Genomic DNA, 144,179 nt, shown 5'->3' on the forward strand with positions numbered 1-144,179 from the left:
AAGTGTCTTTCCGTGCCCAAGCTGCACACCACGCACACCACCACCACCGCACAGACACACCTCAGAGTTATTTAGTTCAAGCATTGTAAGACTGGATAAAGGTGTATTTCTTTCTGTCTCTTTTTTTCTTTACTTTCTTTCCTCCCTTTTTTGTTTTTTTCCCAGAGAATTCACATCAAACAGCATTATTTATAATGATGATGTCCTTCTAGGTAAACTCAGATTTTCCAGGTGAAAGAGAATGGCAACCAACAGTGGCAGCGATTTTTTAAATGCGACATGTTGGCCGGGTGCGGTGGCTCACGCCTGTAATCCCAGCAGTTTGGGAGGCCGAGGCGGGCGGATCACCTGAGGTCGGGAGTTCGAGACCAGCCTGACCAACATGGAGAAACCCCATCTCTACTAAAAAGACAAAATTATCTGGGCGTGGTGGCGGGCGCCTGTAATCCCAGCTACTTGGGAGGCCGAGGCAGGCGAATCACTTGAACCCGGGAGGCGGAGGTTGCGGTGAGCCGAGATCGCGCCACTGCACTCGAGCCTGGGCAACAAGAGCGAAACTCCGTCTCAAAAAAAAAAAAAAAAGAGACATGTCTTCAGGCTTATTGATGTATCTGCCCCTGGCTGGAAGATTTCTCGAAGCTCCAACATAAAGTAGGACCTAATGTCTGGCACTGCGGTTGAAGGAATGATTTGCCTACTGGGTGTTTTACTTAGCAACAACTCAGCTTTTTATGGAATTCCAGTTCTCCAATGTTTGTTCTCTGATGTATTGTTGCCTCTTTTATAACAGTCATTAAACACTGAAAATGTCTGATGCGGCAAAACTTAATGGACACTTACTGGTTATAATGGAATGAAGAGTGAGGTGGAAAAAAAAAGATGATTACCCAAAGCTTTCATAAAATTTCTTGTTATCTTTTCACATCTTTTATACAGACAATTTATCTTGGGTAATAGGCTATGCCCTTTTGATCTACAGACTAGAAACACAAGAATTGTAATAGCATAATGTTGTATCAGGTATGCCAAATACAATATTTTACCTAATTTCTTGTATTACTTTGCTTCATAGGTCAGGGAAAAGAAAACACATTTAAAGCAACCATTAAGATAAGAGGACAGATGCAAATTTAAAATAGTTGAATTTAGGTAAACAGAATTAATTAAACCCTTAATTTCATTAGTATTTACAGAGTGCCTGCCATGTGTCAGACACTGCCTAGATTCTAAATGACTAAATGCATAAATGAGTCTGTATAGATAAATAAGGCAGGTTAATATAAATAAATGAAATTATATAGTACCTATCTCATAATAACTGCTTAATAAATGTCAGCAACAAATATTGTTATAAAACTGCTATGGGATCTTCACATTTGGTATAATTATGTTAACTACACGTATGAAAATAAGAGTCATTAATACGAAGGCAACTGTACTAGGGGTAGCATCTCATGGTGATGATAAGCATCTGTGACTAGCCAAAAAGTGCTTAATCACCCCAAAAGGCACTCTATGATGTTGGCTAAATAAATATCAACAACAAAAGGCGTTTCTCAAATTAGTTCTAGATAAGTTGCATGTCACCTGATTCTATGACTATCGGTCCCATTGGTATTCTAATTTCTTTTTTCAAGGATCTTTCCTAAAAAATATTATTGATGCCATCATTTTGACAAAAACTTGTTAAAGTATTATTAAAACTGGCATAATTGAAATTTATTTTTGTGATTAAGATTGAAAATTAAAAAGGCACAAAATAGTAGCAAATATAACTTGTTCTCATTATATTGTTTATGACAATAAATTCCCTGGTTAAGCTTACACATGGTTCTCTCTTCTAACTCTGTTTTCAGTTCCTTGTAAAAGATTATTCTTTGAAGCTGACATTTCTTGTCTCTTATCTATAACAAAGGTTAATAGGTATATTAAAATGCAGAGAAAACATTCACATTTTCTCCTAGAATTAAAGTTTTAAAAAAGTTCAAGTTTTATATAAATGTTTGGAAATGAATTATAGGTAGCTACAGGCAAGACATGTTGTCAAATAAATACCTTCAGATAAATGTTGAAAAAGCTATTTCTAATGTGAAGTTTTAAATATGCTTGGAACATAATTGGTTAGACACTGAGCAGAATGAAAAATCTAATTATCAGCAAAGGGAGGAGTCTATCCACAAAGATGTAAGAAATATTTTAAACTTAGAAATCAAAACGTTCTGGAGTTTTTTAGTCAAACTTCCTACTGTTGAACTTAAATATGCAGAAAGTCATTTTATCTATCTAAGTGAGATGTGGACCAAGATTAAAAGAGTATTAAATACTAAATATTTCTTCCTTTTATCTTTTATTAAAGTTAAATAGAAGTAAGATGTGCTTACGGATGCCAAGAGAAAATATAATACAACAGAGATTCCTCGTGCAGCACCATCAGAATGTCATCACAGTAGGCCATGTCAGTCTCCACTTAACTTTCACACATTCTGATGGACAATATCCATAAGTTTGTAAAATGACTGTTTACAAAGTATACTCTGTTCTACTTTTCTCAATTTAATGCTGTGTTTATCTGCCTGGGTGTTTTCTTTTTTTCCTCTCTCTGTGTGTGTATACATGTGTGTGTTGATAGTGAGCAGAACATAGCCAGGAGCAGCAAACTGTTTTTGGAGAAGAACTCATTTTTAATTTAAATGTGGGCTTTATAGACAAGAATAAGAAGCTCTGATTGCAGCTAATTTCAGCAAATTAAAAAGAGCCTGCGGGGAAAACTGACTGGTAATGATGAAATGCAATCAAGTGAGCAACAGTATCGATCTTCAAACACAAAGCTGAGCAGATAATAAAATACAGTTTGAAAAAAACCATTCATTTTTATTATAGGATATAGCAGATGCTGGTTTAAGTACTAGAATAAAACAAAAAGCCTATTGATTATTACAGCTTGTACTGACAACATTGTATATACATAGCTGGCATCGTTTGTAGCAGTTTGCTCGTGTCCTCAGGCAGGGTACTAACCCAGAATGGGCACCCAGCCACTTTCTTCTGAACAGAATCTCATGCATTAAATATTTATGTTTCAGTGAGTAAGGAAAAGAGAAGGAAATCAAACATTCCTCCTGCGTGTGCGTGGAACTTTTGTCGAACTATAAACACAGCATGAGCACAAACCCTTCTACTACGCCCTTCAATACTTCCCTTGTCTTTGTTTGATTGGCAAAATGTCTCCTAGCAAGGAGTTTCTGAATTAGGCCAAAACAAAGACTTGAAATAAATGTTATCTTAACTCTTAAACAGAAATATTATTTTTAGGATTACTTCTTACAGCAGAGCAGAAGCTTGTTTAGTAGAGAAAAGGATGCTGTCAGATTCTCAGGGTTTAGAAGCAGGACTTTAGACAGAAGGTAGAACTATTTAGACAGAGGAAGTATAAAGGGTTCTAAAATGAATGGGAATGAGGCAGGGTGATTTCAAGAAAAAAATACTGAACTTATCCCTAGAGAATATAAGCATTTTCATTCCTTCCTTCCTTTCATTCCTTCCTTCCTTTACTCATTCATTCAAAAAATTGTATAGATTCCCAGTAGAGGCATAACCAGGCTGGAACCTTCAAAGTCAGAAGTCTGGCAGGGCCTGGGTCACTGTTGGTGAGAGACCACTCTTCTGTCTTCTTGACATGTTCCTGGCCTTGTTTCCACACTGTTTCCTGTTACAACCTTTCATCAAAATCTTTTTTTTATTATTTTTTTATTACCATAGGTTATTGGGAAACAGGTGGTGCTTGGCTACATGAGTAAGTTCTTTAGTGGTGATTTGTGAGATTCTGGTGCACCCATCACCCAAGCAGTATATACACTGCACAAAATTTGTTGTCTTTAATCCCCCATCCCCTTCCCACACTTTCCCTCTGAATCCCCAAAGTCCATTGTGTCATTCTTATGCCTTTTCATCCTCATAGTTTAGCTCCCACTTATGAGTGAGAATATATGATGTTTGGTTTTCCATTCCTGAATTACTATTACTTAGAATAGTAGTCTCTAATCTTATTCAGGTCTCTGTGAATGCCATTAATTCATTCCTTTTTATGGCTGAATAATATTCCATTGCATATATATACTACAGTTTACTTTTCCACTCGTTGATTGATGGGCATTTCGGTTGGTTCCACGTTTTTGCACTTGCAAATTGTGCTGCTATAAATGTGCATGTCCAAGTATCTTTTTCATATAATGACTTCGTTTCCTCTGGGTAGACAGCAACTAGTGAAATTATTGGATCAAATGGTAGTTCTACTTTTAGTTCTTTAAGGAATCTACACATTGTTTTTCATAGTGGTTGTACTAGTTTACATTCCCACCAGCAGTGTAGAAGTGTTCCCTGTTCACCACATCCATGCCAACATCTGTCATTTTTTTGATTTTTTGATTATGGCCATTCTTGCAGGAGTAAGGTGGTATCACATTGTGGTTTTGATTTGCATTGCCCTGATCATTAGTACATTTTTTCATGTGTTTGTTGGCCATTTGTAGATCTTCTTTTGAGAATTGTCTGTTCATGTCCTTGGCCCACTTTTTGATGGGACTGTTTTTTCTTGCTAATTTGTTTGAGTTCATTGTAGATTCTGGATATTAGTCCTTTGTCAGATGTATAGATTGTGAAGATTTTCTCCCATTCTTTGGGTTGTCTGTTTATTCTGCTGACTGTTCTTTTTGCTGTGCAAAAGCTCTTTAGTTCAATTAAGTCCCAGCTATTTATAATTATATAATTATTATAATTGTTTTTATTACATTTGCTTTTAAGTTCTTGGTCTTGAAATCCTTGCCTAAGCCAGTGTCTAGAGAGGTTTCTCCAATGTTATCTTCTAGAATTTTTATAGTTTCAGGGCATAGATTTAAGTCCTTGATCCATGTTCAGTTGATTTTTGTATAAGGTGAGAGATGAGGATCCAGTTTCATTCTCCTACCTGTGGCTAGCCAATTATCCCAGCACCATTTTGTTGAATAGTGTGTCCTTTCCCCATTTTATGTTTTTGTTTGCTTTGTCAAAGATCAGTTGGCTGTAAATATTTGGGTTTATTTCTGGGTTCTCTATTCTGTTCCATTGGTCTATGTGCCTATTGTTATACCAGTACCATGCTGTTTCAGTGACTATGGCCTTATAGTATAGTTTGAAATCAGGTAGTGTGATGCCTCCAGGTTTGTTCTTTTTGCTTAGTCTTGCTTTGACTATGTGGGCTCTTTTTTTGGTTCCATATGAATTTTAGGTTTTTTTTTCTAGTTCTGTGAAGAATGATGTTGGTATTTTGATGGGAATTGCGTTGAATTTGTAGATTGCTTTTAGCAGTATGGTTATTTTCACAATATTGATTCTACCCATCCATGAGCATGGGATGTGTTTCCATTTGTTGGTGTCATCTATGATTTCTTTCAGCAGTGTTTTGTAGTTTTCCTTGTAGAGGTCCATCACCTCCTTGGTTAGGTATATTCCTAAGTATTTTATTGTTTTTTGCAGCTATTGTAAAAAGGGTTGAGTTCTTGATTTGATTCTCTGCTTGTTCGTTGTTGGTGTATAGAAAAGCTACTGATTTGCATACATTAACCTTGTATCCAGAAACTTCGCTAAATTATTTTATCAGTTCTAGGAGCTTTCTGGAGAAGTCTTTAGGGTTTTCTAGGTAAACAATCATATCATCAGCAGACAGCGACAGTTTGACCTCCTCGTTACTAATTTGGATGCCCTTTATTTCTTTCTCTTATCTGATTGTTCTGGCTAGGACTTCTAGTACTGTGTTGAAGAGGAGTGGTGAGGTGGGCATCCCTGCTTGTTCCAGTTCTCAGAGGGAATGCTTTCAACTTTTCCCCATTCAGTATTCTACTGACTGTGGGTTTGTCACAGATGGCTTCTTTACATTGAGGTATGTCCCTTGTATGCCAATTTTGCTGACAGTTTTAATCATAAAGGGATGCCGGGTTTTGTCAAATGCTTTTTCTGCATCTATGGAGATAATCATGTGATTTTTGTCTTTAATTCTGTTTATGTGGTGTATCACATTTGTTGACTTGCATGTGTTAAACCACCCCTGCATCCTAGTATGAAACACACTTGATCATCGTGGGTTATCTTTTTGATATGTTGTTGGATTCGGTTAGCTAGTCTTTTGTTAAGGAATTTTACATATGTGTTCCTCAAGGATATTGGTCGGTAGTTTTCTTTTTTTGGTTATGTCCTTTCCTGGTTTTGGTATTAGGGTGATACTGACTTCACAGAATGATTTAGGGAGGACTCCCTCTTTCTCTATCTTGTGGAATAGAGTCAATAGGATTGGCACCAATTCTTCTTTGAATGTCTGGTAGAATTCTGCTGTGAATCTGTCTTGTCCTGGACTTCTTTTTGTTGGTAAATTTTTTTTTTTTTTGAGACACAGTCTCGCTCTGTCGCGCAGGCTGTTGTACAGTGGCATGATCTTGGCTCACTGCAACCTCCACCTCCCAGGTTCAAGAGATTCTCCTGCCTCAGCCTCCCGAGTAGCTGGGACTACAGGCATGTGCCACCACACCCAGCTAATTTTTTGTATTTTTAGTAGATACAGGGTTTCACCGTGTTAGCCAGGATGGTCTTGATATCCTGACCTCATGATTCACCCAACTTGGCCTTCCAAAGTGCTGAGATTATAGGCATGAGCCACCATGCCCGGCTTGGTAATTTTTTTATTGCCATTTCAATCTTGCTGCTGCTTATTGGTCTGTTCAAGGTATCTAATTCTTCTTGATTTAAGCTAGGCAGATTGTATCTTTTCAGGAATTTATCTGTCTCCTCTAGGTTTTCTGGTTTATGTGCCTAAAGGTGCTTATAGTAGCCTTGAATGATCTTTTGTATTTCAGTGGTGTCAGTTGTAATCTCTCCTGTTTCATTTCTTATTGAGCTTATTTGGATTTTCTCTCTTCTTTTCTTGGTTAATCTTGCTAATGGTCTATCAATTTTATTTATCTTTTCAAAGAAACAGCTTTTTGTTTCATTGATCTTTTGCATTTGTTTGTTCATTTGTTTCAACTTCATTAAGTTCTGCTCTGATCTTGGTTATTTCCTTTCTTCTGCTGGGTTTGAGTTTGGTTTGTTCTTGTTTCTCTAGCTGCTTGAGGTGTGACCTTAGAATGTCTGTTTGTGCTCTTTCAGACTTTTTGATGTAGGTGTTTAGGGCTATAAACTTTCCTCTTAGTATTGCCTTTGCTATAGCCCAGAGGTTTGGGTAGGTTGTGTCGTTATTCATTCAGTTTGAAGAATTTTTTAATTTCCATCTCGATTTCATTTTTGACCCAATGCTCACTCAGAAGCAGGTTATTTAATTTCCATGTATTTGCATAGTTTCGAAGGTTCCTTTTGGAGTTAATTTCCAGTTTTATTCCACTGTAGTCTGAGAGAGTGCTTGATATAATTTCAATTTTCTTAATTTTATTGAGGCTCATTTTGTGGCCTATCATATGGTCTACCTTGGAGAAAGTTCTATGTGCTGATGAAGAGAATGCATATTCTGTGGTTGTTGAGTAGAATGTTCTGTAAATATCTGTCAATATCCATTTTTTCCAGGGTATAGTTTAAAACCATTGTTTCAGTGTTGACTTTCTGTTTTTTTTTTTTTTAAGAGGGAGTCTTGCTCTGCCGCCCTGGCTGGAGTGCAGTGGTGTGATCTCGGCTCACAGCAACCTCCACCTCCCAGATTCAAGTGATTCTTCTGCCTCAGCCTCCCAAGTAGCTGGGATCACAGGAATGCACCACCAAGCTAATTTTTGCATTTTTAATAGAGACAGGGTTTAACCATGTTGGCCAGGCTGGTCTTCAACTCCTGGCCTCAGGTGATCCTCCCACCTTGGCCTCCCAAAATGCTGGGATTACAGGCATGAGCCACTGTGCCTGACCTGACTTTCTATCTTGATGACCTGTCTAGTGCTGTCAGTGGAGTATTGAAGTCCCCCACTATTATTGTGTTGCTGTCTTTATCATTCCTTAGGTCTATTAGTAATTGTTTTATAAATTTAAGAGCACCAGTGTTAGGTGCATATATATTTAGGATTATGATATTTTCCTGTTGGACAAGGCCTTTTAGCATTATATAATGTCCCTCTTTGTCTTTTTTAACTGCTGTTGCTTTAAAGTTTGTTTTGTCTGATATAAGAATAGCTACTCCTGCTTACTTTTGGTTTCCATTTGCATGGAATATCTTTTTCCACCCATTTACCTTAAGTTGATGTGTCTTTATCTGTTAAGTGAGTCTCTTGAAAGGCAGCAGATAGTTGGTTGGTGAATTCTTATCAATTCTGCAATTCTGCCTCTTTTAAGTGGAGCATTTACGCTATTTACATTAAATGCTAGTAGTGAGATGTGCGGTACCATTCCATTCATTGTGCTATTTGTTGTCTGTATACCTTGGTTGTTTTTTTTTTAATTGTATTTTTGTTTGATAGGTCCCGTGAGATTTATGCTTTAAAGAGGTTCTGTTTTGATGTGTTTCCAGGATTTGTTTCAAGATTTAGAGTTCCTTTTAGCAGTTCTCGTAGTGCTGGCTTGGTAGTGGTGAATTCTCTCAGCATTTGTTTGTCTGAAAAAGATTTTATCTTTCCTTCATTTATGAAGTTTAGTTTCACTGGATACAAAATTCTTGGCTGATAATTGTTTTTGCTTAAGGAGGCTGAAGATAGGGCCACAATCCCTTCTAGCTTGTAGGGTTTCTGCTGAGAAATCTGCTGTTAATCTAATAGGTTTTCCTTTATAGGTTACCTGGTGCTTCTGTCTCACAGCTCTTAAGATTCTTTCCTTCATCTTAATTTAGATAATCTGATGACAACGTGCATAGGTGATGATCTTTTTGTGTTTAATTTCCCAGGTGTTCTTTGTGCTTCTTGTGTTTGGATGTCTAGGTGTCTAGCAAGGATGAGGAAGTTTTCCTTGATTATTCCCCCAAATATGTTTTCCAAACTTTTAGATTTCTCTTCTTCCTCAGGAAGGCCAATTATTCTTAGGTTTGGTCATTTAACATAATCCTAGACTTCTTGGAGGCTTTGTTCATATTTTCTTCTTTTTTCTTTGCCTTTGCAGGATTGGGCTAATTTGAAAGCCTTGTCTTCAAGCTCTGAAGTTCTTTCTTCTGCTTGTTCGAGTCTATTGCTGAGATTTTCCAGAGCGTTTTGCATTTCTATAAGTGTGTCCATTGTTTCCTGAAGTTTCGATTCTTTTTTATTTATGCTATCTATTTCCTTGAACATTTCTGCCCTCATTTCTTGTGTCATTTCTTTGACTTCCTTAAATTGGGCCTTGCCTTTCTCTGGTGCCTCCCTGATTAGCTTAATAACTAATCTTCTGAATTCTTTTTCAGGTAAATCAGGGATTTCTCCTTGGTTTGAATCGAAGTGAGCTAGTGTGATTTTGGGGGGTGTTAAAGAACCTTGTTTTGTCATATTACCAGGGTTGGTTTTCTGGTTCCTTCTCATTTGGGTAGGCTCTGTCAAGAGGGAAGGTCTAGAGCTGAAGGCTGTTGTTCAGAGTCTTTTGTCCCACGGGGTGTTCCCTTGATGTAGTACTCTCCCCCTTTTCCTAGGGATGTGGCTTTCTGGGAGCCAAGCTGTAGTGATTGTTATCTCCCTTCTGGGTCTAGCCACCCAGCAAGTCTACCCGGCTCTGGGTTGTCTGCAGAGTCCTGTGATGTGAACCATCTGTAAGTCTCCCAGCCGTGCATACCAGCATCTGCTCTGGTGGAGGTGGCAGGAGGGTGAAATGGACTCTGTGAGGGTCCTTATCTTTGGTTGTTTAATGCACGATTTTTGTGCTGTTTGGGCTCCTGCCAGGAGGTGGCGTTTTCAAGAGCACATCAGCTGTGGAAGTATAGGGAGGAACAGGTGGTGGTCAGGGCCCTGGAACTCCCAAGAGGATATGCCCTTTGTCTTCAGCTACCCGGGTGGGTAGGGAGGGCCATTAGGTGGGGACACGGCTAGGCATGTCTGAGCTCAGACTCTCTGTGGGTGCGTCTTGCTGTGGCTGCTGTAGGGGATGGGGGTGAGATTCCCAGGTTAATGGAGTGATGTTACTAGGAGGATTATGGCTGCCTCTGCTGTGTCATGCAGCTTATCAGAGAAGTGGGGGAAAGCCACAGTCACAGGCCTCATCCAGCTCCCATGCAACCCAAAGGGCCAATCTCACTCCCACCATGCCCCCGCAACAGCACCAAATCTGTTTCCAGGCAGTGGGTGACAGGGCTGAGAACTCGCCCCAGGCTCCCCACCTCCCAGCTGTGAAAGCAAGTAGGGCTTTCATGCTTCCCCTACTGTGGAGTCTGACTCGCGCCCTCCCCCGGGTTCTGGCCAGGAGACTTCTCCATCAGCTCAAATTGTTACAAAGTTCAGCTGGAGGTTTCCTTCTCCCTGTGGCCTTCTCCCAGTGCCTCTGGCAGCCCTCCTCAAGGCCCCCGTGAGGCAGGGCAGAAATGGCTTGCTACGGGACCCATCGAGCGAGCCCATAGGGCTCTTCCTGCTGCTTCCTCTACCCCTGTATTTCACTTGGCTCTCTAAATTGACTCAGCTCCAGGTAAGGTCAGAATCTTCTTCCGTGATCTAGACCTTCAGGGTTCCCAGTGAAGGTGTGTATTTGGGGGCAGACAATCCTGCTTTCCCACTTCCGCAGTTTGGGCACTCACAGTATTTGAGGTATCTCCCGGCTCCTGCAGGAGCAATCCACTTCCCTCAGAGGGTCTATGGGTTCTGTCGGCTTTCCTGATTTGTTCCTGCAGTCGCTCTGGAGCAAGTGTTCACAGTGCAAGGCTCCACATGCTGCTCTGTCTGTCTGAGTGGAAGCTGCAATCTAGTCCTGCCTCCCGTCTGCCAAGATCCTCCCACTTTCATCAAAGTCTTAAAACATGCCGCGTGCCTGTAGTCACAACTACTCGGGAGGCTGAGGCAGGAGAATCGCTTGAACCCGGGAGGCGGAGCTTGCAGTGAGCCAAGATCACGCCACTGCACTCCAGCCTGGGTGACAGAGTGAGACTCCGTCTCAAAAAAAAAAAAAAAAAAAGTCTTAAAACAAACATCACATCAGCAAAATACCGTGCATTTGTAGAGTAGGTGAGCCTTTTGGAAAATGTGTTCCCCCATCTAATTACATTCCCAGCACTAGCTGTCACAATGCCACCATTAAAATGGGGAAAGACAGAGAATTTAAAAAACAAAAACAAACCAAAAAAAACCCAGATTTTTAAAATGTGATCAGTTCTGACACTGCAACTGCTATAAAACCAATAAAAAATACAATAGAAAGAGAGCGGGTTTGGCATGAAGGGCTGTCTTAGTTGTCACAGATGCCCTCTCAGATGATGAGCAGAGGTGTTGCCCTGTCCAGATCTGAGCATACAGCTTTCTACATAAAGGAAACAGTGGGTGCAAGGCCCTGAGGCTGGAACGAGCTTGGCATATTTGAGGAACCACAAGAAGACTGGGGTAGTTGGAGAATAGCAAGCTATGACAGAGTGGAAGGACTGTGACAGGAGATGAGGTTGAAGAGAGACAAGAACTAGAAAGGGAGAACTCACAAGTCATAGCCTGGAGTTTAGAGTTGATGCTAAGGGCCATGGGGAGTCACTGAAAGTCAGGGATGTGTAAGTAATTAATTGGGAATTTTTTAAGTGAATATATTGTCCGCAAAAAGTTTGTGAAGCAGCTTATATCCACTATTCACTTTTTACTTAAATAAATTTACGCCTATTTTTTTTTCTTTTTTGAGATGGAGTCTCACTCTTGTCTCCCCAGCTGGAGTGCAATGGTGCGATCTCGGCTCACTGCAACCTCCGCCTCCCAGGTTCAAGTGATTCTCCTGTCTCAGCCTCTCCAGTAGCTGGGATTACAGGTATGCACCACCACGCCTGGCTAATTTTTGTACTTTCAGTAGAGACGGGGTTTCACCACATTGGCCAGGCTGGTCTCAAGCTTCTGACCTCAGGTGATCCACCCGCCTTGGCCTCCCAAAGGGCTGGGATTACAGGTGTGAGCCACCGCACCCGGCCTAATTCACGCCTATTAATGTATTTTTCCCAAATGCAAATAGCTCTGGTTTTCATTTTCTTATAAAATACCTGAGATTCTTTCACTGCGAATCCTTCCAAGTACCTATGTTTTTATAATACCCTATGTTTCTTTACCACATCAATTATAGTTACGGTTATAAACAAATTAATAATTGGAATAATTATCTATTTTTGTCTTTTCTTACAGACTGTAAGCTCGTGTGTGCAGATTGAGTGCTTGAACACTCAGCACATAACTGAGATGCCAGAAAATACTTTCATTAAATAATTACTATAATCATATAAGCTTTATTCACTTACTATAATATGAATATTTCTCATATCACCAAACTTTTGCGTTCTACACTTTTGTATAGTTGCAATATCCTGCTGTTGACTAATGAAGTTCTTCCAAGTTTCAAGAATGAATTTTTATTCTACATAAAAATGTTCCTATTTGCTTAAATAGTTAACTTACAGGGATTTCTTAGGTCCCTGGGCTGCTGTCTTATCTCAGTGTAAATAATAGTGAAATGGAGTCTTTTAAAGTGTCTCCTAATATGTTGTGAGTTGATTTATGTCCCTGAAAAAAGGTATGTTGAAGTCCTAACCCCTGGCACCTTAGAATGTGACCTTATTTGGAAATAGGGTCATCGCAGATGTAGTTAGTTAAGACAAGCTCATACTGGTGTGTAGGGGTGGGCCCTTAATCCAATATAGTAACTTGAATCCTTATTTAGAAAGAGAAGGCATGTGAAGAGACAGACACATACACAGAGAGACTCCCTGCAAGGACTGCAGTTATGCTGCCTCCAGCCAAGCCACTACCAGAGGCCAGGAGAGAGGCTTGGAAGAGATCCTGCCCCAGGATCCTCAGAGGGAACATGGCCCTGCTGACTCCTTGATCTTGGACTTCTGGCACCTCCATAACTGTGAGATAATAAATTGCTGTTGCTCTAAGCCACCTACTTTGTGATACTTTGTGACAATGGTCCTAGGAAACTAATCCATCGTCAGAGACAGCTAAACTACACTTGCTCATCTGGGCAGAAGTTGTGCAGATCCATCTTAATCATACCCCAGAGCCATTGCTGTGATGCCCACAAAGCTGGATCTCAAGTCACAGGGACAAGAGATAAAGGGGTAATTTACAAAATTAAACACAGCCTGCCCAGTTACAGTTCAATTTTAGGAAATCATATTATATAATACTGGAACATACTTATACTTAAAAAAAAAAGGTGTTGTTCAAGGTCAGGAGTTCGAGACCAGCCTGGCCAACATGATGAAACCCCCATCTCTACTAAAAATACAAAAATTATCCGGGCGGGGTGACAGGTGCCTGTAGTCCCAGCTACTCCGGAGGCTGAGGCAGGGAATCGCTTGAACTCAGGAGGCAGAGGTTGCAGTGAGCCAAGATCGCACCACTGCACTCCAGCCTGGGTGACAGAGTGAGACTCTGTCTCAAGACAAAAAAAAAAAGGTGTTGTCTATCTGAAATTCAAATATAACTGGGCATCCTATGTTTTTATTTGCTAAATCTGACAACCCTAGGAAGGCGACCAGCAGGAGGTAAACATGCCCTTGGGACGTGCTAGGGCAGGCGATGTCTTCACTTCTGAGCACTCACCCTGGCGGTCCACACTTAACAGGAGTTGGCCCAGAGAGACGGAAGCAATCCATGCAAATCCCCTCTCAGGCTCAGTGAGATGCATTTGGAAAAGGTGAAAAAGATGTGCCTCAGAGAATCAGAGAAGCAAAAAGAGTGACTGCTAGAAGACTGTTGTAAAATGAGTGGGTAAAGCCCTGTTGGAAATGGAAGAAGATAAGAAAATAAAAACAAATCCTCCTATTGCCATTACTTGTGCTTTGTGACATTGTTTATTAACCAAGTAGAAATATTACCTTAAAATACCAGAGATTATAACTAAGACACTGGAAGAGGGATGTAAGAAAGAATGTTTAGTTTCTGTTTACTACTAGAAGAGGCTCAAGAAAATGTTGAAGTGTAACACAGAAATGAAAATGTATTTTAAGGCTGAGTGCGGTGGCTCACGCCTGTAATCCTACCACTGTGGGAGGCCGAGTAGGGAAGGCTGAGTGTGGTGGCTCACGCCTGTAATCCTACCACTGTGGGAGGCCGAGTAGGGAAGGCTGAGTGTGGTGGCTCACGCCTGTAATCCCAGCACTTTGGGAGGCCGAGTAGGGCAGATCACCTGAGTCAGGAGTTTGAGACCAGCCTGACCAACATGGCAAAACCCTGTCTCTACTAAAAATACAAAAATTATCTGGGCCTGGTGGCGTGCGCCTGTAATCCCAGCTATGCCAGAGGCTGAGGCATGAGAGTCACTTGAACTCGGGAGGCGGAGCTTGCAGTGAGCCGAGATCGTGCCATTGCACTCCAGCCTGGGTGACAGAGCGAGACTCTGTCTCAAAAAAAGTAAAAATAAAAATAAATATTTGAAGAGGGCTAAACAAATTACAGCAAAATTTCCTGGCATTAATATAAGAGCAGATGAAGATGTCCACTCTCATTTGATGTTTGTGATAGAGAGGATGATGGAAGGGCCCAAAGTTAGATAAATTCAAGAAGCTCGCAAAAGAACGTGCACTTCTGGGTGTTCAGACAAATGGATCTGGCAGACACAAAGCCCAGAGGCTGCAGGTGAACTAGCTTGAGGATAATGAATAGAAAATGCAAACTACCCCCAAAAAGAGTGACACAAGGAAAATGACGTTCTGAAGTAAGAAAGGGGCCAAAAACAGGAAAGACGGAAGCAGGTAAGTTTGATAATGATGCTGAAAAGGCCTAAACAGGATTTTGACGCAAGAGATAGAATTACTTTCCCAAATTGCAGGGTTCAGCATCCAGAATTCAGTTGTCAAGGTTGAATTCAAATTTGGGTTAGGATTATCCCAAACAAAAATGATAAGGAACACTCCTACATTATTGTGGGAATAAATCCAAGGGAATTTACTTAGGCTGGGGAAAGTATGTTTAAAACTCAGTAGCTCCCATTTCAATGGCAAAGACACAGTAATTTTCCTAAAACAAGAGGCCTGCTGTGCATTTTCTAGTAAGAACCTACAAAACTGAAGCTGGTGAATAAATCATTTAAATCAAGGAAAGGAGATACGCTGCAACGCTTAAAGCATCCTAGAGGAGTGTGACTGTCAAAAATACCTTCTGATTATGTGACGTGTTTAAGACTGGAGCTCTCACGAAGGATCCATTTGACCACTGTGCAATCTAAGCGTGAGGAGAGTGTGAAGGTCAGTGATCTTTCTGCTAATACTGAACATGTCTCAGACTACGCCACCGGAGACAGGGAGTTGCATCAGGAAACACCAAAGGAAGAGCAAAAGGAGAAGCTGAAAACACAAGAAAACCAAATGCATTTATAAAAAAAAAAAGAAGAAGAAACATCAAGCTGCCTTCTTCAGGTCTAGGAGACTGTGCATTGAATTTGCACAGAAGTTTCTAGCGTGATGGATGAAACCTGGTTGCCATCCAACCAGGAAAAAGAAAAAGCAACATTAAATGTCGCCAGGGCCTTTTCCCTGCAGTAATAACACAACTGGCAAGGATATCCTGAATATAGCACATAAATATGTTCTTTCTGCTTCTTGCTAGCAGGAGATACAAACAGCCTCTTCCACGTTTTCATGTTCATGTTTATTAAAGTCACAGACATAAAATGTTAAGGTTCTAAAGAATGAAAATGTCAGTGTTGGTATAAAAGTATGAACACCTTGCACAGGTTATTTTAGGAGGAAAATTTGATCATGGCACCATATATTTTCATATATATTTTAGGATTATCCACCACCATAAATGACATTTCTCAGACAACTGTAAATAGATCACTGCACATTGCAGTCATTTGTTCACTGAGCATGCACAGCCAGGTGCTGTGGAGGGAACAAACATGAAAACAAACACACACAAATGTGGGGCCCGCCTGCCTTCAAGCTCCAAGAGCCAGACTCTCTAATGAGCCATTAAGCATGATCAGAAACACAAAACGGAAACAAAACCACACCGTAATTTAAGATAAAAAGTGATTAAGTGTCATTAGAGAAGCAGAGGTAAACTGTAACCAGAGTTCTGAGAAGAGTGTCCAGGGACAAGCTGAGAGGCCGTCAGCGTTGCACGAAGCCTTGCTGCCTGCTTCAAGGACATCTGGTCTGCCGGCATCTGAGGGAAGAGGCTGAACAAAGTATTTCCTTAGCACAAACAGAAAAATAAATACTTTGAGTTATGTAGGATATTGACATTGGTGTTCATGTACTTAGTAGGTCTCATACTGTTTTGCTGTAATAACCCCAGTGGTGAAGAAAAGCAAATGTATACCCCTAGTCAATGTGGGGTGACGGCCCAAGCATCCTGTCTCAAACAAAACATGTTTTTGCTGTCTCTTTTGTTGTTGTTGTTTTTGAGACACAGTACCCCAGGCTGGAGTACAGTGGTGTTATCATAGCTCACTGCACCTCAAATTCCTGGATTCAAGCAAGCATCCTGCCTCAGTCTCTCAAGTAGCTAGGACTACAGGCATGCACTACCATGTCTGGCTAATTTTTTCATTTTTTAGTAGAGATGGGGGTCTTGCTATGTTGCTCAGGCTGGTCTTGAACTCCTGGCCTCAAGTGATCCTTCCACCTCAGTCTCCCAAAGTGCTGGGTTTACAAGTGTGAGCCACCATGCTGAGTGAATGTTTCACATTTAATCTCAAAAATTCATGTAAATTGTTCATTCTACTGCATATCATATCCTAGTTCAGTTAAAATGGAATCGTTAGTTATCAGGAAAATAAAAATAAAAACCATAATAAGATACCACTTTATAACCACTAGTATAGCTATAATAAAAAAGACAGATAATAACAAGTGTTGGCAAGGATGTGGGGAGGTTGGACTCTTCTCATACATTGCAGGTGGGAATGTAAAATTCTGCAGCTGCTTTGGAAAACAGTCTAGCAATTCCCCAAATGGTGAAATATAGACTTACCATATGACCCAGAAATTCCACTCCTAGGTATCTACCCAAGAAAAATGAAAACCCATGTCCACACAAAAACTTGTATACAAATGCTCATAGCAACATTATTATAATAGCCAAAAGCGGAAACAACCCAAATATCTATCAACTGACTAATGGATAAACAAAATGTGATGTATTCACATGATGGAATATGATTTGGCTATGAAAACGAATGCTTCAACCTGGATGAACCTTGGAAACGGTAAGTGAAATAAGTCAGTCACAAAGGACTGTATATTTTATGATTCCATTCACGTGAAATGTCCGGAATAGGTAAATCTATAGACAGATAGTAGATTAGTGGTTGCCTAGAGCCAGAAAGAACAGGGAAATACAGAGGTGATGAACAAAGAGAATAGGTTTCTTTTTGGGGTGATGAAAATGCTCTAAAATTGAATGTGGTGGTGATTGCACGGCTCTGAATAGACTAAAAATCATTGAATTGTACACTTTATATGGGTAAATTGTATGATGTGTGAATTCTATTTCAATACAGTTGTTGCAAAAAAAGAAATTTATATTTTTAAAATTTTGTTTTTAGAGACAGGGTCTCCAATCTGTCACCCAGATTGGAGTGCAGTGGCGATCATGACACTGCAGCCTGGAACTCCTGGCCCCAAGCGATCCTCCCTCCCCGCTCAGCCTCTCAAAGTGTGATTACAGGCATTAGCCACCTTGCCTGGCCTAAAATGGAATTTTTAAATCCTATGCTTAAAAAAAAAAAAAACTGCAATAGCACATGCTAAGCTTGACAAAGGCGACTAATAGAAAAATTTCTGAAGGAAAACAGGCAAGTCTGCCATATCCCCTCCCCCGAGGTTATTAAAAGTTAGCAGTTTGGAACATACTTGCCAGCCTTTTTCTATGCTTTTACCTACTAAATGTGCACTTAGACGTTTATGTACGTGCATTTATGCAACCTTGTTTCTAAGAAAATTAAATAATTTGCTGCCAGCATACTCATAACCTCCCCATTCTTTCTGCGAAGTGGCTACTTCCTATACCACTGGAACAAAAGTCGTGTGCGTAACCCAACATGAGAAGCGCACGATTTAGTTCAGTGTTCTCCGTCCTCCACGGTTCGCAGTTGTCACCTCCAAGGCCTCTGAGGATGAAGGACTGGGACAGGCAGAGGCAGAGCCCCTGCCGGGAAGCAGAGAACATTAAGGTGGCAGCCTCAGCCCTGCCTCTCCACTTGCCCAGGCCAGCGTTCTCAGCGCACCTGCCGCGCCACACCCCCCGTGCCACACCCCCCTGTGCCACACAACCCCCGTGCCACACAACCCCCGTGCCACACGGCCAACACACGCCACACGCCCCCGCGCCACACGCCCCCGCGCCACACGGCCCCCACGCGCCTGCTGCTGCTTCCTGCCCTGGCACCTGTCCTCCGCTCTCTTCTCTCTGTGCCGCCCTCTTCCATTGAGTGCTGCCGCTTACCCAGAGCCGAAACGTCATCTGCCCCTGGGATTTCCGTGGCTGTTCTGAGTCCCACACATTCATCTCCCTCCAGTCCTGGAGGCCTCTAGGACTGCGGTAGGGAGGGGAAAGCCGCCGCGAGTGGGCCAGCTTGTCAGTCACCAAACCCCCTGCATTAGGACTAATTCTTACCTCATATGACTTGTTTCCTTTTGCTTTTAGAGACGGAGTCTCGCTCTGTCGTCCACACTGCAGTGCAGTGGTGTCATCGCAGCTCACTGTAGCCTTGAACTTCTGGGCTCAAGCGATCCTCTTGCCTCCGCCTCCCCACTAGCTAGGACTACAGGCAGGCACCACCACGCCTGGCCAAGATTTTATTTTATTTTTTGTAGGGATGGTCTCACTATGCTGCCCAGGCTGTGTGGTCCAAACTCCTGGCCTTAAGTGATCCTCCCACCTCGGCCTTTCAAGGTGCTGGGGTTCCAGGCATGAGCCACTGCAGCTTGCCTGTTTTGAGGATTACTCGCATACACAAAGAGGCATGCAGACTTCAGCAAGGTGATTTTTATTTTCAAGATCACAGAGCTAATCAATATCGGAATCTGGATTGTGACACAGATCCCTTCCTCCATGTTTAATACACTTTCCACTCTACTTCTGATATGCTTTAAACAGTATTCCAAAATGATTGTTAAAGAGGACATTTTGAACATATGTCAGTAAAATAATTGTATTACAGGAAGCAAATAAGGAGGCATGATTGTGGCATTCTCAGCCATTTTTAAAAAAATAGTTCATGTTTCCTCTTAGCACTTCCATTGTGTGAGCAGAGTCTGTAATAACGTGCTCAGTCTACAACATCACTTCATATTTTTCATTTCATATGAGTTCATTTTTTGCAGGTATAAGAAACTATCTTCAGGTTTCAGATAAAATTGCAACTGAACTTTTAAAACCTAAGTTTTTGTTGAGTCCAGGCCATAAAAATCTATCAGAAGGACCTAAGCCATTTAATCATCCAGATTATCAGCACTTCTACAAAAAGGTTTTAAATGGCAAGAAGATAAAATGTTAAGTGAGGATAGTAATTATTTGCCTTTATCTCTTGTGCCAGGTTTCAAACCTCACCATATGGGTGTTTGTGCAAGATTAAATAGCTATTCAAGTGTGTAATGAAGTATAGATACTAAATTGAACCAAAAGATATAGCATGGAATAGGTCAGAGAAGATCCACTCTGCAGAAATGGACTATGAAAGAGTTGATTGATAGATATTCATGATTCCAATCCGACGTGTACTTTGAGGGCCTTTTAACAAAATAGAGAAAATTCTTCTTTTTAAATTATTTCCTATAGGAAACAAAATACTACGGGGGAAGTAGCAAGGAAATTTGGGGTGAAAAAATAGACTGCCATCTGCAAATATCCTCCAGAAGTAGACTGAATGAATAACTTGATTTGCTCAGGATGGCCCAGTGTAAGCATTAATAATTAATGTCAATCTCCTTTTACTCTTAGAAATGTCCTAGTTTCATAAATTACGGTCACTCTATCTGGAATGATTTTTGAGAGCTATCGTCAGAGTCAAAAAAACTTAAGCATGAAACTTGCCTCCACAATAAGTCACTAAATGTGCTTTCAAGAAGACACTTGAGAAGGAAAGGGGTTATAAAAGGTTTAGAAAATCTGAGCTATACTCTAGGAATGTGATAGTCAACGTGTGTGTGCATATGCATAACAGGGAGAGGGAGATTGGGAGGCCGAGGCCGGTGGATCGTTTGAGGTCAGGAGTTTGAGACCAGCCTGGCCAACATGGTGAAACCCCGTCTCAACTAAAAATACAAAAAATTAGCTGAGCATGATGGCACGCGCCTGTAATCCCAGCTACTCGGGAGGCTGAGGCAGGAGAATCGCTTGAGCCTGGGAGGCAGAGGTTGTCACGAGCTGAGATCGCACCGCTCAACTCCAGCCTGGATGACAGAGTGAGACTCTGTCTCAAGAAAAAAAAAAAAGAGAGAGAGAGGGAGAGAGAGATGGAGAGATAAGCAACAGTTTAGGTCATCTGATGCAGGATCTGTTCACCCTTCACTCAGAACTCAAACAATGGGGAATGGTAAATGTATCAAGATTCATGTAAAACTGGAATAAAATCAATATATTTTAGAAGCAAGATGTGAATTTTTCAGGAAACACAGAAAAGCAAATAGGATGAATGCTTTCGTTTGTAAAAATTTCCAAGATATACTATTAGATAGCAAAAGCATACAGCAAAACATAAAGTGTGATTCTATTTTTTGAAGACATATTAAATATTTGACATGCTTTAGAAAATGTCTGAGGGACTACATACCAAACAGTTAATAATAGTGTTGTAAATGGGTAATTGTTTCTATCTGGGTTAAATGTGATTACATGCTTACTGCTTCCCCTCTGTGTGTGTGTGTGTGTGTGTGTGTGTATGTGTGGGTATGTATGTGTGTGTGTATGTGTGTGTGTGTGTGTGTGTAAGTGTGTCTCTCCGCCTCAGTCACAACAGAGGTTTCTTCTTCAGTGTGAACCCTGACATGAGAAAACACGCAGAGCCCAGCAGAGATTCAGCTGCCTAGCAGCCGCGTGCAGTGTGAAGAAGAAATCAACAGAGGGTTTCGGTTACAGCACAAAGTGACTAATACAAGCGGTCATAGGTGAAGGGCAAGATTCCTAAAAAGCGTTTTTCCGCATTTATTTCTATGATGAAAGACTTTCTTATAGCCAGTACTAATGATGAAGCTGTGCAACAACAATGAAAAAAATTCAAGCTTCTCATTTATTCCCTTCTTACCCCCTCCTCATTCACAGCCACAAAGGAAGTACTACCACCACCAAACCACCAAAAGGCAAAGGGTAGACAATGATTTTCTGAGGTTTCTTTCACCTCTAAGTTATATATATATTTTTTTGAGACGGAGTCTCGCTGTCGTCCAGGCTGGAGTGCAGGGGCGCGATCTCGGCTCACTGCAAGCTCCGCCTCCCAGGTTCACGCCATTCTCCTGCCTCAGCCTCCCGAGTAGCTGGGACTACAGGCACGCGCCACCACGCCCGGCTAATTTTTGTATTTTTAGTAGAGACGGGGTTTCACCGTGTTAGCCAGGATGGTCTCGATCTCCTGACCTCGTGATCCGCCCGCCTCGGCCTCCCAAAGTGCTGGGATTACAGGCGTGAGCCACCGCGCCCGGCCTCTAAGTTATAATTTTTATTGTAAAAAATAGATGCATATTTAGATATGTGTGACTTTGGGGGTTGTGTTTTAAATAGCAGCTGATTTTGTTTTAGTCTATATTAGCATCTCAGGTTCTTTTTTAAAATCTAAGCAAATCAAAATGACTTTTCAGACCAAATGTGTAAGTTTTAATCCATCCTAATTTCATGATGAACTAAAAAGCACAACTGGGTCATAGTGGAATCAGGTCATTCAATATAAATTACTACATAACTAATTCAGTTGCAACTCAATTGAAAAGGTAAATAGTCATGACAACCAAGCTAAACAATTCTTCTAAGGTAGTTTATGGAAACATAGGCAAGGCTTCTTTTCATGAATTTTAAAACATCCTTCCTTTGTAGAGATGGTGAAATATGTGCCCTCCTTTTCCCCTAGTTTCTCCTCAGATAACCTCATTCAACCTCATGGTTTTAAATACCTTCTCTCTGTGGCTGCTGATGACCAAATTTTTAATCTAGCCCTGAAACACTCTTCAAACATTCAGACTTCTTGAAATCAAAACGCTTTCTTGAAATATCTCATAGGAACCTTGAATCAATCTCAACCAGGAGGAACTGCCTGACTTTCTCCAGCATTTCCTACTTCAGGAAATGCCATTGTTAAAGACATGTTCGCTGAATAACCTCAAGGGTTGAGAATTCAAGTGAAATACTAAAATTCAGTCTGCTGCCATTTTAAGTAGCCATAAAAAATTAGGTCCCCTATATAAAGAAATACATCAAGTTCAAAAATCTTTAAAATTAAATGGAAAAGATATTGACATGTCTTAGGATCCCATCAAGGTTTGAGTTTTATAACCTGTATTCTGGATAACCTCGTTTCACTGAGATGGTAAATCTTTTTCAGTAGGCTATCTTTCCACATGAGGAAGATTAAGAACTACGTGAAAATGTTTAAGAGAATCAAAGCCAAGATATAATATTTTGTATTAAAAAGAATCCCTCTCTACTTGGTACTTTATGTTATAATGTTTAAGATCATTTGAGGAATTACAATGACAGCCTTTTAACTTTAATTTATGTACAAATTAATAATCTGTTTAGATTAATGGCTTCTGTTATTCTCTGTATCACAGTAACACAAATGCACATCTCCACATACAATTTTTTCTCAAAGTTTTATACAATCAACTGCCTATTTGACATCTCCACTGGAATGTCTAAACAGAAACCTTACGTGTTAGGTGTCCAAAACCCAGTCCTGACTTTCCCCCTAAACCTGCAGCCTTCCCCATTTCAGTTGATGACAAGTTCATTCTTCTCTATTCCTGAGACCAAACTCCCTGGAAGTCATATTAGACTCTGCTTTTCTCACTCCCCACATCCAATCCATTATGGAATCCTAGTTACCTGAAGTTTGCACATATCCCACATCTGACCTCATTCACTTCCACCAAAGTGACTTCTGCCTCCTTTTTGCCCTAAAGACTGTTCTAAACATAGCAGTCAGAGTGATCCAGGTAAGACCTAAATCAGATGCTGTCTCTCAGCATCACTCAGAATAAAAGACAAAGTCCACACAAGGCCTGAGGAGCTTTCCCTCCCCATTACCAGTTTAACTTAATCTGCCGCTGCCCTGCCCCTCAATCTCCTCGGACAAAGTTGGCACGCTCTCTGCACTGGCTTTGCACTGGCTCTTCTCACTGTCCAGGACTTCCTTTCCCCAGATCAACTTGGCAAATTCCTTCACCTGCTTCACATTGTCACTTAAATGCACCGTCCCAATAAGACTCAACCTGTCCATCCTGTTTAAAATTACAACTCATTTTAAATTCCCAATTGCTCTGATCATGTTCTATTGTTTTCCTTCTTCCATAGCAGGTATGTGCGTATCACCTAATTATCACATCATTTACTGATTTGTTACACTTATCATTTTTATTTATTGGAAACAAATGCTTTCTATTTGACTGTATTAATAAGTTCCGGGAGGAAAGGGGTATTTGTGGATGCTTCCCAAGTGCTTAGATCAGTGCCTGACACATAGTGGCCACTCAATACATATCTATTATTGCTGACTTGCGACTTTCAGTAAACATCACACTAAGTTAACAACAATATCATATATTAACACATGAGGAATATTCCAAAAAATACAGATTTTCCGCCTCTCAGACCAGATTGCTGCTTACTTGGTGTTTTGTTTGTTTGTTTTGTGTTTTTTGTTTGTTTGTTTGTTTGTTTGAGACGGAGTTTCGCCCTTGTTGTCCAGGCTGGAGTGCAGTGGCCTGATCTTGGCTCACTGTAATCTCTGACTCCTGGGTTCAAGCAATTCTCCTGCCTCAGCCTCCCGAATAGCTGGGATTACAAGCGCACACCACCACACCCAGTTAATTTTTTGTATTTTTAGTAGAGACGGGATTTCACTATGTTGGCCAGGCCCAGTTAATTTTTTGTATTTTTAGTAGAGACGCGGTTTCACCGTGTTGGCCAGGCTGGTCTCCAACTCCTGACCTCAGTAATCCACCCGCCTCGGCCTCCCGGAGTGCTGGGATTCCAGGAGTGAGCCACCACGCCCGGCCCTCCTTGGGATTTTTAAGGTAGTGCATTACGGTCCATCTCACTCACCTACCAGCTTCTTCAAAACATCTTCAAGAAACAAATTCCCATTTTGGTTGAAGATTGCACTTTGACACACGCATTTAAGTATAACAGTATATTCTATAGTAATTTGAGAAGTCCTGTTGGGGTTAAAAAGCAAATTCTTTATGTCTCCAATGTACTTTCTCCACTATGATCAGTGGCTTCTCAAGAGTAACTCCTTGAATAAGTCACACATTTCTGCCAGTTTAATACCAGTCTTGGCTTCTCTCTGCCTCAGGATGCAGCCAATACTCCTGAATGTGGCTAAGAAAGTCCTTCATAAGCACGTTTCTGCCATTCCTTTAGAATCCTCTTTTGACACAATTCCCTCTCAGCAGAAACATAAACTCTACCTGAACCTACCATTTTCTGCCTTTAGGTTTTAAATATGCTACTCTCTTTGCCTACATCACCTCATTCGCTAATGCCTACTCAACCACTTGATCACATTCCAAGCTTTTAGTTTTCTTCCTTCCCAAAGACTTCCTTAATCCTTCAAGAACTGGATAAAGGGTTCCCTGAGTTCTCATAACTTCTCATAATGACCCGCATCTTTGCACTGTTCCCTCCAGTGAGCTAACACAGTGTTGGGATGAGGGAGGCGCTAAAGAGACACTTGCCGAATGAACGAGTGAATTTTCTGAAGAAGCAGCCAGTGAATCGGAGCCGGCAATTTCTCTCTCAACAATGCTCTCTGCTGTGCCATTCAACGAGGCCACAATGCCATTGTGTGACAATGGTATGATGACACTGCTTGGGCCATAACAGAATAATTCTCCAGATAACATATGCACTTGTTATGCAGCTAGATGCTTTTATGATTGCTTTTGGAGGTGATGTGGCAAATAAATTTTTTACTTTTATAGGACTGCTGACATCTCACAGAAATTTTTGACAAATATTCAACTCAGATATGATTTTGGTTCTACTTTATGGATTTCCTGATCCTTTATATACTACATTTTATTTCTTTATGAGCTTACTCTGTTTCATTTTTAGCCCTCAAATTCAATGACCAAGATAATGTAACAGCATGAGCACAGAATATGACCTCTGCTCAGAAGAATTCCATTTCCATGTAATATATGTACAGGGCTTGGTGAAGGATGAAGCTGCTCTTCAGCCTCCCTCTAGTTATCAACTAACACAGCAATTTCTGATGCTTTATTATTTTTTTCCTGAATGGCTTTTTCTGTAGTACCCATTCATGCCTTCTGATCTAATTAGTATAATTAGCCTTGGACACATAAGAAACAAAGCAACAAATAAAAAAGCCCATAAAATTCCATTTCAATACCCTGCCTTTCATAGACTTTATGGAACTAAGTATTCAGCTGTCTTCATAGCTCATAACCTTTAATCCTAACATCAATCTCAGTGTTCTATTCAATTACAACTGCTGTCTATTGAGAAGTAGCAAAGGTTTTGAAGAGTTTGTGGGAACGTGGAAGTTGCCCCATTCATTTTCATTAGTAAACTCAGGAGACACAAATTTCACTAAAATTGCTGACACTGTTCCTGCTGTGTCTGGATGATTTATTATTAGACTTCATATTTCTTCCAAAATATGGTTTAAGGAACTCAAGAAAATCATGCGATTGTTTTACCTGAAATATGATGTAATTTTATCACCTGTGCACTAAAGTTGCTGACTGCAACTTGGACAGAATAGCACAAAAGGCTTTGCATGGCTGGAGGGAAAGGAAATAAAGAGTGAGACCCATAACCAGCACAGAGTACAGCACGGTTAGTTCCTATGACAGAGACAACAGAGGAGAAGGTGTATGTTGTATTTGTTTTTCTGAGACAGGATCTTGTATGTTGCCCAGGCTGGAATGCATTGGCATGATCACAGCTCACTGAAGCTTCAACCTCCTGAACTCAAGTGATCCTCCCGCCTCAGCCTCCCAAGTAGCTGGGACTATAGGCATGCACCACCATGCCTGGCTAATATTTTTTTAAATTTTATTTGTTGTACAGATGTGGTCTCACGATGTTGCCCAGGCTGGTCTCGAACTCCTGGCCTCAAGCAGTTCTCCCACTTCGGCCTCCCGAAGTGCTAGGATTACAAGAGTGAGCTGCCACACCCGGCCAAAGTGCACATTTTAAAAAGGCAACTTGCTGCACCTAGAAAAATAGAAAACAATTGTTATTTAAAAACCAAGTCATGACCTTTTGAGGCAATATCCCAGCGCTAAACGGCAAATGTTATCACTTGTAAAAGCAATTAAGAAAATTGTTAGGCTGTGGTGACAGTGTCACTGAGGAGCTTTTAAGAGTTATTTTCCTAAGAACAATATGCAAGACCTTGCACACCTAGCCCAGCTTACTTGTCACGGCTTATAACCCGAATGCCATCCCACTGTCCACACTTAAGGAACACAGTGCTGGCCCAGCATCCCCATTCCCGGGTGCACTTTAGGACCACCTTGGGAGCTGTTAAAAATTATGGCTGGGTGCAGTGGCTCACACCTGTAATCCCAGCACTTCGGGAGGCCGAGGCAGGAGGATCACCTGAAGTCAGGAGTTGAAGACCAGCCTGGCCAACATGGTGAAACCTCATCTCTACTAATAATACAAAAATTAGCCGGGCATGGTGGTGCATGCCTGTAATCCCAGCTACTCAGGAGGCTGAGGCAGGAGAATCTCTTGAACCCAGGAGGCGGAGGTTGCAGTGAGCCAAGATCACGCCACTGCACTCCAGCCTGGGTGATAGAGCAAGACTCCATCTCAAAAAAATAAAAAATAAAAATAAAATAATTATGCCTAGGACCCAGCCCAGACCGACTGAGTCAGAATCTCGGCGGGGAGCATTCCGGGTGATTCTAAGGTCTGGGCTCTGCGGGGAGCATTCCGGGTGATTCTAACGTGTGGGCTGTGCTGAGAACCACGGCTTTCACCACATCGAGCGACTGACCTTGCTCCAGTCAAAGAATCTTTTCCCCCCTTTTGCTCATGTCACTCCCTCAATCTGCTTTTATGCAGTTTTGGCTTTGTCTCTCCAGGCTTCACTTAAATGCTGCTTTCCTAAAGCAATCTCCATATTCTTCCAGCTTTTCCTAAAATCCACTCTTGGATCAGCTAGATCAGCTGAGAATCGGAAACCGGCGCTGAACTGTACTAGTATCCTACAGAAGCTTCTTGACCTCTCCGCATCCAGGCTTCCACATGCCACCACCAGCCTATTTGTTCTTACAATACATGACCCAGTCACATTCGTCCTGTTGAGGACTCTCACTAACTCAGAAGGTATTTTCAAGCATGTGGAGTACATTACAATTTTCTCTTCATGGCAAATTTCCAGGAGTAATTTCTTCTGATTCTTAAAGGAGTGACATTTGTCTCGAGCAATAAGGATTTTTTGTTATCTTGTGGATGTTAGGAAGCATGTAACTAATCCGTTTTCTCTTTATGAGTTTGCTGCTACAAAGTTTAAAGCCAATCTGTGACCCACTGGTGGAAGATGTGGTCATTATCTGCATGATTTCAAATGATTTCTGGCTTTCTTTTCTATTTCCAACCCACATTTTTCATTATTTGCTGATGGCAAGTTTAATTTGTGCTATCTTGTTGTGCTTCCCCTACTAATTTATTTTACCTTACATTGTTTATTGAACAATATGGTGCAAAAGTTAAATTAAAAGCAAATTTCTCTTGAGTTGTTTCCAATATTTGTGTCAAAATTATCCCCTAATCTGTGCTTCTATAGTCTTTTCTTTTTTCCCAGATCGCAACCCTAATGTTATTCTACTTTGCTTCGTAGTTAGCTGTATCTCCTCTTTCCAATTCTAAGTATCTTGGAAGATAATGAACATATATCTTATGAATTTTGCTAAAATCCATAAAAAATAAATAGAAATTGGTTAATAAGTGTTTATCATTGCTTGCTGCTAAGAATACAGAGCTAATAATACTTGCTTTGAATTCCAAGTTCATTATGCACCAACTGGAGACCTTAAGCAACTGAATCTCCAAGCCTCTTTTTTCTAATTATGAAAGAGGAAAAATCGAAAATACTGTTTACCTCACAAGATTGTTAAGATGCCGAAATAATTTTTGTTAAGTTACTTTTTAATGGCGAAATACAACCCACATGACTAGTAAAGAAAAGGTCTAGAAAGCCTCATCTGTGACTTCCTTATATACACATGTATACACACATGCGCACACACACTGAGTCTCAGACACTAGGGGAAAGCTTCGGCCCATGGGTAAAGAGGTAGGCAGAAATGAGATTCCCGCGAGGTCTTCCTAGCCAGGACGAAAGCTTCCAGATCACAATCTAAGAACAGTGGGATACCACTGAAGGATTTTAAGCAGATGTGTAGTGAAATTGCATATTTCAGTCTTGGAAAGTGACTCTGGCTTTTGTGCTCTAGAAAGCATATGGATACGGGGAACGTGACAGTGAAGGAAGCAGGGATATCTGCTAAGCAGCTACTGCAATAGCAAATGGGAAAGCAAGATCAGCTTAAGGCACCCTGACATCATGAGGTAGCCACACTGAGATCCAAAGCTATGTTCTTTCTTTTTTATTATTATTATACTTTAAGTTCTAGGGTACATGTGCACAACGTGCAGCTTTGTTACATATGTATACATGTGCCATGTTGGTTTGCTACACCCATTAACTCATCATTTACATTAGGTATATCTCCTAATGCTCTCCCTCTCCTCTCCCCTCTCCCCATAACAGGCCCCAGTGTGTGATGTTCCCCACCCTGTGTCCAAGTGTTCTCATTGTTCAATTCCCACCTATGAGTGAGAACATGCGGTGTTTGGTTTTCTGTCCTTGCAATAGTTTGCTCAGAATGATGGTTTCCAGTTTCATCCATGTCCCTACAAAGGACATGACCTCATCCTTTTTCATGGCTGCATAGTATTCCATGGTGTATATGTGTCACATTTTCTTAATCCAGTCTATCATTGTTGGACATTTGGGTTGGTTCCAAGTCTTTGCTATTGTGAATAGTGCCGCAATAAACATACGTGTGCATGTGTCTTTATAGCAGCATGATTTATAATCCTTTGGGTATATACCCAGTAATGGGATGGCTGGGTCAAATGCTATTTCTAGTTCTAGATCCTTGAGGATTCGCCACACTGTCTTCCACAATGGTTGTACTAGTTTACAGTCCCACCAACAGTGTAAAAGTGTTCCTATTTCTCCACATCCTCTCCAGCACCTGTGGTTTCCTGACTTTTTAATGATCACCATTCTAACTGGTGTGAGATGGTATCTCATTGTGGTTTTGATTTGCATTTCTCTGATGGCCAGTGATGGTGAGCATTTTTTCATATGTCTGTTGGCTGCATAAATGTCTTCTTTTGCGAAGTGTCTGTTCATATCCTTTGCCTACTTGTTGATGGGGTTGATTTTTTCTTGTAAATTTGTTTAAGTTCTTTTTAGATTCTGGATATTAGTCCTTTGTCTGATGGGTAGATTGTAAAAATTTTCTCCCATTCTGTAGGCTGCCTGCTCACTCTGATGGTAGTTTCTTTTGCTGTGCAGAAGCTCTTTAGTTTAATTAGATCCCATTTGTCGATTTTGGCTTTTGGTGTTTTAGACATGAAGTCCTTGCCATGCCTATGTCCTGAGTGGTATTGCCTAGGTTTTCTTCTAGGGTTTTTATGGTTTTAGGTCTAACATTTAAGTCTTTACTCCATCTTGAAATAATTTTTGTATAAGCTGTAAGGAAGGGATCCAGTTTCAGCTTTCTACATATGGCTAGCCAGTTTTCCCAGCACCATTTATTAAATAAGGAATCCTTTCCCCATTTCTTGTTTTTGTCAGGTTTGTCAAAGATCAGATGGTTGTAGATGTGTGGTGTTATTTCTGAGGCCTCTGTTCTGTTCCATTGGTCTATCTCTCTGTTTTGGTACCAGTACCAGGCTGTTTTGGTTACTGTAGCCTTGTAGCATAGTTTGAAGTCAGGTAGCGTGATGCCTCCAGCTTTGTTCTTTTGGCTTAGGATTGTCTTGGCAATGTGGGCTCTTTTTTGGTTCCGTATGAACTTTAAAGTAGTTTTTTTCAATTCTGTGAAGAAAGTCATTGGTAGCTTGATGGGGATGGCATTGAATCTATAAATTACCTTGGGCACTATGGCCATTTTCACGATATTGAGTCTTCCTATCCAAGAGCATGGAATGTTCTTCTATTTGTTTGTGTCCTCTTTTATTTCGTTGAGCAGTGGTTTGTAGTTCTCCTTGAAGAAGTCCTTCACATCCCTTGTAAGTTGGATTCCTAGGTATTTTATTCTCTTTATAGCGATTGTGAATGGGAGTTTACTCATGATTTGGCTCCCTGTCTGTTATTGGTGTATAGGAATGCTTGTGATTTTTGCACATTGATTTTGTATCCTGAGACTTTGCTGAAGTTGCTTATCAGCTTAAGGAGATTTTGGGCTGAGACGATGGGGTTTTCTAAATATACAATCATGTCAGCTGCAAACAGGGACAATTTGACTTCCTCTTTTTCTAATTGAATACCCTTTATTTCTTTCTCCTGCCTGATTGCCCTGGCCAGAACTTCCAACACTATGTTGAATAGGAGTGGTGAGAGAGGGCATCCCTATGTTGTGCCAGTTTTCAAAGGGAATGCTTCCAGTTTTTGCCCATTCAGTATGATATTAGCTGTGGGTTTGTCATAAATAGTTCTTATTATTTTGAGATACATCCCATCAATACCTAATTTATTGAGAGTTTTTAGCATGAAGGGCTGTTGAATTTTGTCAAAGGCCTTTTCTGCATCTATTGAGATAATCATGTGGTTTTTGTCTTTGGGGGCAGTCTGTCCGTTCTCAGATCTCAAACTCTGTGCTGGGAGAACCACTACTCTCTTCAAAGCTGTCAGACAGGGATGTTTGACGTTCTTTCATTTTAAAGTTATTATATAATCATGGATTCATTTGTCTCTTTGGAAGCATCTTCTCTGTATAAGTAATTAAAATATTTTCAAGCAAAGTACTTTCACAGTTCTGCAGGCTGTGCAGGAAGCATGGAAGCTTCTGTTTCTGGGGAGGCCTCAGGAACCTTCCAATCATGGTGGAAGGCAAAGGGGGAGCAAGAAATCTCACATGGTGGGAGCAGAAGCAAGAGAGAGGTGGGAGAGGGAGGTGCTACACACGTTTAAACAACCAGATCTCTGGCGAATTCACTCACTACCATGAAGACAGTATGAAGAGGATGGTGCTAAACCATTCGTGAAGAATCTGCCCCCATGATCCAGTCTCCTCTCACGTGGCTCCACCTCCAACATTGGGGATTACAAGTCAACATAAGATTTGGGTGGGGACACAGATCCAAAGCATATCATTCTGCTCCTGGCCCTCCCAAATCTCATGTCCTTTTCACATTTCAAAACACAATCATGCCTTTGTGATAATCCCCAGAGTCTTAACTCATTCTAGCATTAACTCAAAAGTCCAAAGTCTCCTCTGAGACAAGACTAGTCCCTCCCATGCATGAGTCTGTAAAATCAAAAACAAGTTAGCTACTTCCAAGATACAATGGAGGTACAGGCATTGGGTAAATACTCCCATTCCAGTAGGAAGAAATTGGCCAAAAGAAAGAAGCCACAGGCCCCATGCAAGTCTGAAACCCAACAGTCATTAACTCTTACAGCTCCAAAATCGTCTCCTTTGATTCTATCCCTCACATCCAGGGCACACTGATGCTAGGGGTGGGCTCCCAAGGCTTTGGGCATTTAACTTCTAAAGCTCCATATCTAAAATTAAAGATGAATGGATAACTTTTTACTATATTAGTTTTTATTCTTAATGTATTTCTCTTTTTGTGTTTTGTTTTGTTTTGTTTGAGACAGGATCTCGCTCTGTCACCATGGATGGAGTGCAATGACATGATCTCAGCTGTCTGCACCCTCCACCTCCCGGGCTCAAGCAATCTTCCTGCCTCAGCCTGTCCCAAGTAGCTGGGACACAGGGCACACCACCATGCCCAGCTAATTTTTTGTATTTTTTGTAGAGACAGGGTTTCACCATCTTGCCCAGGCTGGGCTCAAACCGTTAGGATCAAGCAATCCACCTGCCTTGGCCTCCCAAAGTGCTGAGATTACAAGCGTGCCATCTCTCCTGGCCCTAATTTCTCTTTATAAAATCAGATTTTGTTGGAAGTATCCTGTTTGCTAAAACCTTGATATCTGATGCACTTAGCATAGAAATCAGGCTGGAAAAACGAATTTGTAATAGATATCTAAAACTAAAAAATGTAAGAGTCAGAAGCTTAAATTTTTACCTCTTTTTGGACGGATGTTTTTCTAAAATAAACATTTTCCTGCCTTTTCAAGTAAAAACATTGACAATAATAAAAATGTCCCTTAATCATCCTGAATCATTAGATATTAGTTTTATTCTTCATGTAATTGACTCAGTGGTGTTTAGGACTAGTGGTCTCTAACTTCAACAAGTGTGGGATGGTCCATGGCGTGAAAAGAGGGATAGGGTTTGTCTGACCCTCTCTAGTGGGGATGACCCACGGCCTTTGCTGATGCCTGAAGCCTACAGCAAGGCAATGTGTACAAACAGTGGCTTCACCTTCCAGAACATTTTCTTTCTCTCTGTTCTTAGTAGTTTTGACTTGTCCACACCATTCAAGCTAAGTGTCCTTTATAACAATAAAGTTGAAACTAGCAAAAACGTCCAACTCTGTGTGGTTCATTAAATACTATACTGTTGTGAGCAAGGATGTAATTTTTGTCAGGGATGGGCTTCCCCCATGCCCCCTCTAAGATTACATAATACCCAAAATTACATAAGATTACACCTAAGATTACATAATACCCAAAAGAAAGGGTAGCCCTAAAATAGTGATGCTGAGGAGATACTAGTTACATGAAAAATGATCACAAAAACAATAAGAACTCACATGACAGATTTTTCACTTTTAAAAATGTATTTTACATAATAGTTTGATATAAATACATTCTATGGGAGAATAATATATATATTTATATCAAATATTTAACGTCTAGATTTTTTTAAGTTAAAATAACCTCCTTGAGCACCCAGTTACACTTTCTTTCCTTCCATATCTTCTTTCGATTCCACTTCCCTGACCATATGTGAGCACTGTTTGTGCTTTCCAAACATTTTCCTAGACATCAGCACACACACACACACACACACACACACACACAGTTCAAATATAAAATGCTGCTTTTTCCAAAAATGTGATCATATCCTATTAAATGACCTGCCTTTTTTCCACTTATCTGTGAAAACTTTTTATGTCAATACATATATATATGCATTATATATATGCATTTTATACACACACACACACACACACACACACATATATATCTGCCTCGGTCTTTTTAATTGCTGTGGTGTATTACATATCATGTGTACCATAATTTTTTTTTTGAGATAGAGTCTCGCTCTGTCACCCAAGCTGGAGTGCAGTGGCATGATCTCAGCTCATTGCAGCCTCTTCCTCAAGTTCAAGTGATTCTCCTGCCTCAGCCTCCCAAGTAGCTGGGATTACAGGCTTCTGCCACCATGCCCAGCTAATTTTTATTTTTAGTAGAGATGGGGTTTCGCCACGCCGGCCAGGCTGGTCTCGAACTCTTGACCTCAAGTGATCTGCCTGCCTCGGCCTCCCAAAGTGCTGGGATTACAGGAGTGAGCCACCGCCCCCAGCCTTCAGACAGTATATATTTTTGTTAAATCCAATTCTTCACTGTTAAAGAATACTATTTTACATTAATCTTTGTATATACATGTGACTATAATGAATATCCTTTGTACATAATATGTGCTCTTTCTCCCTACTCATACGTAAAATTACTGGGTGAAAGGTTACATTATATTTAAATCTGACATATACTTGCAAATGCCCCACCAAAAAAGCCCTGAAATTTGAATTCCCACTATCAGTTTTTGAAAGTTCCTATTCTCTTACCTCTTCCTCCATGCTGAATATTATCAGTCTTTTTCATTTGTCCTCATCTCATGAATAAAAATTACATTTGTCTTAATTTAATCTGCCTTATTAACTAGTTTTATGTGATACTAAGTATAATTTTCTGTCATTACATGTTTTCTATCAGATTTGTTATCTTTTATTGATCTTTATGTGCTTGATATTATCATAGAGATTAATGCTGTATTGTAAATAATTTTCCCATGATTTTTCATTGTACTTTTTCATGTGGGTTTTTGACATAGATGCTTTAGATTTTTATATAGACATATCTGTCATTTTTTTCTTTATGAATTCTTAGCCTATGTTTAGCATAGATTTTTCCAATGTTGAGATTAAAAATATTTTCTATTCTCATGAAATTTCCTTTAACATTGTTATAATTTTGTAATCTATTTTTATCTCTATAATTCATCTGTAGTTTTTCTGGTTTGAGGTGGGAATCTACCCTTAATTTTTTGTTTGTGTCAATTGATAACCAGTAGTCTCAATCATAACCTTTCCTTATTGACTTGAAATATAATGCGTAACAGCTGCCAAAATGTATAGGTCTATACCAATTTTCTTCTAGACTTTCTATTGTCTTCCTTTCATTTATTTATTAATTTTTGTACCAATGCTGCAGTATTTTAATTATGTTTGTCTTGCAGCATATTCTAATCTCTGGTAGGACCTTTCCTTTTACTATTTAATTTTTTTACTTTTACCTCCCACCTCAACGTCCTGAGTAGCTGAGACTACAGGCATATGCCACAACACCTGGCTAGTTTTGTTTGTTTGTTTCGAGCTCCTGTAAAAATAATAACTATTATTTATTGGAAAATCTCTACACCTCAGGGACTATGTGAAGCATTTTTACATGAACTATTTTATTTAATCCTCATAATGGCCCTCTGAGAAAGTGTAATGAGTTGAATGATGGCCACTCAGAGGATATGTCCATGTCCTAACTGCTAGAACCTGTGGACGTGACTTTTGTTGGGAAAAGAGTCTGATGATGCAATTAAGGATTTCAAGATCATATCATCCTGGATTATCCAGGTGGATCTTAAATCCAATGACAGTTGTCCTTATAAGAGAAAGTCAGAAGGAGATTTGATGCAGAGGTGATTGTGTATTTAGAAACCCCATCGTCTCAACCCAAAATCTCCTTAAGCTGATAAGCAACTTCAGCAAAGTCTCAGGATACAAAATCAATGTGCAAAAATCACAAGCATTCCTATACACCAATAACAGACAGGGAGCCAAATCATGAGTAAACTCCCATTCACAATCGCTATAAAGAGAATAAAATACCTAGGAATCCAACTTACAAGGGATGTGAAGGACTTCTTCAAGGAGCACTACAAACCACTGCTCAACGAAATAAAAGAGGACACAAACAAATAGAAGAACATTCCATGCTCTTGGATAGGAAGACTCAATATCGTGAAAATGGCCATAGTGCCCAAGGTAATTTATAGATTCAATGCCATCCCCATCAAGCTACCAATGACTTTCTTCACAGAATTGAAAAAAACTACTTTAAAGTTCATACGGAACCAAAAAAGAGCCCACATTGCCAAGACAATCCTAAGCCAAAAGAACAAAGCTGGAGGCATCACGCTACCTGACTTCAAACTATGCTACAAGGCTACAGTAACCAAAACAGCCTGGTACTGGTACCAAAACAGAGAGATAGACCAATGGAACAGAACAGAGGCCTCAGAAATAACACCACACATCTACAACCATCTGATCTTTGACAAACCTGACAAAAACAAGAAATGGGGAAAGGATTCCTTATTTAATAAATGGTGCTGGGAAAACTGGCTAGCCATATGTAGAAAGCTGAAACTGGATCCCTTCCTTACAGCTTATACAAAAATTATTTCAAGATGGAGTAAAGACTTAAATGTTAGACCTAAAACCATAAAAACCCTAGAAGAAAACCTAGGCAATACCACTCAGGACATAGGCATGGCAAGGACTTCATGTCTAAAACACCAAAAGCCAAAATCGACAAATGGGATCTAATTAAACTAAAGAGCTTCTGCACAGCAAAAGAAACTACCATCAGAGTGAGCAGGCAGCCTACAGAATGGGAGAAAATTTTTACAATCTACCCATCAGACAAAGGACTAATATCCAGAATCTAAAAAGAACTTAAACAAATTTACAAGAAAAAATCAACCCCATCAACAAGTAGGCAAAGGATATGAACAGACACTTCGCAAAAGAAGACATTTATGCAGCCAACAGACATATGAAAAAATGCTCACCATCACTGGCCATCAGAGAAATGCAAATCAAAACCACAATGAGATACCATCTCACACCAGTTAGAATGGTGATCATTAAAAAGTCAGGAAACCACAGGTGCTGGAGAGGATGTGGAGAAATAGGAACACTTTTACACTGTTGGTGGGACTGTAAACTAGTACAACCATTGTGGAAGACAGTGTGGCGAATCCTCAAGGATCTAGAACTAGAAATAGCATTTGACCCAGCCATCCCATTACTGGGTATATACCCAAAGGATTATAAATCATGCTGCTATAAAGACACATGCACACGTATGTTTATTGCGGCACTATTCACAATAGCAAAGACTTGGAACCAACCCAAATGTCCAACAATGATAGACTGGATTAAGAAAATGTGACACATATACACCATGGAATACTATGCAGCCATGAAAAAGGATGAGGTCATGTCCTTTGTAGGGACATGGATGAAACTGGAAACCATCATTCTGAGCAAACTATTGCAAGGACAGAAAACCAAACACCGCATGTTCTCACTCATAGGTGGGAATTGAACAATGAGAACACTTGGACACAGGGTGGGGAACATCACATACCAGGGCCTGTCATGTGGTGGGGGGTGGGGGGAAGGATAGCATTAGGAGATATACCTAATGTAAATGACGAGTTAATGGGTGCAGCACACCAATATGGCACATGTATACATATGTAACAAAGCTGCACGTTGTGCACATGTACCCTAGAACTTAAAGTATAATAATTAAGAAAAGACTTAGAAAAAAAGAAAACGTGCTACATATATGCCATGGAATACTATGCAGCCATAAAAAAAGATGAGTTCATGTCCTTTGCAGGGACATGGATGAAGCTGGAAACCATCATTCTCAGCAAACTATCACAAGGACAGAAAACCAAACATCACATGTTCTTACTCATAGGTGGGAACTGAACAATGAGAACACTTGGACACAGAGTGGGGAACATCAAACACCGGGGCCTGTCGTCGGGTGGAGGGAGAGGAGAGGGATAGCATTAGGAGAAATACCTAATGTAAATGACAAGTTAATGGGTGCAGCAAATCAACATGGCACACGTATACCTATGTAACAAACCTGCACGTTGTGCATATGTACCCTAGAACTTAAAGTATAATAATAATTTTTAAAAATTAAATTAAAAATTTTCTATTCAGTAATATAGACACTAGATAAAAGACACAAACTATCTTTTAATGAATGGCTGGTCTTTGGAAATTGTAAGGGAAAGTTCCAGGGGCCTACAGAAAAAATAGTGAGCTGAAACAAGACAGTGCCTCCAAACTAGAAGACTTCAGGAAGGGTATATGATTTTGTAGTCTGGGCTCAAATAGTTTAAGGTAGAACTTTCTATCCAGGAACTTGTTGGAACTGGACAAACCTTGTGACATGTGTTTCGGGACTGGTGGAGAAAGCAAGGCAAGGTCTTTTAGTATTGATGAACACAATGTTTTGGTGAGAATCAAGCTGTTTTTCCTAATAAGCAAAGGATTTTTTTCTGACAAACAAATTATTTGCCCACATAAATTGATTTGAAATAATTTCCTAAAGCAAGTAGTGAAGTTATTTATTGGTTTGCAGACTTATCTTTCTGGGGAATGAATTTCCCAGAGAAAACGGTAAAGTTTTATTAACAGAGAAAATAAGAAAATTGTTTGCTCTTCCATCACATTTAAAATAATATATATTTAGGCCCAGATGTAGTGCCTAACACCTGTAATCCCAATAGTTTGGGAGGTGAGGAGTTCAAGACCAGTGTGAGCAACATAGTGAGACCCCCATCTCTAAAACAAACAAATAAAAACAAGAATACATATCTAAACTGGTGGGAATAAAAATAATGAGAATACATATCTAAACTGGTGGGATGCAGCCAAAAGCAGACTTTAAAGGCAGACTCATGCACTCAAACGCAGCGACGAGGCCAGGTGCAGTGGCTCACGCCTGTAATCCCAGCACTTTGGAAGGCCAAGGCAGAAGGATTGCTTGAGTCCAGAAGTTCGAGACCAGCCTGGGCAAGAGAGTGAGACCCTGTCTCCACAAAAAAAAATTAAAAAATAAAAATAAAGCTAGCCGGGTATTGTGGCATGTGCCTGTGGTCCCAGCTACTCGGGAGGTTGAGGTGGGAGGATTGCTTGAGCCCACAAGGTTGCGGCTGAAATGAGCCAAGTTTGCACCACTGCACTCCAGCCTCGGTGACAGAGCAAGACCCTGTCTCAAAAGAAGCCAACAAGCCAGGTGTGGTGCTTCACGTCTGTAATCCCAGCACTTTGGGAGGCAAAGGAGGGTGGCTCACTTGAGCTCACATGTTTGAGACCAGCCTGGACAATACCGTGAAACCCCATCTCTACAAAAAATACAAAACTTAGCCAGGCATGGTGGCGTGTGCCTGTAGTTCCAGCTACTCAGGAGGCTGAGGTCAGAGGATGGCTTGAGCCTGGGAGGCAGAAGCTGCAGTGAGCCAAGATGGTGCAAATGCACTCCAGCCTGAGTGACAGAGCCAGACCTTGTCTCAAAAAAAGCAAACACAGGAACAAATACAGAGATGAGAAAAGAATCAGAGACTGTAAGTAAATTACTTTAAATGTCCAAATTTAGAAGTTAAGTGAAGAAGAAGAAATAACCTAAAGAGAGTAAAAGAAAGAAGATAACACTAAAATCAGAAATTAATAAAATATAAAGCCAAGATATAATTAGCAGAGACAGTGGGGCAACACTAATTCCTTGAGAAGACTAATAAAATAAAATTGTTTTTAACTTTATTAATATTAGTAAGGGGGTAGCGAAACAACAAAAAGAAATATAATGTCTGGGTAGTCCCATGACCATTAGGAAATGTGGAATTTTTGAGAAACTTATCACAATGAAAAAATTAGACTCAAAAGGCTTTTTGTTTTGTTTTGTTTTTTGTTTTTTTACTGTGGTAAAATACGTAAGAAAAGTTACCATTTGGCTGGGTGCGGTGGCCGGGTACAGGATCACACCTATAATCCCAGCACTTTGGGAGGCTGAGGCAGGCGGATCATCTGAGGTCAGGAGTTTGAGACCAGCCTGACCAACATGGAGAAACCCTGTCTCTACTAAAAATACAAAATTAGCCGGGCGTGGTGGCACATGCCTGTAATCCCAGCTACTCGGGAGGCTGAGGCAGGAGAATCGCTTGAACCCGGGAAGCAGAGGTTGTAGTGAGCCGAGATTGTGCCATTGCACTCCAGCCTGGGTGACAAGAGCGAAACTCCATCTCAAAAAAGAAAAGTTATAATTGAATCCTTTTTAAGTGTACATTTCTGTGGCATTAGACACATTCGCATTGTTGTGCAAGTATACCACCATCCAGAACTTTTCCAGCTCTCCCAACTGAAACTCTGTACCCATTAAACACCAACTCCCAACCTCCCGTCTCCCAGCCTCTGACAACCCCTATTCTACTCTCTCTATGAATCTCACTACTCTAGGAACTTTTTATGAATGGACTCCTGCAACATCTGTGCTTTTGTGACTGGCCTATTTCACTTAGCATAATGTCTTCAAGGTATATCCATTGTGTTGTGGCATGTCTCAAAATGTTCTTTCCTTTAAAGGGTGAGTGATATTCCATTATCTGTATATTCTATATTTTGTATATCCATGCACCTGTCAGTGGGCACTTGGGCAGCTTTCACCTTTTGGCTATTGTGAATAATGCTATTATGAACATGGGTGTACAAATATTTGTTTGGGTCCCTGCTTTCACTTTTTTTGGATGTATACTCGGAGTGGAATTGCTGGATCATGTGGTTATTCTGTGTTTAACTTTTTAAGGAATGGCCATATAGTTTTCCACAGTAGCTGTACCATCGTACATTCCTACCAACAGTGCACAGGGATTCCAATGTCTCCACTTCCTTTGAACACTTGTTATTTTCTGGGTTTTGATAGTAGCTATCCTAATGGGTATAGAGTGGTATCTCACTGTAGTTTTGATGTGCACTTCCCTAATTTAGTAATGTTGAACATCCTTGCACGTGCCTATTGATTATTTGTGTATCTTCACTGAAGAAATGTCAATGTGTGTTCTTTACCTATTTTTAATTAGGCTGTTTGATATTTGTGTTGTTGAGATGTGGGAGTTCTTTATCTATTCTGTATAGCTATCAATCTCTTATTAGTTATATGACTGACAACGCCCAGAGAGCTTTAAAGGCAAGTTCTACCAACTTTTAATTGCAATCTTACACAAATTAGTTCAAAGAATAAAAAAAATGGTTACCCTGAAACTCATTTTATAAAGGATGTATCCATCAGGGTTTAACCAGAGAAACAAAATGAGTAGGAGATGTACACTTAGAGGTTGATTGCAGGGAACTGACTTACATGATTGTGGGCGCTGGCAAGGCACATCGGAAGTCCACAGCACAGGCCATCAGAAAGAGGAGGGTGGGATTTTAGGGGTGAACTGAAATTGCTGTCCATAGGCAGAATTTATGTTTTCTCAGGGAAGCCTCAGTTCCGCTCCTGAGGTCTTTCAGCTGATTGAATCAGTCTCACCCAGGATAATCTAGAATAGTGAGACAATAAATATTTTACAATAATCTTCTTAAGTAATGTCGACTGATTGTAGAATTCGGTCACAGCCACAGAATACCTTCACAGCATCACCTGATTTAGTGTTTGATGGAATAACCGGGTACCAGCGACTGGCCAAGTGGATATGTGAAACTGATCATCGCAAAAGTCAAACAACCTATGCAAAGGCCAGAAAATGACAGTTTCAAAAACTAGCAGCCAATTTTAGTCACTAATTCAGATTAGAAATCCCCCCGCAAAACTACACATAACAATAACAAAAAAGGCCGGGCGCAGTGGCTCACGCCTGTAATCCCAGCACTTTGGGAGGCAGAGGCGGGCGGATTGCCTGAGCTCAGGAGTTCGACACCAGCCTGAGCAACATTGTGAAACCCCGTCTCTACTAAAATACACAACAATTAGCCAGGCATGGCGGCATGCGCCTGTGGTCCCAGCTACTCAGGAGGCTGAGGCAGGAAGAATTGCTTGAACCTGGGAGGCGAAGGTTGCGGTGAGCCGAGATCACACCACTGCACTCCAGCCTGGGTGACAGAGCGAGACTCCATCTCCAAAAAAAGAAAAAAAAAAAAAAAAAAAGTAACAAACTAGATCCAGCAATATGTGAAATGGAAAAAAACAAGTCCAAAATATAAATATTTATCTTGTATGAAATTCTAGAACTAAAAAACATTTGACCCCTTATCTCTTTAAATTGTACTTCAAAAAATATATAATAGGGGCTGTCTTTATAATAGAGTAATATGTTTATTGTATCTGTTTTGAAGATATACTCTGAATAATCCCTTGTTCCACAGTTCAAATCTGAGGTAACACTGAAGACAGAAAACAATGGTGACATTATCCCCACTCCCTTAAGGCCAGCCCTGCAATGATCCGGCATTGGAAATGCTGCTGCTTTACTTCACTAAATGATACTTTGTTTTGCAATTTACTGTGAATTACATAGCTTAATCTACGCAATAACAATCCTGAAAAAAGAAATGTTTCTGGTTTATTTCTGGAATTTAAATGAAACTGGTGCTTTTATATTCATATTTGTGTTAATGTTTTCTAGCATCAAAGTACAAATCCATTTATCCTTTTTAATAATACTCATAAACATGAATATCTGAACTAAAACCTTCACCTATAAAATTAGACAAATGGGGGAAAATATTGTAAAAGCAATAATAGTTAAAGAGATATTGAATTTGGCTGGGTGCGGTGGCTGACGCCTGTAATCCCAGCACTTTGAGAGGCCGAGGCGGGTGAATCACAAGGTCAGGAGTTCGAGACCAGCCTGACCAACATGGTGAAACCCCGTCTCTACTAAAAATACAAAAGTTGATTGGGCATGGTGGCGCCTTCCTGTAATCCCAGCTACTCAGGAGGTTGAGGCAGGAGAATTGCTTGAACTGGGACCCGGGAAGCGGAGGTTGCAGTGAGCCAAGATCGCGCCACTGCATCCCAGCCTGGGCTACGGAGCAAAACTTCATCTCAAAAAAAAAAAAAAAAGATATTGAATTTAAATAGGATTTGTCTTCTCAATAACTAAGTTTATTATTGCCAAAGTGGTATTTTAGTTGAAGAATTAGAATAAGAAGAATTCAAACTAAATAGGGCAATAATTGTCTAGAATACTGAAAGAGAAAAGTGCTTATTCAACAAATATTTATGGAATGATTTTTCTTAGTGTTAAGGACAACAGATTACAGACAAATAAGATATAATTCTCTTTTTAAAGATCTCACGAGTCTAATAATAATCTAAAGACCAGCATATAAACATACAATCATATTACTATGTAATAAATGGTATAAAAATATGCACAGGGTGTTATAAAAACATGATCATGTGGGAAGAAGATAAATCAGTAGCAACTCCTGAAGGAAATGATACCAAATCTGTATCTTGAGGAGAAATCACCCGCTAGCTCAGTGGGAAAGTGGGAGACGTTCCACACAAAAGGAACGGTTTGAAAATGAGAGGAAAGTGGACGCTGGAGAAAATTTTCCAAAAACATTTTATCTCTGTAGAATTGGGTATGTGTGGCGTTTTCCAGGCAAAGTGTTTAATCAAATGGATTTTCTGAAGATTGTTAAACTTTCTGTTTATGTTATGCTAACAAAGAATGCAGTTTCCCAACTGTTCCACAATATACTACTTACTGAGAGGGTGTCTCTCCTTATTTCTCTCGTGGAACTAGTACAAGGTTAAACCTACCATTTTCTGTAGTGGGCACCCAGTAAGTTGTCTCACTCCCCTGGGAACTGCACTCCCTTCCCCTCCCATTCTAATGCGGCTCACAGGTGCTACTGTGTTCTTTGAAAACCCAAAACCCTGGCCAGAATTCAAAGACAGCAGTATGGGCAACTGACTGTAGCCGGGCTAATCACAATACTTCAGTCCTTGTCGACTGGATTTGCGATGGGAACTTAGGCTAAACTGTATCAAGAAAGCCCTTTTCCAGATTTGTTTGTTTGGAACCCAAAAAAATCAAGCAAATGCCTTTCTCGTGTCTGAAGCTCTACAGTTTTCCTGTGAGCATAAACACAGCTACATAGAGAGAATGAACTTACAGAGACAGAAACAGAAGAAAAGAATGCCAGGATCAGCTTCATCCCACAAGACGGAAGTCTATTCCAGCAGGAAACATCTGGAGTCTTCCCTTAAACCTCCCTTTTTTAAATGTTGTGAGTTTTCTTTCTTTAGCTTTATTCATTCAACTAGCAAGCAAAACCTCTGAACATCCAGTTTCAAAGGTTTCTGCCAAATGCCCTGGCTGTTTAGCTTTTCTTTCCCTTCCCTCATTCTGTCTAGCTACAATCCTCTTGACAAACAGAGAAGAAAGGACTGGGGTCACACGGGAGTAGATGTTCATTTATTACAAGGGTAATAATGAAATGAATGATGAGAATAATTATAACTTACATGCCCATACTCAGAAATGATATGAGCTAAAAAAAAAAAGTGAAATTGTCAGAATATGTTCTGTATGAACAGTTACCCTTCCGGTTCTTGGGGAACTAGCAGTCACCCGGTGACTAGCCTTTGGTTGCTCAGAGAACAATATTGTAATTCTGTAATGAATTCTGTAATTATAATATTGTTCTCTGAGCAAGCAAAGGGGAGACTAAATGTGTATGGTCTCCTTGGAAGCATCTCAACTTCTAATCATTTAAAAATTTTACTTCCTCACTGAGAATGTAACCTGTTTGTTTCCCAGTCTTTCGAAGTGTTAACTGTCTATCTGCTATGAGCCAGTTAATATAATACATGTCAAATTTAATGTGCTAACCTTGTACTCAATATAGGAGAGACAATTAAGGTTCTCCAGCAGCAGTAAGACATTCTCTGAGACAGCAACAGCCCAGTCAATGTCAGCTTTCAAGCTGGTGCTGGCCTGATGCTGGCTAACCACCTGAGAGAAAGCTCGCCAAGGAGAGGTCCACAGTGGGAGGCAGGTCATATCAGATAGCCTATAAGCTTTTCTCCTACTTTCAGATAAAGACTCAAATATTTATTGATTGGCATATATTTTATAAATATATATATAGCTAGAGAGAGAGAGAGAATGTTACTACACAAGGGAACAATTTATCAAAAAGCTGTCCTGAAATCTTCAAATTATGCAAAGGAGCTGGATTAACTTTGCTGGAGCCTAGGATCAATCCCACCCAGGTGACGTGTCCTACACTCAGTGAGAAATTTTTATGATAATCTTGTTTCGATCATTATAATTACTGGAACCTTAATAACAATATTCAAGTAGTATTCATCTCTTATTACAATGCATGACTGGGGTGCTTTAATTGGGGCAAAAAGACTTGAGAATTCTGAACACTGTCTCTGTATTGACGGTTATGTACAGCTTCTTGCATGCCATCTTCCACAATAAATAGACTGGATTTAAAGTTATTTATAATCTCAACTTATAGTTCCTTCATTCTAAGAAGCTAGTAACAATACTTAGCTACTCTAGTTATAACAAAATAACCTTCATGCTGGTCAATTCTATATGCTCTTTTTTCCATCTTTGCTTCCTTTCTATATTATTCAGGACTCCTTAGACAGCGCAGGATAGAAATATACATTAAACCAGTTCAAGCAATAGAATGGAAGTTGGTTGGTTTGCAGGACTAAAAGGAATACTGATGAAGCTCACAAAACTGGAAGAAGCCCTGCCAAAAATCGAGGCTTGGAAGGCAGAGTTCAGTATGGCCAGGAGCTGTTATCTGGTGCATCCACCTCACATCTCTGCTTGGCTTTATGTAGATTGACTTTTTCCAATGACAGGAAAAGCGAGTGCTGGTGACAACAAATTTACAGTCTCCCAGCTAAGCAACACAGAAGAAAGATGCCCGGAAAAGCCCTGGCTGGCCCTGGTTGGCCTGAACGCCCACCCCGTAGGCCGATAATTGAGGTCGGTGGGATGCAGTCATATTCCTCACTAGGCTATTTTGTTGGGGGCAAAATGCTCTGGGGATAAGACTGGGGAAAGATGCATATCGTACAGGGAAACTAGAAGCAATACATGAGGCCAGGTGCAGTGGTGCGTGCCTGTAATCCCAGCACTTCAGGAGGCCAAGGTGGGAGGCTCGCCTGAGCCCAAGAGTTCAAGGCTAGCCTAGCTGGCTGTGGTGGCATGCACCTGTGGTCCCAGCTACTCAAGTAGCTGAGGTGGGAGGATCGCTTGAGCTCTCCAGGTTGAGGCTGCAGTGAGCTGAGATGGCACCTCTGCACTCCAGCCTGGATGGTAGAGTGAGACCCTCTCTCAAAAAAAGGAAGAAAAAGAAAAGAAGCAATGCATGAGGGCAGTTTAAGAGCTATCATCTTGGCCCTATAATACTGCTCAAAATACAATCTTTGTGCACAGAGGTTTGATCCATTGGCTTCTGTGGCTTTATTGCCTCCAACATATCTTTACCATCGTGTCTGCCATTGGATATAGATTGCTGCAATTTTCTGTCCCATCAAAACAAATGCTGGTTTCGCTGCACCCTTTCCACAGAAATGAATATCACTGGAAACTTGAAATGGTGTATGAGAGATTCTACAACCCTTTGCCACTTTCGGCTGCTCATTAGAAATGAAAAGGGGCCTCTTTTATGCAGTACTCTGGCACATCAGGTATAATACCGTGAATGTTCTTCCAGCACGAGTAGCTTAGGACATTAATGCTTAAACACATCATGCTCAGTATCTTGTGGGTAATATTCAAGTTTAATGTAACATCTCATTTGTGGCTGTCTAATTGCATGACATTTTCCATTTCTTTCCTCAGTTAATACTGTGATACAGAGTGTCTTCTTTTTATGGGACAATCTCTCCTCTAAACTCATGAACAATGTGCTTATTGTTTGTGTTAAGATAATGCTTTTCCCTCCCAGCTGTAACATTCCGATTGTTTTATTCTACCTCGGAAGGCCTAAGATGACCTCTTCGCGTGCAGATCTCAGTCCTTCGCTGTCTGCGGACCTGCCTACCCTTTGCTGCCTTATGAGAGACTTGACCTTCAACGCCTCGTTAGCATTATGGGTCTCTAGTCCACCACCAGCATCTAATCCCCAATAGCTTATCTTTGCCATTCTATGACCTAGTAGCTGAACTTTCTCACTGTGGCTGCCCTAACAGAGCTAAACTCTTGACAAACCCATAAAGCAATTGATTTTTTTGTTTGGTTTTGTTTCTTAGTGGTTCTCTGCTTGAAATAAAGACATTTAAGGGTATTCATCTTTCTCTGTCCAAAAGCCTAGCCACTCCGATAATCTCATTTTAAGGCCAGGCACAGTGGCTCATGCCTGTAATCCCAGCACTTTGGGAGACTGAGGTGGGAGAATCACTTGAGGCCAGGATTTTGAGACCAGCCAGGGTAACGTAGCAAGAGTCTGTCTCCAGAAAAATTAAAAATTAGCTGGGCACTGTGGTGCACACCTGAAGTCCCAGCTACCCTGGAGGCTGAGGAGGGAGGATCCCTTGAACCAGGAAGTTGAAGCTACAGTGAGCTATGATGGCACCACTACACTCTAAGCAGAGTGAGACCTTGTCTCTTAAAAAAAGAAAAAATGAAAAAGAAAAAAAAAGAATTTTATTTTAAACACCCTTGTTACAACATATCAACATATTTTTGTATTTTGTGGTTTTTAACCTCCTTTTGTTGCCGCCTACTAATAGATTTAAAAAGTTCTGGTACTGTGATCAAAATTCCTTAGAGAAGAAGAAATAAACCAACGCTGTTTACTTGTAAATCCACTTTGCAAAGGGAGAATGAGAGGATACACTTTAAGGACTTAGAAGAAAAAGGCAATAATTATGTTTGTTTTACATCAGCATTTAAATCAAAATGAAAATGTTGCTTTCATAAAAAATGAAAGCAATAATGTTTTAATTAACGGGAATACCAATTCTTCTAAAAATAAATATTTTTCTGTAATTACTGTTAATTTTTTTTTCTTTAATAACTTTCTTAGCTCAGAAAGGAGCACAGTTATATGCTGGATGGTTTATAAGCACAGCTTTAAAATGTCATGATTTTTTGCAGCACTGTAACCTACAAAAAAAAAAATAATAAATTGTATTGACAAGGTTTTCATGCTTAAACCTACATTTTATTGTACCATTATCCCTGAACAAATTGAGGCACAATATTTCATTAGACTGGACAGATACATTATTGAACATACAAGAGAATATTAAAGGCCATTCAATAGTTTTAGCAAAGAGGATCAGTATTAGGTTTTGTAAGTTTGTGTAAAAGAATACCTTCTATATCATGGCTATATCTTTTATATTAGGTTAGTTTTTTGTTTTGAGACAGTCTTGCTCTGTCACCCAGGCTGGAGTTCAGTGGCGCCATCTCGGTTCACTGCAGCCTCTCCCACCTGGATTCAGGCGATTCTCCCGCCTCAGCCTCCCGAGTAGCTGGGATTACAGGTTCCCACCGTCACATCCAGCTAATTTTTGTATTTTTAGTGGAGATGAGGTTTCACCATGTTGGCCAGGCTCGTCTCGAACTCCTGACCTCAGGTGATTTGCCCACCTTGGCCTCCCGAAGTGCTGAGATTACAGGCGTGAGCCACTGCACCCAGCCTTAGGTTCATTTTTAAAACACCTAAAATGAATTTATTTTAAAGGAATGTATTTTAAAGGTATTTTTTTATAAGGACTTTAATATTTAGAGTCATTATATTTAGAAAAGAAGAGGTTCATACTCATATTTACAAAATACATCTCAGAAATGGATTCTGAGACAGTTCTAACAACTGTTCTATGAAGTTATATATTACTTATTATAATAGATGGCATACAATTTAGTGACAGTAAAATATCTGGGATTGAAATTCCACCCAAACACTCCCCCATTTTCTGCCATTAGAGATGTTCATTTGTCACAGAGAATCTAAAGGTTTATAGGACTTTTATAAGAGGAAAAACTGAATATTTCATGTAAATATTAATCATAACTAACTGGAGTGGCTATATTAGTATCAGACAAAGTAGACTTCAGAATAGGTAATATTACCAGGGATAAAAAGGGACATTACATGATGATAAAAAGGGTCAATTCATCAAGACAAGGTAGCAACCCTAAATATATGTCAACTAATTATAGAGCTTCCAAATAAATAAAGCAAAAATTGATAAAAATGAAAGAAGTCAGCAAATGCAGTTGTTACTGGAGACTTCAGCACTCATCTCAGTAATTGATAGAGCAGACAGAAAATCAGTAAGGATATAGATTTGAATGGCAGTAACTTGACCAACCTGACCTAAGGTGTCTGGGTAGAAGGTTCCACTCAATGTCAAAATACACATACTTTTCAAACGCACATGGAACATGCACCAAGATAGATGAGCAGTGCCTCTCCAACTGTGGTCGGGTATTTAAACCTAAATGTTCAATACTGATATGAAAAGTATTTGTTCACTGGACAACAGCAACCGATGATGGATATCCTTGGATTCCAGTTGTTTCTACCAATCTTGACCTTTACTCCTTTGCTTCCAAGTGGTCTTACAAGTAAAGCAAATCTCAGACATGCTTGGTTGCTCCGACAGATATCTAATAGCAAGTAAGCAGTAAGACAGCCATATAGCCTCTTAACCACTCTCAGTCCTCAGATGCCCTGACAAGCACATCAAACAAAAGGTTCACTCCAAGGCAGATGCAATGATATTTTGTTGATAGGATCAGAAAACTTCCTGAGGTTCAATAGTCATCCATTGAGGGTGGGATCACAGGATTGAAGGGAGCCCGACCCCAAGGGACTACTTGGATGTGGGTCTTAAACAGGTTCTTATAACTCCTTTCTTCAAGGGTAGTAGAGCCTGTAAAACCTCTCTTTCCCATCACATGTCTAGAAGTTTGCTAATTTCACCAATGAAATCATTTTTCCTCTATTCCTTGTGCTAATTCACAATGCCTGTGGTTTAGATTTAGACATCAATATTTGAAGTCTTGCTGAGTCTACCTCTCAAGTGTAGATTGCCAATTGAGGCAGTTCAAATGCTAATCAGCCATCTATAAGGTGTAGATTAAAGTTAATTCACACTGACACATATGCCACACTCTATACTAATTATCAATACATTCCATCAGATGAATCAGCAGTATATAAATCAGTATGCTAAAATATATTAAAATAATTTAAATCAATTTACCAAAAAAAAAAAAAAAATCTCAGAGCAGTCAAACAAATTTATGTTAGCAAAAGGAAATCAGAAATCATGAGATTTTCAACAAACCAACATTGGGGTAAAAAATTTTCTTTTCACATTTTTTTTTTTTACCATTTCTTAATAATTATTCTCTAACTACCACTCTAGTTTTTCTAATAACAAAGAGCAAATTGGCTGTCTGTACGCAATAGAACTTACCTTTTTTTCTTTTATTCTTTTTTTTTTTTTTTTTGAGACAGATTCTCTCTCTGTCGCCCAGACTGGAGTGCAGTGGTACAATCTCGCCTCACTGCAACCTCCACCTCCTGGGTTCAAGCGATCCTCCTGCCTCAGACTCCCAAGCAGCTGGGATTACAGGCTCACACCACCACACCTGGCTAATTTTTGTATTTTTAGTAGAGACAGGGTTTTGTCATGTTGGCCAGGCTGGTCTCGAACTCTTGACCTCAGATGATCTACCAGCCTCGGCCTCCCAAAGTGCTAGGATTACAGGCGTGAGCCACTGCGCCCATCCTAGAGCTCACCTTTTTTTAAAACATGTATTACAATGCTGTGTTTGATAAAGGCAATAAAAATGTTTAAATCAACATTTGTTTGACAGTAGAATTTCAATTATCTTAATTTTAGGAGTATAGGAAAAACATTCTCATTGCACCATGTACAAAAAACATCCTATTAACATAGGACATATTGTTAGATGCAATAGGGTTTTATCAATTTTTTTTTATTTAAATCATGGACGGTTACATCATTAAATTGTATTCACTGGATTGAGGCGTTGAAGAACTTGTAACCTCCCACATCCCAATTTTAACACCTGCTCTTTGCTCTTCATTTTGTGTATGCCAAGGTTAGTTCATCATTCAACTTCCACAGCGACTTATCTATTTATAATGCTTGGCAAATTTTCCAAGGATTTCCTCTAGTGGTACAGTAAAATATGCTATCACAGGCCTAATTTTTCTTTGAAGGCTTCTATTTTATCTTAAAACCCCGTGTGACTTTTGTATGTAAATACACAATGTCTTCTTCGCCAGAACCACCGGGTTGGTTGCCGTCTGAGCTGTGCCTCCTCGTCACCGCCACCGCTATGCCTGGAGGTCGGCTTCTTGGGGACGTGGCTCCCAACTTTGAGGCCAATACCACCGCCGGCCGCGTCCGTTTCCAGGACTTTCTGGGAAACTCACTGGGCATTCTCTTCTCCCACCCTCGGGACTTTACCCCAGTGTGCACCACAGAGCTTGGCAGAGCTGCAAAACTGGCACCGGAATTTGCCAAGAGGAATGTTAAGTTGATTGCCCTTTCTTTTTTCTTTCTTTTTCTTTTTCTTTTTTTGAGACGGAGTCTTGCTCTGTCGCCCAGGCTGGAGTGCAGTGGTGCACTCTTGGCTCACTGCAATCTCGGCTCACTGCAATCTCTGCATCCTGGGTTTAAGCAATTCTCCTGCCTCAGACTCCTGAGTAGCTAGGACTACAGGTGTGCGACACCACGCCCAGCTAATTTTTGTATCTTTAGTAGAGATGGGGTTTCACCATGTTGGTCAGGCTGGTTTTGAACTCCTGACCTCGTGATCTGCCCACCTCAGCCTCCCAAAGTGCTGGGATTACAGGTGTGAGCCACCACACCTAGCGGATTACCCTTTCGATAGACCGTGTTGAGGACCGTCTTGCCTGGAGCAAGGATATCAATGCTTACAATGGTGAAGAATCCACAGAAAAGTTACCTTTTCGCATCATCCATGATAAGAATCGGGACCTTTTCATCCTGTTGGGCATGCTGGATCCAGCGGAGAAGGATGAAAAGGACATGCCTGTGACAGCTCGTGTGGTGTTTGTTATTGGTCCTGATAAGAAGCCGAAGCTGTCTATCATCTACCTGGCTACCACTGGCAGGAACTTTGATGAGATTCTCAGGGTAGTCACCTCTCTCCAGCTGACAGCAGAAAAGAGGGTTGCCACCCCAGTTGATTGGAAGGTGGGGATAGTGTCATGGTCCTTCCAGTGATTCCTGAAGAGGAGGCCAAAAAACTTTTCCTGAAAGGAGTCTTCACCAAGGAGCTCCCATCTGGCAAGAAATACCTCCGCCCCACACCCCAGCCTTAAGTCTCTTGGAGAAGTTGGTGCTGTGAGCCAGAGGACATCCGCTGCCAATCATGTTTTCCTGCTGCAATTCCATGAAAACATCCTGGTGTCATCACACCAAGGTTTTTAGGTTGCTATACTACTGGCTTATTAAATGAAAACTGGCACTAAAAGTTTCTTGGGATTCTTTACACTCTGTCTTCACCAGCATTCAATTCTGTTCATACATCAGCACTCTCTACTGGTTCTCTTTGAAATATGTTCTGTATTTAAAACTCAAATCTTGTTGGATCTCTGCAGGGCTTGTGACCAATGAGGTCATATTTGTTGATGGTTGAGAAAGCTTGCTTCCCTCCATCAGAGAATGACTATCCCTCCATCAGAGAATGACTATCAATTTTTTTAACTGTCCTATTACATCCTGTCTTCAGTCACCCATTTTGAAGAGTGGCAGAACTTGAGGTTCAACTCCTCTGTAAATATCCAAGTATAAAACCCAGGAACTTAGAGTAACCCAGATGTTCTTTAATACTGTTTGGATCATAGCCGGGGGAAAAAAAACTTTTTAATTCTGTACCTTTCTAGTAGATAACTGAAGAACAAGGGAAGAGACCTTTAAATATTTTGCTATAAAAAAATTTTTTTGTGGCCAGGCGCAGTGGCTCACACCTGTAATCCCAGCACTTTGGGAGGCAGAGGGGGGTGGATCACGAGGTCAGGAGATCCAGACCATCCTGGTTAAAACGGTGAAACCCCGTCTCTACTAAAAATACAAAAAATTAGCCGGGCGTGGTGGTGGGCGCCTGTAGTCCCAGCTACTCAGGAGGCTGAGGCAGGCGAATGGTGTGAACCCGGGAGGCGGAGCTTGCAGTGAGCCGAGATCGCGCCACTGCACTCCAACCTGAGCAACAGAGTGAGACTTCATCTCAAAAAAAAAAAAAAAAAAAATTGTGATAAGTTTCTGTCAAAATGGGGAGACTGCAGAAAAGGCTTCCCTTGGCTTCCAAGGAGGTGTAGCAGGGGTGAGCAATCCTAGTGCCATGTGCCTTTCACACAGGGTTTGCCTTTATCAGTCTGCTTTCTGATGACGTGTACATGAAAGAGTACACCATGAGACAGGAAGAGAGAATGACTGAAAATGTTTTATTGTAGAACTCTTCTTGCAGTAGGTTTTGCTATGTTCTGGATTTTACTTTTTAGGGAACAACAAATAAAATCCTTTGTTAAAACTGAAAAAAAATACACAATGTATCAATGTCTATTTTGACGTAAATGTTAATATTTAAAATTGCGGTTGCCTAAATCACTTTCAGTTTCTGTATGTGTTACCCAAACTAATTTGGAATCAGGAACTTAGAGGATACTTCTAAAAAAGACATGAGAGGTCATTGTGAAGGATGAGAAATGTTCCATGAACTCACTGGTTTTTACTGGTAGCCCTAAGGGGCCGTATCATTCTGTTTCTCAATGCCTGTCTCAGTAAGAAGCAGAGGAATTTTGTAAATAAATATTTGCTCCATCAATAGAAGCAGGATTAATTCTATATGGAACAACCCAGTGCATGCAAGGATCTGTGGAGTTTCCTTTATTCCTAAAAAGCCAGTCTGCGGGCACTGTCTCCCAGGTTTAGACCTGGAAGTTTTAGAAAGCTATGAAGTCTCCCACTGTAGAAAATAGAACTGTTTAATGCAATCTGTTGCTCTTTTGTGATAAATTGCCTTCTTGGAAGCAAAGCAAGAGACACCTGGATGAGGGACTACAAAAGCTGCAGAAGACAATGTAACGTTAGTTGCCCTTGGGAAGAAAACTAGATGACTTGAGGTCAAGGGTAAAAGACTTCCTTTTACCATTGACCTTGTTTCATTTTACTGTTTGTACCATTTACATGTATTATCCCTTTTAGAAAACAGATTCATAATAATTTTAAAATAAGTTATTTTGTGACTTCAGAAAAGAGCAGCAAATAACATTTTTGTCTCATTTATCATAATTTAAGCCTTGAGGGTCTCACCCAGGCAGCTCTGATGGAGCTCAAAGTCCAGCTAAACAAAGCTTCTATGCCTGACACTGCTTCACAATTGAGCGTCCACACAGTCAGTCCTTGCAGCAGAAATGAGAGAATGTATACAAATGGAAAGGTTGGGGTCAAGGGACCCACAGCCTTGAACAAGCTCCCTTTCGTGAGACAGAGAGGGGACAGAATATATAAGTATTTACTCATATATGCAGAAACAGTCCTTGGAAATTATGGATGCCTAAGACCTACAGTAACTGACATTATATTCACAGCACTGGGTTGCATTTAATAAGTGGAAACCAAGCATAATTTGCTTTTCAACTTACTTATATTCATTGAAGGATTATCCAAATTAGCAAAAGGAGCATCCAGTACTAAATTAAATCTATTAATGCCTACCACAACACACACGTATTTGTTTGAGATAGAGGTTAGGCCGTGATACTCTAACTTCTAGGTAGAGGCTTTGCAGTATTCTTTTCTTCCCTTGTAGAAATGGAGGATGAGTTATTATAGGACATTCATCAGAATCAGTTCTAGAGCCTTCAAACAGAAACTCAAAAACTATAAGTGACCTTTTAATAGTAGAAGAAAAGTAGGACAATATTCTCTCTCTCCTCACACTCCTCTAAGTGAGCAAGAACTTTCAAACTGTGGCCACTTGTATCCCCTGAAGTAGGCCTCTTCATGTGATCAGTTGTTTTGTGGGGTGGAGGGTTGTATTCATACACTTGCTCAGATTAGCTCTATGCAACAAAGCTAGTGAAACTCATTGCGTTGATCTTAGACATCCATCCACCTGCCGGCTCTGTTGACTAACCCATGTGGCTGTAGGTTGGTGTTACGGATTTGTAAATTAGGCAATCCTAAGACATGGGTGCTAATAAGACGTAGTTGAACTTGGGCTGCCTTCCCGTGCTGGTATTGAGAAAGCGCTGTAGCCAAGACTCAGGTTCGCGACGTTTACGCCCACGAAGACTCGGGTTCGCCATGTTTACCCTCACGCATCTACAACAGTCCTGGATTTTTATGGATCACTGTTCGCAATGTTTACACTCACGCATCCACAACAGTCCTCCATTTTTACGGATCGCCTGGATTTTATTAAAATGCAGATTCTGATTCAGCAGGTCGAGGGCAGGGTCTGCATTTCCAACAAGATGATGCTGACACAGCTGGGCCATGACCCACACTTTTAGCAGGGCTGAGCCCCTCAGATGGTGTCTGGCTGCAGAGACTTTCATACATTTTGAAATTTCAGGCATGAGATTTTGAAAATTTGAATACATGTAACTATACTACCTATCCAAAAAATAGCAAAAGTTATACAAGTGAAATAATTTTTGTTGAAACCCCAGTATTCTCTAAGAGTCAGGCAGCTGAGTGAAAACATGGGTAAGATGAGCAGTAACAGGCCCTCTGTAGGAATCTTGCCTTTGAGTTGGAAGCTTTTTATCATGCTCATCAAGAAAGTTTCCTCTCCTAGCACCTCTGCCCAGCCGCCCCGTCTGGGAGGTGTACCCAACAGAGACAGCGACCATCGAGAGCGGGCCATGATGACAATGGCGGTTTTGTCAAATAGAAAAGGGGGAAATGTGGGGAAAAGAAAGAGAGATCAGATTGTTGCTGTGTCAGTGTAGAAAGAAGTAGACATAGGAGACTCCATTTTGTTCTGTACTAAGAAAAATTCTTCTGCCTTGGGATGCTGTTAATCTATAACCTTACCCCCAACCCTGTGCTCTCTGAAACATGCGCTGCGTCCACTCAGGGTTAAATGGATTAAGGGCGGTGCCAGATGTGCTTTGTTAAACAGATGCTTGAAGGCAGCATGCTCGTTAAGAGTCATCACCACTCCCTACTCTCAAGTACCCAGGGACACAAACACTGCGGAAGGCCGCAGGGTCCTCTGCCTAGGAATACCAGAGACCTTTGTTCACGTGTTTATCTGCTGACCTTTCCTCCACTATTATCCTATGACCCTGCCACATCCCCCTCTCCGAGAAACACCCAAGAATGATCAATAAATACTAAAAAAAAAAAAGTTAGTGTAAAATAAAGTAGTAGCTTTCCAATATACAAACAATCAAATGATAGATATAATGATGTAACAAAAGATGTACATAACAGTGATTAAAATATTCTTAGGAATATATTTAACAATAAAAAAAAAAAAGAAAGTTTCCTCTCCTGAACCTCGGCTACACCGCTCTTCACAGACCAAATTGAAGCTTCACTGAGAATGGCTTCAGAGGATTTCCTGAACACAATAATCATTTTTTTCTATTTTAGATGTTTTGCTTCCAGAAGGCAAAAAAAAGGACTAAATGAACCTCCGAGCAGAGCCTATATGATGATTTTGCAGGAATATTAAGATGGGCCCCCCCCCACTATTATTCTTAGCAAACTAAAGCAGGAACAGAAAACCAAATAGCACATATTCTCACTTATAAGTGAGACCTAATTGATAAGAACATGTGGACACAAAGAGGGGAACACACACACACTGGGGACTCTGAGGGTGGAGAGTGGGAGGAGGGAGAGGATAAGGAAAAATAACAGAATCTCCGCTTAGTTCCTGGGTGATGAAATAATCTGTACAACAAACCCCGTGACATAAGTTTACCTATGTAACAAATCTGCACATCTACCCTAAATCTAAAATAAAAGTTTAAAAAATTAGAAAAAGAAAAATAGCCAGGCATGGTGGCGTGCACCTGTAGTCCAGCTACTCAGGAGGCTGAGGTGGGAGGATCTCTTGAGCCCAGGAGGTCAAGGTTGCAGTGAGCCATGATTGTGCCACTGCACTCCAGCCTGGGTGACAGAGTGAGAAATTACCTCTAAAAAAAAAAAAAACGAGAAGGTGGGCCTCCCCGTGGCATGTATTAGAAAAAGTGCGCCCTCTGGATGGATGAGGCCCCTGGATAGATGGTGCTGAAACAGGTCAGGGACACTGGTCTCATTGTCCAAGGTGTTATCCAAGCTCGTTGTCTCACAACCAAAAGAATTAAGGAGCGTGGACACAGAGTGAGGTTGGAGCAAAAGTTTAATGAGCAAAAAAACCAAGCTCTCCACTGTGCAAAGGGGAGCCTGAGTGGGCTGCCGTTTTTACAGTTGAGTCCAAAAGCTTTTAGAAGAAACTCCTCTCATCTATGTAGCTGTTTGAGTAACTTCTCTTATGTGAAAAGCTGTCTGTAAACCCCACCCCTTATCCACGTAGTTGCGGATATGACTCTAGGCAAGCACAATGCACCGCTTCTCTTGTCCGTGTAACTGTGGGTTTGTTTTAGGGAAGCCCCCTCCTCTCTGTGCAAGTTCCCACGGAGCCCACCGTGTACTTGTCTGAAAAGAAGGGGAAACTTTTCCCTGGGAGCTGGTTAATCACACGAAGAACAAAAGGCTTCTGTGCCGGACCTTGCGTGCTTGCCTGTGCAGGTGCAGCCTCAGTTTTCCCCAGGCTGCTCTATTTTTGCCTGTAGCTGCGATTTTTCAGGCAGGCTGCTTCTCCAAGGACCAGCCTTAACTGTTTACCTAACTGATTTTTCCTTTGCTTCTCCCTCAGTGCTTTACACGAAGAAAAAGATGCCCTTCCTCACAAGTGTACCTGGCCCACAGCTCAAAGAGCAGAGCTTGGGTTGGATTTGTGAAGGGCACCATTTGACCACCACCGGGGCAGCCCATCTAAAACTCTCCCAGTCAGCTCATACTAATAAGGAAATCTTGTAGAAAATGGACAGTAAATTAGAGGCAAGTGTTCACAGGAAGCAGTCTTCTTATTTGCTTTTCTAATCCCTCTGGTGGCAAGAGAGCCTGAGTGCCGGGAGTTCAGGGAGGCGGAGAGGCTGACAGTGGCGCAACATGGGGCTCCATTTTCCCTGACTCTGCCTTGGAAGTCTGCCGCTTGGTGTCTGGTCTTTATACCTGATACAGTGTTTGCCTTGTGTTATGGCTGAGTTATATCCCCTCACCCAAATTTACATGCAGAAGTCTTAATCTGCTGGGCATACTGGCTCACGCCTGTAATCCCAGCACTTTGGGATGCCAAGGTGGGAGGACGGCTCAAGGCCAGGAGTTTGAGACCAGCCTGAGAAGCATAGTGAGACCTCGTCTCTACAAAAAAAAGAAAATTAAATTTCTAATTCCCAGTGACTCAGAATGTGTCTGCATCTGGCAATAAGATCTTTAAAGAAGTAATTAAGTTAAAGTTAGGTTATTAGGGTGGTCCCTCATCCAATCTGACTGGCATCCTTATACGAAGAGGAAACAGGGACACAGATACACACAGACAGAGGACTGAGTGGAGACACAAGGAGAATTCGGCCATCTACAGGCCAAAGAGAGAGGCTGGAGAAGGAGCCAACCCTACTGACACCCTGTCCTCAGTCTTCCAGCTCCAGCATTGTGAGGAGATGCCATTGTGTGATGTAAGCCTCCCAGTATGTGGTAATTTGTTATGGCAGCAGGGGGGACTGAAACACCTTGCCGCTAGACCTTGATAATTTATAAGAAAAGTCAGAGGTAAATGCTTGTGAGATTATCGGGAAAGGATGCACCATGATTAGACCCACAAAAGGTCCTCTCCACTCCCCCACTTCCCCTCCCCAGTGCAAGTCCACCCAGGTTGACAGCGTGGGCTTGAGTGGAAAGTCGGCAGCAGCAACGGAGGCTTGAAGCTGGCCTTCCTAACTTGAGACTCTCCATGTTTTGATTCAAAGCCAGGAGGATTCAATGACCGCAGTCATTGCAGGGTCTGAATAGCCAAGAAATGCTTGGCTTCATACAAAGCACTATATACGGACCTGTGTCAGGCGAACTGTTGAAACAGAAGAGACACTGGGAGAAGGCTTTTCCCATTTCTCCAACCACTGCTTCAGAAAATCTCTGATATGCAGAGAGTGATTATTTCTCCTTGGTCTTTCTGGGATGTTTGAAGGAGAAGTGACCACTCCTCATGCATTTTTCATTCTATAGCCATTTAAGTCTATTGCTGCCAGGAAAATGAGGGACCGACTAAATGACTTCTAATTAAAAATATAGGAAAGCTTCAAGTGACTTCATGAAGAGGTCATGGCAATATAGTGCATTAGTAAATCACCGCAACTCCCCAGATCTAGGCAAATAAGCATAGATCTATTTATTCTTGAATTTTTTTTTCAGGATATGAGTCCTCTGCCCAAATCCAAAGGCCTACTTGAACACAGTTTCAGTTCCTTTCTTCTTTCCCAGATAACATCAGTGAAACAATTTATGTTCTTCCTCAACAAGAAGAAAGCCAAACTCTTCTGATACTATTTCAACAACCCTTATTGCTCCACTCACAGCCTCCCTCAGGTGAAGTTTTTTCTCCCTTTCTCCAAACCTTTGCCTTCCTTCTGCCTCCTTTGTGGCTAAAATTAACGTACTGCCTAGAACCAGACCTGTCACCTTCTGACTCACATTCTCCCATAAAGGTACTGAAAAGCCTTAAGAAGATTCATGAAGCATCATTAGACAATTAAAACTGTCAATATGAAAAAAAAATGTGGCCAGACACGGTGGCTCATGCCTGCAATCCTAGCTCTTTGGGAAGCCAAGGCAGGTGGATCACCAGAGATCAGGAGTTCGAGACCAGCCTGGCCAACGTGGCAAAACCCCATCTCCACTAAAAATACAAAAATTAGCCGGGCAGGGTGGCTCACTATAATCCACTGAGAGAATAGCTTTGCTGTCCTCCTTTCTCTATGGAATGCCAAACACCTGTGCTATCTTAGACTAGTCACAGGACTTGAAACTAGCCCAATTGTCTTATAGAACTGATGCTTACGGTTTCTTTTGAATCCACATAGAAATTGACCTTCCCAGTCTTAAAATTTGAGACAGTCCCATTTGTCTTTTCTGAGTTCCTTTCTCAGGAAACCAACCATCAGGCTTCCTAGATAGTATCAAGGAGCTGAAACTCACCAGATCACTGCCTCTTGACAATGAGATGCCAGACCCCTCACCCATCATGACTACCTAAACGGCCACCGGCTTCCTGTTGACCAACTCTCTCTACTTATCCTTTCCTAACTCCTGTTCTCCCACACAGGGTTACATTTCTTCCTTGCTATATAACCTCCAGCTTTGGTTGGTCAGGGAGACGGATCTGAGGCTGATCTCCCATCTCCTCTGCTGCAGCACCTGATTAAAGCTTCTTTCTTGGAGATACTCATCGTCTCAGTCATTGGCTTTCTGTACAGCGAACAGCAGGACCTACACTGAAGCCCTGGCGTTTTGGTAACAGATTCAATGATGTCTCTTCAACCAAGTTGCTTATTTTCACCATGCAGTAAAAATAAGTACCATAGGCTGGGCGCGGTGGCTCACGCCTGTAATCCCAGCACTTTGGGAGGCCGAGGTGGGCGGATCACAAGGTCAGGAGATTGAGACCATCCTGGCTAACACGGTGAAACCCCATCTCTACTAAAAATAAAAAAATTAGCCAGGCGTGGTGGCGGGTGCCTGTAGTCCCAGCTACTTGGGAGGCTGAGGCAGGAGAATGGAGTGAACCCGGGAGGCGGAGCTTGCAGTGAGCCGAGATCACGCCACTGCACTCCAGCCTGGGCGACAGGGGGAGACTCTGTCTCAAAAAATAAATAAACAAATAAATAAAAATAAGTACCATATAAGCCTTGTTTAGATAACTTGTTTCCTTTAACCCACTCTTTATGGGTTAAAGGACACCCCCCACTCTCAGCTTCAATCTTTGCCCCATACCACTCTCATTATCCACTCTTACTAACAGCCATTTGTTTCACTTTATTGGATTCAGCTTCTCTATCCATAGACATGGTTTCTACTGCATGGCTCCTGAAACTTAAATGTGCATATGAATTACTTGGGTATTTTATTAAAATTTTAATTTACTTCAGTAATTCTGGAGTGAAGGCTGAAATTCTGCATTCCTGTCAAGCTCCCAGGTAATGTCAGTGTTGCTGATCTGAAATTGTACATTGGTTTAAAATAGTCTATTGTAACCCTTTGTAGGGTTTTCAGGTTCCAAACACAGGCTCTGGGAGTTAAATTATACTAGTAACTTATATATCACTTCTGCCAAATAAATAGCCAAATCAATCCATCAATGAATATTTGTTGAATACCTACTCCAAAGTCCCCTGTAAAATATTTTCTTCTTAGTTTGGTAGATAGTTTCGAAAGCATTTACCATTTCAAGTGTTTGTTTGTTTGTTTTTGCAACAGAGTCTCACTCTATTGCCCAGACTGGAGTGCAGTGGAATGATCTCGGCTTACTGCAACCTCTGCCTCCTGGGTTCAAGAGATTCTCTTGCAGCCTCAGCCTCCCGAGTATCTGGGATAACAGGCGTGTGCCACCACGCCTGGCTAATTTTTGTGTTTTTAGTAGAGATGGGGTTTCACCATGTTGGCCATGGCTGGTCTCGAACTCCTGACCTTAGGTGATCTGCCTGCCTTAGCCTCCCAAAGTGCTGGGATTACAGGTTTGAGCCACTGCACCCAGCCACCATTTCAAGTTCTAAAAGACTTATCTCTAAACCTTTCATAGGCAGTCAGTATTCTTCCCCTTTCTCCTTATCTCCTCATCACCAAGGTTTTTTTGTTTTTTGTTTTTGTTCTTTTGCAACAGAGTCCCAATCTGTCACCCAAGTTGGAGTGCAGTGGTGCAGTCTTGGCTCACTGCAGCCTCCACCTCTCAGGCTCAAGCAATGCTCCCACCTCAGCTTCCCAAGTAGCTGGGACTACTGACACGCACCACCACACCCAGCCAATTTTTGTATTTCTAGTAGAAATGGGGTTTCACCATGTTGGCCAGGCTAGTCTCAAACTCCTGGCCTCAAGTGTTCTGCCCACCTCAGCCTCCCAAAGTGCTGGGATTACAGGTGTGAGCCACCACCCCTGGCCTACCAAGTTTTAATATAAGATTTATAATTCAATTGTCTGAAGATGGGCTTCAGAGCCAAAGAACATTTCCAGTGTTCTCAAGCTACATTCATTCATTCATTCAATAAATATTTACTAAGCACACACTACATACTTGGCACTGTTTCATGTACTGTTTACTGATAAGCATAGAACACAAGACAAGCAAGGTCCCTGAAGCTACAAAGCTCAGACCCCAAAAGGGTAGGAAATGAACAATAAAAACATAAAAAATAAATAATTTCAGAGAGTCAAAAGTAAATGACAAAAATAAAACAGCATAATTCAATGGGACTAAGAAGCACTACTTTGGATAGGGTAACTGGGGAAAGCCTCCCTGGAGTGATCTCATCAGAGCTGAGATGTAAATGACAAGAAGGTGCCAGCCTCAGAAAGGTCTGAAAGAAGAGGTTCTAATGATCTAATAGTCATGATTTGCTCTGTAGACTGCTTTCCTGAGAGTTGCAGTTGTGTGTTCCGTGTTCCCTGGGTCTCACTGAGCGTGTCTGAAAAGGCCACTTTGCAAATACAGTGGTGCACAATTACCTCCTGTTTTTGTCATCATTTTTAGCTCTTTCCAAAAAAAGATTGATGGAGACTGCCTGCATGAGGATTGGCTTATCGGGGATACAGGGCAGACAGTCAGTATAGATTTCCATGATCCGGGAGAAAATTATCTGTAGAACATTACAACTAATCATTTATTCCTGGAAAGGAGGGAATATTTTCTTTGATAAGCACTTACTGAGCACTTATAACATGAGAATAAATGTTTATATGTGTATAAACAGATGAAATATGGGTCTGTAGAGATGAATATGACATGGATTTTGTTGTCAAGGAGCTTACAAATAAACACAAAGTAAAATGGAAAAAGTGAGAAACTGGAAGTACAGGGTAACGAAAATAATCACTTTGAAGGAAGGGTGACTGATCTTGGCCAAGAGAATCTGTAAATGTTCCCATGAGCAGTCTGTATTTGAACTAAGGCTTGAAATAGGAAACAGAGGAGCCATATCCATAGACAGTACGAAAGGCCATAGAACCGGGTAAGACACTTAGGGAGGAAGTGGAGGAAAGAAGAGGCTCAAGGGCTCTGCCCCTGCACAACCTGGTTAATAGCCTTGAAGGTGATAATGCACAAGAAATGCAGATTTCAACCATGTCAGAGGACGCACAGGTCCAGCAAGATGAACAACAAAACCTGACCTTTGGTTTGAACATTGTGGAGGTGGTGTGGTGGCTGGGAGCACAGATGTTTCCGCGAAGGGGAGAAAGAAAAGGTTTATCAAAGTGGATTCAAGAGAAATATGCAAGGAGAACTGAAAATTGGCACCACAGCCCAGGGCTTCTCAAACTTTAAAGTCACTGTGAATCCTGGAGATCCTGCTGGAGTGCAGTTTCTGATTTATAGGTCCTGGGTGGAAACTGAGAGTCTGAATTTCTACCACAATGGCGGGTGACATTGATGTCACTGATGGATCACAATTTGAATAGCAAAGGAAGAGAGTATTTCAGGAGTTTTATATTAAAAGGAGCAATGAAAAGGACTGGGTGAGCAAAGTAACTAGAGGAGGATGTGGGACCAAGGATATTATTTTTAAGATTCATGCTATCGCAGCATTGTATGCCAATGGGGATGATTCAGCGTTCAGAGGGGGAAAGTCAAAATGGGGAGCGGGATAACTGAACATCGTCCTTGAGTAGCGTGGAGAAAGGGGCACGCAGCGATCAGTGAAGGGGCAGCTCTGGAGGGAAGCCCAGCCAGTTCGTGCATGTTACCAGGGGCAGCAGAAAGCTCCTGCGCATAGAGGCAGGTGAGCTGGACGCTGCACAGGGGTTCTCTTCTGTTGTTATTTCTCAATGCAGTAAGGCACTTAGCTGCTAGGACTGGGAAGAGGAAGAGGCAGCAGTATGAAAGAATCATGAGGAAGTAAATTGACTAGGGCAGTGGTCCTCAACCCCATGAGACCCATGACCCTTTTTGTTTTGTTTTTGTTTTTGTTTTTTGGGACGGAGTTTCGCTCTTATTGCCCAGGCTGGAGTGCAATGACGCGATCTCGGCTCACTGCAACCTCCGCCTCCCGGGTTCAAGCGATTCTCCTGCCCCAGCCTCCCGAGTAGCTGGGATTATAGGCATGAGCCACCACACCCATCTAATTTTGTATTTTTAGTAGAGACGAGGTTTCTCCATGTTGGTCAGGCTGGTCTCAAACTCCCGACCTCAGGTGATCTGCCCACCTCGGCCTCCCAAAGTGCTGGGACTACAGGTGTGAGCCACCGCGCCCGGCCCATGACCCTTTTTATAACACATGCTTTTAACAACCTTGCTACCATTGTGAAAATAAAATAATAGTTTATGTAACCTACCTACACACACATTTTTGAATCAACATAATTCCTTCACCGTAATGTAAAGAAAGAAAAGAAAAATCGTTCAGGCGTGAGTGTACTGTTGTGTTAGGAAGGCGAAAGCATCTCCACAAGCACTGTGAGTGCTTCTAGAAGGCAGCGAGAATATCTGAGGCTTGGTGAGACGCTTTCATCGCCATGACTAAGGGTCCACCCGCAGTTACCGGTTATGATTTCATGGGAGACTCTCAGTTGTACATTTTGTTCAGCTGCTTGGATGCAAGCTCAGAGGTGGCAGAGTTGCATTTAATCAGGCTGGCAGCTTTACTGGGGAGTAAATGGACTGAAAATGGTGCAAGGAAGCTTAAGGTCCAGGTCTACAATCTCTATGTGCAATTCCAAAATCCAAAAGAGCTTTGAAAATACAAGTTGGTTGTTGGTGGTTATCCAAAACTCATTTGGCAGTGAAACTCAGCCTGAATAGACACAAAGCTATTTAGAGCCTTTACTGATCCCACTTATTTGAGATACTACATAACAGTAGAACTGATTATCTTTCTACAATTTTTTTAAAATCTGAATTTGGAAACATCTGTGCCCTTAGAGCTTGGGATAAAGCATTATAAACTGTACATGTAAGGGAATTAATAAAATGACGGGCCAGGTAAGCCAAGGCAGGTCAGATAGGAAATAAAGACTTGAGCAGTTAAGACACAGTGAAAAAAATTGGGCCACCGGATTCCGGGTCCCTGTATGGCAGATTGTGGGGTGGAAGTGCTAGAAGTGAGACAGGAAGCCTGGGAGATACAGAGCTGGATGCTTTCAACTGAGAATCCGAATGGGGTACAGTTACAGATAATGACGAGTGCAGACCCTACAGTAGCTGAGGATGTCAAGGTGAGGACGTCAAGAATAATCCATCGCCCAGGGATGGCGGCCCATGCCTGTAATCCCAACACTTTGGGAGGCCAAGGTGGGTGAGTCACCTGAGGTCAAGGAGTTTGAGACCAGCCTGGCCAACATGGTAAAACCCCGTCTCTACTAAAAATACAAAAATTAGCTGGGCATGGTGGTGCACATCTGTAATCCCAGCTACTCGGGAAGCTGAGGCAGGAGAATCGCTTGAACCCTGGAGGCGGAGGTTGCAGTGAGCCAAGATCACACCACTGCACTCCAGCCTGGGCAACAGAGACTCCACCAAAAAACAAAAAACAAAAAAAAAAAACAAAACAAAAAACAAAAAAAAAAACACACAAAAAACAAAAAAACCCAGAACAATCTATCAGAAGAAGGATCCATGTGGATGTGAGATTAGCACTGGGCATTTAACATGTGACTGCCTCAAAAGGGAGTGGTGGCCAGTGTCGTCTGAGAGCTTCAGCTGCCGACGAGCTGCCTGCTGACAGGTGTAGGAAGCAGAAAGGTCGAGCGTGAACAATGGGAACAACACTTACCCATGGGGGTGACATCTAAAGAGAAAGCAGCCTCCACCCGACCCTGCTTCAGGGGAAGCCACGTCCTCGGGTCGGTTAGGACCAAAAGATGAAGAATTTAGGGATGCAAAATATTTTGCTGATAACTGCCAAGGGGATCAGAAGACACAGAGGAAGAATTTGGGGGATTCTGCAGGGTTTTGAGCCTGGGTCATCCCAGGAAATGTACAGAGCCATGTGAGGATGAGACTCCAGTGTGGGAGGATGACCTGGGGGTGTCTGCCTCGCCACCTGCCATGACTGGGATAAAATGGAGTAACTGGCTCAGTCCTAATGATACGTAACAGCAGCATTTTTGCAAAAAGAGCTAGACCTGCTCATAAGATTGAGTAGTTCAGAGGTCAGTTAACTCTTTCTGGGCCAGATAATAAGTATTTTAGATTTTGTGTCACAATTCCTCAACTCTACCATTGTAGCAAAAAAGCAGATATGGCCAGGCGTGGTGCTCACGCCTGTAATCCTAGCACTTTGAGAGGCCAAGGTGGGTGGATCACGAGGTGAGGAATCCAAGACCAGCCTTGCCAACATGGTGAAACACCATGTCTACTAAAAAATACAAAAAAAAAAATTAGCCAGGCGCAGTGGTGGGCACCTGTAATCCCAGCTACTCAGGAGGCTGAGGCAGAATAGCTTGAACCTGGGAGGCGGAGGTTGCAGTGAGACGAGATTGTGCCACTGCACTCCAGCCTGGGTGACAGAGCAAGACTCCATCTAGAAGAAAACAAAAAAAAGCAGATATATCTCACAGATAAAGGAATGGGCATGGCTCTGTTCAATAACATCTTATTTACGGTTACTGAACTTTTAATTTTATATAATTTTTAATGTTATGAAATATTATTTTTCTTTTGATTTTTTGTTCAAACATTTAAAAATGTAAAAACTTTTCATAGCTCATGGCAGGCCAACTTTGGAACATCTGCCATAGATTGAAGACCTCTGGCATAGTTTAATATTTAGCGGGAAAAGCGGAAAAAGAGATTGGAACCAGATTAGTGTGGTTGTCAAAAAAAAAGCTAAAGTGTTTGGACGGGGGGTGTGGGTACGTATGCTTTAGAATCCATTAAAAATTGTTAACGGAGGCAAAAGATACGATCTCATTAGTGTTTTAGGAAAATAGGTGGTTGCAATAAAAATGATGGATTGGAAAGATAAGAAATTAGATGTGAAGAGTCAGCTTAGAGACCTTGGCACTTCTATAGGGGGACATATCAATGCCTAGAGACCCCTTTGCTTGAGAAAGCATAAGCCATTGAATGTTATTAGAAATAATTAAAGTGGTAACATTGAAAAGATACTAAATATACAATTTTACTTTCTCTCCGAACACACTGTAAGTAGGAAAAAGCATATTAACAAAAACAGCAATCTAATGTCCTGAAATAGACCTGTGAAAAGGCTTGCAGGTAAAAGAAACACAAGGAAGACACAGAGACAGGAAGGAAAAGAATATTTAGGCACATTAAAGAGATTTAACCCACAGGACTAGGACTCACACAGTAAGAATATGATGCTGGTAAAGAAATGGGGCTTCACACAGGGGAAGAGTTCAGAAAAAGGACTGAGGGTTGTGGTCCAAGATGGAACCAGAGAATTTGAGAATTCTTTTCTATGACAATTTCAAAAATCACTTTCCCTTCTTGAAATGTATGATTGACCTTTCTGGGTGAAACCCTACGGGCTGGGGGAAGGAGAATCACCTCCTAGGGGTTATACCCGGGAAGGCACAGGGGAGACGCATTCCAAGTCCTGAAGAGCTCCTGGATTGGGCCAGCAAGACATACTTTTAGCATCCTTCCATGACAGTGGTTTCTTGACTCTTTTTTTTTTCTTGACTCTTTCTTAAGAAAAGAATAAAGGTACACCCAGAACCCCATTGGATACCTACTCCTTGTTTGCATTCATTAGAGAAAGGACTCTCAGCAGTGGTGAAGCTTTATCAGTACCCTGCAGAAAATCCACTGAAACCAAGGTCCCTGCCTCTTAGTTCACGATAGGCACAGTCCTCCAAGCCTGTTTGCGCCTCTCTTGCATTCTGATTTACTGCTTGCTCCTCACTTACCTCCTCCTTTGTCCTTTGCTGTTCAAAGACTGCACTTGTAAATTGGGTAATTCGAGTTTGATCCTGGGCTGCCCTCTCTTCTACCTATACTCATCCCCAACATTAGGGCTACTAATACCATCTGTAGTGAAAAGGGTCACGAAGAAAATAAGCCAAGGGGATATGATAGAGATTGACTGAGTCAACTCAGGCACATTGGCCCCGATGTCACACTTAAGCTGAGATCAGAATGCTTGGAATAATCTGGGACATAGAATTTCAGACAGAAGAAAGACAAATGCAAAAACCCTGTTGCCAGTTAGAAAGATGGATGTAGCTGGAGAAAATTCTGACATAGTTCATTACTGCTTCACTGCATCACTTTCCTGGGGATGGGACAGCACGGCATGCCTGAAGAGCTGAGGGGCTGCACTGGTTTCTTTATATCGACTACATCACCTAAGTCAACCTGTTCTAAGGCACATTTGGTGGATTCTTTCAGCTAAAAAAAAAAAAAAAAGAAGAAGATAAAATATTTAAGTTCCAAATCAAATATGGTTTGAGTCCCTGATGCTCACATATTTACTCATATTGATCCATTTCCAATTACACACATAAACACATTTTTCAAACCTTTCTGACCATTACAAAATGCTGGTCACTACCCACTAATTGGTTCCAACTTATAATGAAAATCATAGATTTAAATCCTAAAATTAAAAGAAAACTATACATAACTGTGTGTCCCACAACTGCTTATTTTATACCTTTTTCTTTGCCCAAATAAGGTGGAACCTGTATTATTTACAGGCTGATATCATTTGTTCTCATCATTTCAGACATAATATAAAACAATAACCAGTTCTACAATTTCCCTATTTAGACTATATAGACCTTGTAAAACCTGGAGGCTCCAATGTGCCTCAATGATATTTTCCTGGACAGATGTGCATTTTAAAGTATTGGTTTAAAATCCACATTATGGATACAAAAGACATCTAAAGGCTGATGATATGATATAAAATACATCCCTAAAAGCCAAGTAATTCCATGTAGGAAGGGATAATATTGAAGTTTCTGAAAGAAAGGCTTTCTTACAAGCGGTGATTCTTGATTTGAGTCTTGTAAAAGGTATAAACTTGGAATGGGAGGGTGGTAAATTTTATAGAAAGGGTGATATTAGCGAGGATATCGCAAGGCGTAAATTATACTTTCTAGGCTAGAACTGGAATGAGATTGTGGAGTTCATATCTGTGCATTAGCTGTGTCCTAAATGCAAAATGGCCTCCTGGATCAAATCCTAGAAGAAATAAAAAGTACATGAGTGGAAAAGCATGATGAAGACCAAATAAAGTCTGGAGCTTGGTTGACAGGATTGCACCATTGTTGATTCTGTATTTTGATAAATGTACATTGGTTGTGTAGGATGTTAACATTAGCGGAAACTGGGTGAAGTATATATGGAAACTCAATGTACTATCTTTGCAACTCCTCTATAAATCCAAAGGTATGTCAAAATAAAAAGAAAAAAAGACCACACCGTCTGAGGTTGACTCAAAAGATTTTGAGGGAAAATTTGAGTGATGGTCTAAAACAAAATGGAGCAAGCTCAGAAAATTTACTCCAGATAAGCCCAATTTTAGTAGGTTTCTTAGCAGAAAGGCAAGGGGTGTTTGGGGAAAGGGAGGTTATGGGAATAGTTGTCTTAGTCTGTTCAGCCTGCTATAAAAAAAAATTTGAGTAATTCATATTTATTTATTATCTTTTTGAGATGAAGTTTCCATCTTATCACCCACGCTGGAGTGCGATAGCACAATCTCAGCTCACTGCAACCTCCGCCTCCCGGGTTCAAGCGATTCTCCTGCCTCAGCATCCTGAGTAGCTGGGAATACAGGTGCCTGCCACCACTCCCGGCTAATCTTTTGTATTTTTACAAAAGATTGTCTCTTTAGTAGAGACAAGGTTTCACCATGTTGGCCAGGCTGGTCTCAAACTCCTGACCTCAGGCGATCCACCTGCCTGGGCCTCCCAAAGTGCTGAGATTACAGGCGTGAGCCACTGCCCCCGGCCAAGTAATTTTTAAACAACAGAAATGTATGGCTCATAATTCTGGAGGCTGAGAAGTCCAAGATCAAGGTGCCAGCAGATTTGGTGTCTGCCGAGGGCCCACTCCTCACAGACGGTGCCTTCTGTGTGTCCTCATAAGATGGAGGGGAAAAGGGCTCCCCCACGCCTCCTTTATAAGGACACCAACTCCATTCACCAGGGCGGAGCCCTCAGGACTTAACTACTTACCAGAGGCCTCTTGATACCATCACATCGGGGCAGGTTTCAATGCATGGCTTTTGGAGGGACACAAACATGTAAACCATAGCAACAGTCCATTCTTAAAAAGAAGAAAAAATCTGGCCAGGCGCAGTGGCTCATGCCTGTAATCCCAGCACTTTGGAAGGCCAAGGCGGGTGGATCACCTGAGGTCAGGAGTTCGAGACCAGCCTGACCAACATGGAGAAACCCCGTCTCTACTAAAAATACAAAATTAGCCAGGCATGGTGGCACCGCGCTTATAATCCCAGCTTACTCGGGAAGCTGAGGCAGGAGAATCACTTGAACCTGGGAGGCAGAGGTTGCAGTGAGCCGTGATGGCACCACTGTACTTCATCCTGGGCAACAAGAGCGAAACTCTGTCTTTAAAAAAAAGAAGGAAAAATCTTATGAAACTGCCAAACATAACATTAACAAATCACTGTCAAAGTCTGAGGAGAATCTGGGGTCTAAAAAATAGCCTTAGGCCCTATACTTAGACCCACTGCTAAATTCTCACAGATAATCAAATGAGACCATATTTATATGGTTATAGCTTTCATGTAAAGAGCACAAAAGTTTTTGAAAATATACAACAGGACGATAAGTCTCATTCTTCTCAGTGTGAAGTACCAAAAGGCTTCCATGTAGATTTTAGATTCTACTTAGATTGTTTTTTGAAAAGCAGAGTTAAATATGCCTTTTAAAAATCATACTCTACTAAGATATCAAATTCCAAGTGGAAACATACATTACTGACTGGTGGGTTATTCTTTTTTTCACAGAAACTCTAAAAATATGTTTAACAAGCTCTTTAGGCCAGTTATGGTGGCTCACGCCTGTAATCCTAGCACTTTGGGAGGCCGAGGCAGGTGGATCACAAGGTCAGGAGATCAAGACCATCCTGGCTAACATGGTGAAACCCCGTCTCTACTAAAAATACAAAAACTTAGCCGGGCGTGGTGGCGGGCGCCTGTTAGTGCCAGCTACTCGGGAGGCTGAGGCAGGAGAATCGCTTGATCGCTTGAATCCAGGAGGCAGGGAGGCGGAGGTTGCGGTGAGCCGAGATTGTGCCATTGCACTCCAGCCTGGGAGACAGAGCCAGAGTCCATCCAAAACAAAAAACAAAAAACAAAAAAACAAAAAACAAGCTCTTTAAACAACTGACTGAACTTGGCAAATTAACTTTATCTTTACATTTTGTATCAGGATAGCAAGATTTGGGTTCTAAACTCTGCTCTGTAAACTAATACCTATAGGGCTTTGAATAAGGCATTTGTCACTACTGACTTCACATTTCCTCATCTATAAAATGGATAATAACAATCCCTAAGGTGCTATCAAGATCAAACAAGCATGTAAAAAGGCATTACAAATCATAGCCAATAATAACATGGAGAGATTTCTTAAATGAAAAATACAACTACAGAGTTTGCAAAATACCTTAATGTAAAATACTATATTAGACCACAGTGACGCATATCAAAGGAGCAAGATGGGTTCTTTTGTTGTTGTTTTTGTTTCATTTATTTTTTTATTTTTTTATTTTTTATTTTTTTATTTTTATTTTTTTTTTATTGATCATTCTTGGATGTTTCTCGCAGAGGGGGATTTGGCAGGGTCACAGGACAATAGTGGAGGGAAGGTCAGCAGATAAGTGAACAAAGGTCTCTGGTTTTCCTAGGCAGAGGACCCTGCGGCCTTCCGCAGTGTTTGTGTCCCTGGGTACTTGAGATTAGGGAGTGGTGATGACTCTTAAGGAGCATGCTGCCTTCAAGCATCTGTTTAACAAAGCACATCTTGCACCACCCTTAATCCATTCAACCCTGAGTGGACACAGCACATGTTTCAGAGAGCACAGGGTTGGGGGTAAGGTCACAGATCAACAGGATCCCAAGGCAGAAGAATTTTTCTTAGTGCAGAACAAAATGGAGTCTCCTATGTCTACTTCTTTCTACACAGACACAGCAACCATCCGATTTCTCAATCTTTTCCCCACCTTTCCCCCCCTTCTATTCCACAAAACCGCCATGGTCATCATGGCCTGTTCTCAATGAGCTGCTGGGCACACCTCCCAGACGGGGTGGTGGCCGGGCAGAGGGGCTCCTCACTTCCCAGTAGGGGCGGCCGGGCAGAGACACTCCTCACTTCCCAGATGGGATGGCGGCCGGGCAGAGGCTGCAATCTCGGCTCTTTGGGAGGCCAAGGCAGGCGGCTGGGAGGTGGAGGTTGTAGCGAGCCGAGATCACGCCACTGCACTCCAGCCTGGGCACCATTGAGCACTGAGTGAAGGAGACTCCGTCTGCAATCCCGGCACCTCGGGAGGCCGAGGCTGGCGGATCACTCGCGGTTAGGAGCTGGAGACCAGCCCGGCCAACACAGCGAAACCCCGTCTCCACCAAAAAAATACGAAAACCAGTCAGGCGTGGCGGCGCACGCCTGCAATCGCAGGCACTCGGCAGGCTGAGGCAGGAGAATCAGGCAGGGAGGCTGCAGTGAGCCAAGATGGCAGCAGTACAGTCCAGCTTCGGCTCGGCATCAGAGGGAGACCGTGGAAAGAGAGGGAGAGGGAGACCGTGGGGAGAGGGAGAGGGAGACCGTGGGGAGAGGGAGACCGTGGGGAGAGGGAGACCGTGGGGAGAGGGAGACGGAGAGGGAGACCGTGGGGAGAGGGAGACCGTGGGGAGAGGGAGAGAGGGAGAGGGATTTTTGTTTCATTTTTTTCGTTTGTCTTTGGAGATGGAGTCTCGCCCTGTCGCCCAGGCTGCAGTGCAGCGGCACAATTTCGGCTCACTGCAACCCTTGCCTCCTGGGTTCAAGCAATTCTCCTGCCTCAGCCTTCCGAGTAGCTGGGACTACAGACGCCCGCCACCACGACTGACTTTTTTTTTTTCTTTTTTTTTTTTTAATTTTATTAGAGACAGGGGGTTTCACCATGTTGCCCAGGCTGGTCTCCAACTCCTGAGCTTAGGCAATGTGCTGGCCTCGGCCTCCAAAAGTGCTAGGATTACAGGCATGAGCCACCACGCCCAGCCAACACTTGGGTTCTAATCTGAGTTTAGAAACTTATTCCTGTATAAAGTTTCTTTGTGCCTCGGGGTTATTTTAAAACGCAAATGAAATTATAATAACAGTAATAATAACTATTTTAGAAATTTGATTTCAGATAAAATGAGACTGTGCGTGTATTCAATTTATATTAGCTAAATCAAATAGAAATAAGCTGAAGCTCTAATAATGAAATAATGTTTTACAAGTTTAAGGTTAATAAGCATTTATAGATAAGGCATGTTTTCTTACAATATTCCGTTCCCAGGGCTCCTGGACTGAAGATCGAAGTTCTTCCCATGGCCTACGGGGTCCCAGAGTCTGGGCCTGCATAGCCTCTCCACACTCGCCTCCACTCATCTCAGGTCCTTCCATAACTATTCCCTCTCCTGTCAGGGAGGCTCTGCCGTCCACGCTGATTCCTGCAGATCAGGGAAACCTCCCCTAACTTCCCGGCTCTCCTATGTGGCTCCCACAGCACCACGCACCTCTCCTTCATTGTGCTAATAATAGCTGCATTGTGACACTTACAATCATGATTATTTGGCTGGTATCCTCTGACTGTCTTTATTTACAATGTGGATATTTTGTTCTCTATAAATTGTTGCGTTGATTTTGATTCTTTTACATGCCAGGTTAAAATATTACTAATACTGATTACTGAGGGTGTTTTGTTTACAAGTGAGTTACTCACCTCAATCTAGTTCTTACCCTCCTGTTCTGACCTGGCCATTCCGCATTCAAACCCCAGGAGGCCAGGAATACGTATCCACCAGGGCCTAGAACCTCCGCCTGTGTAGGGGAGAAACTCAAATCTGTATAGAGTGAATTAATGCATATCTATAGTTTTTGCATTTTAAGGGTTTTAAGGAAAATATTGATTTGTAACACAGATAAAATGGTCGAAATACAAGTGTTTTAAGTGACCATGATGTTACTGGCAGAAGAATCACTATGACTAAAATTCCAGCAATGGACAACACTTTTTCTATGCATAACCTCTTTGTGGTCAATTTCAAGACAGCCCACTTCTGTTTCACGGTTTAATTGGTTCTCGAGCTCATTTAGGAGAAATTCAATTTCCTTTGAGCTGAGTTCATATCACAACAGATGAGTTCATTCGTTTTGGTTTCTTCTTCAGGCCCATGGAAAGGAAAGCTAAACGATAATGGGAGCAAAAATAATCTATGGAAGAGGTGGAGTGTGAAATGTAAAATTAGATTTTCTAAACATGCTGTCTCTAATGCCCAAACAGAGCCACACCCAAGCGATCAAATGGAATCAGTGGTAGGGGAGGCGATTATAAATCAATCTAGTTTATGGGATGCACTGTGTGAATGGTTAAGGGAGTGATAAAGGGTGGTTTCCGACAACCCAAAGAAAGGATCCTCGGCTTGAGCTAAGTGTGTGTGTTTCCATCTAGTGAGGAAAGGGGCTTTCAATGACATTGCCACTTAAAGGCTTACAAAGAAGGTTCTGGTCAACATTCTTCGGTTCATTGAAGTATTTCTTATCGAAACCCAAATGTTAACATTTTTATCTCCAAGGGAAACAAAAAAAAAGGCTGGTGGAATTCCCCTGTAGTTTCTAAAGAGGCCACAGCAAGGCGCCATAGAGACAGAAGGAGGGAAGTTGAGGGAAGTCCTTCTGACTGGTAAATCGGCTTTCTGACCCTCGTCTGCAAATAATACATTCTAAGGTAAGGAACTAAGGAAGCTTTATTGAAATCGGATTTCAAATGGAGAGGTCCTGCTATGCCTACTGGAGGAGATCAGGGAATAATAAATATTTCCTTCATTGAAAATTATATCCTATTGGCCAGGCGCAGTGGCTCACGCCTGTAATCCCAACACTTTGGGAGGCCGAGACAGGCGGATCACCTGAGGTCGGACCAGCCTGCCAACATGGAGAAACCCTGTCTCTACTAAAAATACTAAATTAGCCGTGCGTGGTGGTGCATGCCTGTAATCCCAGCTACTGGGGAGGCTGAGGCAGGAGAATCACTTGAACCAAATAGGCGGAGGTTGCAGTGAGGTGAGACGGTGCCACTGCACTCCAGCCTGGGGGACAGAGAAAGACTCCGTCTCAAAAAAGAAAAAAAAAGAGAAAGAAAAGAAAGGAAGGAAGGAAGGAAGGAAGGAAGGAAGGAAGGAAGGAAGGAAGGAAGGAAGGAAAATTATATTTTATTGGCCAACCTCAAAATTGAAGCTTATTCAGAAACAGATTTAAAAAAAGAAAAAAGTGGAGAACTGCTCCCAGATATATATGCAGAAAAGCTTCAAGTCAACATTTAGGAGGTTTTTAAATATCGATCTGGGTTTCGTTCTAATGGTCTGGGTGTACTTATACGACCTATTACATTTCACTAGACTGTAGCCAATAGTGAGCGTTGACTGACCATTGCTTTCAAAGTGAGTTGTGTTGCCTTTAGCAATACAGTCACATTAATGGCCAGAAAAAGAAAAAAGAAAACAAACACTGGGGGTGTTTGAAACAACTGGGGGTAGGGTGGGGTGGGAAAGGTGTGGGGGTTTGCGTTCGAGTCAACCTCTATTTCGGGGGGTAAAAACTGCCTCCTCCGCTTGATTTTTTTCCTCGATCTGCAAAAGCGTAAATGTTTTGTTTTGTTCTATTGAGATGGAGCCTCGCTCTATCACCCAGGCTGGAGCTTAGTGGCGCGATCTCGGCTCACTGCAACCTCCGCATCCCGGGTTCAAGCGATTCTCCTGCCTCAGCCTCCTGAGTAGCTGGGATTACAGGCGAGCACCACCATGCCTGGCTAATTTTTGTATTTTTCGGTAGAGACGGGGTTTCGCCATGTTGGCCAGGCTGGTCTCGAACGCTTGACCTCATGTGATCCCCCCGTCTCGGCCTCCCAAAGTGCTGGGACGACAGGCGTGAGCCACCGCGTCCGGCCTAAAAGGGTAAATGTGATTACACCCACGCGTATTTGTTCAACAGACATTTATTGAGCGCTCACCACGTGCCAACGCCGGGCGTCTGGGCTCTGGAGGCGCTGCCACGTGGCGGATGCGCAGTGCCCGGCGGCCGGGCTGAGGGGTGAACGCGGGGGTCAGGGGGCCCCGGGCTGAGGGTTTGCGTGCGGGCCGGGTGCCTGGGGGCCCCGGGCTGAGGGTGAGCGCGCCGCCCAGGTGCCAGGCGGCTCCGGGCAGAGAGTGAACGCGCGGGCCAGGTGGCTCCAGGGCGGCGCCCCAGGGCGGGGCCGGCCACGCCCTCCCTAACCCTGGCGGAGCTGATGGGTGGCTGTAGCCTGATTAGACCGCGTCAGTCCGGAGGGTGGGTCTTGGGAGGGGGCGCAGGGCAGTCCACGTTTCCACTGCAGTTTCTCCTTTGTTTTACGTTTGGGAGGAGGTGGCATTGGAAATAGCAGAGTGCTTCGCGGTAACAGGGGTGAGTCTTGTTTCATGGAACTTTTTTCAAATGGGGAGAAGGGGGTTGTGTTGCTCACTACTTGGAATGTGTCGGTCAAAGGGGTTAGATAGTCAGGGAGGGGAAGCGTGTTCTCATCCTGGGACCAGGCCGGAGCCGGCCTCGCCGGGAGACTTGTAGCCCTCGCCCTGCGGTGACCCGTGGCTGGCCACTGGCCTCAAATGTTGAAAACGGGCAGATGGGCAAGTAATACACTCTCAAGAAAGCAAGTGTCTGGCGGTGATTTCCTAAATTGCATTTTTTATTTTATTTCAAAACTTCATGTAAATATGTTTCCTTACAATATCTGGCTAAGTCTTTTCTATATTAACATGCTTACATTGTGATCAAGACACCAGTCTCTTCCCTTTCTTTTCCTCTCCTCTTATCTCTGGAGATGGCAATACCCCCAACTCAAATTACTCTAGCAAAAAACCTAGGAGACTCTTTCTTTTCTTTTTTCTTTTTTTTTGGAGACAGTCTCGCTCTGTTGCCAGGCTGGAGTGCAATGGCGCGATCTCGGCTCACTGCAACCTCCGTCTCCCGGGTTCAAGGGATTCTCCTGCCTCAGCCTCCCAAGTAGCTGAGATTACAGGCGCCCTTCACTGCGCCCGGCTAATTTTTGTATTTTAGTAGAGACGGGGTTTCACCATGTTGGTCAGGCTGGTCTCGAACTCGTGACCTCAGATGATCCGCCCGCCTCAGCCTCCCAAAGTGCTGAGATTACAGGCGTGAGCCACCGCGCCGGGCGAGACTCATTCTTGATTCCTGTTTCCCTTCCGCTCTTCATCCAATCCACCGGCGAGCTGCAGGGCGAGGGGGTGGTTCTTTCTCCTGTTTTCCCGCTCTCCCTGCATTTCATCTCCTCTGCCGCCATCTGCTCCAAACCCCTGGCAGCCCTTCGCGGGATTCCCAAATCTAATAGATTTTTCTGTTCTCCCCAAATCCATTCTCCATGCAGCTGTCCGGCCCATCTTCTAACCTAAAAAAACTTGCTGTTTGCTTGTTGGAAGCCCTGTAATGGTTTCCTTGGGACCTGGGATGAAATGCAAATGGTCCCGGGGCTCACCGTCAGCCCCGCGCCTGGGCCTCGCCCCAGCCCCCACCTTCCTGCCCGCCATAGCTGTAGGGAGCATGGAGCATGGAGCGTGGAGCGTGGAGCATGGAGCATGGAGCGTGGAGCATGGAGCATGGCCTGCAGCCCCCGGGGAGCGCCGGCAGCCTGGAACCAGCAGGCTTCGCTCGTCTCTTCCCACCCCCGTGCACTTTTCCTCCTGCCCACATCTGGCTCCGATGGCCCCCTCCTTGGGGGCCTTTTCCAGACATTCATGATGAAGGTGGCGTCCTCGGTTACTTCCCCTCTCATATTCTTTTTTTTTTTTTTTTTTTTTTGAGACAGAGTTTTGCTCTTGTCGCTTGGGCTGGAGTGCAGTGGCACGATCTCGGCTCACTGCAACCTCCGCCTCCTAGGTTCAAGCGATTCTCCTGCCTCGGCCTCCCGAGTAGCTGGGACTACAGGCGCCCGCCACCACGCCCGACTAATTTTTTTTATTTTTAATAGGGTTTCACCATGTTGGCCAGGATGGTCTCGATCTCCTGACCTCGTGATCCGCCCGCCTCGGCCTCCCAAAGTGGTGGGATTACAAGCGTGAGCCACCGCTCCCGGTCCCACCCCGCCCCGACCTTTTTTTTAATAGCATTTTTCTCAATCTGACATTTTTTGTTTATTTGCCCTTTACTGTCTGTCCCACACCAAACTTTGTGTTAACGAGGAACTTTGCATCTTTTTCCCTAAGTTCAGCACCTAGAACGAATACTAAATGTATATGAAGATTTCGTCCACATCCGCTTTTACCAGTATGTTTTCCATGTACAGTCAAGTTCCATATAAGGCCGTTTCAGTCAGTGAGCAACCCCACGTACTATGGTGGTCCCATAAGATTATAAAAGAGCTGAAAAATCCCCATGGCCTAGTGACATCTTCATGATCCTGAATTTGTGTAGGCCTAGGCTCATGTGTGTGTTTGTCTCTTCGTTTTTAACGTAAAAGTTTTTAAACAGACAAAATTTTACAGAATAAGAATATAAAGAAAAAATATTTTTGTACAGGTGAAAAAATGTTTGTGTTTTAAGCTAAGTGTTATTACAAAAGAGTCAGGAAGTTTGCACATTTTTAAGTTTATAAAGTTAAAAAGAGTCTGGGCGCGGTGGCTCACGCCTGTAATCCCAGCATTTTGAGAGCCTGAGGCAGGCGGATCGCCTGAGGTCGGGAGTTGGAGACCAGCCTGACCAACGTGGAGAAACCTCATTTCTACTAAAAATACGAAATTAGCTGGGCGTGGTGACACATGCCTGTAATCCCAGCTACTCAGGAGGCTGACGCGGGAGAATCGGCTGAACCTGGGAGGCGGAGGTTGCTGTGAGCGGAGATCACGCTGTTGCACTCCAGCCTGGGCAACAAGAGGGAAACTCTGTCTCAAAAAAAAAAGTAAATAAATAAATGAATTTAAAAAGTTACAGTAAGCTAAGGTTAATTTATTATTCAGGAAAGACAAATTTTTAAATAAGTTCTAAAATTTGCCTAAGTGTACAGTGCTTATAAAGCCTACAGTTGTGTACAGTGGCGTCCCAGGCCTTCATTCACTCAACACTCACTCACTCACTCATCCAGAGCCACTACCAGTACTGTGAGCTCCATTATGGGAATGTGCCTACACAGGTGTACCATTTTTTATCTTTTGTACAGTATTTCTTCTGTTTGGATATGTTTATATGCAAATACTTACTGTTGTGTTACAGTTGCCTACAGTACTCAGAACTGTAACATGCTGTGGAGATTTATAGCCTAGGAGCCATGGGCCCTACTGTGTAACCTGGGTGAGTTGCAGGCTGTGCCATTCGGGTCTGCGTAGCTACACTCTGTGATGTTCACAGGATGACACAGCAACCTAAAGATACATTTCTCAGAACATATTCCTGTCTTCGAGTGATGCATGACTAGTTATTTCTGCTAACAGAAATTGGCTTGCCATATAAATAGTTTTCTTTTAGTAAATTAATAAATTACCATTTCAATGTTATATGTCATCCTCACAAGCTTGTATACTGCTATGAGAAATAGCATAATGCTCGGAGATCTGACAAATAAGAATTTAGCTTAGAAAGGTAAGGACCATACTTGAACCTTAGTAAATTCATAAAGAAAACACCTCTCTTAGGAGATGCCTTTCTTTTTTTTCTGTCACCCAGGTTGGAGTGCAATGGTGTGATCTCAGCTCACTGCAACCCCTGCCTCCCAGGCTCCAGCGATCCTCCCACCTCAGCCTCCTGAATAGCTGACCACCAGCACACTAGGCAAACCCACCCCACTCACGGCCTCCCTTGGGAATTCAGACCTAACCATCGCTGAGCTGAAGTGTAGGTGTGGTCTGATTAGACTCATTTTTTCTTTTTTGTAGAGATGGGGTTTCACCGTTTTGCCGAGGCTGGTCACCAACTCCTGGGCTCAAGGGATCCACCCACCTCAGCCTCCCAAAGTGCTGGGATTGCAGGCATGAGCCACCATGCCTGGCCTTAGGAAATTCCTTTCTATGTAACACCCTGCATCATTAATAGCCAGCTTTTTTGAAACTTCTACATTAAATTGTCTAAACTCTCAAATAAATTCCTAGTAAAGTAATTATATAGGGTTGTTAAATCAGAGATCAACAGCACAATGACTAATGCATACTCATGATTTCATCTCACTAGACAAATGTACTGAGGCTGGAGCCTGTGTGAACAGAACAGAAGAGGCCTTCACTCTAGTAGTGCTCACAGTCCAGCAGGTAAGACAGACTTGAAGCAAGGGACACCAGAGCTCTGATCAGTGTGAAATAGGGAGCTAGGAGAACGTTTAGCTTTGGGACTCAACTGAGCTGAAGAATCCAGGGAAGCCTGCCTGAAGAGGTGATGTTTGCGCATTTGAAGTATGGATGGGAAGCAAGCCTCTGTGTGTGTGTTGGAGGATAGGTGGTATTTTAGTGAGAAAAAAGAACATTTGTAATGGACTGATCTGATGCTTTACTGGAGAAAGTTTATTATGGCTGAATAGTGAAATACAAGAGCTATAGATGGCAGGAGGTGAGCTTGGAGGGAAAAGCAGCAGTCAATTAAATTGCAGTTACAGGTTGAGTATTTTTTATCCAAAGTGCTTGGGACCAGAAGTATTATGGACATCAGATTTTTTTGAATGTTTGAGTATTTGCAAAATACCCAATATGAGCATCCCGAGTCCGAAAATTCAAAATCCAAAATGGTCCAATGAGAATTTCCTTTAAGTGTCATGATGGCACTCAAAAAGGTTTCATACTTTAAGCATTTCAGGTCCTAGATTTTCAGATTTGGGATGCACAAGCTGTTTTTTAAATGGACTAATTGGGGAGAGCAGCTCTGTGTTTAATCCTAGTAATTACCCTCCAAAGGTGCTAATATTGTGCTTCATAAATATTTTGAGATCTCCCTGGTTAATTTCACCTCTATATTTTTGTTTTCTTTTTTTTTCTTTTTTTTCCGAGAAAGTCGCTCTGTTGTCCAGGCTGGAGTGCAGTGGCACAATCTTGGCTCACTGCCTCCGCCTCCCAGGCTCAAGTGATCTCCTGCCAGTAGCTGGGATTGCAGGTGTACGCCACCACATCCAGTTAATTTCTTGTATTTTTAGTAGACAGGGTTCCGCCATATTGGCCAGGCTGGTCTTAAACTCCTGATCTCAGGTGATCCGCCAGCCTTGTGCTCACAAAGGGCTGGCATTACAGGCACGAGCCACTGCACCCAGCCCTAATTTCACCTTTTTAAAGGACACAGGCCTGGCGCAGTGGCTCACGCCTGTAATCCCAGTACTTTGAGAAGCCGAGGAGAGCAGATCACCTGAGGTCAGGAGTTCGAGACCAGCCTGGCCAACATGATGAAATCCCGTATCTACTAAAAAATAACACAAATTAGCTGGGTGTGGTGGCGGGGCGGGGGGGCGCCTGCCTGTAATCCCAGCTACTTGGGGCCTGAGGCAGGAGAATCACTTGAACCCCAGAGGCGGAGGTTGCAGTGAGCTGAGATTGCGCCATTGTACTCCAGCCTGGGCAACAAGAGCGAAACTCCATCTCAAAATAAAATAAAAGGACACAAAAAATAACATTAGTAGCATATAACATATATGTATTACATATTTTTAAATACATTTTAAGAAATCTTAAACTTTTCCCCTACAGTTGGAACACATTTTGTTTTTATTATATGTATTTGTTTTTTACCAAAAGTAAATGACATGCTTCTGTTGAGGTGTTTTTTTTTTAATGTGGTTATTTTAATTTTCATCCAACAACTTTTACCTTTGCCTCTTTTTTAAAGGCATATAATTTTTCTTCCTACAGAAAGACATCAGGACAATAAATAGGGAGATCTTTTCTCAGGCACACAATTGTAACATTAAGTAAGAGACTTTTATAGTCAAAGCAATAACATATTCATGCTATAACTTTTATAACGTCATTGCTGTTAAATGTTTAAGGAAATGATAGGAAAGTCTTCAGGGCCAAGCTACCCCGTGCCTTTATTTTGGCATGGATTCCTAAAAGTGGGAGCACCATTAATTTCATGTGTCTTATTCTCTGGATCCCCATTTTTTAGAACAATGAGTGGGCACACGATGGCCCATGGGCCAGTCTCCCTGTTTTACTGGAACACAGCCACCCTCATTCCTTTATGTGTTATCTGACTGCTTCTGTGCCGTGCTACAACGGCAAAGTTGAATAGTTTCAACAGACACCACAGGACCCACAAAGCTAAAATCTGGCCCTTTGCAGAAATAGTTTACCACCCCAGTCTAGAAAGAACCTGGCGTGTAGCAGGATGCAACATATACTTGTAGAATGAATAAAAAGGTAATAAAATAACACGAGCTCACATAGCGGCCAGCATTTGCTGTGCACCATAATCCGTGCTAAGCACTTTGCATGCGTTATTTAATTTGAATTTCATAACAGTATTACATAAGAAAACAATAGGGCCAGGCATGGTGGCTCACGCCTGTAATCCCAGCACTTTGGGAGGCCGAGGCAGGCGGATCACGAAGTCGGGAGCTCCAGACCAGCCTGACCAACATGGTGAAACCCCATTTCTACTAAAACTAGAAAAAGTAGCCAGGCGTGGTGGCGTGCGCCTGTAATCCCAGCTACTTGGGAGGCTGAGGCAGGAGAATTGCTTGAACCCGGGAGGTGGAGGTTGCAATGAGCTAAGATTGCACCACTGCACTCCAGCCTGGGCGACAGAGTGAGACTCCGTCTCCAAAAAAAAAGAAGAAAAAGAAAAGACAGTATTTTGCTCCCTCACCGCCTTCAGGCTTTTAACCAACTGCCACTTACCACCCTAGTGAAGGTTTGCCCGAGTGCCCTATTTAATATTGCAGGCTTCTGTTTCCTACCAGCCCCTTTGCTTACTCTTTCACACTTAGTCACCTTCTAACGTGGCATACATTGCTTATTTTCTATGCTCATGAGTATGTCTACTCCATGGAGGCATAGATGTTTGTATGCCTGTTTACTGATGGATCACAAACTGTGTAGCCTAAAATAGAGCTAGCACATAGTCCCACCCAACACGTGTCAGGTGAGCAATTAGATATAGAGGGTTCCAATAACTTGTGGGGACACCCAGATAAGATCTGTTTATGACTCATGTCTTACACAGAGCTCATTCTTGGTCTCTTGGTTAGTTTATCAGAGAAGACAAATGTATTATTGGAAAATGTGTCTTAGGTCATTTTTTGACAGTGGCTCTAATACTGGAATCTATTTTAACTAAAGGTTATTATCATAAAGCAGGTGTTTGCTGAAGACAGCTTACTCAGATCACTACTGCCTGGAGGTGGTTGATATATCCTGGTGTAAACCTTCAAGAAGGGCACAGGCAGGAAAACATGAGCCAGCAACTGAAGAAACGGGCAAAGACAAGACACCAGAAAGGCCTGGGTGGAAGAGCCCCCAGTGGGGCTAAGCCCAGGCAAGGCAAGTCAAGCCAAGACCTGCAGGCGGAAATAGAACCTGTCAGCGCGGTGTGGGCCTTATGTGATGGCTATGTGTGCTATGAGCCTGGCCCTCAGGCTCTCGGAGGGGATGATTTCTCAGACTGTTACATAGAATGCGTCATAAGGGGTGAGTTTTCTCAACCCATCCTGGAAGAGGACTCACTTTTTGAGTCCTTGGAATACCTAAAGAAAGGATCAGAACAACAGCTTTCTCAAAAGGTTTTCGAAGCAAGCTCCCTTGAATGTTCTTTGGAATACATGAAAAAAGGGGTAAAGAAAGAGCTTCCACAAAAGATAGTTGGAGAGAATTCGCTTGAGTATTCTGAGTACATGACAGGCAAGAAGCTTCCGCCTGGAGGAATACCTGGCATTGACCTATCAGATCCTAAACAGCTCGCAGAATTTGCTAGAAAGAAGCCCCCCATAAATAAAGAATATGACAGTCTGAGCGCAATCGCTTGTCCTCAGAGTGGATGCACTAGGAAGTTGAGGAATAGAGCTGCCCTGAGAAAGCATCTCCTCATTCATGGTCCCCGAGACCACGTCTGTGCGGAATGTGGGAAAGCGTTCGTTGAGAGCTCAAAACTAAAGAGACATTTCCTGGTTCATACTGGAGAGAAGCCGTTTCGGTGCACTTTTGAAGGGTGCGGAAAGCGCTTCTCTCTGGACTTTAATTTGCGTACGCACGTGCGCATCCACACGGGGGAGAAACGTTTCGTGTGTCCCTTTCAAGGCTGCAACAGGAGGTTTATTCAGTCAAATAACCTGAAAGCCCACATCCTAACGCATGCAAATACGAACAAGAATGAACAAGAGGGAAAGTAGTCCTCCAACAGGATGAAGCAGATTAACAGAAGAGTGATCAGTGACAAACATGCCTCATTGATTATTGTTTCTAGGAAGGAATTTCTAAATCAATATTGCAACCCCAAAAGCGGTTATAATTTGGTGTTACTAAGATGCTCCTACACTTTGTGATACCGTTTTAAGGACATGGTGCATTTTTTTTTCTTTTATTTGTTTTATTTAGAACTTTTTTTATTTGTTTTATTTAGAACTTTGTGTGTTCTTAAAGTGTGCTTCCAACAGGAAGGTCAGTGATAAATTTTCAAAAGCATAACCTTCAATATATTATCTGTTGGATTATTGGATATAAGACTTATTTTCATGTACTATAAATATGAAAATAACTTTGATTTTTAATTGTGTAGTTTCCATTTCTTAGCTTTTGCCTTTTAAATTTATACTTCAGCCAGGCATAGTGACTGATGCCTGTAATCCCAACACTTTGTTGGGAGGCCAAAGCAGGAGGATAGCTTGAGGCCAGGAGTTCCAGACCAGCCTGGGCAACATAGTGAGATCCTGTCTCTACAAAAAAATTTGTTTTTATTTGTATTTATATATTTTTATTTTTGTTTTTGTTGGTAGGCGTCTCGCTCTGTCACCCAGGCTGGAGTCTAGTGTCGTGATCTTGGCTCACTGCAACCTCCACCTCCCGGGTTCAAGTGATTCTCTGGCCTCAGCCTCCCAAGTAGCTGGGACTACAGGTGTGTGTCACCACGCCCGGCTAATTTTTGTATTTTTAGTAGAGATGGGGTTTCACCATGTTGGCCAGGCTAGTCTCAAACTCCTGACCTCCAGTGATCTGCCCACCTCGGCCTCCCAAAGTGCTGGGATTACAGGTGTGAGCCACTGTGCCTGGCCCCCCACAACATGTTTAAACTTAGCTAGGCCTGGTTGCATACGCCTGTGTTCCCAGCTACTCAGGAGGCTGAAGCAGGAGGATAGCTTGAGCCCAGGAGTTTGAGGCTACAGTGAGCTGTGATTGCACCACTGTACTCCAGACTGGATAACAGCAAGAGCCCATCTTTTAAAAAAAGTAAAAATTAAAAATATACTTCATGGTTCATGTCATAGCCCTAGAGAATGAAAAATTTGCAGTAGATAGTCAATAAATGAATCAGTAGTTAAATATTCCTTAAAGTCAACTGTATTTCATTGTGATTTTTGTTTTCTTTTTATCATTGTATCAAACTATATGGAAATCATATGGTTAGATGTGATTATTTGATAATGTTAGTCCATTTGAATCCATTTTAGATATTTCACAATTAAAGAATATGAAACTTCAGAAATATGCCAAGTCTGTATTTTAAAAAATCAAAGTCTACATTGAAAAGAGATACCATTTATTTGTTCTTAAAACTTAGCAAAATTCAACAGACTGATGTTCGGTATAGGTGAGATATGGCGGGAAGTTGGGCTTACGTGTGGTTGGATAAGGGATAAACTGTCACAGCCAGTTTGGAAATAAATTTTGTAATTGTGCTATATTCGTTTTTGAGCTGCCGTAGCAGTACTCCCAAGCTAGGTAACTTAGCAGAAATGTATTGTCTCGGTTCCAGAGGCTAGAGGTCCAAAACCCAGGTGTTGGCAGGGTTGGTTCCTTCTGAGGCTGGGAGGGAAGGACTGGCCCAGGCCTCCCTTTTTGGCTTTAAGTGACTGTCTCGTGTTCACATGGCATTCACCCTGTATCCCCACATCCCTTCACTCTGCCTGTGTCCGAACAGGGACACCAGTCATGTGGGATTATCACCCGTGCTGATGACCTCATGTTAACTTGACAAACTCTGAAGACCCTACCTTCAAATAAAGTCACATTCTGAGGTACTGAGGTTATTTGTACTAATGTACAAAGGGATCTGTTCAAGAATGTTAACTGAATAGTATTTTTAATAGTGATAAACCCATAACGTAAATGTTCATTAAGGGGATATGGGCTGCATAATTCATGCCACTTTTGTTCAACAGCAAATGTGCAAGTCTCCTTCAGGGAGAGGGTCACAGCTGGAGGCAAGCCACAAAGAGGAAGTTTCTTGTTACTAACAGATGAGACGGGATCTGGTGTATTTTCTTGCTGTGGAAGGAAATTCAGAGAAAGTAGTTACATACGGATAAAGGGAGAAATTGTCTGAAGGTAGCTGATCTAATGTAGGGGTTAACTCATTTTTATCATTATTAAGTGAATCCCTGATTGGAATCATCTCATAATGGCCAAAAATATGCTGCCATCAAACTTGAAATGCTTATTTGATTTTAAGATTTAAGACATCTCTGGAGGTAGTGCTAAGTGTACCATTAATTTAATGGCTTTTCAGGAAATAACAATACCACACTAAGTAAATATATCAAACTTAAGATTAATCTTGATTTCTAAAATGCCAAAGTCTAAAATATGTCTTTAAAACAAGTAAAAAAAATCAAAGGCTTACATTTTGACGTCAGTATGAGCTAATTGCTACTATGGACTATGGAAATTACTTCTTAATTTGGTCTAGAATTTCTAGTATCATTTTTACAGGAATGTGGGTACTGAGTGAGGAACACTGGGTACATAATCCATTTGTAAGTGGAATTTCCTCCAAATCAAACACCTGAGTATAGAACTTGAGATGGGAATTTGGTATTTGATCAAGATGACAAAGCATATTCTCAGCTAGTTTTGCTTTCGTAGCACTGTGTTTGATTTGCTCTTCTGTGGGTTTCTACTTCAGAGATGAATTAGCACAGAGCACCTCTGAAGACCAGGCAAAAGGCAGGACTGAATAGCAGCCCTCAAGGCCAGAGGAAGTCAGGGGCAGGGTTTAGGCTGCAAGCTGGAGAGCCGAGATGCAGGGCACCGAGAGGGATGGATGGAGATGCTTCTTCCTGAACCATGAGCATTTCTAAAAGGTAGATCAGCCTTTACATAGCGGGAGCCAGTCTCCATCCCTCTTGCTGTTCTCAGATGGCTGTTCCTGTTCAGCTCTTTTCTAGAGCTGAAGGGTCCGAAACTCCCTGTTAACAACTCTAAAGCTTAAATGTGTAAGAAACAGCAATCTGAGAAAATGCTTGTGTATCTGGATCCCAAGGCTTAGTTAAATCCTGACTGAGGAATAGGGTGCTACTTAGCTAGCTTCCTAGCTGTTCTTGTTTTTGCTTTTCTTCCAAAAAGGAACCCTAAAACTGCTAAGAATGTAAGAGGATGCATGTGGATGCAATGTGGATGTAAGATGCATGTGGATGCAATGGAAACAAAAAAAAAAAAAAAGGAAAAGGAGGTTAGCTAATGAGGATATATGAGGATATGTCACCTGAAATCCTTTGTTTATGGTTCAGGAAGAAATGTACATAGACTCTCCACATTTGTGTTTTAAGTAAGAACGAACACAAGATAACCTGAACACATACCCAGAGAAAACTGAAAAAAAGTCTCAGTTCATCTAGCTTTTCACCTTTCCAGGCACTGGCATTTGACAGACCCCAAATCCTGATAAATGAATAAAATGTTTTTCGGTTTTCAAGCTGGCATTTGGCTTCATGGCCCATAAACAACAAACAGAATCTTACATGTGTAGGGTTTTTTACATTTTTTATCATGTTTGTTTAAGATGTATGTGCTGGGCCAGGCGCAGTGGCTCATGCCTGTAATGCCAGCACTTTGGGAGGCCAAGGTGGGCGGATCACCTGAGGTCAGGAGTGCAAGACCAGCATGGCCAGCATGGCAAAACTCTATCTCTACTAAAAATACAAAGATTAGCCTGGTGTGGTGGTGCGCACCTGTAATCCCAGCTACATGGGAGGCTGAGGCAGGAGAATCTCTTGAACCTGGGAGGGTGAGGTTGCAGTGAGCAGAGATGGTGCCACTGCACTCCAGCCTGGGGGACAGTGTGAGACTCTTGTCTCAAAAAAAAAAAAGGTGTGCTGTTTTGATATGCATATAGTGAAATGATTACTGTCAGGAAAATTAACCCATGGCCTGGCGCGGTGGCTCACGCCTGTAATCCCAGCACTTTGGGAGGCCGAGGTGGGCAGATCACGAGGTCAGGAGATAGAGACCATCCTGGCTAACACAGTGAAACCCCGTCTCTACTAAAAATACAAAAAATTAGCCGGGCGTGGTGGCTGGTGCCTGTAGTCCCAACTACTGGGGAGGCTGAGGCAGGAGAATGGCGTGAACCCGGGAGACGGAGCTTGCAGCGAGCTGAGATGGCGCCACTGTACTCCAGCCTGGGCAACAGAGCGAGACTCCGTCTCAAAAAAAAAAAAAAAAGAAAGAAAGAAAAGAAAATTAACCCATTGTCCCCTTTTTCAGTTATCTTTTGTGTGTGTAGTAAGCACCTAAAATCTACTTTCAGCAAATTTTTGGTAATGAATACTACATTATTAACTGCTTCTTCATGCTGTGCGTTAGGTTTCTAGACCCATGCTATCTAACTGCAAGCATAGACCCTTGTCTGTTGCTCCCTATTTCTCCCTCCTCTACCTCTGCATTCCTGGTCACTACCATTTCTGCGCTGTTTCTATGTATTTGCCTTTTTTGTTTGTTTGTTTAGTTTCCACATATCAGTGAGATTATGTAGTGTTTTTCTTTCCATGTTTGGTTTATTTTTCCAGTTTATGTTGTAGCAAAGGCAGTTATCTCCTTTTTTAAGTCTGAATAATATTCCGTTGTACGTATGTGCACCACGATTTCCTTATTCATCTGTTGATGGACATGTGGATTGTTTCATTTCTTGGCCGTGGTGAATGATGCTGCAATGAAGATGGACGTGCAGATAGCTTCGTGCGGTGGTGATTTCATTTCCTTTGGCTATATGCCCAGAAAGGGAATTGCTGGCCCATATGGTAGTCGTACTTTTAGTGTTTTGAGGAATTCCCATCCTGCTTTCCACAATGGCTGTACTAACTTACTTTCCCACCAACAGTCTGCAAGAATTCACTTTTCTCCACATCTTTGTCAACACTTGCTGTTTCTTGTCTCTTTGATAGTGGCCATTCTGACAGGTGTGAGGGAGTGTTTCACTGTGGTTTGGTTTGCATTTCTCTGACAATGAGTGCCGTTGAACACCTGTTCATATATTTGTGTGTCTTTTGCGCTATGTCTGTTCAAGTCCTTTGCCTTTTTTTTTCTTTCTTTTTTTTTTTTTTTTTTTTTTTGAGAGACGAGGTCTTGCTATGTTGTTCAGGCTAGTCTTGAACTCCTGACCTCAAGCGATCCTCCTGTCTCCGCCTCCCAGAGTACTGGGATTACAGGTGTAAGCCACCATGCCTGACCCTTTCACCATTTTTTTAATCAAGTTGTTTTTTTGGGGGGTGAGTTGTGTGGGCACCTTGTATTTTTTTAATATTAACTCCTATCAGGTAAATGATTTGCAAATATTTTCTCCCAACCCATAGGCTGCCTTTTCATTTTGTGGATGTTTTCTTTGCCATTCAGAAGCTTTCTAGTTTGATGTAGCCCCACTTGCTAATTTTTGCTTGGAGTTGGTTTTTGTGTGTATGGTGTAAGATAATGGTCCAGTTTCATTTTGCTTGTGAATATCTAGTTTTCCCAATACCATTTATTGAAGAGAGTGCCTTTTCCCCATTGTGTCTTTTTGTTTTTCTTGATGAAAATTCTTATATATGCTTTTGGGTTAATTTCTGGGTTCTCTGTTCTGTTCCTTTCATCTGTGTGTCTGTTTTTATGCTAGTATTGTAATATTTTGATTACTGTAGCTTTGTAATATAATTTGAAATAAGGGAATGTAATGCTTCTAACTTTATTTTTCTTTCTCAAAATGTTTTTTGGCTATTCAGGGTCTTCCGTGGTTCTAAGCAAATTATAGAATTGCATCTTCTGTCCAGGCATGGTGGCTAACACCTGTAATCTCAATACTTTGAGAGGCTGAGCCAGGAGGATTGCTTGAGCCCAGGACTTCAAGGTTACAATGAGCTGTGATCCTGCCGATGCTCTCCAGCCTGGGCAATAGGGTGAGACCCCTTCTCTTAAGGAAAAAAAAAAAGAAAAATTAAATAAAAAGATTCTTTTTTCATTAGCCGGGCATGGTGGCAGGTGCCTGTAATCCCAGCTACTTGGGAGGCTGAGGCAGGAGAATTGCTTGAACTCGGGAGGCGGAGGTTGCAGTGAGCTGAGATCGCGCCACTGCACCATTTCTGTGGAAAATGACATTGGTATTTTGATAGGAATTGCATGGAATCTGTAGATTGCTTTAGGCGATACAGACATTTTAACAATATTCTTCCAACCCGTGAACATAGGATATCTTTCCATTTATTTGTGTCTTCAGTTTTTTCAGCAATGTTTACACTTTCTGGCATTTGTATCTTTCACTTCCTCTGTTCCATTTATTCTTAAGTATTTTATTCTTTTGGATTCATTCTAAACGGGACTGTTTTCTTGGTTTCTTTTTCTGATAGACAGTAACTGCTGTAAAGAACGACAGCTGATTAAAAAACTGAAAATCTTAAGGCAGAGTCCACTGCTTTCTTGGTATCACTAATACAGGCAATAGGAGGCACTTAGTAAATTATGGAATGAATAAATGTAAAAATGGAGCTTAATATGCTTTAAAAGTACCTTAATAAAATTATCAAAATTAAATTAAAAATATAACCCAAAATGGCCAATAAGGAAACTGTTACTGTTTTGTTTTGTTTTTTTTTTTTTTTTGAGACGGAGTCTCGCTCTGTCACCAGGCTGGAGTGCAGTGGTGCAATCTTGGCTCACTGCAACCTCCGCCTCCCAGGTTCAAGCGATTCTCCCGCCTCAGCTTCCTGAGTAGCTGGAACTATAGGCGCATGCCACCACGCCTGGCTAACTTTTTGTATTTTCAGTAGAGACGGGGTTTTACTGTGTTAGCCAGGATGGTCTCGATCTCCTGATCTCGTGATCTGCCCGCCTCGGCCTCCCAAAGTGCTGGGATTACAGGCGTGAGCCACCATGCCCAGCCGTGTTACTTATTTTTATATAAAATATGAATACTCTGAAATAAAGGTAAGCAACTTTAATAGACTAACATATTCTCACTAAAAGAAAAAAATGTGTCTGTGTGTGCATATACATATAACACATGCACACATCTATTCCTGTTTTCCAAAAGTAATCTCCACTAAGAGTTCTTCAATTATTTTGTTTGATCATCTTCATTAATAGTGAAAATAATCTTAAATCTCATTATCATTCCTTTCTGCCTTCCTTCTCTGTAAGAGGCAGGGGACTGAGGGTTTGTTCATCTTCCAGCATCTTGAATAATGAAGAACTAACCAGTATGAAGAATTATTACCAAGACTGTATTCGATGGTGATATCACTTACATTCCTACTTGTTCAAATCAGTTGTTTTATACCGTGCGATATGTGCACAGCTCTCCCAGTGATATCTGACTCCTGTATTTCACCACAGCTACAATATACATTTGTGGACATAGGATTTACAGAATTCTATCTGAAAGCAAATTTGTCAGGTTGTTATATTGTTGACAAATACTCTTGTTTCTCAGATCATTTTTTGCTGGCTATATGCACGTGCAGGAATCTGTATGTGCTTGTGTTTTAATTACCTAATGCACTGGCTCTGACTGAATAAATTGCATGATTACCTCCTACACTGGACACAGAACAGTGCAAGTCATATTAAAAAGCCATTATATTTGCAACTCTGAGCAAGAGACTATAATTAAAAGGCAGTTGGATGAAATTAGCTTTGAGAGTACAAGAGTTTAAGCAAGATTTGGTAAATGAACATTAATGGTTAACATGTGGTTTTTATTAGGTCTTTTGCTTCTTCTCTCCATAACCCCGGAGTTGAATTTCTTAGATGTCAGTGGACCAGACATGTGAGAACACCTGTACAAAGCTATACTTTACCATGTGGCTAAAATTATATTCATAAAACAAGCCAACATAACTTTTGTGACTTTAGTAAATCAAAGGTATTAGACTAGAATGATCCCCTGGGCATTAATAAACTATTCTTAATGCTCCTAAGATTTTAGTTATATGTCATTAAAAGCATACTGTGTGCTCCATGCAACTTAAAATGTTTGTCATAAAATACACATATACACGTCAAAGAAGTAATAAAACTTGAGGGCATTTTAATTATTCTCACCGTTAAATATAAAAAAGTTAAAGTTGTATGCAGTATGTGTAATAGCATCCCATTCTTATCTGTTTGCAGACTGTTGAGGACTCCGCATGGTAGTGATATTTTTGTAGAGGGGAAAGCTTTATGGAGTATGTGTATGTACTCAATAGGTCTTACACTTAGGCAGATTAAAGATGCCTGCAAATTCTGGCCGGGGGCGGTGGCTCACGCCTGTAATCCCAGCACTTTGGGAGGCTGAGGCAGGGGGATCACAAGGTCAGGAGATCGAGACCATCCTGGTTAACACAGTGAAACCCCGTCTCTACTAAAAATACAAAAAATTAGCCGGGCGTGGTGGTGGGCGCCTGTAGTCCCAGCTACTCGGGAGACTGAGGCAGGAGAATGGCGGGAACCCGGGAGGCGGAGCTTGCAGGGAGCCGAGATCGCGCCACCGCACTCCAGCCTGGGCGACAGAGCGAGACTCCGTCTCAAAAAAAAAAAAAAAAAAAAAAATGCCTGCAAATTCTTTGCTACTTCTCCCAGTGAGAGTAGGGGTCTATTTCCTTCCCCTTGAGTTTGGGCTGGTCTGTGACTGCTTTGATCAGTACAGTACAGTATAATGTAAATGGTGCTGCAATGGTTATGCCAATTCCAGGCTTAGTTTGTAAGAGGCCTTGCTGTCTTGGAAACCTACTGCTAGTTTGCTGCTGCCTTGGAAACCAACTGCCGTTTAAGAAGCATGACTACCCCAAGACCACCCTCCTGGGCACAATCCAAGCCAGCCACAGGCAGAGGCCCTGTAGGATAAGAAATCATGTGGAGAGAGAAGCTAAGGAGCAATGAGGTGCTGGGCTTGCAAGTGAAGAAGGCGACTGGAAAAGCCATCTAGCCTGGATCACCCCAGGTGACGCCACAGGAGTTGGTCCCTTTCCAAGTTTCTAACCCACAAAATGATGCACAGTACAAAAAGATTGCCTTAAGCCGCTTAATTTCGGGTTAGTTTGTTATGCAGCAATGAATTACATACACCCCACTTCAGGCTTGTTTTTGAATTTTATGGTCCCTGCTTTACATGTGTGTGTATACGTGCATACATATATATACGTATAGAGAGATTGTCATATGACTATATACATACGTACATATATACATATAGAAATAGATAAGATTTTGTCGTATATCTAGTTAGTGCCCAAGTTCAAAAGGAAGTCTTTATATTTCTAGGTTTATATACTAGATTTATTTTCAGCCATATGACAATGAAATAGTGAGTTCCCTCTTCCTTAAACATTAAAGACTGATTCTATTTGGTGGGGTATCTAAGGAAACTGCAGCTGCCTTTAGTTTACTAAAACTCAGTCTCTAAAGATTGGTGGAGGGAGAATCTCCACTTGGGAGGAACAGTTTTTCTTCACGGAACCAGTTCTGAGGCTGGGCCTGGTGGCTCATGCCTGTAATCCCAGCTCTTTGGGAGGCCAAGATGGGAGGATTGCTTGAGGCCAGGAGTTTGAGACCAACCTGGACAAAACAGCAAGACCCCGTCTCTACAAAAAAAATTAAAAATTAGCCAGGCATAGTCCCAGCTACTCAGGAGGCTAAGGCGGGAGGACTGTGCAAACTCAGAAGTTCGAGGCGGCACTGAGCTATGATCACACCACTGCAGGCCAGCCTGGATGACAGAGCCGGACCCTGTCTCAAGAACCGGTCCTGCCACCTGGGTGGGTCACCTTCTTGGAGGAATATCATTAATTGCTGTCACCACAAGCACTGTCCTTAAAGGGCCATGCTGCACTTCACACTCTGACCCAAGCCTGAGCACCTAGCTCTTTCTTTATTTCTTAGTAAAACTGAGATGAGGTTGGAACATGTAAAGGCCTCTATTAACGGCAAGAAAATAATACCGCTTGGATTCTCAGGCCACAGGCTTAAGAGAGGTGCACCTGTTTCAAGATCTAGAGTTAAGAGGCTCCAATGGTTCATTTCTATCTGAGACCTGGTTTAGGTTTCTGGCTGGGATCTACCTTACTCAGTATTCTACCTTACCCGGTATGTCTCACTGACCTCTTCATGAAAGTTTATCTCCACGCATTGTGTGACTTCACATTTCACTTAACACGCTAACAACGTAAACGGCTCAACAGCCCCAAAACGTAGATAAGAAATGAATACATTCTTTATGAACTTTTTCTGTAAATCTGCTGGCGGGATTAAAGTATTAGATAGAGTATTTAACTAGAAGACCCCTCTAAAGTTACCCAAGATGGGAATAGAGAATGAACAAGAGAGAGAACTTTGCCCCTGGCAAGGGGCAGTTTTGCAGGCTTTGTAACCCATCGTAAAGGGTTAGAACTTTGCCTTGTAGTCAATAAAGGAAGCATAGAAGGGATTAATAAGCAAGTAAGTGACATGATCAAATTCACTCTTTAGAAAATTCATTTAGGGTGCAGAGTTAAAGATGGATTGGGAGAAGGAAAAGATGAAGCTGTTGCCATAATCTAGAGGTGAGGTGACATGTCTTTCTGGACTTAGTTTCCAGCACAGGCACAGAGCACAGTAAGTGATTATAGATGTTTGAATATATGCTTGACTAGACAAAGCTAAAAGGATTTCCAAGCAGTAGTAAACATAGAAAAGTGACAGATGCACTAAACTTAAAGTCAGTGACACACAACAATCAAAAGGTAAATACACCCATTTAAAATGGGCATAGGGCTTGAGTAGACATTTCACCAAAGAAGACAGAAAAACAACCAATAAGCACGTGAAAAGATACTCAACATTATTCATCACTAGGGAAATGCAAATCAAAACCACCCTCAGATACCATTTCACACTCTCAAGGCTGCCTATAATCAAAACAAGAAGTATTAGCCAGATGTGGAGAAATTTGAGCCTTCATTCGCTGCTGGTGAGAACGTAAAACAGTTTAATAGTTCCTTAGAATATTAAGCATCGTTACATAAACCAGCAGTTTCACTCCCAGGTGTATACCAAAGAGAAATGAAAAAAATCTGTCCACATAAAAACTTATATATGAATGATCATAATAGCATAATACATAATAGCCAGAAAGAAGAAAAAATCCAACTGCTCGCCAACTAATGAATAAACAAAATGTAGTGTGTCCATACAATGAAAATTTCAGCCATAAGAAGGTAGCACTAATACGTGTGATAACCTGGATAAGCCTTGAAGACATGCTAAGTGAGAGAAGCCAGACACAAAAGTACCCATATTGTAAAGTAGCATTTATGTGAAATGTTCAGAACAGACAGACCCAAAGGAACTCAAACCCAAAGAGTTCCCCAAAGAGGTTAGCAGTTGCCGGGGCGAGGGCGTGGAGGCGGTAGGGAGTGGCCGCTCATGGTACTTTTTGTGGCATGTTAAGAATGTGCTGAAATTAGGTAGTGTCAGTGATTGCAGAACTCTGGGAATGCAGTAAAAACCGCTGAGTTGTATACTTTGAAAGGGCCAATTTTATGACATGGGAATTGTATCTCAATAAAGCTGTTATTTAAAAAAACCATTTATGCAAACTTTTATAGACTTCTTAACTATTTTACAGTCACTTTCATCAGAAGTAATAACGCAAAAATTCAAACACCCAGGAGGTTACACATTCTGTGTTAAGAACACAGACTTTGAAATCAAGCAGACTGAGTGGAAACCCAGTTCCATCCCGTAGAAACTGTGTGACGTTGGACAAATGACGTAACTTCTCTGAACCTTTAATCATCTCTAAAATGTAAATAATACCTATCAGACATGTTATAAAGGTGAAATGAGACAACAGAGAAAAAAGTCCTAAGCTAAAGTACGGACATGAATTATTATCCAGGGTATTGTTATTCTTTACTGTGCCAAGACAATGACCCAGCCCCCTGAAGGTATTACAGTTTTATAGCACATTCTAGGTGGTTGACATAAATTGCCATGTTTATGTTTCCTTAGTGAGCACATATATTAACGTTTGAAAAGTATGTTGAGGCCAAGCACAGTGGCTCAAACCTATAATCCCAACACTTTGGGAGGCGGAGGCAGGAGCATGGCTTGAAGCCAGGAGTTCAAGACCAGCCTGGGCAATATAACAACACCCCGGTTCTACAAAAATAAAAAAAGTAGCCGGGTATGGGGGCACACGCTTGTAGTCCCAGCTACTTCGGAGGCTGGTAGAAGGATCTCTTTAGCCCAGGAATTTGTGGCTATGGTGAGCTTTGATTGTGCCACTGCCATCCCTGCCTGGGCAACAGAGTGAGCCCTATCTCTTAAAAAACAGGTGGGGCGCGGTGCCTCATGCCTGTAATCCCAGCACTTTTGGAGGCCGAGGTGGGCGGATCACGAGGTCAAGAGTTCGAGACCAGCCTGACCAACATGGTGAAACCCCATCTCTAATAAAAATACAAAAATTAGCTGGGCATGGTGGTGGGCACCTGTAATCCCAGCTACTCAGGAGGCTGAGGCAGGAGAATCGCTTGAACCCGGGAGGTGGAGGTTACAGTGAGCAGAGATCATGCCATTGCACTCCAGCCTGGGCGACAGAGCGAGACTGTCTCAAAAAAAAAAAAAAAAAAAAAGAAAAAGAAAAGAAAGGAAAGGAAGGAAGGAAGGAAGAGTGCAGATGCTGGGAGGCGCCTTGCACTAAGGCGGCTTTCATACTGTGCGTAGGAGCTTCGGTTTCTCACATTTAGAACCTAAAGCCATTGAAGGTAGAGCTCTAATATTTTGTATTATTTTTTAAATTGCTCATAAGAACTGAGCTCATTTTCAAGAAATACCTCAACCTATAAAGCATAAATAAAAGGCATAAGCACCAAAAATTCACGAGCTCTAAGGAACCATTCTGGTGAATGCATTCTTCAAAAAAGTAGTGCGTTTAATCAGAGGAGCAGTAAGTTCAGGTTTGCATGCTGTATCTGACACCTTTGTGTGGCCCGTGGATATAAGCAGATGTGAAGCAGAAAAGAGGGAAAGACTGGAGAATTGTTGGTTTGGAAATAAGAAATATGGAAAGCCTGGAAAAAGCACAGTTGTCGGGATAAGGAGGAGAGAGGAGGAAGGACATGTTTGGGTTAAGTGATCAAGCTGGGGCCGTACGCGGAGTGAGGGAGGGAGGAGGAGGAGCAGACAGGCAGGAGGATCCTGAGGTATTCAGCTTGCTGGAGTGAATGGATTGAGATGCGGTTGAAGGAGATGGGAACTGGGAATGCAGGAAGAGAAGCCAGAAGGGGAGACTGCATGACAGTTCGGCTGAAGATAAGAATTATTCTGAAATGGCAGTTGTGCATGTTGGAAAAATAAATCACCATGGAAATGAGCCTGATCAAATTTGACTAGGGAAACTGAGAGTTGTACAGAACTCTCATTCCAAAATGTTATCAAGTCCTTAAGATAATTTAACTCTGTGTTGCAAAATAGGTAGACATAAACAGAGAGGAAAACAGTATTTTCATACAGAACAATGAAGAGGAAGTACTAGATTTAATTGGACACACGCTTCTCACATTTAAAGATGGGGAGGAGATAATGGTGTCCCTTTGTGTCCTTCCCAAAGAAATATGGGGAACTGATAATGCCTCACATAAGTCTTAAAGGAAGAAAATGTAGAGCATGCACTTTTGCAGATCACTCTCTCATTAACAAACAAGCTCAGAAGAAATGTGGTCTCAATGAAATGCTTCCTTTCTTGGAGCTTAAATACGGTCAAATCTAAATATCTAAGAAATCAGGAAGTTTGACATCTTTAACCACTAAAGATTAAGACAAATTTTTTACATGTAAAGTTTTATCTGGATATAGGGACTTCCTGATCAAGGAAATAGTTGAAAGGAATAAAAAAAAACAACTGAGTCACAGAACATTCCATCAATGAATTATTGTCCAGGTTTGTTCAGAAGTGGTGACACTAATATTATTTTGCTCAAAGTAAATAAACTGCATTGCTGACTACATAAAGAGAGAGAAGTTGTACCTTTTTGCTTACCTCTGTTTTCCCGATGCCTAGTGTAAGTTGTCTAGCACGTAGTAAGCAGACAGAAACTAACTACATATGTGGAATGAATGTACGTGGGAAAGATCAATTCTGAAACGTGTATAGACGAGAAGTAACAAATATTCTTAAAATAGTACAAGAACTCATCATTCATTCATCAAATTCGTTTTAATATAAATTCTTTATTGAAATATTAGAGACAGAAAATAAGTCATAAATGCTCTTATATTCCCCTTACCTGCTTCCAAACTTTACCTTCCCTACCGCAAAAGATAATCTTTCTACTAACCTCTAACGCCATATTTGCTGTTGATGGCATCTGAGAAGTCTCCAGTTTTCAGCTATTACTAACAGTGCTGTGATGAATATTTTGTTTTTTTGGTTTTATTTTGTTTTAGAGGAGGGGTCTCACTGTCACTCAGACTTGGATGCAGTGGCATGATTATGGCTCACGGAAGCCTGGATCTCCTGGGCTTAAGTGATCCTCCCACTTTAGCCGCCCAAGTAGCTGGTACTACAAGCACACACCACCACACCCAGCTAATTTGAAAAAATTTTTTAGAGATGGGGTCTCTCTCGCCATGTTGCCCAGGCACATCCTGAATTCCTGAGCTCAAATGATCATCCTGCCTCAGCCTCAAAACGTGCTGGGATCACAGGTGTGAGTCACCATGCCCAGCCTCTTCTGTATATAACTAGAATTGCCCGTTCTTTGGATGTATATATGATCAGCTTTAAAGGATATTTTTGAACAGTTTTCCAAAGCAAGAGAGGAAATTCCTCTAAAGCATTTTCTTAAGTGATGAATAGGAGCTTTCTAATGCATTCTTTGCCGTTTTCACAGTGTGGACATTGACATTCATGGTGCAAAAGCAATGATGGATAAACCAGTTGGTGCCTTAGAACGAATCAAGCCAGTGGCACCAAACTGTCTTAGTAGTCATTACATACTAGTAGTCACTGCCATGTATCAAAGCAAACAAGAGCCAGTTTTATTTTTTGAATGTCTTGATGATGTCGGTTTAAAAATAAATAAATAGAAATTTTAAAACTTGAAATGTTTTAATGAAGCACTAAAAAGAGTCAGTTTTACTACATCTCAGCCCTTGAGTTCACATTATTATGAAGTATTTTTTAATATTTTCTCTGGTGAAACGGACATACGCATAAAGCGTATCTGTTGCATGCCCAAGTACCCAAGTACAACAAATGTATCAAAGAATAGAATCTATGAAATTGGTGGACTTGAGAGCTGACTTAGCTGATTTTTTTCATGGAACATAAATTTTACTCGAAAGAATGACGAAGATGCTGGGTATGGTTATTCAGATTGGGGTGTCTCTCAAAAATATACAGACATACTCTTAGAAACAAGTGAAATGGGCCTGTGATCTCAAAGAAAAAACTGTTTTTGGTCAGGGATAGAATTTGAGTTTTCACAAGAAAACTAGAAATTTTAAAAATTTTAAAAACTTGAATCTATCACTGTGAACTTCGCAGCTTGCCCGTACTTTAAAATTTTCTGATAAGATTATCATGTTGTTTTATGAATATAATTTTTCAACATTATCTACTGAAATATGTCAACATTTGGAAGATCTGAATAACTCAGTGAACCAATATTTTCAATGTATCATATTACAAAATTATACATGAGGAGAGATCCATTAAAAGTGCAAGAGATAGGCCAGGTGTGGTGGCTCACACCTGTAATCCCAGCACTTTAGGAGGCCGAGGTGGTTGGATCATGAGGTGAATAGATCGAGACCATCCTGGCTAACACGGTGAAAACCCATCTCTACTAAAAATATAAAAAATTAGTCAGGCGTGGTGGCGAGCGCCTGTAGTCCCAGTTACTCAGGAGGCTGAGGCAGGAGAATCGCTTGAACCCAGGAGGTGGAGGTTGTGGTGAGCCGAGTTCATGCCACTGCACTCTAGCCTGGCAACAGAGCGAGACTCCATCTCAAAAAAAAAAAGACCTACACCTGTAAAGGTTTGGTGTAGATTCAAAGAGTATCCACAGGTATCTGAAACAGCTATTAAAATACTGTATGAGGCTGGCTTTTCTTCATATACTTCACTCAGTCAACATATCAAAACGGATTGAATACAGAAGCAGATATGAGAATCCGGCTGTCTTCTGTAAATCCTAAGTGACAGTTCCATTGTCATAAAAGAGGACACATAGAATAATTTTTCCAGAAACTCCAAGGTCAAAATCTATATTTTAAATGTGCCTAATGTACTTCTAAAGTAAGAGTTCTTACTTTGATTAGTTAAATCAGAAAAAATTTTTATTCATATTCAAAATAGTATAAATATATAAAAATGTTAAAGGCATAGCCAATTATTGATCACAGAAGTGACATGATACAGTCGTTTGTTACAAATCTGAGTGATTATTTACAAATCTTTAGAGTTGTTGTCTGATAGGACTCAGTACGGCAGTTGGAGTGTAGCTGAAAGTAGGATAAAGCAGGTGGATATGTGCAGATGATAGAAATATGGAGATGGTAGAATCAATAATAAAAATATCACAAAACAAGCTCCGTGATCCTACTTTAGCTGTTAAACTTTTGTTGTTGTTGTTGTTACTGAGACGGAGTCTCACTCTGTCGCCCAGCTGTTCTCAGCTCACTGCAACCTTCACCTCTGGGGTTCGAGTGATTCTCCTGCCTCAGCCTCCCAAGTAGCTGGGACTACAGGGGGGGCACCACCACGTCCAGCTAATTTTCTGCTAAACTTTTTGAAATGAGAGGCCCATGGTAAAGTAGATATCAACATAAGGCTTGTTGAGTGACTGATTAATTCTAGATTATTATTCTCATTTATTGGCACAAAAACAATTACACATTGCTTTCTATTTGGCTCCTCTGGTGCCCTTACCACCACTGCACAGTTCCTACATATGCCGTGATTCTTAACCTTTGGAGCTTGAGTAATTACCCCTAAATCCCTCTCTTAAAAATCTTGGGGGCCAGGCACAGTGGCTCACACCTATAATCCCAGCACTTTGGGAGGCCGAGGAAGGTGGATCACCTGAGGTCGGGAGTTCGAGACAGGCCTGACCAACATGGAGAAACCTCGTCTCTACTGAAAATACAAAATTAGCCAGGCTTGGTGGTGCATGCCTATAATCCCAGCTACTCAGGAGGCTGAGGCAAGAGAATTGCTTAAACCCGGGAGGCGGAGGTTGCGGGTTCAAGCAACCTCAAGCCTGGGCAACAAGAGCGAAACTCTGTCTCAAAAAAAGAGAAAAGAAAGTTCCTTGGCCTTTTCTTGTGTTTCTTGACCTTGACATTTTTTGAGGAGTCCAGGCCAGTTATTTTGTAGAATGTGTCAGTTTGGGTTTGTGCGATGTTTCCTTGGGATTAGATTCAGGTTGTGCATTTTTGGCAGAAATACAACTATAGTGATGTTGTCACCTTCACCATGCATCGAATCAAAGGGACATGATGGCGATGGCTTCCAAGGTGATGTTCTCTTTGAGCACTTGGTAAGGTGGTGTCTGCTTAATTTCTCGACAGGCAAGTTACTGTTTTTCCTTTGTTATTGATAAGCAACTTCTGGGGGATACTTGGAGACTACGCATATATCCTGTTCTTTATCATGCTTTCACCCAATAGTACCCACTGATGAACATATTGTGTATACATGAAATAATAATAAACTATTATCACTGATAGAAGGAACATATTGTGTATACATGTAATAATAATGAACTATTATGACTTCTTAAAGCAGGTTGTTCATTGTTTCCTGAGTATAAATAAATCAGAAATGAATGGCTTTAATTTTCTGTAAAATATGTTTACTTAGAAAATAATAGAAAATGTCCTTTACAAAATGAGTTCTAGGGTTTTATTGAACAAAATGTGTTTGCAAAACACTGTGGGGTGAAAAGAGTATGACCCCTTACTTCCCCATCATAACGCTCCTGGCTGACACTCCCGTAATAAAAGACAGGTTAACAAGAGAAAAGCATAACATATTTATTTGATCAAAGTTTTTTTTTACGTGACAAAGGAACCTTCAGAAATGAAGCCCCAGAGGTCCCCAGAAAACTGTCTGTTTTTATGCTTAGGCTGGGTGATTAGGGGACATCTTTGTAGAAATGTGAGTGAACAAAAGGGGAAGCTCTAATGCTAACAGACTGAGTGCAGACACCCAGCAAGGCCTGTCTGTTCAGATTCTTCTCAGCCTCTCCCTGCAGCATGCAGCATCCCTTCCTCCTGGGTATGGGGCAGGGCCCTTCTGGAATGCGGGTTTATGACCTCCGTGCAGGCAAAATAGACCAGATAGTTTCTTTATGGCCAACTCTTACACAGAAAGGCAGGGGAAGATTGGAGTAATTTTTTTTTAGGTTTTAAGGCTAGCTTTCAGGGAGAATGGTTCTGGTTTCTATGGACTTGCCTTGGGGAAGAGGGATTTTAGTTTCCTTGTTTGTTTGTTTGTGTTTTGAGATGGAGTCTCACTCTGTTGCCCAGGCTGGAGTGCAGTGGCACAATCTCAGCTCACTCCAACTTCTGCCTCCCAGGCTTAAGTGGATCTTCTGCCTCAACCTCCCGAATAACTGGGATTACAGGCATGCGCCACCACAGCCGGCTAATTTTTGTATTTTTAGTAGATACCAGGTTTTGCCATGTTGGACAGGCTGGTCTCGAACTCCTGACCTCAGATGATCCACCCGCCTCGGCTTCCCACAGTGTTGGGATTACAGACATGAGCCACCGCACCCGGCCCTAGTTTCCTAGTTTCTATGGTCGGCCTTGGGGGAGAAAGTTTAGCAGGAGGAGGAAGGCGAGGAGAAGGTCAGAAACTTTGCTTCTGAGGCCCTCCAAGGCCCTCCCAGGCCCTTTGCTCCAAGTCCTCAGCAAGCCAGAGGACGTCTTCTGAGCCCAACAACAGTTTAAGGCATTCCAAAATTAGAAGAGCAATCAGGCACCCAACCATACTAAAAGCGTGTTTATATTTTCGCATATTTTCCAATCCATTGAACAAACAAGCAAACAAACAAAAGAACTGGTGTGTAGAGTGAAAGGAGCGTTAGTGTGTATAATATCTGTGGACAGAATAGTCGTCTGAACTGAATCTACAGCAAAACTACAAAGCTGTGATATTGTGACTCCGAGAAAGTGCAGATTTCATATTCCAGTAAGATTTATTGAATGCCCGTTGCCTGCTAAGCATTTCATACATAAGCATATTCACACACAGCACCTTATTTTGTTATCATAACTCTATAGGGCAATGGTATTATGCTATTCTTCCACTCAAGAGAACTTTTCAGAGGTTCATTTACTTAACAAATCATAACTGCCACATCCCAGGTGCTTTGTTAAGCTCTGGGAATGCAACCTGGAAGAAGACAGATCTGGTTCCTCTCACTTTCTAAGCCCAGTTATAACATGCTGGGCCCATGATTTTACTCAACAGTAAAATCGAGGTTTACGCTGTGTGCTAAGAGAGGCATCCAAACCAAACGTGTGGACTCAGGGGAGGCTTTGCTGATGGAACTTCTAATTAGGCTGGGAAATGAAAGACGACAGGAAGCTGGGTGAGGAGGGGGGATGGTGGTGGAGGGAGGACCCAAATATTCCAGGCAGAGGGAACGTTGTCTCAAAAAAATAAAAATAGAAATAAAAAAGGCTTCTGTTGGGCACGATGGTTCAAGCCTGTAATCCCGGCACTTTGAGAGGGTGACGTGGGCGGATCAGGAAGTCAGGATATCGAGACCATCCTGGCCAACATGGCAAAACCCCCCATCTCTACTAAAACTACGTGGTGGCACATGCCTGCAATCCCAGTTACTTGGGAGGCTGAGGCAGGAGAATCGCTTGAACCCAGGAGGCAGAGTTTGCAGTGAGCCGAGATCACGCCACTGCACTCCAGCCTGGTGACAGAGCAAGACTCCATCTCAAAAAAAAAAAAAGAAAAAGAAAAAGCGCCTCAGGCTGTCCCAGCATTTTCATTCAAAAAGGAGCTTTGAGAGACAGCCAGGTGGCTAGTGACGGGCTAGCAGAGGCAGAGAGGGCTGCACCTTTTCTACCACAGTTTAACATTGCTCAGAGATTGCGTGTCTAACCTCAGGAAGGTTTTGACATAGTTTACACTGATTTTACTTTGTTCACTTCAGGATGGAAAGGATGGCAGAGTCTCTGCTGCATCCAGGATAGTATGAATCATTAAAATGCTGAAACCACTTTCAGCAGTGTATTCTAGTCCTGGCCGGAAGTCACTAACCTAGCTGAAACATCAAATATTATGGTAATTTGGTCTGAGAATAAATAATAGATTATGTTAATACAGACAGGGATGAGATAATGAGAAACAGGCTACTTAAGAAGCATATTGAGTGGTTTATTTGTGAATCAAAAAGAAGCAAGGAAATTGCATTAAAAGAAAAACTGACCCTGGAGTCACTCTTTTAGGTGACCTTAATATTCCATAAATTATAAGTTAAGATAAATGAAACAAAAGCTCTATATTATGAAGAGTGAAATTATTTTGTAATTCTGACAGAAAACTAAGTATTCTAACATTTTACTGAAGAAAAGCCTGTTGATCATTCTCATTTCCCGCCACAGAACACGTATACCCTTTGCCAACACTTACTGAGCAGTTACTATGTGCGGTTACTAAGGTCTAATGTTTTGTTTTGTTTTTTTTTGAGACAGGGTCTCACTCTGTTGCCCAGACTAGAGTGCAGTGGCGTGACCTCCGCTCACTACAGCCTCAACCTCCCAGGCTTAAACAATCCTCCTGCCTCTGCCTCCCAAGTAGCTGGGACCGCAGGCACGCCATCACACCTGGCTAATTTTTCTACCTGTTTAGCAACAGGGCCTCACTATGTTACCTAGGCTGGTCTTGGACTCCTAGGCTCAAGCGATCCACCTGCCTCAGCCTCCCCAAGTGCAGGGATTACAGGTGTGAGCCACCATGCCCAGCCTAACTCTTTACATCCACGCATATACTACCTTAAACATCTTTGCCATGCGAGAATGTAGATACCACTTGTATAGATTGGGAAACTGAGGCACATGATGGTTGAATAATTTGCCAGAGGAAACAGAGCTGGCAGGCTGAAGGGCTTCAGACCAAAACTTCTCTGACCTCATTTGGTAGCAAAACATATGCAAAGCTTTCTACAATCTTTACATACCCCATTAAGTATGAATACTTATACATTCTCCTGCAGAAATATGTATAATCATAATATACTGCCCCAAATCCCTCTTAGGAGAACTGATAGATGGTGTGTGGATTGTCTCCTGTCTCTAAAAAACACTCTGAGGCCAGGTGCGGGGGCTCACGCCTGTAATCCCAGCACTTTGGGAGGCCAAGGAGGGCGGATCACGAGGTCAAGAGATGGAGACCAGCCTGGCCAACATGGTGAAACCCTGTCTCCACTAAAAATACAAAAGTTAGCTGGGCGTGGTGACACACACCTGTAGTCCCACCTACTCAAGTGAGGCAGGAGAATCACTTGAACCTGGGAGGCAGAGGTTGCAGTGAGCTGAGATTGCACCACTGCACTCCAGCCTGAGCAATACAGCAAGACTCCGTCTCAAACAAAACAAAACAGAAAAACACTGTGAATTCTAAATATCTGACCTCAGGGGTTTTGGAAAAGGCATTTTGGTCCTTTGCAATTTATACACCAACAAATAATGAATTAATATAGTAACATAATAATTTATTTAGTATACCCTTTAAATTTAATACTTGCATTTTCCAGATATCAATATAAAGAAATTGGCAAACCTCAAATAAAATTCAATTGGCGTGTTTTAGAGACAGTTATGCTGCTCTTGTGGGCCGCTGCCTGAAATCCAGGTGGCTGCCTGCTGGTAGTCTGGAGTGTAGTGTCTCCAGAATGTAAAGCACTGAACAAAGCAAGGACATCATGAGACATCCTGTTTGAATATTTTGTCTGCAATTTAGTGAACTGTGTGATCCTCAGCAAATTACCAGGTGACTCTGTAACACTGTGATAACAGTTTATGTGTCCAGGTTATTGTGACTATTGAATAAGATGATGTGGGTCTTTACACCTGGCCTCTTCATGGGCATGTCGTAAATTGTAGCAATTATTAAGCTAGATAATTATACATAGGGATAATACTTTTCTATCAAAGCAAATAATAGGCACTAGCTAAATGTCTCCATGAAAGCTAAGTATGATAAAATACACAGGAAGCATCTCCAACATGAAAAGTACCCTTAGTGCTTTGTAAGATAACAGTTCCCACAGTCATAGAGCTTACCTTTTGGAAAGGCGGAAGTTGAAAAATGACTTTTTTTTTTTTTTCAGACGAAGCTTCGCTCTTGTCCCCCAGACTGGAGTGTGATTTTGCAATCTCAGCTCACTGCAACCTCCGCCTCCTGGGTTCGAGCGATTCTCTTGCCTCAGCCTCCCGAGTAGCTGAGATTACAGGCACCTGCCACCACGCCTGGCTAATTTTTTTGTATTTTTAGTAGAGATGGGGTTTCACCATGTTAGCCAGGCTGGTCTCGAACTCCTGACCTCGTGGTCTGCCTGCCTCGGCCTCTCAAAGTGCTGGGATTACAGGCGTGAGCCACTGTGCCCGGCCGAGAAATGATTTTATTATGTAGCTTTGAAATGAGTTCAAACACGTAATTTGCTACATGAGTGACTTAACGTTTTCCTGTGATAAAAACATGGAGTGTAATCTTCCCCACGAGAATGCTGGGTCACACTTTATCAGGCCACATATGTGTTGCTGGCTTCAACCTCTAGACCCCAAACACAGAAAATGTGAGATTTTGACAGGCACATTGAGAGTTCAGGCTGTGGCAAGAATACTGTCTGCCAACCTTCAGGCAAGTCTCTGAAGCCGTACCCACCAACACTGGCACCACTGGCTGGCATCAGGGGCCTTGTGTCATGGTGGATCTATGCTGCATTGCTGAAATTCACTCTCCAAAGAACCTCTCCTAGAAAGGGACACCTCCTAGAAAGAGACACCTCACACTTGCATTCAACTGTACGGCTACAGAGGCCTTCTGCCATCCTAACTGACCAACTAGACTTTAATAAAATTAGAACTCACTTACTCTGTGGTTAATGGACCTCCCTCCTCCATGGAGTGGATTCCCTGTGAGAGCTGTTCTCATTATTCTCCCCCTTTTGAGCACTGAAATAAACAACAACAAAAGCTACAAAAAAAAACCTCTTTACATGGCAATAAACTGTGATTCATGAAATTATACTTTGTTCATCTCATTTCAATCATAAAAAACACTTTAAAAAGCAAGTTTAGCCGGGCGCAGTGGCTCACACCTGTAATCCCAGCACTGCACTTTGGGAGGCCGAAGCAGGTGGATCACCTGAGGTCAAGAGTTCGAGACCAGCCTGAGCAAGGCGGTGAAACACTGTCTCTACTAAAACTACAAACTTAGCTGGGCATGGTGGCGGGTGCCTGTAATCCCAGCTACACGGGAAGCTGAGGCAGCAGACTCGCTTGAACCCGGGAGGCAGAGGTTGCAGTCAGCAGAGATTGTACCATTGCACTGCAGCCCGGGTGACAAGAGTGAAACTCCATCTCAAAACAAACAAACAAACAAACAAATAAATAAAAAATAAAACGCAAGTTTAAATGAATATGAGAAGATGGTAAGTGCTATGCAGAGAAAAAGAAAAAGCAGAACTGGCTTGGAATAGGTGTTGAGGGAGCGGGCAGCATGAGTGACAAAGGTGACAGGTGGTAAATATAGGCCTCAATACAAAAGTGAAGTCGGATCTGAGACTGGAAGGAAGTGAGGACCTAGTGAGTATCAGTAGAAAGTGTTCCAGGCAAGGACTGTCCAGGGCAAAGGCCCTAAGGCAAGAATTGCCGGCTATGTTGATTCACCATCAAAAGCATGCCCAGAGCCCTGAGCCAGGTGGGGGAATTGGGGGAGATAGTAGAGTAGATGGGTTCAGAGACCTGGGAGTGTGGAGATCCAGAGAACCACACAAGACAGTACCGGCACTTCTGACAGTTTCTTTGTTATGTACCTGTGCTTCCATTTGAAATCGTCCGGCCCAGGGGTCAGCAAACTTTTTCTATAAAGGGCCAGATCATGAGTATTTTTTTTTTTTTGAGACGGAGTTTTGCTCTTGTTGCCCAGGCTGGAGTGCAATGACGGGATCTCGGCTCACCGCAACCTCCAACTCCCGGATTCAAGCCATTCTCCTGCCTCAGCCTCTGGAATAGCTGGGATTACAGGCATGCGCCACCATGCCTGGCTAATTTTGTATTTTTAGTAGAGACAGGATTTATTCATGTTGGTCTGGCTGGTCTCGAACTCAGGACCTCAGGTGATCCACCTGCCTCGGCCTCCCAAAGTGCTGGGATTACAGGCATGAGCCACTGCGCTCGGCGATCATGAGTATTTTTAAACGTTATGGTTCATATGATCTCTGTTGCAGCTACTGAACTCAGCTACTATAGTGTGAAAGCCATAGGCAGTTATGTAAGTGAATGAGCATGATTCTGTTTCAGGAAAACTTTATTTACAAAAACAGGCACGGGGCCATGCTTTATCTGCCAGCCATAGTTTACCGACCCCTGCTTTGGCCTAACTTATAAACACAAGGAATTTTTCTCTCTGTTTTCTTCTAGACATTTTATAATCGTATTTATTCCTTTTTTATATATGAAGAGATTTATTCTGAGCCAAAACATGAGTGGCCAGTTGCCCATGTCACAGCCCTCGGGAGATCCTAAGGACATGGGCCCCTATTTTTTCATTTGGGTCTGTGGTTCATTTTGAGGTTATTTGTGTGAGTGTTAGCTAATGCTTGAGTTTATATAGAAAATATGTCTTATTTATATTTAACATATTTCTGGCCTATGGATATCTAATTGTTCAGCACTATTTGTTGAATGATTATGTTTTCCCTTTACCTTGACACTTCAGTCAAAAATCAATTGAGTGGGGCACAGTGGCTCACATCTGTAATCCCAGCACTTTGAGAGACCAAGGCAGACGGATCACTTGAGGTCAGGAGTTCGAGACCGGCCTGGTCAACATGGTGAAACCCTGTCTCTACTAAAAATACAAAAACTAGCCAGGCGTGGTGGCACGCACCTGTAGTCCTAGCTGCTCAGGAGGCTGAGGCAGGAGAATCGCTTGAATCTGGGAAGCAGAGGTTCCACTGAGGTTGCAGGTTGCACTCCAGCCTGGGCGACAGAGTCTCCAAAAAACAAAAAAGTCAACTAAACGTGTGCACCTGTGTGTGTGCGCACCTGTGTGTTTGCGCACCTGTGTGTGTGTGCCTGTGTGTGTGTGTGCGCACCTGTGTGTGTGCCTGTGTGCGCGCCTGTGTGTGTGCCTGTGTGTGTGCCTGTGTGTGCGCCTGCATGTGTGTGCACCTGTGTGTGTGCCTGTGTGTGTGCACCTGTGTGTGCATGCCTGTGTGTACGTGTGCACCTGTATGTGTGTGCCTGTGTGTACCCGCCTGTGTGCGTGTGCACCTATGTGTGTGCGCCTGTGTGTGTGCGCACCTGTGTATGTGTGCCTGTGTGTGCACCTGTGTATGTGCCCGTGTGTGCCTGTGTGTGTACACCTTTGTGTGTGCCTCTGTGTGTGTTTACGTGTGTGCGCCTGTGTGTGTGCATGTCTGTGCCTGTGTGTGCCTGTGTGTGTGCCTGTGTGTGTGTGCGCCTTTGTGTGTGCCTCTATGTGTGTTTACGTGTGTGTGTGCCTGTGTGTGCGCCTGTGTGTGTGCGCCTTTGTGTGTGCCTCTGTGTGTGTTTACGTGTGTGTGTGCGCCTGTGTGTGTGTGCATGTGTGTGTATTTGTCTCTCTATTTTGGACTCTCTATTTTGCTCTATTGATTTCTATGTTGATTCTTACACAAATACAACACTGTCTTGATTACTGTATCTTTATGGTAAGTCTTTTTTTTTTTCGGAGTCTCACACTGTCGCCTGGGCTGGAGTGCAATGGCACGATCTCGGCTCACCGCAACCTCCGTCTCCCAGGTTCAAGCGATTCTCCTGCCTCAGCCACCCAAGTAGCTGGGATTACAGGCGCCCACCACCACGCCCAGCTAATTTTTTGTATTTTTACTGGAGATGGGATTTCACTATGTTGGCCAGGCTGGTCTCAAACTCCTGACCGCGTGATCCACCTGCCTCGGCCTCCCAAAGTACTGGGATTAAAGGCATGAGCCACCTTGCCCAGCCTATGGTAAATCTTGACATTAGGTAATCTAAGTCTTTTAACTTTGTTCTTATTTAAAATTGTTTTGGCTATTCTGTGTCCCTTCATTTACATATATGTTTTAGGGGCAGCTTACCAATTTCTACAAAAAAACACTGTTGGGATATTGATGTGGATTATATTGAATCTATAGATCAATTTGAGAAGGGTTTAGTTCTTAACAAGGATCTATTAGATAGGATAACAAATGTACAAACCATAAAAGAAAAAAATGATGAATTGCACTTCACCATAATTAAAAAGGCACAACTCCAAAATGGCAAACCATAATCTGGAAGAAAATATATGCAAAACATAAATCTAATAAAGGACTTGTATCCAAAATACATAAAGCGCTTTTATAACTCAATAATAAAAAAAATCAACCTAATTAAAAACTGGGCAAAGGATTTGAATAGACAATTCACAAATGAATATATATAAATGGCAAACAAGTACATATAAAAGCATACTCAACATCATTAGTTATTGGGAAAATGCAAATTAAAATTACAGCGAGATACCACTACGTAGCCACTACAATGGCTGAATTTTAAGCGGCTGACAATGCCAAGCTTTGTCAAGAGTATGAGACAACTGGAACTCTCACAAATTGCTAGAGGGAATGCAAAATGAAAAGTATGCAGTTTCTTAAAAAGTTTACCCTCTCCTCCTGTATGGCCCAGCAAACCTGCTGCTAGGTACTCAACCAACTGAAATGAAAACATGTTCACACAAAGACATGCCCTGTGATGTTCATTGCAGCTTTATTCCAAATTGCCAAGAACTGGAAACAACCCAAATGTCCATCAGCTGGCGAATGGATAAACACATTACCCTATGTACATACAATGCAATACTCCTGAGCCCTCAAAAGGAATAATTCACTACTACATATAACAACCTAAACAAATCTCACATGCATTTGCTAAGTGAATGAAGCCATACACAAAAGGGCACATACTATGTGATTCCATTTAAATAAAAATGGATTGCAGAAAAGCAAGCCTACAGTTAGAGAAAGCAGATCAGTGGCTGCCAGAGACCATGAAAGTGGTGGTTGTGACAGGAGGATTAACTAGGAAGGGCATGAGGAGAGTTGGAGGGAGATGGAAGATGGACCTGTTCTACACTGTGACTTATTGTTAAATGATGCTTACATGTGTGGAAGCCGTTGAATCACAATAAGCAGGCAAGCTTTGATGGAGGCTTGAACCAGGGTGATAGGGAAAGGGAACTCACAATGAGTCATAGACACAAATGTTAAAATAAAACTAGTAAACATCTAGAAAAAAAAAACGAAAGAAAAGGCTGGGTGCGGTGGCTCATGCCTGTAATACCAACATTTTGGGAGGCCAAGGTGGGCAGATCACTTGAGGTCAGGAGTGCGAGACCAGCCTGGCCAACATGGTGAAACCCCATCTCTACTAAAAATACAAAAATTAGCCGAGCCTGGTTGCGCACACCTGTAATCCCAGCTACTCAGGAGGCTGAGGCAGGAGAATCTCTTGAACCTGAGAGGCAGGGGTTGCAGTGAGCCCCACTGCACTCCAGCCTGGGTGACAAGAGCGACACTCTGTCTCAAAAAAAAAAGAAAAAAGAAATCAGAAAGAAAAAAACCTTTCTGTTTATAAGTTAGGCCAAAGCAGGGGATTGGCAAACTACATCCAGCAGGTGAAACGTGGCCTCCGCCCTGTTTTTCCTAAATAAAGTTTTACCGAAACACTGGCCTTGCTTACTCACTTGCATAATGCCTATGGCTTTCTTGCTGCAGGACTGAGCTGAGCAGGTGAAAAGGGCTCAGATTCTCTGTTTTGAAGGTAGAGTCACAGGATCTGAAGGCTCGGGTGTAGAACATGAGTTTTGAGGATGATGTGCCACCCTCCTCGCTTCCTGCGGAAAGGACGGCCGTGGCTGAGCGCGGTGGGTGCGGGCCTTGATCCCGGACTGCGGTGTGTTGTCAGGTTTCTCCACCGTAAGATCCTTTTTCCACACCGCGCTCCTGGGAAGAAAGTCAGAAAGTGCAGCCCTTCCTTAGGCAAGCGGGAGTTTCGCTCCGGCTCTATCCACCCTGTTTTTAAAACTGAACATCGTACACATTCGAAAACAACTACAAATTCTCTTTCATTAGCTAATTTTATTTTATTGGTTCCTCTTGAAGTTAGATGATGTTATACATTCATGATCCCAGCCCAGAGCTCCTGATTCAGCCTAGCCAGGGTGAAACCCACCGGATTAACAAATGCCTCGTGTGATTCAGATGCAAATAGCCCATCAGCCCACTTCAGAAAGCTCCTCTCTAATCACTTACTAATGATAATTACTCTGAACTAGGACCTCTTTACGGAGGCTGAAGCTGTTTTTCTCTTGGTTAAGGTATTGTCATTAGTTTCCTGTCAGAGTCGGGGTCACCTCTCTGCCCTTGTCGGCCTGCCCAACAGTCACACAAGTTGAACGAATTCGGCAACCACCTCATTACTATTCATTGCCCATGCGGATATTCAAACGCAGCACACAGCTCTATCGCGGCTCCACTCCACGAAAAGTCCCAAGTATATACAAATAATTGTATAAAGTACTAAAAATGCACTTTAAATGAGTTCCACATCTCCAAGACACAGACAAACCAAGGCTATTGTCAAGAGTCCTTCTAGAAATGTGCCTTCAAAAGACACAAAAGGAAACAACGGGAGACATTCAACGAGGACAGTGGTTTCCTCCGACGAGGGGAATGGAAAGCCTGGCGCTGGGAGAGCTGCGCTCTTGACCCTCCTTTCCCTCTAACTCGCCCAGCCATCTAGGGAAATGCACTTCGTTTTTGCGCTTCAACCTCTTATCTGTAAAACATTAATAATAGGCCGGGCGCGGGGGCTCACGCCTGTAATCCCAGCAGTTTGGGAGGCCGAGGCGGGTGGATTGCCTGAGGTCAGGAGTTCGAGACCAGTCTGGTCAACATGGTGAAACCCCGTCTCTACTACAAATACAAAAATTAGCCGGGCATGGTGGTGCGCGCCTGTAATCCCAGCTACTGGGGAGGCTGAGGCAGGAGAATCGCTTGAACCCAGGAGGCGGAGGTTGCAGTGAGCCGAGATCGCGGCACCGCACTCCAGCCTGAGCCACAGAGTGAAACTCAGTCTCAAAAAAAAATAATAATAATAGCACCTGCCTGGTTTTACTTTGCGTAGATTTAGGATAAAATTAGACACTGCGTGCATCTGAGAAATACAGTTGTCACACAGATGTGAAGTTTTCTGTTTTTTGTTTTTTTCTAAAGCAGTCTTGTTTCAATAAAACCTTATTTACAACAACGGATTTTCTTTATTTCTTTACAAATACTCATGGGATCAAATAATTCAATTTTTAATTTTTAATATCATCATGATTCTATGCCCAGATCTAGGTTAAGGAAACAAAGTTGAAGAAACAAATTGCCTCTGATGTCCCAGCAGATAATGAAGTAGATCAAGATATACGACACACAAAATTATACACAAAACCTGTAGATTCTAGGAGTATTCCTATCAAGTTCTATTTAGTTGCTTAAAATAATTACCTTAGCATTCTAAAAATCTGTAAACAATATGGCATTTCTGAATATTTAACATTGGCCTTTTCAAAATGAAGTTCAATTACCATTTCCCCTGAGAAGCTGTAAGCCTGAGAGGGTCTCGTCTCCTGACACTACGGTTTTCAATCCTGGCTCGGCCGCTTACTGGCTGGTGATTGTGGGTGAGTTTCTATGCTCTTCAGTTTTCTCATCAGTAAAATAAAGATAAGAACAGCACCAACTTTGTGGGTTATCTGTGAGTAGTTAGTGTCCACATGTGCAGAAGTCTTTAGAACAGTGCTATATGTGTTTAATATTGTTATTTTTATTACTATCGGTTTTAAGGGATTAAGCAGCTGTTGAAACCAATGAGACTACTTTTTTTTCTTTTTCTTTTTCTTTTCTTTTTCTTTTCTTTTTCTTTCTTTCTTTTTTTTTTTTTTTTTTTTTTTTTTTTGTTTGAGACGGAGTTTCGCTCTTGTTGCCCAGGCTGGAGTGCAATGGCGCGATCTCAGCTCACCGCAACCTCCGCCTCCCGGGTTCAAGCCATTCTCCTGCCTCAGCCTCCCGAGTAGCTGGGATTACAGGCGTGCACCACCAAGCCCGGCTAATTTTGTATTTTTAGGAGAGACGGGGTGTCTCCACGTTGAAGCTGGTCTCGAACTCCTGACCTCAGGTGATCCGCCCACCTCGGCCTCCCAAAGTGCTGGGATTACAGGTGTGAGCCACCGCGCCCGGCAAGACTACTCTTTAATACACGCACACACACACAAACACAAAACCTGGAAAAATGTGCTCAAATAGTTTGTTAGTACTTTATATAACAACTGAAAATTCTTTGGATTTAATCAAAATGGCATATTTGAAGTAAAAACACCTATACCTACTCTCTCAAGCCTCTTAGGTAGAAAATATTTGATAGAAAGGAAATTAATTGGATTACCAAAGGACAGTAGGTGACCCCAATTACTTTTGCTTTTAATTATAAAAAAAGTCTGAGCCATAAAATTGGAAAACTCTTCCTGTAATGAAAAATGTAGAGAAGTAGTTTCACAATTTTACATTTTCTTTTTTTTTTTTTTCTTTTGAGATGGAATCTCACGCTGTAGCCCAGACTGGAGTGCATTGGGGCGATCTTGGCTCACTACAAACTCCAACTCCTGGAGTTCAAGCGATTTTCCTGCCTCAGCCTCCCAAATAGCTGGGACTACAGGCACCTGCCACCATGCCCGGCTGATTTTTTACTTATTTATTTATTTATTTTTATTTTTAATAGAGGTGGGGTTTCAACATGTTGGCCAGGCTGGTCTCAAACTCCTGACCTCAGGTAATCTGCCCGCCTCAGCCTTCCTAAGTGCTGGGACTACAGGAGTGAGCCATTGCGCCCAGCACAATTTTTTTTTTTTTTAGACTGAGTCTCACTCTGTCGTCCAGGCTGGAGTGCAGTGGCAAGATCGTGGCTCATTGCAGCCTGCATCTCCCGGGTTCAAGCGATTCTCCTGCCTCAGTCTCCCGAGCAGCTGGGATTACAGGCACGCACCACCATGCCCGGCTTTTTGTGTTTTTAGTAGAGATGGGGTTTCACCATGTTGGCCAGGCTGGTCTCAAACTCCTGACCTCAGATGATCCACCCGCCTCGGCCTCCCAAAGTGGTTGGATTATCGGTGTGAGCCACCGAGTCTGGCACAATTTTACATTTTCTCTTTAACTGACACAAAAGGTCTTCCTCTTATGTGACAGTATATTACGATGGTATGATATACCATCCTATTGACTAATATTTAAAATTGCAAATCACTTATCGAAATCCAGATTTTTAAAGATTAGGTTTAAATCTGAATGCTTCACAAAGATCACTTGGCTGCCCCGGAAGAGCTGAGTTCCCCCCGCGCTCAGAGGCCGAAGAGGTCTTTGCGATTATGGGAGCTTTCTTACCACTGTGGGCACAGAGTCTCATGGCACCTACACAAAGGGCCTGCTCCTGTATTTTTTTGTGGTTTCCCATTCCATTCAGCACAGACAAAGGGACCCGTTGAAAGGCACACAGGTGGATTCTCTTAAAAGACATTTACGGATATTAAAATTTTAAAGTTTATCTGAGCAAAAAGCTATTCATAAATTGGGCAGCTCCAGACGGCAAGCAGTTGGGCTCCACCAAGGAGGGGAGTCGAGGGGACTACTTTTATAAGATGTTTGTAGAAAGAGGCTGGTTAAGCTTAATTTACTATTCACACTGAGCACTGTTTCCGTTTGCTGACAGAGGAACTCAAGGGATTGGGGCCAGCTCAACCTAATGGTCTCTCAATTGATTTTTTTTTTTTTTTTTTGAGACGGATTCTCGCTCTGTCGCCCAGGCTGGAGTGCAGTGGCGCGATCTTGGCTCACTTTCCAGGTTTTCTTATTGCCCTTTTTCTTTATTTCGGCAAGAGTGAGGGACATGCAGCCAACAGTCTCCAGTAATTCTTCACTCTGGCTTCCTTCAGTAGGGACTTGACATTTTGATGTAGGTGTCTTGATGCTGTTGTTTTTACATGTACATTTTCCCTCGGACCAAAAAACAAACATTAAATATTTCCTCAAAAAAAAAAAGCTTTATTTTTCCCTGCTTATAAAAATAAACAGAGGCCAGGTGCGGTGGCTCATGCCTGTAATCCCAACACTTTGGGAGGCCAAGGCTCTGGGAGGATCACCTGGGGTCAGGAGTTTGCGACCAGCCTGGCCAACATGGTGAAACCCCATCTCTACTAAAAATACAAAAATTAGCCAGGTGTGGTGGCTCGCACCTGTAATGCCAGCTACTGGGGAGGCTGAGGTAGGAGGGTCACTTGAACCCTGGAGGCGGAGGTTGCAGTGAACCGAAATTGTGCCACTGTTCTCTAGCCTGGGTGACAAGAGCGAAACTCCATCTGAAAAAAACAAAAACAAAAAAACCCAGAAATCTCTCAATTAAAAATGGATCCTGAATTTCATCTTTTAATTTTATATGTATTCTGAAATGCTATCAGAAACAACTATGAATAATGGAGATGAGAGATTTCAAAGAATTTTTACAAAGAAGGCAATAATGATCTAGAGCTTGACTCTAGCTCTGTGTAAAATAAAGCTTGATAAGTAGTTGTTATCGGCCGGGCACGGTGGCTCATGCCTGTAATCCCAGCACTTTCGGAGGCCACGGCTGGCGGATCATCTGAGGTCAAGAGTTCAAGGCCGGCCTGGCCAACATGGCGAAAACCCATCTCTATAAAAATACAAAAATTAGCCGGGTGTGGTGGCAGGCACCTGTAATCCCAGGTACTCGGGAGGCTGAGGCAAGAGAATCGCTTGAACCCGGGAGGCAGAGGTTGCAGTGAGCCAAGATTGCGCCATTGCACTCCAGCCTGGGCGACAGAGCTAGATTCTGTCTCAAAAAAAAAAAAAAGAATTCATTATCTCCAACATGTTTACTATAGCTGGGGAGCAAAGTGAACATAAATTGAGTATAAAAGGTAATTCATAATGAAGAGCTAAATTGTGTTGTGAAGACTGAGGATGTTACAGTTCAAAGCACTGAGGGCTAGAGCAGCAAAGACGGCTTCGTTTGTAGTGAAGTGCCTTCAACCACTCCTCACCCCAGTTGCCTGCTTCGTAGGCATACCTCTTCAGGAAAATCACTAATTTATACTCTCCAAGAATACATGAGTGTGCTACAAAGAAAAAAAATTAATGGTAAAAATATTTATAGAAAAAATCGTTTGAAGTGAATTATTATACATTTTTTAGATGTGATGATGGCATTGTGATCATGTTTCCGAATTTTCCTTATCTATTAGATAAATAAAATAGTTCTTCATGATATGAAATGTCGAAAATTTTCTTCAAAATACTCCAAAAATAAGTTTCCTGGCACAACTTTTAACTTTGCCAAGCGCAATGACTCATGCCTGTAATCTCAGCACTTTGGGAGGCCGAGGCGGGCCAATTACTTGAGCCCAGAAGTTTGAGATGAGCCTGGGCAACATAGTGAGAGACTGTTTTTACAAAAGTAAAAAATATATTTAAAAAAATAAAATACTAGGTGGATGTGGTGGCGCATGCCTGTAGTCTCAGCTACTCAGGAGGCGAAGGTGGGAAGATTGCTTGAGCCCAGAAGGTCGAGGCTGCAATAAGCCCTCCAGCCTGGGTGACACAGCAAGACCCTGTCTCAAAAAAAAAAAAAAAAAAAAAAAAGAAAAAAAAAAAAAGAAAAAAAGTAAAAAGAAAAGATAAGCTTAACAAAAAAGAAAAGAAACTTTTAACCTTTAGGTTGATTAAATTTCTACGAGATTTTCTGATTTTTCTCATGGGCTAATAGTCATGAGAGGTTAGAGGTTTATGATAAGAATTTTTTTTTTTTTTGAGACTGAGTCTCACTCTGTAGCCAGGCTGGAGTGCAGTGGCGTGATCTCAGCTCACTGCAACCTCCGCCTCCCAGGTTCAAGCGATTCTCCTACCTCAGCCTCCTGAGTAGCTGGGACTACAGGCACCCACCACCACGCCCGGCTAAATTTTTGTATTTTTAGTAGAGATGGGTTTTTGCCATGTTGGCCAGGCTGGTCTCAAACTCCTGACCTCAGGTGATCTGCTCGCGTTGGCCTCCCAAAGTGCTGGGATTAATACTATCAAATTGCCTTTTTGTTTTGCTAATATTTAATACTCATGATAAAAAGATTTTAGACTGTAGCAGGTTTTTCTTTTTAACCCTGGTTATATTATTTGGCATGATTCAGATGTTGAAGTAGCCTCAATTTTAAAATTCTGCCAGGCGTGAAAAGGCATCCGCCCTCTAGCTTACTTTACCTGGCCACTGCTTGTATAGCTTACGAGGTTTAATCTTGTCATTTCTGGTTGAGAGAAGCAGATTTTCACCCACATGTAGGGTTTTAGCTATGTTTGTTTTTTCTAAACAGAGCCAACTGTTAATTAATTTCTAAGAGTAGGTAATACATGCATGCACCCATTACAAAAGTAGAAAAACAAAATGATTTACAATGCAAAGCAAATCTCCCTCTCATACCAAGCCCCCAGCTACCCAGGCTCCAGCCTGCTCACTTAACTTTGGTCAATTGAGATCAGTTTACACTCCTTCATTGTTTCATAACCTCTTGGAAAGTTCTCGTAACAGGAAAATGTGGCTGCATTTTCAATTCTGACCTGTTTCTCTAAATAGATCACATTCTCTAATCTTTCTATGACTTTTCTTTCTTTCTTTTTTTTTTTTGAGACAGAGTCTCGCTCTGTTGCCAGGCTGGAGAGCAGTGACACGATCTCAGTTCACTGCAACCTCCGCCTCCTGGGTTCAAGCGACTCTCCTGCCTCAGCCTCATGAGTCACTGGGATTACAGGCACGTGCCACCATGCCCGGCTAATTTTTTGTATTTTTAGTAGAGACAGGGTTTCACCATGTTGGCCAGGATGGTCTTGATCGCTGGACCTCCTGATTTGCCCACCTCAGCCTCCCAAAGTGCTGGGATTACAGGCGTGAGCCACCGCATCCAGCCAACTTTTCTTAATTTAAGATGGACTTCTATCTCACTGTGTAAGTAAAGCTCAAGGCATCATTTATTCTTTTAATATTCACTTCCTCTCACTTCTACAGGATGTAAACTGTCTCAACTCTTTTTCTTCGTTTGTAAGCTGTGATCGTTTCTTAATTTGTTTTATTATTTTTATTGCCTTCTCTGTTTTCCTAAAATAGTTTCTAAATTTTAAATGAACTTTTAATTTTAGAAAAGTTTTAGATTTACAGCAAAGATGAAAAGATAACACACCCTCACTCCCAATTTCCTGCATTGTTAACGTTGTACATTATGATGGTATATTTGTTACAACTCAAGACCAACACTGACGTATTATTATTGACTAAACCCCACACTTTATTTCATTTTACTAGTCTTCCCTTCTATCCTTTTTCTGTTCCAGGAGGCCATCAGGATCCCACATTACATTTAGATATGTGTCTCCTTACATTCCTCTAGTTTATGACAATTTCTCAGACTTCCCATTTTGATAACCCTGGCAGTTTCAGGAGTACTGGCCAGGCCCCTATACAAAGTTCTTCCATCTTGGTTTGATGTTTTTATGAATAGACTGAGGTTATGGGTGATTGGGGAGAATATCACAACACTGAAGTAGCATTCTTTTTTTTTTTTTTTGAGACGGAGTCTCGCTCTGTCGCCAGGCTGGAGTGCAATGGCGCCACCTCAGCTCACTGTAACCTCCACCTCCTGGGTTCAAGTGATTCTCCTGCCTCAGCCTCTGGAGTAGCTGTGGACCACCACGCCCAGCTAGTTTTTGTATTTTTAGTAGAGATGGGGTATCACTATGTTGGCCAGGCTGGTCTCGAACTCCTGACCTTGTGATCCGCCTGCCTCGGCCTCCCAAAGTGCTGGGATTACAGGCATGAGCCACCGCGCCCGGCCTGAATATGATATGATTCTTACCATATCATATCCGGGTGCATGCCATCAACCTGACTCTTCCCTGATGCAATTAACACCTTGACTGCCTGGCTGAGGACTGCTTGTCAGGCTTCCCCCTGAAAAATTACCACTCCTCCACCTCTTTTCCATAGTCTTGAAACAAGCTGCTGGCATCACCTACACTTAGGGTAGAGAGGAATTCAGCTCCACCTCATCGAGGGGGGAAATATTTACATACATTATTTGGAATTCCCTATGGGAGATTTGTCTCTTCTTCACTATTCATATGCTAGATTTTCTGTGTATTACAGGGTTCTTTTTATACAGCAATTACCAAAAAAAAAAAAAAAAAAAAAAACCTGCCTACTGCCTACATATAAACATTTTTATCTGAGATATTTCCATTATACCTCTAAATGAAGAAAGTAAATGCTAACAGTTGTTAACTGATAATTTGTTCAACAAATATGCATTAGGTTTGGCGAGATGGTTTATGTCTGTAACCCCAGCACTTTGGGAGGCTTAGGTGGGAGGACTGCTTGAGCTCAGGAGTCTGAGACCAGTCTGGGCAACATAGAAAGATCCCTGTCTCTACAGAGAAATTTGTAGGCTGGGCGCCGTGGTTTACGCCTGTAATCCCAGCACTTTGGGAGGTCGAGGCAGGCGGATCACTTGAGGTCAGGAATTTGAGACCAGCCTGGCCAACATGGCGAAACCCCGTCTCTATTTAAAAAAAAAAAAAAAGTAGAAAAATTAGCTGGGCGTGGTGGCGGGCTCCTGTAATCCCAGCTACTCGAGAGGCTGAGACAGGAGAATCACTTGAACTCGGGAGGCAGAGGTTTCAGTGAGCCAAGATCGTGCCACTGCACTCCAGCCTGGGTGACAAGAGCGAGACTCCTTCTCAAAACAAAACAAACAAACAAACAAACAAACAAAAAAGAAGGAAATTTGTAAAAAAAAAAAAAAATTAGCCAGGCGTGGTGTCATGCACCTGTAGTCCTAGCTACCAAGGGGGCTGAGGCAGGGGGATCACTTAAGCCCAGGAATTCAAATCTACAGTGAGTCACTATCCTGCTACTGCACTCCAGCCTGGGTGACAGAACAAGACCCCACCTCTATACATGCTACCCTGGCAGGCACTTGATAAACACAGTGCTGCTGATGAGGCTCACGGGCTAATAGACAATCACAATGCGGTATGATTGGTGACCTCTGGAATATATGTATACATGCAAAGGAGCCTACAGGACTTCCACACAGAGGGCTTAGGGTCAGCAAACATCTCAGAAGGACGGGCATTCGGCTGGGCGCGGTGGCTCACCCTTGTAATCCCAGCACTTCGGGAGGCCGAGGCGGGTGGAACACTAGGTCAGGAGTTAGAGACCAGCCTGGCCGACACAATGAAACTCCGTCTCTACCAAAAATACAAAAAATTAGCCTGGGGTGGTGGCGGGCGCCTGTAATCCCAGCTACTGGGGAGGCTGAGGCAGGACAATCGCTTGAACCCGGGAGGCAGAGGTTGTGGTGAGCTGAGATTGCGCCACTGCACTCCAGCCTGGGCGACAAGAGCCAAACTCCATCTCATAAAAAAAAGGGACAGGCATGGGGCATGCCAGGCAGGCAATTTTAGACTGTACTTGTGTAGATCTTTACTTGACGTTGCAGAAATGTCAACTGTTTATATATGTATTTTTAATGGTAGTGTATGTGATACAGAAGTGCTGGGTAGAGAAGAGCATGGTCCCTTTAAATAATTCGGAAGTGGGGAAGGGATGTGCCGGGTAAAGGAGGGCGTGGTCCTTAGCTAGGGCTCCGCCCCCACGGACCTAGGTGAGGACAGGCATCTCTGCCCAAATGTTGCATTTCCCGCCCAAATGTTGCATTTCCCAAAACCACCCTGGCCTGCCATGGCCGCATCCTGGGCCTATAAAAACCCAAGATGCTAGCAAGGCAGTGACAGAGGCCGCCAGACGTTGAGAGGACAAGTCAGCAGAAGACGCCACAGCCGCTGGCGGTGGAGAGGAGGTCGAGAGGCTCACGCGCGCAGAAGAAAATACCGGCACACGGACAGGCCATTGACCGGCAGGACCAGGCGGAGTTTGGCCCGGGCAGTGGGAGGAGAGCCAGGGGAAGATCATCTTCCTTCTGGCTCCCCATCGTGGGAGAGTTAACACTTGACACTCGTTCTCCAAGCCCAGGTGTGCTGCGATTCTTCAGGTACACCAAGGCAAGAACCCGGGATACAGAAATCCCTCTCTCCTTGCGATAAGGAAGGGGGCCTATTGAGCTGGTTAACATGAGCCGCCTATAGACACCTTGTAACAGACGCCCCCTGGGTCTTCAGGAGCCGTAAACATCCACCGCAGACACCGCCGTGGGGTCGGAGCCGCACAAAGCTCCCCTGGAGGTTTGAGCAGCGGGAAGCGAGCCAGAGCCACACCCCAACTGCACACCCTGCGGGGGCCTTTCAGATGGGAAGAGAGTAAGTCTCCTCCTGGTACTGTAACTTTGAGGTTTGGTGATTTTTTTTTTTTTTAAACAGTCTTTGAAGACTGATATAAATGGTTTGGCCAGTGCCACTACCAGGTGCTGTCTGGTTTTAGATGAATAACTTTAATTCCCTGAGCTTAACTTTTCATATTTTCTTAGTGTTTTGTGAATATTCAAGCTAAGTCAGCAGTAGCGACTTAGTGCATGACTTTTTGCCACCCCTAATGCATGTCCCTTTGCAATGTGATGGTTATCTTCTCCCATCAATAGGTGAAGTCCATTTTCTCCTCCTTTGAGTCTGGGCTTGACTGACTAACACGGCTTTTGCTAATGGGAAATTAACAAACATGATAAAGAGGCTTAAGAAGAACTGACGTTGGGGTTTTGCTTCCTGCTGCTCCTGGGACCCTGCTGTCATGTGAACACATCGGATTATCTTGTCGGAGAATGAGACCAGGGGAAGAGAACCAACCTACCCTGGCCGATAGAAAGCCACTCCCAGGGCCGGACACGGTGGCTCACGCCTGTAATCCCAGCACTTTGAGAGGCCAAGGTTGGTGGATCACTTGAGGCCAGGAGTTCGAGACCAGCCTGGCCAACATGATGAAAGCCCGTGTCTACTAAAAACACAAAAATTAGCTGGGCGTGGCGGGCGCCTGTGATCTCAGCTACTCCGGAGGCTGAGGCAGGAGAAGTGCATGAACCCGGGAGGTGGAGTTTGCAGTCAGCCAAGATTATGTGCTCCCCAGCCTGGGCAACAGAATGAGACTGCGTCTCAAAAAAAAAAAAAAAAAAGCAAAGAAAAAAAAGAAAGCCACTCCCAGAGGGTAAGTGGGGCCATCTGGATATACTAGCCCTCACCAGTCCACTGACTGATCACCAGAATTTGCAAATGAAGACAAATGCATGAGTGAGCCTCACCAAAAATAGCAAGCAAAGTGTCCTGCCTCGCTCCAGTGATGATCTATAGAATCATGAGTTGACAATTGTTGTGTTAGGACACTAAGGTTTGGAATGGTTCATGACACAGCAGTAGATTACCAATACCAGTCAAATGGTGATGAGAACAGAGTAACTGTTGCAAGTTTCAGAAGTAATGCTGTGTTTTTGTTTTTCTTTGAGAGGTTTGAGTGCTGTGCTCACCTAAGTTTAAAATGAAAATGGGGCTGGGCATGGTGGCTCACGCCTTTAATCCCAGCACTTTGGGAGGCCAAGGCACGCGGATCACTAGAAGCTAGGAGTTCAAGACCTGCCTGGCCAACATAGTGAAACCTCGTTCTCTACTAAAAATACAAAAGTTGGCGGGGAGTGGTGACTCATGCCTGTAATCCCAGCACTTGGGGAGGCCGAGGCGGGCAGATCACGAGGTTAGGAGTTGGAGACCAGCCTGGCCAACACAGTGAAACCCCGTCTCCACTAAAAATACAAAAATTAGCTGAGCTTGGTGGTATGCGCCTGCAACCCCAGCTACTCGGAAGGCTGAGGCAGGAGGATCGCTTGAACTCGGGAGGCGGAGGTTGCAGTGAGCCGAGATTGTGCCACAGCGCTCCAGCCTGGGCAAAAGAGCTAGACTCCGTCTCAAGAAAAAAAAAAAAAAAAGTTAGCCAGGCATGGTGGCACACACCCATAATCCCAGCTACTCCAGAGGCTGAGGCACGGGAATCACTTGAATCTGGGGGCGGAGCTTGCAATGAGCCAAGAGCGTGCCACTGCACTACAGCCTGGGCAACAGAGTGAGATTCTGTCTAAAAACTAACTAACTAAATAAATAAATAAATGAGAATGGTATTTGCATATAGCCACTAGCTGGTCCCCAAAAGCCTCTTCCCTGGCCAACTGGTCTCCTGCAGAACCCTGACTAGTGACAATTCCTCCATGGAACCTCTTTTTCTATTATTAAACAATTATATAAGTGCATATTCTGGGTAGGAAGTGCTTTCACACTCTAAAAACCCTCTTCTGTGATGAAATCTGGTTGTTTTCCTTTAAAGATGAAATATATTTCTACTGACCCCAATGTGGAGATCAAGTGATTCTCACCTTGAAAGTATCATGGTTGGTCACTGTGATTAGAACAAGAAAATGCTGTGATTTTTCTCTGCAACAGTAGGGCCGACTTGTCCTGAAAGCCGAAAGTCTTTGCAGCGAAAGGAAAGGGTGCAGTGGATGACTCCTAGCCCTGAGAATAACATGGATCTGGAAGGTCCATATATCATTCAGTGAATCAGTAAACACCACTGGGTTCCCTTTGGGGATATAGCACCAACAATAAAGGGCCCTGTTCTGAATTCTCTGGAATTAAACTGAGTGTTCAGGATGCAAAACTCATTAAAAATTGGCAGTTGCGGCATGGCATGGCATAATAATAAATCCAGGAGCAGAAGGGATGCGAACCCATATATCAAATGAGGTCCCAAACGCTCCCCAGTGTGTGACTCCTGCTAGTTCTAGTGTGGCTGCCATTGCATGGGACGTGTTGGAGTCCTTCATGGGCGCTCCATGAAAGACATCTTTCTGTGCTACAGGCAGCCCTGGTGGGATGTGCTCCCACCACAATGAAAAAGTCAGCCCTAGAAAGATCAGTGGCAGAGGAAAGAAGTGGGTATTTTGCTTTGTTTTTTTCCCAAAACAGAAAGACGTAATTGCTATTCCCACTCTGGTAAGCTTGGCATATAAATACCAGGGACTCTGGTCTTCCTGGCAACCCCTCTCTCCATTGGTACTCAGTCACTCCAAGCATGTTCCATGGCATGTTAATAAGTGCTGCTTCAACAAGCCTTAAAGAACATAGTTCCACTCTTCATGCTAATTGCCTATGCACATTCTCTCCCACCTTTCACCATCACAAATTCAGAAACAGCCAGCAACTCCTCACAAGTGAATGGTATTAAGCTGTTAGGTCGTAAGTAAGACCAATTGAATCAACAGGTTCATAGGACTTTAAACGTCACACTGCTTCAGATGTCTAGATCATCAGTTACTCCCATCCTGCTGTGCCTCCATCTCCAGGTTTCTTCACATGAGCTTACTAGCTTAAATGAGATTTATTTGAACTAAAAAGGTGAAGGATGACAGGGCATGGTGGCTCACGCCTGTAATCCCAGCACTTTGGGGGCCGAAGTGGGCGGATCACCTGAGGTCAGGAGTTCGGGACCTGCCTGACCAAAGTGGAGAAATCCCGTCTACCAAAAATACAAAAAAATGAGCCGGGCGTGGTGGCGCATGCCTATAATTCCAGCTACTCGGGAGGCTGAGGCAGGAGTATCGCTTGAACCCAGGAGGCAGAGGTTGTGGTGAGCCAAGATCACACCACTGCACTGCAGCCTGGGCAACAAGAGTGAAACTCTGTCTCAGAAAAAATAAAAAAAAGCAGAAGGATCTCCCCACGCTCTCACAATGGTTAGTTACTGGTTAAAATTCATTATGTGCCTTTAGAAATTAAAGTGATAAGTTGGAGACCTAACTAGCTCTGAAAGCTAATAAGCTACGGCAGAGAGGGTGGGAATCTGAGAGGCAGAGAGTAAGAGTAAGTAAAGGAGAGTAAGAGTAAGAAAACACGTGTGGGGTCCACTCTACCCTGTGACGGTGTCAATAAACTGTATGCAAAAGGCTAGTACTTTTTTTCTGAACTTGTCTAAATCTACTTTTATTTAAATAGAAATCCAAAACACTTCCTAGGTTATGATTTTCAAGATCAGTCTAAAATTTAAAAGTAAGCCCCTAAAAATAATGTTTGAATTATTAGCTATAGAAAATATTTCATGGCTGGGCATATGTGTCTCACGCCTGTAGTCCCAGCACTTTGGGCGGCCAAAGCGGGCAGATCACCTGAGGTGAGGAAGTCAAGACCAGCCTGGCCAACATGGTGAAACCCTATCTTACTGAAAATACAAAAATTATCCGGGCGTGGTGGCGTGCACCTGTAGTCCCAGCTACTCGGGAGGCTGAGGCAGGAGAATGGCGTGAACCCGGGAGGTGGAGGTTGCAGTGAGCCAAGATGGTGCCACTGCAATCCAGCCTGGGAGACAGAGTAAGACTCCATCTCCAGAAAAAAAAAGAAAATATTTCATGCCTATCAATCAGAAAAAATACAATAATTATTCAAGCACACATGAAATCTTAAAATCATGTTCACGTGCTAGCATACGAGGAAAACCTTAATCCATTCTGAAGATCAATATTATAAAGATTGTGGTCTGCTGATAATACAGTAAATTTGAAACCATTAGTAGATGATTGATTTAAAATGTTATGCCCGGGACATTTACAACATGCAATTAAAAACTTCTGAGCAAGCTTTTGCCAGTGCCTGCTGCCTTTTGTGATTGTGCATCCTAGCTGAGGCATGCAGAACCAAATGAAAGCAAGGATTCATTAACTCTTTGAACTTGTTAAATGCTAACAGTTAACCATTAGAAATGGTTCAACGATGTGAGCCACACTACTTCAACTTTTTCTTTGTTGTAGTTTTAGAATGGTCAATTTTTAGCTACTTGACAGATTAAAAGCAAAATAATCACGCCATATTTAGTCCTGGAGTTCAAGTCTACATGTTTATGTGAAAAATCTTTGTAATAAACTTTTAACATGAGAAGGCAACCTTAAGCTCTATTTTAGCCAAATGAAACAAAACCTGAAATTGTATTAGAACATTTCCCTGTCTTCAAACTGGTGTAACAGAATCCTGATATGCAGCTTGATGGATTTCACCAGTTAAGGCACATTCTTCTCCCTCCGTCCCTGCAATACTGTGTATACTGAACAATGTGCATTTGTCTGAGGAGTTATTTTGTTTGCCACCACTTAACGAATCTCAAAATTTTGAGTAACTGTACCTCAGTCTAATCGGACTTTTTATGAGCTTTATAACTACATTGAAACCCTTAATTCCCATTTCTGGGTGTTTGTGAGCCTGATTGCTGTCATTTGCGACTCTAGGTACTCACCAGCTAAATAAACATAGTTTTTGTGTGGCCAGCACGTACTGCTCCTCAATTCCTTTCTCCAGCTTCCGCGGCGTCCTGGCATCCTTAAAATATCTACAAAATATGGCCTTCATTCATAAATGAAATCAGTTTCTATGTGAGTGTGTGGATGTTTATTGATCGCACATGTATAAGTGGAAATACAGCATATGTCTGGGTATTCTTTTTTCTTTTGAGACAGTCTTGCCCTGTTGCCCAGGCTGGAGTTCAGTGGTGCAATCTTGGCTCACTGCAGCCTCCACCTTCCAGGTTCTAGTGATTCTCCTGCCTCAGCCTCCTGAGTGGCTGGGATTACAGGCGTGTGTCACCATGTACAGCTAATTTTTGTATTTTCGGTAGAGACAGGTTTTCACCATGTTGGCCAGGCCGGGCTCAAACTCCTGACCTCAAGTGATCCGCCCGCCTTTGCCTCCCAAAGTGCTGGGATTACAGGCTTGAGCCACCGTGCCTGGCCTGTGTGGGTATTTGTATAGTCTTCTTTTTAACATATTTTTTTTTCATTAATTACATATCAACATTAATTTCGTATCTTGAAACAAGTTGATTTTGTATAATTAAAGGTGCCGAGCATCTATAAAATAAATAAATAAATAAAAATTAAAATCTTCTGAGCAAAATGAGGTTCATTTTGAAGAATGTAGAATAAATGACAGCAGCACCCCATGTTGATATTGGTAGAACACTGCCAAAGCAGTATCTAGAGGGAAGTAAAGAACTTTAAATATATGAATGAAGAAATAAGAAAGATTGGCAACAAATTAGGTCAGGATTTGACCCAGAATTCACCCTTTAGCTGTTCTGAGATATAGTTCATACAAGAAAAGTAGGATAAATCCTTTACTTTTTTATTTACCAGACTTTAGAATAATTCATTGATAAAATACTAACAATTCTCTGATCCCTAGGTAGAGTATTATGCATGAGTTTTCACTTCATTTATACTTTTATTTCTGAAATTTTTTTTACCAAACATATTCTAACTTTATAATCAGAAAAATACTTTTGAAAAAGGAGTCAGGGAATAAAGATATATTTGCAACTTAGTAAAGTTCCTCTGATCTCTTGAAGTATTAAAACTTTTGAATACATGTGAAAAAAATTTCTAAGACAACTCATGAAATCTGAAACTGGGATGGTTTCTGGAGGTTTTCAAAGAAAGCGTCTCATACTAAAGTTAAGACCTCTGTTTTATGTCATTTTAAAAGAGAGCGCAGCTCTCGTGCTGGGGCATTGCTTCAACCCGCACTTGGAGGAATGAGCATCACTTCCTGAATCACCAGCCTTTTCTACAGAGCCTCGATTTTCTCTAGGGTCTTCCCATCCACACACCGGCAATGCTGACAATACTCAGAGCTTATGAAACCTGACAGATCACAGTTTGAGGTGAAAAAACTTTAGGAATGAAAACTATCAAGAGGAATTGGAAATGAAAGGTGAATGCCATTATATTTATTCAATTTATAGCTAAATTATAATGGAAAAAATCTCGAAATAGAAACATTTTTTAAATCTGAAGACTGTAATTATAACAATGAGCATTGTCATAATGTTGACCTGTGTCACATTACAAATATTCTTTATCAATAAGACATTAAATGTAATAAGTTAATGAAGAAGTTATGACTTTTGCCAAAATGATAGGGCAGTTTTTTTATTTTGAATTTTAAAAAAATTGTGCTTCAGTTTGCAGGATGTTTGTGTGTGTGTGTGTGTGTGTGTGTGTGTGTGTGGTGTAGGGGGGTGTTGGTATGAGATAGAAATTGACTAACACAGTCCAGCTTCTGTTGATTCTTTTTCTTTCAAAAAAAAGTCTTCCCATAATATCTTACACTGCTCGTCTCAGTAGTTTAGTCAATGTTTAACACATGCCAAAATATTTCTGACTCTCAGAATAATTTGATTTTAGAGAAGTAGATGGGACCAGCCAGGTTCTTAATTTTTTCCCCACAACTTTTTATTTTGAGAATGTTCAAACCCACTGAAAAGCTGCAGATAGTCCAGTGAATACCCTTTGTGATGGGCTAAATTGTGTCCCTACAAAATTCGTATGTTGCAGTCCTAAACTGCGTATCTCAGAATGCGGCTGTGTTTGGAGAGAGGATCTTAAAAGACGTGATGAAGTTAAGGCCATTAGGGTGGGCCTTAATCCAATCTGACTGCTGTCTTTGTAAGAAGAGGAAATTGGGACACACCCTGGGACACCCCTGTGAAGCAGCTGCAAGAGCCAAGGAGAGGGGCCTCAGAGGAGAGGAAGGACCCCGCCGACAGCCTCAGCTTGGGCTTCCAGCCTTCAGGACTCCGAGAAAATGGATCTATGCTGGTTAAGCCAGCCAGTAAGTGGTATTTTATTATGCGAGCCTGAGCGAACTAATATACCTTATACCTTTCTTATACGTTCACTAATTGTTAACATTGTGTCACATTTTTGTGATCCCTCTCTCTGTCTCCACAAACACACATGCATAGGCATGCACACACACTAACATGTGAAGTATACACATACAACCTATCACACACATCATACATATGCATACATATGTGTGTACATATGTATACGCATGTCTACCACACTTTTGGCAGGGGTGAAGGAACAGGTGAACCATTACATGCCTGTTAGTTGCAGGCAACATGACTTTTTTTTCCTAAATACTTTTGTGGAAACCTCCCAAGAGCCAGTACATTTGCTTATAAAACCACACTATAAGTTTCATATTCAGGAACTAAAAACAGTACTACATTATACGGTAATATGCGGTCATATTTAAATGTTCCCATTTGTCCTAATATAGTTAGGTTTGTTTGTTTGTTTTTCTCCAACTCGAAGTTTAATCAAGGCACACACACTGCATTTAGCTGCCAAGTGTGTTTGCTTTTTTTTTTTTTTAGATGGAGTCTCGCTCTGTCACCCAGGCTGGAGTGCAGTGGTGCAATCTCAGCTCACCGCAGCCTTGGCCTCCTGAGATCAAGTGATCTTCCCACCTCAGTCTCCTGAGTAGCTATGAGTATAGGCACGTGTCACTGTGCCCAGCTAATTTTTTTTTTTTTTTTGTAGAGACAGGGTCTCACTATGCTGCCCAGGCTGGTCTTGAATTCCTGGCCTCAAGCCATCCTTCCACCTCGGCCTCCCCAAAATGCTGAGATTACAGGCATGAACCACCTTGCCCAGCCTTTATTAAGATTTTCTATTGGTGCAAAAGTAATTGCAGTTTTTGCAATTTTTTTTTTTTTTTTTTTGAGACGGAGTCTCGCTCTGTCCCCAGGCTGGAGTGCAGTGGTGCGATCTCAGCTCACCGCAACCTTCCTCTCCCTGGTTCAAGCCATTCTGCTGCCTCAGTCTCCCGAGTAGCCGGGATTACAGGCATGCACCACCACACTCAGCTAATTTTTTATTTTCTGTAGAGATGGGGTTTCACCACATTGGCCAATATGGTCTCAATCTCCTGACCTCGTGATCTGCCCACCTGGGCCTCCCAAAGTGCTGACATTACAGGCGTGAGCCACCTCACCCAGCCGCAATTATTTTTAATGACAAAAACCGCAATTCCTTTTGCATCAACCTAATAATACATTCTTGTCATTATTCGGATGGTCAAATATTCCCAGATTTACAAGCAGGTGTGCTTTTAAGCTGGTTTGCCTAGCCTGTGACATGTCCCTATGGGTTTTCAGCACATCCTTGCTTAAGCCGATAAACAATGAATAGCAAGTTTTTCATTTTGTTCTATCTCTTATTTTGAATCTAAAAGAGCAGCCCCTTTTTGTTTCAAAATCTTATTGACATATTGAAGAGATTGGTCCGGTTTCTATAATGTTCTACCTTCTAGATTTGTCCAAGTGTTTCCTCATGATGTCATTTAGCTTTGCTTATCACGTGTATTTTGTATAATGTGAAAGTGAGAGCTAAAGGTTTCATTAGCTGCCAGGTAAGTAGTTTTGGCCAGATGTTTTATAAGTTGTGCTATACTTTATGATTGCATCACATTAGCATGTAATATTTAGTTGTCCTACTCTTAAATTTAATACTTACCCTACCATTATTGAACAAAATACACAAAGCAACATTAAAAAAAGAAAAACAAAAATTTAATACTTACCCTACTATTAAATTGAGCTGTAATTTCATCACCAGTGTGTATAATAAAATGTCACCACATTCACAAAACTCATGTTTTTAATTCAAATGAGATATTATTGCCTAATGACTGTAAGTGAGACTTTAGTGATTTCAGCAAATATATATAATCGTTTTTTGAGAACACATCCTTAAATTTCAGAAAATTGCAGTAAAAATGAAGTACCAACCCATTCTTGGTATTACATTCTAAAACTTTGGCATTTTTCCTTTGATCACCAATTCCACATCTGGAGATACTCTCCGGACACTTGTCAAGTTCATGATTTTACTACAGGAGTCTATTCGAGCAATATTTGTAGGCACAAAAATGCAGAAACAGTTTCTTCAAGAAGGGGCTTAATAAACCTAATGTGGAACATTGGTTATGTAACTATCATGCAGTCACTAAAGACGAGGATCTCTGTATAAGGAGACAGACTACTATGCAGAAATTATTTAGTGAAGAAGGCAGGTTGCAGAACCCTGTATCTAGTGCAATTCCATGTATGTTTGAAAAGAGCACAGCTGAACGGAGGAATGAATGAAGAACATGTGGAAACATACACAAAAATTAGAAAATGTTAGAGAATAACTTTGATAAAGTTAGATAAGATTTTCGTTGTAAAAAGCACCTATTTTGAATAAAGATTCATTCAGGTTAAGGCCTCCTTTGGACCCCTTACATTCACGTGGATTACTTTTCAAGATATATTGCATGATGTCTGTATGTCTGACATTCTTCAATATTTCAAGAAAAAGGGTTTTGCAAAAAGGCCAATCTATCTAACCACAAATATGACTTCTAAATTAAAGACTTACCAAAGGCTGGGCGAGGTGGCTCACGTCTGTAATGCCAGCACTTTGAGAGGCCAAGGCAGGTGGATCACTTGGGGTCAGGAATTTGAGACCAGTCTGGCCAACATGGTGAAACCCCGTCTCTACGGAAAAATACAAAAATTAGCCGAATGTGGTAGCGGGTGCCTGTAATCCCAGCTACTTGGGAGGCTGAGGCAGGAGGATCACTTGAACCCAGGAGACGAAGGTTGCAGTAAGCCAAGATTGTGCCATTGCACTCCAGCCTGAGCAACAGAGCAAAACTCAGTCAAAACAAACAAACAACAAAAAAAAAGAAAAAAAAGAAAAGAAAGACAATCACCAAAGATACCTAATTTTGGCCTGGCATGGTGGCTCATGCCTGTAATCCCAGCACTTTGGGAGGCCAAGGTGGGCGGATCACCTGAAGTCAGAAGTTCAAGACTAGCCTGGCCAACATGGTGAAAACCCATCTCTACCAAAAATACAAAGATTAGCTGGACGTGGTGTCACGCGCCTGTAGTCCCAGCTACTTGGGAGGCTGAGGCAGGAGAATTGCTTGAACCCAGGAGGTGGAGGTTGCAGTGAGCCAAGATTGCACCACTGCACTCCAACCAGGGCAATAGAGTGAGACTGAGTCTCATTAAAAAAAAATAAAAAAGATACCCAATCTTGTTACAGAAATACCAAAGTGCAGAAATCAGAAAACTGCATAGATCACAAAACTTGGATACCACAGAAACAGTAATCACAACAATAACAACAAAACAAATGGAAGGAAGCCAAACCTTACAACAAAATGAACCGCACTTCCTTAGAGGAATGATTTGTGTTAAATAACCACCATCATTCACAAAAATAACAATCATAAATTAGTAGCACATCACTGTCTGAAGGTTCTCATTTTTCAAAAAGCACCTGGAGCGAGCATCTCTCGCATATACTTTTTGCAGGTTAATTCTATTTTGGAGACTTCTTAGCTTAAGATGAGCCCTAAGTGGACAGCTGTTTAGTTTCAGAACAGTCTCCCCCATGTGTATGTGCTGGTGAGTGACACGCTCCACCTGCCTGCAGGAGCTGCTGCCTCCTTACATCTCCCAGCCATGCATCGCGCCTTTCCCTTTGGGAAGCACTTAATGAGCCATAGGCTCCTGAAAGTGGAAAGAGAACACGAAAGGGCCTCTGGTCCTGCTGACAAAGTCATTTCCGCTGCGCCTGGTGCTTTTTGGTTTTCACATTGGATTCACTTCACTTTTAATTAAAGAAACGAGATTTGTGTGTTTCTTTTTGATTTTGGTCATCTTCCCCAAATTAAGGCTCTGTCTCTCAAACAGGAAGTTAACATTTATTCAAGTCAGGAACATAGGGGCTAGCTTTTCCTTTTCCACAGATGTACCTGAGATATTTGGCCAAACTTGTCCCTACATTCAAAGATCTCTGGTGGGATTACATAGCCTAAACGAACTCAACTACTAAGTTATCTTTGGCTATCTTCAGATATGACCCACTGATATGGTTTGGCTCTGTGTCCCCACCCAAACCTCAGCTTGAATTTTACTCCCCATAATCCCCACATGGTGAGGGTGGGACCTGGTGGGAGGTATTTGAATCATGGGCAGTTTCCCCCATGCTGTTCTCATGATAGTGAGTGAGTTCTCATGAGATCTGATGGTTTTATAAGCGTCTGTCATTTCCTCTGCTTGCATTCATTCTCTCTCCTGCCGCCCTGTAAAGAGGTGCCTTCTGCCATGATTGTAAGTTTCCTGAGGCTTCCCCAGCCATGTGGAACTGTGAGTCAATTAAAACTCTTTTTTTATAGTTACCCAGTCTCAGGTATTTCTTCATTGCAGCATGAGAATGGACAAATACACCCACATAGCTATCTTCTTTATTCATGGATATAATTCTTACAGTTAGCAATAGACAAAATTGGACCCTTTTTTAGTGTTACACTAGCTCAATTGCATAGACATCCAGTGACCTACAGCTTTCCTAAGACTCTAATGTTTAAAGCACTGTCATGCCCCGGGCCCTCTCTCGGCACTGCCCCAAGGAAGTTTGACTTTGCCTCTCTGTGGCTCAGATTTCCGTAGACAGTTGGAAAGGCACCCAACAAACACCCCATCCATCCATATTCATGCAACTTCTTTATGGTTTAATTTAATAGAGTTTGCCTCCCCACTGAATCCAATTTTAACACAAAAACAAATAAATTTCTACTTCAACGAAAAGGAGGAGAAGATGCCTATACTTTGCTTATCTCTGTGGGCTATTCCATTGTATCTTAACCTAAGGAAAGTGGTCTTTTGGGGAATACATAGAAATTATAATGGAGCAATTAGGCAGCTCAATGAAACAAAAAGACATTTAATTCAATCAATTGAATAAGGAGAACAATCACATTCAATATGGTACTAGTGTATCATGTGTGGAATATTTGTGCATTTCCAAATCTCTTGATACACCACAAAACACACTCAAGTTTCATGGCCTTAGTTAACTGATCTGCAAAAAAATAAACATCCCTCAGTCATTCCTACATGACCTCATAATAACCCATATTTCTACTTTTCTTTCCTGCTGCCTTTTCTTGTAGCTCACTACTTAAACTTCTAGGCCGGGTGCGGTGGCTCACGCCTGTAATCCTAGCACTTTGGGAGGATGAGGCGGAAAGATTGCCTGAGCTCAGAAGTTCAAGACTAGCCTGGGCAACACAGTGAAACCCTATCTCTACTAAAATACAGAAAAAAATTAGCCAGGTGTGGCGGCATGTGCCTGTAGTCCCAGCTACTTGGAAGGCTGAGGCAGGAGAATTGCTGAACCCGGGAAGTGGAGGTTGCAGTGAGCCGAGATTGCGCCACTACACTCCAGCCTAGGCGAAAGCGAGACTCTCTCAAAAACAAAAACAAAAACAAAAACAAAAAAAACTTCTAACAAAATGCCTTCCAGCCTCAGAACACTTCCAAAGTGCTGTCCCAACTAGCTCCTGATTTTCCTTTTATCTAGCACCTTCACCTGCACAACTTGAACCCTTTACCTACATTATTCTTCTTACAAAACTCATTATGGGCTGGGCGCAGTGGCTCACGCCTGTGATCCCAGCACTTTGGGAGGCCAAGGTGGGCAGATACCCAAGGTCGGGAGTTTGAGACCAGCCTGACCAACGTCGAGAAACCCCGTCTCTAGTAAAAATACAAAATTAGCTGGGCGTGGTGATGCATGCCTGTAATCCTAGCTACTCAGGAGGCTGAGGCAAGAGAATTGCCTGAACCCAGGAGGCAGAGGTTGCAGTGAGCCAAGATCGTACCATTGCACTCCAGCCTGGGCAACAAGAGCAAAACTCTGTCTCAAAAACAAAACAAAACAAAACAAAACAAAAACTCATCTCTTCAGAAAGGCCATAGGTTTCCTTGCCTCTGGATTCCTTGTGTCCCCCATAGTACATTCATTGTCCCTTCGATCTCCATGGCTCCTCTTCTAGGCTTTGCCACAAATGGTAAGCCTTCTTTCTGTGGGTCTTTTCTGCATGATCACACTCACCTCGTGTGTGAGTAAAACACGAAAAATTAAATTTCAAACCCAGACCTGTCTGCTTCGCTCTAGTCCTTGAGTCACATTCTCATCTCTCTCTTTTTTTATTTTTATTTTTGTTGAGATGGAGTCTCTGTCGCCCAGGCTGGAGTGCAATGGTGCGATCATGGCTCACTGCAACGGCCGACTCCCTGGTTCAAGCGATTCTCCTGCCTCAGCCTCCCGAGTAGCTGGGATTACAGGCACGCACCACCAAGCCCAGCTAATTTTTGTATTTTTATTAGAGATGAGGTTTCACAGTATTGGCCAGGATGGCCTTGATCTCCTGACCTCGTGATCCACCCACCTCGGCCTCCCAAAGTGCTGGGATTACAGGTGTGAGCCACCGCGCCCGGCCTCATTCTCATCTCTTTCTAATGGTGAGGCCTGACATCATCTGGAACTGAAGAGATTCTACAATGAGCTCCAGGTTTCATTCTCTCTTCCATGCGGGCACAGTCTACCTCTCCCTTCCATGCGGGCACAGTCTACCTCTCCCTTCCATGTGGGCACAGTCTACCTCTCCCTTTCATGAGGGCACAGTCTACCTCAGTCAACCAGTCTCAAATCTTCAGGGTCGTGTAAACTTCCAGGCCCTTAAAACCTCCGAACCCAAGTTGGGATCACTGCACTGGGGCTGTCTTTGTTCCTCCTGCTTTCCCTGCACTGCCATTTTGTTCATTCAGCTTCATAAAACCCGCTGAAAGAACCAGTGTAATCATCTTTAAATTAGTCAACCAAAGTTGACACTTTCATTTTTAAACTTTTAAATCTATTATCCTAACTTTAGTACCCTTTATCTGATCCCTAACTTTTTAACTTTGAGATTTGACTTCCTAATTTTTAAAAGTTTACAATAAAAAATAATTTTGAATACATAGTTTTACTTGTACTTAAAACTGATGTGAAAAAAGTAATTAATTTTTAATGCTTGTATTTTATCTTAAAGACTGGCTGGGCGCGGTGGCTCATGCCTATAATCCCAGAACTTTGGGAGGCCGAGGTGGGTCAATCACTTGAGGTCAGGAGTTCGAGGCCAGCCTGGTCAACATGGTGAAACCCCATCTGAACTAAAAATACTAAAATTAGCTGGGCATGGTGTGGTGTGCGCCTGTAATTCCAGCTACTTGGGAGGCTGAGGCACGAGAATCCCTTGAACCTGGGAGGCAGACGTTGCAGTGTGCCAAGATCACACCACTGCACTTCAGCCTGGGTGACAGAGCAAGACTCTGTCTCAAAAAAAAAAAAAGACGAATACAATTTTAGATTTAAAAAAGAAAAAGTGTTAAAATAATTACTTTTAATTTATGTAGTGAGAAGAATTAAAAAGTAAATAATATTTGTTTTAGCTACAGTACATAGATCATATTTGTCTTATGAACTTTAATTTTTAAATAACATGCACATGTACAATATAAACTTCAGGAGAGTGGGAACTTTATCTCCAATGCCTGCAAAAGTACCTGATACTTAGTAGGTGCTTACAAATATTTGCTGACTTAATGACTATACAATTCATTGGCTACAAAATGGTAAAAAGTGAAAAGTAACTTTTCCTTTTATCCCTATAGATACCTGGTTTCTACCCCCAGAGGCAGTCGCAACTTTATTTGTTTTGTCTTTCTCTAGAGATATTATAAGCCCACCTAAGCATGTGTATATCTATATAAAGACAGTTAGACATATATGCGTGTATGTACACACCATAGATATCCTTTTTTCTACCTTCAAATGGGAACATCTTGTACATATTTCCTGTATTCTACCTTTTGCCTCAACTGTATTTTGGGTGTAATTTTATATCAATTTTGGGAAAACTCTCTCTTCTTTATAAAAGTGACATAGCATTCCTTGTATAACTGTGTCCTCAATTTATTTGACCAATCTTTTATTGGTGGTATTTCAATTTCTAGAATTTTGTGATTTTTTTTTTTTTCTTTAGACAGAAGTTTGTTCTTGCTGCCCAGGCTGGAGTGCAGTGGCACGATCTCGGCTCACCGCAACCTCCGCCTCCCAGGTTCAAGTGATTCTCCTGAATCAGCCTTCCGAGTAGCTGGGATTACAGGCATGCGCCACCATGCCCGGCTAATTTTGTGTTTTTAGTAGAGATGGGGTTTCTCCATGTTGGTCAGGCTGGTCTTGAACTCCTGACCTCAGGTGATCCACCCGCCTCGGCCTCCCAAAGTGCTGGGATTACAGGCGTGAGCCACTGTGCCCGGCCGAATTTTGTGATTTTTAAACAATGCTGTACTACGTGTTCTTGTATGGATAGCATTGCTCATACATATGAGTGTTTGGAAAATAATTTTTCCTTGTGCGGCTATAACAAAACACTTGAGACCAGATAATTTATTAAGAACAGAAATTTATTTTCTCACAATTTTGGAAGCTGGGAAGTCCAAGGTCAAGGTGCCAGTTGTCTGGTGAGGGCTGCCTTCTGCTTCCGAGATGGCACCTTGATGCTGTACCCTCTGGAGGGGTAGACGTGCTGTGTCCTCACATGGCAGAAGGCAGAAGGACAAGGAAGCCAAAACCTGGGTAAAGCCTATATATATATATATATATATATATATATATTATATATATATGGCTTTAAAGGTGTATACACACACACACAAAGGCCTTATATATACAATTTACATACACATATATATACACATGCCTTAATTCCATTCACAAGGGAAGGAGCTTTCCTGGCCCTCCCTTAACACCTGAATTTTGGAGGTGACACATTAAAACCATAGCAATATCCTAGAAGTAAAACTGCCATATCAAAGAGTAAATGCATTTAAAATTTTAATGAATATTGGCAAATTTTCTTCCATGGATTATGTCAGTTTATACTTCCATCAGCAATGTATAAAAGCACCATTTTCCTTCACACTGGCCAACACATTGCTATCACATTTTGAGATCATTATAATTTATAGTTGAAAAGCGATATCACACTATTACTTTAATGTTCTTTTCTTTAATGTGAAATTTATTAATTATCCTCACATTCTAAAGGCATTAATGATTACATTTTTGTAATTGCCAGGGACTGTTTACATTTTACCAACTGATTTTTGCCATTATTTTCTTCCTTCATTTTCCTTTCTTTTTTCCTTCCTTCCTTCCTTCCTTCCCTCCTTTCTTCCTTTCTTTTCTTTCTTTCCTTTCTTTCTTCCTTTTTTATTTTTTCTTAGACAGGATCTCACTTGTTGCCCAGGCCGCAGTGCAGTGGTGCAATCTCGGCTCACTGCAGCCTCCATCTCCTGGGCTCAAGTGATCCTCCCACCTCAGCCTCCTGAAGAGCTGGGACCACAGGCACAAACCACCACACCCAGCTAATTTATTTTTTAAAATGTATGGGTCTGGGGTCTCCCTATGTTGCCCAGGCTGGTCTGAAACTCCTGGGCTCAAGCCGTCCTCCTGTCTTGGCCTCCCAAAGTTCTGGGATTACGGGCATGAGCCACAGTACCCTGCTTCACTGTTTCCTGCTCTATTGGTCATAATTTCACTCATTATTTCCTCACTTTTTCCCTCACGTTTCTCCACTTCTTCACCTCGACGGCTTTGCATGTGTAATTCTCTGTTTTGGAATTGCCTCTCTCCAGCCTCTCCCTCCATCTTCAATTGGAATCTTAATTCCATATGCACAGAATAGCTCCAAGTGGTAGTGGAGGGGAGAAACTTGTAACAAGGGGTCCTGGGTGGAAGAACTGGCACACGGGGTCAGAGATTTCAGGGAAACTTACTTTTCACTGCAACACCTTTTGTACCTTTGCATCTTGTAGGAAGCTTACATGTAACCTCTATACAAGCAAACACAGGCAAAAACACACACATTGTCAATTCACATCCTTATTTGTCAAGGTATAGCTTGAATGTAATTTTTAGCTAAAAAGTTGTTTATCTTTACTCTTAACATTCATGGAAAGTAACTACATACGTATAACATACCTATAAGTTGTATAACATATACATTTTTATAGAAAAATAAACATATTTCTTTTATAACTTGCTAACTTCTTGATTGAGAATCTCTGATTATTCTTTGAGTCCTGCCAACATGTCTAGCATATTTCTTAATCAATGTAGGCATTCAAAAACTGTTTAATTCATTTAGCAAATATTTATTGAGCCTCTGTTCTGGGAAAGTATCTTAGTAATCACCGGCAGTAGAATTTACAGTCACAGTCCTTGCCCTTAGACATCCCAGTTAATGATGAAGATAAACACAGAGATAAATAATTCTAATAGGTACAATTTAGAGACATGCAAAGAAGGGGAATGATAAACATCAAGTGATTATTTATCTCCGCATTTCCCAAGGACTGAGTCAAGTAGCATCTTCTCATGATAATTTTGGTGATCACCAGGAAAGCTTTTTATTAGATAACGATTTATTGCAGAAAATACATAAAAAACTAATACTTTTGCAGAGATTAATTTTGTGTGAGGTTAAAGTAGACATTTAATTTAAAGAAGTTAGTCACTGAAAGTAAAATATTCAGTAAATAAGAGTTTCGACAGAACATAGCCACTGCAACAGTAGTGGAGCAGAGGTGAGCACAACCGAGGCTGCGGCAGGAGAATGGCGTGAACCCGGGAGGCGGAGCTTGCAGTGAGCCGAGATCGCGCCCCTGCACTCCAGCCTGGGCAACAGAGCCAGACTCCATCTCAAAACAAAAACAAAAACAAAAAGAAAACCAACAACTGAAGCTTGGCACATGTTAATCTGTCCCAACCAGGCACACATTGCCTTGGTAATGATAATTATAATTAAATATTAGTATAGCTTCCCTGTGTTGAGGGTTTACTCTGTGTCAAGCATTATGTTATGGACTTTATATCTCATTTAACAGTCACAATCTCCCAAGGACGCTTATATTTTCTTGAGACAACAGAGGCTGAGAGAACGTAATGAAATGGCACAGATAACTAAAAGTTTATTCTTTAATTGCCATGCAACTACACCCAGTAGGAGCCAAATATTGGAGGAAAGGATCGCTAAAGATTTTGACCTTGTAAATTTTGACTTTGAGTGAGAAAAGCAAGTGCCAGATGAATAAATAACCCTTTTTGAGAGGTGCTATGAATAAGTATTATGAGCATGCAGGGCAGGAGAGGATTGGGGATGGAAGCCAGGTCAGGGAAGGGTTCCTTGAGGAGATGATGCTGAAGTGGGCTCGGACGAATGCATCAGCATTAACTAGGCGTTAACAAAGGAAGCTCTAAGTGGAAGTGCCTGGGAGAACACACACAGAGGCCCCTGTGGTGGAGCCAGAGAGCTTCACGGTGCCACGGACCGTGGTGGAGCCAGAGAGCTTCACGGTGCCACGGACCGCGGTGGAGCCAGAGAGCTTCACGGTCCCACAGACTGTGGTCCCAGCGGGCCTCTGTTTCTGCAGCCTTGCCCAAAGTAGGTTGTCAACATTTTGAATTACTGACAAATTCAAGGGTAAGAAACGTTATCTCCGGTAGATTTAGTTTGCATTTTCCTTATTAAGAACATCTTTTATAAGCTTAAGAACAATTTACATTCTTCTGTAAACTACTTCTTACATTCTTTGCCTATTTTCCTGTTTGTTTCCTCATTCATTTGAAAAAGCATCTCATAGATTAAGTTAGTTTCTTGTCTATGATATAAGACATATATTTGCTTTCTAATTTAACATTTATTTCATCTTTATTATTTTAAATTTTTAGTTATGTGAAAAATTTTAATTATTATTATTATTATAATTTTTTTTTTGAGACAGAGTTTTGCTCTTGTTGCCCAGGCTGGAGTGAATGGAACGATCTCAGCTCACCTCAACCTCCGCCTCCCAGGTTCAAGCGATTCTCCTGCCTCAGCCTCCCGAGTAGCTGGGACTACAGGCATGCACCACCACGCCCAGCTAATTTTGTATTTTTAGTAGAGACAGGGTTTCTCCATGTTGGTCAGGCTGGTGTCTAACTCCTGACCTCAGGTGATCTGCCTGTCTCGGCTTCCCAAAGTGCTGGGATTACAGGCGTGAGCCACTGCGCCCGGCCTTATTTTAAAAGTCAAATCAATCTGTGATTTTTGTTGTTTTTGAGTTTAATATACTGAGGAGGCTAATATATTCCAATTTTATAAAAGTATTCAACTGTGTTTTCTTTTAGCACTTTTATGGTATCAGTTTTGAAGTGTAAGTATGTGAACATTGGGATTTATTTTGGTTTAAAGTGTGAGGTAGAGATACAATTAATTTTTTTCTTCAAATAGCTCCTCTTGTTGCAACACTATTTGTAGAATAATCCATCTTTCTCAATTGATTTGAAATATCACCTTTATCAATACTAGATTTCCATATGTATTTGAGTCTTTTACTGGACTTCATTCTGTTTCATTGATGAGTCTATATCTTCATATTCTAGTAATACTGTGTTTTCAATGTTATTATTATTATTTTATTCATTTATTTATTTACTTATTTGTTTATTTATTTTGAGACGGAGTCTCGCTCTATCTCCCAGGCTGGAGTGCAGTGGCCCAGTCTCTGCTCACTGCAACCTCTGCCTCCCAGGTTTAAGTGATTCTCCTGCCTCAGCCTCCCAAGTAGCTGGGATTACAGGTAACTGCCACCACGCCCAGCTAATTTTTGTATTTTTAGTAGAGATGGGGTTTCACCATATTAGCCAGGCTTGTCTCGAACTCCTGACCCTGTGATTCATCTGCCTTGACCTCCCAAAGTGCTGGGATTACAAGCGTGAGCCACTGCACCCAGCCTAATTATTATTGTTTTATTATCTTGTAGGGCTAATTACTTGCATAAAGTATTTCTCAGATTTATACTTTTGCCTGTTATTCTTATTCACTTATTTTTCCATACCTTCTTCAGAATCAGATTTCTAGTTTAAAAAATTCCTGTTAAAATTGTTATTGAGCATTAGATGGAAGCAGCATGGGTAGGAGCCGTGGGGCTGTTTCCGGGAGGGTATTCCAGGCCTAATGGCCAGCATGTGTCAGGGCCTCGACTGGCAGTGCGTGTTGTGTGTTTGAAGAACAGGGGAGTTGGAGTTACTGCAGCAGAGAGTTCAGTCTGAGGAGGGGAGATGGGAGATAATGCCCTAGTGGGGGTGGAGGTGGGACATGAGGGTCCAGATCACCCTTGGGGCCCTTGTAGGCCATTATAAGACTCTGACTTTTAGTCTGAATGAGATGAAAAGTCCCTGGCAGATTTACAGCATAGAAATATCATACAAAAATTTGGGGCAGGGTGCAGTGGCTCACACCCATAATCCCAGCACTTTGGGAGGCTGAGGCAGGCAGATCATTTGAGCCCAGGAGTTCCAGACCAGCTTTGACAACATGGCGAAACCCCTTCTCTGCAAAAAAATGCAAAAATTAGCTGAGCGTGGTGGTCCTCGCCTGTAATCCCAGCTACTCAGGAGGCTGAGGTGGGAGTCACTTTAACCCAGGAGGCGGAGGTTGTAGAGAGTTGAGATCGCGCCACTGCACTCCAGCTTGGGCAAGACAGCGAGACCCTTATCAAGAAATAAAAATAAAAAATAAATTTTATTTTATTTTATTTTTCTATCTGTTAAATATCCAACCAATTCATTTCTGGGCATCT

The 144,179-nt window shown here is 42.1% G+C and overlaps 1 protein-coding gene, 2 long non-coding RNA genes and 1 pseudogene across 10 annotated transcripts, besides 9 other annotated features; 3 read left to right on the plus strand and 1 right to left on the minus strand.

The window, feature by feature from the left end:
* Positions 9,781-10,281: an enhancer, noted in NCBI's record as "H3K4me1 hESC enhancer chr4:188850326-188850826 (GRCh37/hg19 assembly coordinates)". NCBI's record gives its function as "activates a minimal SCP1, AML or CMV promoter by ChIP-STARR-seq in naive H9 embryonic stem cells {active_cell/tissue: H9 hESC(naive)}" and the evidence as "EXISTENCE:reporter gene assay evidence [ECO:0000049][PMID:30033119]".
* Positions 11,842-13,004, plus strand: LOC124900880 (uncharacterized). The gene is made up of 2 exons (XR_007058511.1): positions 11,842-11,883; positions 12,781-13,004. It is a non-coding gene; the product is annotated as an uncharacterized LOC124900880 (long non-coding RNA).
* Positions 13,005-22,772: 9,768 nt separating this feature from the next.
* Positions 22,773-73,488, minus strand: LOC124900881 (uncharacterized). Of its 2 annotated transcripts, XR_007058512.1 has the most exons (4): positions 73,291-73,488; positions 41,206-41,290; positions 40,921-41,104; positions 22,773-26,471 (listed from the first exon to the last, which is right to left on the minus strand). It is a non-coding gene; the product is annotated as an uncharacterized LOC124900881 (long non-coding RNA). The 2 variants fall into 2 exon arrangements; XR_007058513.1 differs by lacking the exon at positions 41,206-41,290.
* On the plus strand, positions 50,817-52,089 carry LOC389249 (peroxiredoxin 6 pseudogene; annotated as a pseudogene).
* Positions 54,377-54,877: an enhancer, noted in NCBI's record as "NANOG-H3K4me1 hESC enhancer chr4:188894922-188895422 (GRCh37/hg19 assembly coordinates)". NCBI's record gives its function as "activates a minimal SCP1, AML or CMV promoter by ChIP-STARR-seq in naive H9 embryonic stem cells {active_cell/tissue: H9 hESC(naive)}" and the evidence as "EXISTENCE:reporter gene assay evidence [ECO:0000049][PMID:30033119]".
* Positions 75,568-76,547: an enhancer, noted in NCBI's record as "NANOG-H3K27ac-H3K4me1 hESC enhancer chr4:188916113-188917092 (GRCh37/hg19 assembly coordinates)". NCBI's record gives its function as "activates a minimal SCP1, AML or CMV promoter by ChIP-STARR-seq in naive H9 embryonic stem cells {active_cell/tissue: H9 hESC(naive)}" and the evidence as "EXISTENCE:reporter gene assay evidence [ECO:0000049][PMID:30033119]".
* Positions 76,380-85,855, plus strand: ZFP42 (ZFP42 zinc finger protein). 7 transcript variants are annotated; one of them, XM_011531606.2, is made up of 4 exons: positions 76,380-76,449; positions 79,717-79,888; positions 80,218-80,294; positions 83,319-85,855. In XM_011531606.2, the coding sequence occupies exon 4, from the start codon at positions 83,417-83,419 to the stop codon at positions 84,347-84,349; it is 933 nt and encodes a 310-aa protein (XP_011529908.1). In that variant the 5' UTR covers positions 76,380-76,449; positions 79,717-79,888; positions 80,218-80,294; positions 83,319-83,416; the 3' UTR covers positions 84,350-85,855. The 7 variants fall into 7 exon arrangements, with proteins under 7 accessions (XP_011529908.1, XP_011529907.1, XP_047305559.1 ...); XM_011531605.2 differs by having other exon boundaries at positions 79,717-79,884; XM_047449603.1 differs by having other exon boundaries at positions 83,322-85,655.
* Positions 76,548-77,529: an enhancer, noted in NCBI's record as "NANOG-H3K27ac-H3K4me1 hESC enhancer chr4:188917093-188918074 (GRCh37/hg19 assembly coordinates)". NCBI's record gives its function as "activates a minimal SCP1, AML or CMV promoter by ChIP-STARR-seq in primed H9 embryonic stem cells {active_cell/tissue: H9 hESC(primed)}" and the evidence as "EXISTENCE:reporter gene assay evidence [ECO:0000049][PMID:30033119]".
* Positions 77,144-77,438: an enhancer, noted in NCBI's record as "tiled region #7889; K562 Activating non-DNase unmatched - State 10:DNaseD". NCBI's record gives its function as "activates a minimal TATA promoter and a strong SV40 promoter by Sharpr-MPRA in K562 cells {active_cell/tissue: K562}" and the evidence as "EXISTENCE:reporter gene assay evidence [ECO:0000049][PMID:27701403]".
* Positions 102,402-102,939: an enhancer, noted in NCBI's record as "H3K27ac-H3K4me1 hESC enhancer chr4:188942947-188943484 (GRCh37/hg19 assembly coordinates)". NCBI's record gives its function as "activates a minimal SCP1, AML or CMV promoter by ChIP-STARR-seq in naive H9 embryonic stem cells {active_cell/tissue: H9 hESC(naive)}" and the evidence as "EXISTENCE:reporter gene assay evidence [ECO:0000049][PMID:30033119]".
* Positions 112,520-113,041: an enhancer, noted in NCBI's record as "OCT4-NANOG-H3K27ac-H3K4me1 hESC enhancer chr4:188953065-188953586 (GRCh37/hg19 assembly coordinates)". NCBI's record gives its function as "activates a minimal SCP1, AML or CMV promoter by ChIP-STARR-seq in naive and primed H9 embryonic stem cells {active_cell/tissue: H9 hESC(naive and primed)}" and the evidence as "EXISTENCE:reporter gene assay evidence [ECO:0000049][PMID:30033119]".
* Positions 113,042-113,563: an enhancer, noted in NCBI's record as "OCT4-NANOG-H3K27ac-H3K4me1 hESC enhancer chr4:188953587-188954108 (GRCh37/hg19 assembly coordinates)". NCBI's record gives its function as "activates a minimal SCP1, AML or CMV promoter by ChIP-STARR-seq in naive and primed H9 embryonic stem cells {active_cell/tissue: H9 hESC(naive and primed)}" and the evidence as "EXISTENCE:reporter gene assay evidence [ECO:0000049][PMID:30033119]".
* Positions 122,380-123,233: an enhancer, noted in NCBI's record as "H3K4me1 hESC enhancer chr4:188962925-188963778 (GRCh37/hg19 assembly coordinates)". NCBI's record gives its function as "activates a minimal SCP1, AML or CMV promoter by ChIP-STARR-seq in naive H9 embryonic stem cells {active_cell/tissue: H9 hESC(naive)}" and the evidence as "EXISTENCE:reporter gene assay evidence [ECO:0000049][PMID:30033119]".

The sequence above is a fragment of the Homo sapiens genome, chromosome 4 (genome assembly GCF_000001405.40).
Source record: "Homo sapiens chromosome 4, GRCh38.p14 Primary Assembly".
Classification (NCBI taxonomy): domain Eukaryota; kingdom Metazoa; phylum Chordata; class Mammalia; order Primates; family Hominidae; genus Homo; species Homo sapiens.

What these genes read in the sequence shown, in the direction of transcription:
- ZFP42 (XM_011531606.2), top strand. Translation starts at nt 83,417, where the DNA reads ATGAGCCAGCAACTGAAGAAACGGGCAAAGACAAGACACCAGAAAGGC.